Raw genomic sequence first — 137242 nt, 5'->3', positions numbered from 1 at the left:
GGCGGCGCGCAGCTCCGCCCCCGCCCGCAGCGGGCCGCCCGCCGCCCCGCAGGAAGTGCGCCCCGAGCCCTCCGCCGCCGTGCTGCGGGTCGCCAGCCTCGCCGCGAGACCGCCCGTGGAGGCTGCGCGCCGCGCCCGGGCAGATGTTTAACGGAAATCAGAGGCGGAAAGAGACGTTGGGGATCTAGTTCCATTCCACCCGCGTCTGCCGGTGCGCCCGCGGCGGCCGCGCTTGGGCCTGGGGGCTTTGGAACGCACGCGTGGATCGGGGGCCTCTGGCCTGTACCGTAGCCCACAAGGGAAGGAGTTATGAGGCGTATTGTAAGGATGGCATAGAAGGCCATTAGGAGGCCCAGAGGGGACAGAATAATCGAAGGAGCCGGCCCGGGGCTGCCTCAAGCGCACGCCGCGAGCCCCGCGCCCTCCTGCTGCTGCGGCTAAGCTGGGTTCGCGCAAGGTTAAAGCCCAGAGGGGGGACATCAGAACATAGAGGGGGGTGCTACAGATGAGACAGGACTTTTAAACTCACACCTTGAGGGGACTGCCTTTTGAAAGGACAGTGCGGTTTAAGCTCCTTTTCGTGGTTCTGTGCTTCCTCCGCGGGCCTTTGGATTCTCAGCGTGGCCAGCGGGGTGGAGACCGTGGGGAGGGCACTGCCTCAGCTCTTCGGCTGGAGGCGCGCTGGCCTGCCCCGCCTGACCTGTCTCTGCAGCTGTTGCTCTTAGGCCAAGTCAGTGGCGGTTGTCAGTCGAGGCGAGAGCAGATCAATACTAACCAAGTGACGGGTAGGGAGGCTTACTGTGAGGGAGCACGTTTTTCCCTGTCTGTCCCCAAACTCCACCGGTTTGTCCCATTTCACCTGACAGATCTTGGAAGTTGGGATTCACTGAGGTCTGCACCACACTTTTATCTAGAAACAAGTGATACTTCAGCAGGAGGAGTGCAGAGAGCTGAAGCTCACCCCAAATATCACTCAGAGGCTCCGCGAGCTTCCACGACCCTCGCCATTCTCCCTGGTGTAACTCAGGCCTGAGTCCCCAGGCATCATTTTTGGTCTCCTCTGCATGTGTCTGCCTTGTGGGGAGACTAGGACTCAGAGGGCACTGGGAACGATTTTAAATGCTGCATCTACCTCACAGGAATGCCAATGTCTGGTTCTCTTGGAATTAGATGAAATTAAGTTTTATATTCAAGGCTGCTTAACAACTATAACAGACCCTATTTACAGTTCTGATTGGCATTAAAATAAATAGCATGAGTATAACTAAAAATGAGTGTTCTATAGATAACAGCCTAGGTATTTCTTATTGAATGGTTTTATGTATTTTAACAACCAGGCCACCTTAACATAGTAGAGATCTTATTAAGGCTCCACACAGCTTTCTCTTCAGGACACCAAGGAAGAGTAGAAAGTGAGCGACGTTAGAGTTCCCCCTTGGTCACCACGGGTAGGTGACCGTGAGCAAGTTACCTAACCTTAATGAACCTGGTTTCTAACCGAGAAAGGAGGAGCACCGGGAGCAGGTAATAATACTTAGGTGGTGTTTGTGAGAATGAAATAGCATTCTCTAGCATTCCTAGCAAAATGCTGGCATGGAATAGATCCTCCCTAATGTCAGTTCCTTTACATGAGCACCCAGGCCTCAGGAACAAAGCAGAGTCACGACAGAGCGATTCTCTCTTCCTCTCCCCTGGTACAGCATGTGCTTAGGCTGTGTTCATGTCTGTGTTAGATTCCCTCTGTCAGATTTTCTCTACTCTTCTTATGAAATGATCATCACAAAGTTTTCATAATTAAACATGCTGCACTCCAAACTCCTCTATTTGCTCAGTTTGGGTCAGGGAACCGTTTTTCTATGCTCCCATCAAAAAAACCAAACCAAAACAAAAAACCAGAGTTCCTGAAAGGCCATTGAAACAGTTTATTTATTTTCCAGTTTCCTCGTTGGTCAGTGGCATCTGGCCACAATGATCCAGTGGGTAGTCATCAAAACTAAAGAAAGTGAACTTCTGTGGAAAACATTTTGGTATAAAGTTTCCACCACTCAGTTTTAGCCCAGGACTGCCTATTCGTATTCACCATTTCCTGGTGTATTTCAGTGTTCCTTGTGGTGGGAAACTGTCACTGAAATAACGTTAAGTGTCCCAGAGGATGTGACTGTGCTTCTACTAAAAGTTTTCAAAACAACATGGGAGTAAGTAGGAAATCTGAAGTTTTTATAAGATTTTATTTTATTTGTTTATTTTACTGATTGATTTTTAGAGAAAGAGAGGAAGGAGGAAAGAGGGAGAAGGGAGAAACATCAATTTGTTCCACCCATTTATGCATTCATTGTTTAATTCTTGTATGTGCCTTGACCAGGGATTGAACCCACAACCTTGGTGCATTGGGAAGAAGCTCCAACAAACTGAGCTACTTCTCCAGGACTTGAAATTTTTATATCACAACAGAAGTTTATAGCTTTTGGTGGAATTTGTGGAGGGGAGCTTGGATTTTTAGGGCTAGGCTCCTGAGGAAGAACACACTAGATATATGTGTATGGGGGCAAAGGGGAGATGCCACCAGACCCCAGGAACAGAGCATGGGGCCTTCCCCCATCCATAGGGAATCTTAGGCACTTACGCTGGCGCCTTGCAGAAGACAGGGCCTTGGGCCCCAGAACTGGTAAGTTTGCCAAGCTGGAACCCTGTACACCTCACTAGCAAGTCTGTGAGGACTTTACATGAGCACCCAGGCCTCAGGAACAAAGCAGAGTCACAACAGAGCATTCTCTTTCTCTTCCCCTGGTACAGCATGTGCTTAGGCTGTATTCATGTTTGTGTTAGATGCTCACTCTCTTCTGGTTTTTAATACAATCATAGCTTTATTCTACATGGCATCCCAAACCCTGCCTCAAAATAACACCAGCACTTCTGAAGTGGACGGCTGATGAAGACAAAGGAGGTTTTCAAAGAGCATTCAGAGTGACATGGAGAAAGCCACAGAGGGCTGTCTCAAACAAGAGGGGCAACTGAGAAGGCACTGTCACCAACAGAGGCAAAATTGTGTGGGCAATTTAATTCAGCCAGTGATAGCCCAGGAAAAAGCAAAAGCCAGCAGGTCCACTTGAGGCCAGGATCTGAAGAGTTTTGCAAACAAGAAATTGGACCTTGTCCCAGAACCAGCAGAGATGCTTGGGGGTAAATGATAGGATCATTTATCTTTCCATATCACAATGTCTGGCCCCAAAGCATGGAGACCCTCTGCAGTGGACGATGCAGCACAAATCATGGACTCAGTGCCCAAGAACCACCTGTGAGTTTGTTCAAATGCAAACTTCTAGACCCCACCTAAGAGATTCTAATCTGGGGGGGAGTAGGGGAAGCTGGAATCTAAATTTTTTAACAGCCACCTACCTGATGCTCATGCTGATGTGGCCTATAGACTGTACTTTGACAAACCCTGTTCTCAGAGCTCCACCCATTTCTCTAAACCAGAAATTGACATTCCAAACCTCCTTGTGTACATAGTATTTTACGTGCTTACTTTGGAGGAATTTCCTGTTTGCTGAAAAGTGCTCAAAAACACAAATTTCTCTTACAAAATGCTATTGCTGTGTCCTTTACCCTACACTTTTATGGTTATTTTTATTGAGGATCTACCAGGAGGTTAAAGTTTAGAAAGGCTTAGATGAAAATGATCTGTTGGGAGATTTGTTTTGTAGTGCTGGCTATGAAGTGCTTCACAATGAAGTAAACCTTTTCCAGAGCCCCAGAAACTTCTTTTGGCTGGCCATGTGGGCTCCCAGTAACAGGGCCCCATCTGGTCATAGAAACGCAGTTCACCACCATCACCAGGGACACCTGCTACCTGGCTTTTTTCACAAGCAGGCTCTGGAGTGCATGGGGGTATGTATTCTTTGGCAGTGGCTACCCATTACAGAGGTTGGGCTGGAGAAGATAACAGGCTGACAAATACTGCGAGCCCTGGCACTGAGACGTATCGTGGCTCAGCAGTTGTGCATCAACCTAGGATCCAGGAGATCTCGGATCGATTCTGGTCGGGGTGATGCCTGGGTTGCAGGCTTAATACCCAGTTGGGGGCATGCAGGAGGCAGCCAATCAGTGACTCTCTCATCACTGATGTTTCTATCTCTCTTTCTCCCTCTTCCTTCCTCTCTCTGCAATCAATAAAGATATATTTAAAAAACAAACAAACAGTGAATCTTTGGACAGGATAGAAAAACCTATTTACTGGCTTTGTGCTCCATGATAGTGTTTGGGTCCATCACTAGTAATGATCCTTAAAGGGCGTCTAAAAGAGGAACATTTGGATATTGTATGGCCCAGCAGTTCCACTCCTAGACCACAACAGAAATGCATATGTATATTCATCGAAAGATAGATTCAAGAATCTGCACGTTGGCACTATAAGTTTACATAATAAGCCATCTAGTGTGTGATCCTAACTTCATAAATGAGGAAGCTGAGGCCGAGAGATATTAAAGCCAACCAGCTAGTGCTGTTGCTAGTGCACCCATCCATTTGAATGCATAGCATTCGCATGTGGGTTTGGGAAACAGTCGTTTAGGTAGAGCCAAAAGGTAAAGGAGTGAAGAAAGAGAAAGACTCAGTTGGCTGAGGGTCACCCTGTGCACCAAAAGGTCGCTGATTTGGTTCCGGTTAGGGCACATACCTGGGTTGTGGGTTTGATCCCCAGTCGGGTGCATACAGAAGGCAACAGATCAATGTTTCTATCTCGCATCAAAGTTTCTGTCCCTTCCTCTCTCTAAGAATGTCCTCAGGTGAGGATTTAAAAAAAAAAAGAAGAGAGGGATCAGCAACTATTATTTGCCTTCCAGTCATCCATCTGCCCCTTTTCACTGTTGTCTCTCCCTCCCTCTCCCTACAAATGCAGTTTTGTGGGGCCCTGGTGCCTAGAGCTGCTACAGCCATCTTGTGGCCAAGGGTGGAGGCATTCCCCATATCCCGGGGAAGCTCAGTGGTTAAGAGCCTGTGTTCTGAGGGCATCACTGAGCCCCTGCACCTAACTCCAGACTTCTTAAGTAAACAATGAACACCCCTGTGGTCTCAGGCAACTTAATTTGGATCCCTGTAACACGCAGCTGAACTCATCCTTAGAGATTCAGAAGGCGAGGAATGCAAGTAGGCAGGAGAGGGTCTTAGAAGCGAGTTTCCCTTTGTGGGTAGCAGTGTTCTCAGCAGCAGAACCACCCTTCTATCACATGCATTCTCGAAAGGGGAAAATGATTCCCAGGGTGGGGGTGCGGCAAAAAAGCCTTAGCAATGGCTTGTGGCCTTCCAAAGCTACCTGACAAAGTCTTATGTCTTAATATTTAATTTTTCTTGTTAGGGAAAACTTAAACCTAGTCAACTTTTCCCCAATTGAGGCAGTGATAAGAAAAAAACAGTTGAGAAACGCTGTTCTTGAAGATGCAGGAATAGCTCTAAAAAGAGGAACAGAGTCCCTGACTTCCAAAGGCAGAGCTCCTGAGCCTGCCCAAAGCCTCTGAATTCCACCACTCTTCCCAGATCTTTGCCCCAGGTTCCACCACAGTGGTAGCTCCAGCCATGCCTGCTCTGCCCGGCCCCTCCTGTGCTTTGTAACCGGGTGATAAATGATCGTGCAGGCCCACAGACTCACCCTCGTCACACAGAGGTAGTGAGACTGCAGGCACGAGCCTTGTTCTATGTAACCTGTGAGCAGTGTAGCAGGATGGTGCTGGGGCCACAGCAAGAAAATTATACTCAGTACCCAGGTTATAGATCCAGGTGAGGTGACTTGCTAAAGGCAGGACTTCCCCCACAGCCCCCAGCTAAATGAGGTAATTAATTATGCCGAAGCCTCAGGATTCTCCGATGGGCAGAGCAGGAGGCTTGGTTTTCTGTGCCCCACTCGGGCCTCCTGCAGTATGGCAGGCAGCACACCATCACCACCACTCGTGAAAGTGGGAGGTTTAGGAAGCTGCATTTGCTACACACCCACTAATCTGATTCTCTCTGTTTGCTGGCATAGTAGCCTTTGGGTTTAGGCAAAAAAACACACACAGAAACTTCTGGAAGTTTTATCTGTTGAAATGCTCATTTTCCACAAAATCAAACTCAGTCCTCTACAAGACTTCTTAAACCATGCTGCCCTACACTAGAATGAAGGTTCATTCAGCTCCAAACTTCTAGTGATATGGTGTTTCTTGGCTCCTCCAGGTCAGCATGTCTGTGACGTTGTCAGTCTCATTCAACTGTTTCCTGGCATCAAGTCAAGGCAGATCCAAGTTCCTCCTAGGAAAAGCCATGCATCTAGTCCCTCAGAGGGGGATCTTCGGAGGTTATTGATATACAAGTAAAGTAATTTAACACTGATGAGAGTGGAATTCTAGGCTCACCCCGACCACTGGATTTCTGTACAGCCTCAGAATTAAGGTCTGCTCTGCTGACTTCAGCCCATCCATCAACCCCAGTACTACCCAGAACCCCCTGGAGTGTTGATCCATAGGTACATGGCCAGTACTCTCTGGGGATCAGGAAACTGAAGAGGACACCAGAAACTAAATCCCTTCCAAATGAGACCCAGAGGGCCTTAACCTAATCGGGTAGTGAAAGACATTGGAAAGAATGTCTCTCACCTCCAGCTTCAGGTGGTACAGAAATCAAGAGATCGTGCAGAGTTGGGTGAGGAACCAAGATATAAAAGGGAAGGGGTCTGAATTGGTCACAAAAGCAAGGGGAGGGTGGTCAAAGCAAGTGTCAACAGTGAAGAAAAGAGCCAGGGTTCAAAAACCAGGACAACACATCCAGAAAATGAGCCTTCTGGTGATCCTGAGCAGTATCTTGGGGTGGGAGGGGATGGGGGGATGCCACTGTGAACCACTGTGCTTGCTGGGGTGGGATGCATGGAGTGGCCAGGACAGCCAGAAGGCTTCTCTGAGCGAGCTGGGGGAATTTAGACAGGGGAAATGACTTTTCAAAATTCCCTTCTGACCCACCCACATAATTTGTTCAAAGTAAGCAACTCATTGTCAGAAGGCAGGATGCATTCTTGGCCTAGATATGCTCCCTCAGGAAGAATGTGGCCAGCAGAAGTATCTTCCCCTCCCTTTAAATTTAAACTTATTTTTGAATATTTTTAGATTTATAGAAAAGTTGCAAAGATAGTACAGAGTCTTCACATACTCCTCGCCCAGAGTCTCCTATTGTTAACACCCTAGGTCATTATGGTACATCTGTCACAACTAAGGGGCAACACTGGGACATCACTATTAACATCCACACTAGATTATGCAGCAAATGAATTAGAGATTTATGTATCGGGAGGTCTATGATAAATTAGTAAGGCAAGTGCTGAAGTAATATGTATAGTGGGACCACTGTAGACGAGTGACTGTATACGCGTATGTGTTTATACGAGAATAGAAAACACATGATAGGATATGGACCAGACTATTAAGGGTTTTAACTTGGGGGAGGGGGCAGCAGGGCAGGCAGGATAGATTAACATTTTCTTTCTACAACTTCATACTGTTTACTTTCACACATTACAATGAGCATTTATTTATTTTGTAATTTAAAAATTCTATTACAAGAAAAAAATAAAAACATATGAAACATCTGAGCTAAACTTTTACAATGTCCCTACTTCTTTTCCAAGGCTAAGCAATATTATTTGTGTTGCCCAGCTGGGTGTGGCTCAGCAGACGAGCATCGGCCCAGGATCCAGGAGATCAAGGTTCGATTCCTGGTCAGGGCACATGCCCAGGTTTCGGGCTCGATCCCCAGTCGGGGGCGTGCAGGAGGCACCTGATCAATGACAACTCATCATTGATGTTTCTATCTCTCTCCCTTCTTCTCCCTTCCTCCCTCTGAAATCAATAAAGATATATTAAAAAAAAAATTATTTATGTCAGCCAACCTCTTGCTTGCCTTTCTCCATTCCTAAATTGATATAATTATAAGAACTTTAAGAAATCCCCTTTATACCCCAATTAACAGTGCATACCATTTTTTTAAAAACTCTTGTGACAGGTATTGCTTTCTATTTCAAATTAAATGTATATGCTAATCAACAGCAGCAAGGACACTTTCCAGGTGCAGTTCCAGACTTACTTCCACCTCATAGCCCCTTCACAGCCCTCTCTCCCACTTTACAGACATATTCCTGTGTCCTACCTCACTTTAATCTGATGTGAGATGTGTGTTAACAAGCAAGGTTGAATTCATGTCATATAATTTGAAGTGCACTACAGAAGTATTTCCCATTTTAGAAAAAATTTCAATTTCACTCAGAATTTTTTATGCTTCAGAATTATGTCTCTTTGCTGTTAACTTTATATATAATGTGTATTTTTATATATTTTTTAATTTATTGATTTCAGAGAGAGGAAAGGGGAAGGAGAGAAACATCAATGATGAGAGAGAATCATCAGTCATCGGCTTCCTGCATGCCCCCCACTGGAGATTGAGCCCACAACCTGGGCATGTGCCCTGACTGGGAATTGAGCCACGACCTCTGGGTTCGTGGGTTGACCCTCAACCACCAAGCCACACCGGCTGGGCTATATAATGTGTATTTTTAACGGGAGCTAGTATGTTCTCAGCACCTTTATTCTGATGATGATCTTAAAAGTTTTCTTGCCCGGCCGTACGTGGCTCAGTGGTTGAGCGTCAACCTAGGATCCAGGTGATCGGGGTTCGATTCCCAGTCAGGGCACATGCCCGGGTTGTGGGCTCGAGGCAGCTGATCAATGACTCTCTCATCATTGATGTTTCTATCTCTTCCTCTCCTTTCCTCTCTCTGAAATCAATAAAGATAAATATTTTTTTAAAAAGTTTTCTTAATATTCTGAATATAAAATATAACAAAGCATATGCTGAGTCACCTGGATGACCACTATTTGACTAATGAAATAAATGTCAGTCTTCAAATTTACATTTAAAAAACCTACCAAATATTTCTATTTTAATTTTTCTTATACTAATAATGAAAGCACAGCAGCAATTTTAACACAGGTAAACGTACACTTAGTCAGGCCCATCTGAGCATCTGTGGGAACTGGGGCAAGAGTACAGATGCAGGTTCACATTCCATATGCCTAAATATTTGAAAGGGATAAATCAAGCTTACAAATAAGGTAAAGTTATGGCTTTGAAATGACTGAAAGTTGGCTAAATATCAAAGACAACTTACTCTATTATTTTTCATGTCTAGGTGGCCTATTGATATTTGATATGAGTAATAAAATCAATATATAAACAGTTTACACAAAGTCTTTTTCTTGCTTTTACAGGAGCAAAATAATATTTACATTATTATTAGATTATAAGATGTATCACATAAATTGTGTTCCATTGACAGTGTTAAAAGATAAACTGAGGCATATTAAAATTTTTAAGAGTTTATTTGAGCAGAAATGGATTCCAATTGGACAGCACCAAAGGGAAAGAGGTTAGGAGAGCTCCAGGAACAGGAGCTGGGAGAGACTCAGAGAGAAAAGGCAGAAGTAAATTAAGGACATTATTGATTGGTTATAGCTTAAAGCCTAGTTGGCTGTTTGTGATTGGTTGTCCTTAGGTTTCAATTTTGTAACCTTAAGGTATTTGCAGGCTTAGATTTTGGTTCACTTATGCAGGCTGCTACAGCATTAGAACCACCTCAGTCTAATGGCCTCCTTGTTTAATTAGTTTAACAACAGTAATGTACAAATGGGCAAACTTTCTTAAGTGATTATAGTTCTTAGATTTTTATTAATTTCAATTTGGATAAAACATGTCCTCTGGTAAGGAAGCAATTATTAAAGTAATACTTAGATTCAAAACTGAATCACAAATATCATAGTAAAACATTGAAATGGGGATGCATATGATAAATCATTATCCCAGAATATTAGTTTATATTTTAATTTTATCCTAAATTATCACTTAGAAGATAATTGTTACCATCCCTTAAAGCAGTATCTAGAGTCGTACAGCAAATAATCTGTGTCATGCTTCATTCATGTGTTAAGAAACAACAGACCCCAAATGGAGTCACTTGTGTTAAGCCCACATCACCAAACTGAAACTTAGTATCTCACTCAACTGCAGTTTCAACCTTCCTTAGGAATGTAATCTTAACCGGTCAGTCTGAAATTTCCTGGTCAGCACCAGTGAGGTATCCACCTAATAGAACTTTTCGTCCCCCAAAAGAAGGTAAACTTACCTGAAATAATCCTTTTTTTCCTTTAGGGCCTCCTTGTCACACCCCCTCTCTGCCTTTAAAAACCTTTCCTTTTCTGCAGCTCTTTGGTGCTTCTTTCTGTTTTGCTAAATGGGATGCTGCCTGATTCACAAATTGTTGAATAAAGCCAATCTGATCTTTAAACTTACTCAGTTGAATTTTTGTTGTTTAACACATGGTGCTTATAAACCGACATACACACAAATATAAGCATATCGATTCCTTAGGATTGCAGAAATGTTCCTCAGTCACCAGTACAACTGTCGTGAATACTGTACTGACGCATGAGCAACTCCAGAATTACATGATAATAGGAAAAAAGGCCCAAAACTGGGCATTCGGCACTAACCAGAAATAATTGTTGGTTTGGGAAGAATTTATTGAATTCATCTAATCTCAGAGGGAGCGTTTGGAATTTATTAATTTGTTTCTTCTCTCACCTAAGTACTCCTGCTGCTCACCTATTCCCTGCACTAAAAAAGCAGGGCCCATTTCTGACCTTGTGAGATCATAGAAAAAATATATATTGATCTTCGCCCCTCCCACTCTTCATTCCTGAAACCCTTATAAATTCCTAAGTGATAAGAGAAGTAGGAACATTCTTTTGTTCTAATATTTGATCTTTGACATCTGAACTTTTAAATTTCTCTGTAACTCTTCAATCCTGTGCTAGACATTATACAGACTATCAGCAGTACAGTACGCATTGATGTGCCTGTATTCCGGTCAGATGTGAGGCCTTCTCAAAGAAAACCTCTACATGCCCAGACTGCTTGATGCCCCTCTTAATGACCCCCTGAAATTCATCATCATAATTACTGATGCTACTGAACTCATCATAATGAACCAAAGAGCTAAGATTGCAGGGCTCCTTTCTCTCTTGTGATTCAGTTACATTATAAAAATGAAAACTTTCTTTGTTCTGTGGAACACTTGTGGGTCTGCCTAGCTGTGTTTTGTTTGCAAACTCTAAGACCCATAAATAAATCTTTGTCATTTATTTGTGGTCAAAGCCTCCAGATTCTTTTTGATTATATTCGACAGGAGGCACCCCTTTACCTCCCTCTACGGTGAAAGAGGCAGAGTGACCTAGTGCCTTGGCATCTGTGCCACACAGACTGGGCCTGCAAACTGTGGATGAGACCTGACTCCACACTGGGTCTCAATTTGTACTGGCTGGCAGGTGATTAGGTCAAGGGGGCAGAGCTCTCATAAATGGAATTAGTGCCCTTATAAAAGAGATAGCCATCTATGAACTAGGAAGTGTGCCTCACCAGAGCCCGATCATGCTGGCCCTTTGATCTTGGACTTCCCAGCCTCCAGAACTGTGAGAAATAAAATTCCAGTGTATATAAGATGCCCAGTCTATGGTATTCTGTTATATAGCAGCCTGAATGGACTAAGACAGTCCCCAGTGATCCCAGCCTTGCAGTGCCCTCCACACTGTATCAAGGTTGTTCTGTGTGATCAATAGTATTCAAACTCAGGTTATAAAAGACACTCTGACGTCTATCTTGGTCACTCTCTTTAATTCTTGTATCACTTGCTCTGGCTGTGAGTTGCCACATCACAAACAACCCTATGGAAAGGCCTGTATGGTAAGGGACTGAAGCCTCCTGCCATTAGCCACAGCAGATCCTTCTATCCAGCTGAGCTTTCAAATCACCATATAGTTTCAGGTGGCATCCTGACTGCAACCTCACAGAAGGTCCTAAGTCATCTACGCTGCCTGGAGTCCAGCCCCTCAGAAACTGTTAAGAGAATACATACAGCATGTTGTTTCAAAAGGAGAAGTTTTGGGGGCAATTTGTTACAAGCAATAGGTAACTAATACAATAATTGTCTCAAATTTCTACACACTTGATTTTTTAAAATTGATTTTTAGATTGAGAGGAAGGGGGGAGAGAGAGACAGACATCTATTGGTTGCCTCCCATAGCCTCCCATAGGCGCCCTGACAGGGGACCAAACCCACAACCTAGGTACATGTCCTAACTGTGAATCCAACCCACAACCTTTTGGTGCATGGGATGGTGCTCCAACCAACTGAGCCACTGGCCAGGACTCTACACACTTGATCCCCCCACCTCCATTGCTTTCCAGACAGAGTGGAAAGATGGAAGAGTGGAAGGGAGAGAGAGAGAAACATTGATGTGAGAGAGACACATCAACTGGTCGCATCTTCCACATGCCCCAACAGGGGCCGGGAATCAAGCCTGCAACCGAGGTACATGCCCTTGGCCAGAATCGAAGCTGGGACTCTTCAGTCCACGGGCTGATGCTCCAACCACTGAGCCAAACCGGGCAGGGACACACTTGATTTTAAAGGCTGTCTAGCATAATGCTGTTCCTATAAATATTTTATCACAGAAAAGCAAAAGAGGATTGGGGTGGCTTCAGTTGGAAACTGGGACCTAGTGTCAACTTTACTTTGATATTGAAGGTCCATAATAATCATAATGGCTTCAGGATGAAGTAATTCACACCCTGCTACCCCGAATTTCCTTATCATTTAACAGAGCCACAGGACTGTAACACGCATTCCTTTTATCCTGGGCTTTCCCCTAGTAGACAGGTAGGCACTATGACCTACTGACCAAGTCCCAAGATATCCAGTAAAACACAAATCTTTCATAGCATCTACCATTACCACCATCTATCCCCAGAACTCCTTTCATTTTGTAAAACTGAAACTTTATACTCATTAAACAATTCTCCATTTTCCCCGTCCCCCCAGCCCCTGGCAACCACCAATCTGCTTTCTGTCTCTCTGATTTTGACTACTCCAAGTACTTCATATGAATGGAATTACACAGTAAATAGAGTTCCTGGACCCAATTCCAAAGTGTGTGGAGGGGTCCCCCATACCAACAAGCAGTTCTCAGGCACCAGCAGGGTACTGAAGAATTCACCTCAATTTGGACACTATCTACCTGGAGACAGCATCAGATTCCACAGGTTAAGGGGTCAGTCCTACAAGATTCCTTCCTATCCCCTAACACACACCCTTCAGATGCCAGACGCAAGCCCAGGTTCCTTGTGCTTCTGACCAACTGGCTACAGATTGGATCTTCCAATGTCCCCTCCTTGGGTTCAATTAATTTGCTAAAATGGCTCACAAAACTCAGGAAAAATGTGTTTCCTCACTAGATTACTGATTTAATACAAAAGATATCGAGGGATACAAATCAACAGCCAGATGAAGAGATACGTAGGCTGAGGTCCCACACAAAGGAGCTTCTGTCCTCATGGTGCTTGGGGCCCACACTGTGGCACATGGAAGCCTTCTGGCTCCCCAACTTGGAAGCTCTCCCAACACCCTCTTTAGGGTTTCTATAAAGGCTTCAGTACATAAGCATGACTGATTAAATCATTGGCCGCTGGTGACTGAACCCAATCTCCAGCTCCTTTCCCACCCCAGGAGGTCGGGGTGAGACTGAATGTTCCCACCCTATAATCACTTGGTTGACTCCACTGGCAACTAGTCCCCATCTTTGGGTGCTTTCCAAAGCCACCTTATGAACAAAACAAAAGAACACCTTTATCACTTTCAACCCTTGGGAAATCCCAAGCATTTCTGGAACTGTGAGCCAAGAATTGTGGTGAAGACCATTATGTATGAGAAATAAATATTTCTTATAAATCACAATATCACACACAGTATTTCTCTTTTTGAGTGTCACTGGCTTATATCACTTAGCATAATGTCCCAAGGTTCATGCATGTTATAGCATGTCAGAGTGTCCTTTTTCAAGGCTGAATAATGTGAGATATATATATATATAAAATCACATTTTCTTTATTCATTCATCTGCCAATGAACACTTGGTTGCTTCCACCTCTTGGGTGTTGTGAATATCGCTGCTACGAACATGGGTGTACAAATAACACTTCAAGGCCCTGCTTTCAATTCTTTTGGATATATACCCAGAAGTGGAATTGCTGGATCTTATGGTAATTCTATTTTTAATTTTTAGAGTAACTGCCATACTGTTTTCCACAGCAGCTGTACTATCTTACATTCCCACCAACAGTGCACAAGGGTTTCATTTTCCCCACATCTTCACCAACACTTGTTATTTTCTGTGTTATTATTATTTTTTTAAATAGTAGCCATCTAATGGGTATAAGGTGGTCACTTATTTATTTTTATTTCCCTTCTACAGATGATAGAACGGAAGCACCGAAAAGTTAAACAAGGCTCACAATCATTGAATGTCAGAGCTGAGCCCGGCTGGTGTTGCTCAGTGGCTGAGTGTCTCCCACGCACCAAGAGGTCACCAAGAGGTCACCAAGAGGTCTGATTCCAGGTCAAGGCACAAGCCTGATTTCAGGCTTGACCCCCAGCAGGGGGTGTGCAGGAGGCAGCCAATCGGTGTTCCTCTGTCATGGATGTTTCTGTCTCTCCCTCTCCCTTCCTCTGTCTCTAAAAAATAAAAATAAAAAACATTAAAAAAAAAAATGTCAGCGATGGAATTTGAACTCAAGTAAACTGACCTACTATTAACCAATATGTTAAAATTCTTGTGAGGCATAAGTTACAAAATCTCTCAAGAAGAAGATAGAGGGGTTCAAGGGCTAACACTCACCAAGTAAAGGGCAGAACGATTAGCAGCAAGTTAAATTATCTTTCTTCCGATAATGTTCCCCGAACCCTGGGAGGCTGAACTTGCCAGGAAATTGCAGAATGTTCCGGGGGTAGAACTTTTTCCCTCCTTTCTCCTTAAAAAAGCTTTGTTCAGAAAGTCCATCTAGGACTTAGTTTGGAGCTTTCTTATGCCCCAGTCTCTGTGCTGTCTAGTCAGGCAGCCGAGAGCCAAAAGGCTCTCCTCAGGCTCCCTCAGCAGGTAGATCCCCGGCACCCTTTTCAGTCACACCGGGAATCAAAACGCCTGCGGCTGAGAAGGGGCCCTGACCCGCACCGGAGCGCGGTGCTGCCCTCTGTAGCTTTATAACTTCGTATCTACGCTGGTCAGCGAGAGCTGGTCGCAGAGGGATCCCTTCCCCCGCCGCAGAAGCGGCGCGTGAGGGAAGCAGCTGGGCCTTAGCGTCTGAGGCCGGCAGTCCCGCGAAACTGCCCGCTGCTTGGCATGAAGTGACTCACCCTCCGCCTCACGCGGGTCCCGACGGGCCCGGCTGACGCGCGGGAAGCGCCTCCTCAGCCCACGCCGGGTCGAGCTACTGCTTTAGTCTCGGCTCCATGCACAGCAGAACGGTACAGCAAAAACATTTACTACCGAGAAAACATCGATTATTAACAACATACGCTCAGATTCCAGGAAAGATGCGTAGCGGGTTAACGACCACGGAACAGGCCAAGACACCCGTACAAGGCTAGCTTTGCTGGAATCAGGCGTCAGGTGTCCGAGTTCGGGGATGTGCGCAGCCGTTTCTTAAGTGCGGATCACTAAGCAGTACTAAAAACTGCTCCACGTCTAGTTCTTTTCTTACGTGTATAACGCAAACTCTGTATAAGGAAAATATTCCCGGGATTTGGGCGCGTGGACGGCAACCCGAGATAGGGGTTAGGGTTTGAAAGCGAGGCTCCGAGTCCCGGCCGCAGCTGCGTCTCAGTCCCAGACCAGGAGGACTCACGCCGTCGCGGGACAGCCGGGGGTGGCTTTTCTCCGGCCTCAACCAGAGGGCGGCTAGAAAGAAGGTGCTAGGGACCCAGCCGGTCTCCGCCCCGCCCCTGCGCAGCTGAGCCGGCAGAGACGTCACGGCGCCGCGCCCCGCTCGGGCGCGGTCCCCCGAAGTGCGGCCTGCATCTCCCATGAGCCTCCTTGGCTGTCACGGCGCTGAGGCGGCAGTTAAAAGTACGAATCGCCGTGGGCAGCGGCTGTTGGGGCCGGTGGGAGGCGGGACTTCCGCTCCCCCGGGTTACGTCATCAGGAGGCGGAAGTGCAGTGGGGGCGGGAAGGTTGTAGAGCTGCACGTTGCGCTCTGTCTGCCGGTTCTGAAGTGGTCGCGCCCCCTCGGAGAGTGCGACCCGGCGGTGGGGCGGCCCCTGGCGCTCCCGCGTCTGGGGTAAGTAGGGCCGCTTGGCGGCGCCGGGGGTGGAGGCGTGGGGCTCCGGTGCTGACCCGCTGCCGCTGTCTGTTGCCACTGGGCAGTGGCCTCTCCGCTTTCTTCGCCTCCCCAGGTTTCTCCTCCTCTCCCTGGTCTCGGCCGCAGCCCCCGCCCAGCCTGGTCTCCCCGCCCGCGGGGACCCTTCCGACGTGCGGGTCCTGCCCTGTCACATCCCTGACTGACGTTCCCCTTCACCTGATGTGCCCCCCTAACCCGGCTGCGTTAGCCGGCGCTTCAGCCACAGGAGACACCTAACCATGTTTCGTTGAAAACCTCCATCTGTGTGCTAGCCCCTCGCACTTGCCCGGGCTCCCCCTGCGGCACCCTCATCACCCCCCGCAACCGGTTCCTCTCTGCTTCCCGAGCAGTGTTCACGCCTTTTAAAGAGCGCGTCTCTTAAACTTTCTCAGTATGGCTGCTCGGGAGAGACTCCGCTGTTCCTGGAGGGCGGGAGTAGGGTGCTGCTTATTTGGGATCTGCCTTCGTTTCCCTTTTTAGCTTTCGGTGCACACAGTTGTTGCTGGGTACGTTTTTTTTTAAAGTGAATCGAGAGGCACCAGAGATGAGCGATTTTCCTTCCTAACTCTGATGGTATTGATGTTATCAGCTGATTGATACATTTGGTGGTACTTGGTAAGCCACCTAATGATATATTAAAGACAGTAGTGCTAAATGTTGGTGTGAACATTCGCAAGAATAAAGATTTAACCTCCACGCTCTAATTAAAACCGTGAGCTTGCAGAGTTTGTGATTTAAGTCCCTGTGCTTCCCAGATGTATGTTTCTGAAGAGATGGAGAAACTGCAAACGTTTCGTTGTAGGAAGCTAGCTGTTCCTGACGACTTTTAATTCGTTATTAAAGTATGGTGCGTTTTGTATGCATGTACACATTTTTTACAGGTGATTGGAAAATCCTGACCAACTGCCACCGAACATAGTTAAAACGGAAAATAGGAAGATGGCAGCAAACCCTTCAGGACAAGGTAATGCGTGCTGGAATTTATTTTATTACTAGGAACTTTCCCCCCATATAGTAAAGGTATTTTAATAGAAAACTTGGCATAGGGCAGCTACTGTAGCCAGAATAAAAAGTGAATAGCAAAGTAAAACCCCTTATTTGAAGGAAGTCCAACATTGTATCAGATATTGAACATCCTTCACAGCTATTAATCCTATATTTTAATCTGTGCTAAGATTATTCACATTGTAAACCTTCGGTCCTCTAACATCTGTTTTCACTTGTTCTTTTACTTGAAATCAGAGCCACTTTTAAAGAAGTTATATTGTCTCCAAGCTATAGCCGTACCTTTATCTTCATTTGCGCTAAAAGCTGTCATACGCATTTCACCTGTGTTGAGCTAGATCTCCAAAGCAAGTCACATTAGACACATTCTAAAGAAGTTTTTACTTAAAAGTAAATTTTAAAAGGTAAAATTTAATCTCTAGGAAGTATTAAATCTTACTTTGCATTTTTCTGCTTCAAAAATTGAAGCAAACTTCTGTTTCCTTTCCATATTGAGTCTAAACTATTTGACCCACCATATTTTTTTTATTACTCGTTTCTGTCGTGATGTTCCGATTTTTTAAAATCTTAGTTTTATCTTATCTTAATCTCCATATAAATGGAATCATAAAGTGTGCACTCATTTGTGTCCAGCTCCTTTCGCTCACTATACTGTCCATGAAATTTATCCGTGTTGTTCCACGGATCAATAATAGTTCACCCCTTTTTATTGCCAAATTCCATTGTATGAATTTACCACAATTCGTTTATTCGTTCTCCTGTTTGGAGGCTTTGGGGTTATCTCAGTGTGGCCACTGTGAATAAAACTGCTTTGAATATTTGCTGTAAGCCCTTTTATAGATATTTGGAATGGAGCAGCTCAGTGTATGGTTAACTTATGAAAAACGGGCAAACTTTTTCCCAAGATGTTGTACAGTTTACATTCACTTCAGCAATGTGTGGGAATCCTGGCTGCTTCACATATAGCCCTGGCTGTCCATCTGGGTTTTTTTTGGAGCCATTTTAGGGAGCGTGACGTGACTTCTCATTGTGGTATTAACTTGCATCTCCCTGATGACAGATGTTGAGCACTGTTTTACCTACTTATTGGCCATTGTAAATCTTCCATTGTGAAGTGTTTGTTCACATCTTCTGCTTATTTTTTTAAAACTGAGTTATATTGTTTTATTTTGAAGGGTTTTTTGTTGTTGTTGTTTTTAAAATATGTCTTTAGTGATTTCAGAGAGAGGAAGGGAGAAGGAGAGAGAGAGATAGAAACATCAATGATGAGAGAGTCATTGATCGGCCGCCTCCTGCATGCCCCAACTGGGGATTGAGCCCGCAACCCGGGCATGTGCCCTGACTGGGAATCGAACCCTGATTACCTGGATCCTAGGTCGATGCTCATCCATTGAGTCACACCTGGCTGGGCTGAAGTTTTTGTGTTTTTTTTTTAATCTGGATACAGGTCCTTTGTCACTGCTAATCGCACTTTCTGGATCATCTTGAGTTGGTTTCTTTTGATTGCACTTTTTTTTTTTTTAAGTATGGGTCACATTTTCCTTTTTCTTATTATGCTTAGTGATTTGTTATTGGATACTGGATATTCTAATACATTGTAGAGACTCTGGATTCTGTTACATTCTCCTGAAATGTGATACGTGTTCCAGTAGATGGCTTGGTTCACTCAACTGTACTCCAGACTCTTGTCTCCCTAGTGTTGGACAGCAACTGAAATCTCTGCTCATTCTTTTCAGCTTCCAGCTGCTGCTTCATGGCTGGGCCCCTGGGGTCTCCCCATGTATAGGTAGTTTACTGGAAGCAAAAACTTTGGGTGGATTTTATAGGCATGTTTTGGGCTTTATTCCTTCTGCCTTTCCCTCTTAGGTCTCTCCCTTAATATATGACTTTTCTGCCAGCTCTGAACTCTGTCCTCTGATACTTCAAACCAGTAAGGTGAGGCTGTCCAAGTTGTTCGTGGATTGAGGAGCACTTCAGGCAAAAGGCCACAAATTCCCAAATCTCACAAGTTGCAGTTTCCGCCTGATTTTCTTCAGCCTCTAATGCCTTCAAGTGATGAATGTTTAATATTTATAATTCTGTTTGCAATAGGGTTAGTCTAACCAAACTACTCTGCCCTTCCTGGAAGTTGGAAGTCCACTGAATTTATTTTAGTGTATTAGTTGGCTTTTGGACCAACCATAGGTTACATGAGTTTTATAGAAGTGTAGTAAAAAGCTAGCTGTAGTGACAGCTTTATCAGCTGTAACCAGCTGATACTGTTCTGTTCTCTCAAATCACAGGTCGACATTCCCCTATGGTCTTTGACCTCTTCTTTTCCAAGTTATAAGGACTCAGATTTAAAGTAACTGAAATTAAACAAAAATGAAAACTAAGAACAGTCTAATTTGAAAAGAAGATATACTGCTAAAAATCGCACAATGCAGTCCAAATGAAAATAAAAGTTTAAATTACCTTTGTTCTAATAATACAAATAAATGCGATTTACTGTTTGCTGGTTACCCCTTTTTTAGCAGTTGCAATAAAACACAATCATTTTTAGTGTCGCCTTTGATCCATAGTCAAATCCACTCTGAAACAGTCAAAGCCACTTTGGCTTTTGTCACTGTTTTGTCAGAGGTTTTGTTGGTGTCATAGAGCAGTTGCTATTAGCCACCAGCAGAGGGAGACCATATCATGTTCTATAGACTCCCAGACTGAATGAAAATGTTAAATTCTAATTTATGTGGATCTATTGCATTCTACTCTCTACATTAAATTATTTCTGTGCTGTTTATGTGTAGAGGGACTACTTATTATGGAGATTGAATGTCAAGTGTCATAATTATCTTAGTGATAACTGAAAGAACAATGACTTTAAGAAAAATCTTGATCCGTGCATTATATTACTGTCTCTGGTGTAGGGGACAGAATCCCATTGTGTTCACTGAGCCCTCTTTCGGATCTAGCCTTCTATCATAGTGTAGTAGTAATCAGGATGGCTGAATTTCATAAGTTCTTGGCAGACAGTTACTGAAGTCTCATATTCTTAGCATCCATCATAGTGTGGAACATTATTGTTTGATTGAAGTAACATTTTGAGAATTTTAATATGTAAAGGCAGGCTAAGAAACTGGAATTTGTCCAAGGTACCATCATTATTGGTAATATTAAGGTCTTGTGACCATGTGGTGGTAGTTGGGTTGGTCTAACCTGATTTCAGATACACAGAGAAATACTGAGTAAGGAATGTGAGTTCTTTGATTATTTTATAATTATCTCAAAATGCTTGTAGAAATAACTGTAAACCCTGCAGATTAAGTGGTGGGAACTGTTGATTTGGGACCACTCTGGATGCTCTTAGCTGTGATTTCAGGGTGCTATGTAGGAAGTGGGTGGCATAGCTCATGGGAGGTTGTCTTGCTTGACCTCAGACCCAAGTAGAAGTCTTACCTAACCCATCTAAGGTCCAGAAGGAAAGCGAGTTTACCCTTTAGGCTTGTACTAAGGTATGCTACCTCTGAATTAAGACTGTGTCCCAGAGACGCATAATGTGGACATTTCTGGAACTTTTTAGCTTAGCTACAGTTCCCTGTATCTACCCCTTCCTCCTATACCTAACCCAAAAAGTACACAGCTATACTTTATAAACAGACATATACTTACTAGGAGAAACACTAACCTAATTATTAACATAATAACTATTATTTTCACCCTTTTTACAACTGTCTTTTTATGTACTTTAACTTTCCTTTTAGTATCTTACTGTGAATTCATGGCTTATAGATATAATTTGTTCCATCTAGCTATAATTATTATTCTTTTTAATGTTCCAGTTGTGTCAGCCTGGCTAATCACAAACTGGCTTCTTTGTTCTTTGAACACTATCATGGGCCATTAAAAAAAATCCTGTTGGTTTCTGACAAGATATTCCAGGTCCATCTTGATTACTTTCCTACCCTAAGACATGGCGCTAGTACTCCCCAAGAACCCTGCTTCCTTTTAATGGAGGATACCATAAAATATTTTCTTGTGAACAAATTAATATTGAGGGAATTTATATTTCTGTAAACAGTACTTCCCAATGTGGTGACTTATTTTGCTCATCATATAATTTAGTCACTTAGCAGACTTTTAACTTTCCTTTTCAATAATTGCTACTTTATATTTATAGTATCTCTAAATCTTTAAAAAGATGTAACTACATAATTCTCTTCTAAAAATGCATTAGCCTGCCCGGCCAGACATGGCTCAGTGGTTGAGCATCGACCTAGGATCCAGGCGATCGGGGTTCGATTCTCGGTCAGGGCACATGCCCGGGTTGTGGGCTCGATCCCCAGTGGGGGGCGTGCAGGAGGCAGCTGATCAATGACTCTCTCATCATTGATGTTTCTATCTCTCTCTCTCCCTCTCCTTTCCTCTCTCTGAAATCAATAAAGATATATTTAAAAAATAAAATTAAATTAAAAAATAAAAATGCATTAGCCTCTTCTGAAAAAAGAAAAAAAGTCTTGTCCTATAGTTGAAAATGTAGATGGTGGTGTAGCTTGCCTTAAATATATGCAACTTAATATATATAAATGGGAGAGTACCAGTTTCCATTTTAAAAAAATATATTTTTTTTACTGATTTGAGAAGAGAGAAAGTAAGGGAGAGGGAGAGAGAAAAACAGTGATCTGCTACCTCCTGCATGCCCCACACTGGGCATCAAGCCTGTAACCCAGGCATGTGCCTTGACCAGGAATCAAACTGGAGATCTCTTGGTGCGCATGATGATGTTCGACCAACTGAGCCACACCAGCCCGGGCCCAGTTTCCCTTTGAAAGCATTCTTTACCTTACAAAGAACTCACTTTTGGATTCCTTTAAATAACACTTTCCAGTATATTACCTATCCTTCTGTAATTATCTTACCTTAATTTGTATTACATCATTTTTACAGAAGTTTCTGTTGTAGAAAATCATTAATACTCATTTCTAAATTTCCCATCTAATATATTATCAGATCATTTATACTGATTTATGTGTTTATTTGGATAACAGACCAACCATAGCCTTCCATAGTGGACTCAGAATACTGACAGTCAAAGAAACTGTATCAAATTAGAAATTATATATTAATTTAGAGCCTATAGTTACTAATTTTCACACTTAATTTCCACAGTAGCCGGTAGTTAACTGTAGCTTCCTGTGCTCTGATTGTCAAACATGCATGGATTTTTTTATGGAAGCTATGCCTTCTTAACTTTTTGTAAAAAGTTGGTGAATTATATGCAATTGTTTTTATAAGTAGAAAATGGTCAGATATAGGCAATTTAATAAATTTAACTTAATACACAAAAGTTCTCTTATAGTGGTTATTATGTTTACATAATATTCCTAATTGTATAAAGATGAATTGATACTTATGGTTTGTGATGGGCAGCCTTATTAGAGGTCTAAATTTGTAAGAAATTATTTAATCATTGAAAATATTTTTTCATTGCCTTTATTTGTATAGCACCTAATTTTTAAGCCCCTGTAGCAGATTGCCCTGATAAAATGAAGGGAATTGTTCATCAGTTGCTTTGGTATTAGTTGAAGTAAAGGCCTAAAGCTGTGGTTTGTAAGCTACATTAGTACCCCCCTTATCTGTGGGGGATATGTTCTAAGGCCCCCTGGATGCCTGAGACCTCGGACAGTACTGAACCCTGTGTATAGTATGTTTTTCCTATACATAATACCCATGATAAAGTTTAATTTCTAAATTAGGCAGAGATTTCGGTAAAGAACAAATGCTGTTATCCATACGCTGGTGATTAAAATTCTTTGTTGTTTTTTTTAACCCTCACCTGAGGAAATTTTTCCATTGCTTTTCAGAGAGAGTGGAGGGGAGAGAGAGAGAAACATCAATGTGAGAGAGACACATCGACTGGCTGCCTCCCACACAAGCCCTGACCAGGGCCAGGGATCGAGCCTGCAACCAAGGTATGTGCCCTTGGCTGGAATCGAACCCAGGACCCTTCAGTCCACAGGACAGTGATTAAAATTCTTTAGAACTGAGTCTTTCAAGTCCTCTATCAGTATTATACTTTGTATATATCCATGTATTAAGCTGTTACAGCTGCTGACAAATAGGCAATAGGGAAACGGTAACCATCTAAAGAAACTACTTACTAGTGAGTTTATTATCATATTAGAGAACAGTATTTTGCCACCTGGGTTTCTAGATGGCCTAGGTTTATAAAATAGCTCTAAAATGTTTTTTATTTCTCTTTCTCTTCTCCCAACCCTCCTTTCTCTTTTTAGGTTTTCAAAACAAAAATAGAGTTGCAATCTTGGCAGAATTGGACAAAGAGAAAAGAAAATTACTAATGCAGAACCAGTCTTCAACAAACCACCCTGGAGCTAGGTACTGAAGATTAATGTGGGTTTTATGTTCCGGGATATAAAAATATCTTGGTCAAATACTTCAAGTTGGTTGGAGGTGGTTTGCTTCATTAGCATTGGAATTTACCTAGTTTCCTAGTTAGATTTGAAAAAACTAGACTATTTAATTGATTCAGTTTTAAATATTTTAATTCTATTTAGAATATTTAATTTTCCCTACAGCCTACTTTTAAGAAAAGTGTTTTGTCTTTATTGTACAGTATTCAGTTTCTGCCATCTTAAGTTTCTTCCCTCAGATCCATTATCCTATCCAGCCACCACCCTAACTATCCCGTCTTTTTCAGTCAGACCTCTTAAAGAGTTGTCTGTACTCACTTCCACTTTCTCACGTATCTACTCCTCAGCCCACTACAACCTGACTACCAGGTGTCTTCCCCCCACCTGGAATAGGTTTGCGCCTAGTTCACTTGCAACCTCCTTGTGGCTAAAGCTGGTAGAGCAAAGTCCTTTTATCTAGTTAGAGACCTTAGCATTATTTGACACCACTGGTCGTTCTCTCCTTCTTAAAATACTTTCCTTGGCTTCTTCCATTCACTCACTGTTAGACTATCTTGCTTTCTTTTGCAAACATTTCTCCACTGCCTGTCTCTGCAAGTCGGTGTTCCTCAGAGTTCTGTTCTAGACCCAGTTTCCCAGTCTACATCTTTTCACTGGACAGTTGCTTCCTTTCACAGCCTGTTAATATGTGCAGATAACTTCTATATATTTGCATTTTTAGCCCAGTCCTCTCCCCCAGCACCAGGCTGCCTCCTGCACATCTCCACTGCGATGTCCTCCAGGCATTTCACACCTAGTATTCCCCAAACTGAACTCAGCTTCTCTTCCCTAACTAACTACTCGATATTCTTGGGTTTCTTGTCTCAGTGAGTGGTACAGATCTACTAGTTATCAGTCAGAAATTTGAACTTTGTTTCTCATTCCCTTTCACTTTAGTCTCCAAGTATTTACTGTTCCCTTACATTTACACTTTGAAGTGTGTAAATCTGTCCATTTTTCTTCATTGCACTGGTCCTGGCACTGTCATTTCTTCCCTCATTTCTATAACTGCGTCCTTACTGAATTTCCTGTAGTCTCTCGAATATATTTGTCAGTTAGGATGTTCCAATCTGGAAGTAACAAAACCAACAAAGTTGCCGTACACATTAGGATACATGTTAACCAAGAATGTGAGGATAAGGTGGTTCAGAGCAGCTCAATGCAGTGGCACAGCCGTGTCAGCAGTGATACTGCTCCCTTTCACCTTTCCTTCTGCCTTTCTCCATGAGTCAGCAGCTCCCTAATGGTCAAAATATGACTGCAACCACCTAGGCCTCACCTCTACAACAAGCCACCTATAGAGGCAAAGGCCAGGAGGTTCCTATCCTATGTTCCTTTTGTAAGAGAGAGGAAAATATTCTCAGAAGCCTTCCAGCAGACTACCCATCAAATCTAGTTGCTCAGAATTGCGTACCTTTCTCTTGCCTAAGCCAGAAACCAGCAAAGGGAATGGCTTTGTCTTACACCACAGTTCACCCGCTGGGGGATGAGCCTGCCCTGCCCTGAAGCATGAGACAGCTGATAATTGAACTAAGTTCAGGTTCCATTAGCAAGGAAGAAGTGAGAGCAGCAGTTGTTGAGGTAACAGGCTCTGTCTGCCATCACAGTGGTCTTTCTGAACCATCGTGTGGCGCATCTGATCCTGTCACTCCTCTGCTTATAACATTCCTCAGAAGTCTCCCTTTACTGCTAGGATAAGGTCTACATTTATAATTGATTTCACAAGGCTCTTCATCTCCTGGCACCTGCCTTCCTCTCCAGCCTCATAATGCCAACCTATCTCACCCCTCCCCAACCCTGACCTCCAGTCCTACTAAACTCTGAGTTCTTCAAACAGTTCTTCAAAGAGTTCTTCAAGCTCTTCTGCCCTGGGCCTTTTTGCATGCTATACCTTCTGCTTGCAACATTCAGATCTTCAGTTTTCATTATAAATGTAACTTTATGATAGACTGGAGTACCTCAAATTGGACATAATTTGAAGCCCCAGTAAATAACATAGGCTTTCTTCATGTACATTAATGTAGACAGTGGGAGAAGGAAAAACGTATTCTGGAAGGTCTTTTTTTATCCGTATATATTATATAATGAAAAACGTGATTCAGAAGTAAGGAAGCCCGTATCTTAAACAGCCAAGTAACTGAGATTCCGTTTTAGCATTGCCCTCTCGAGACCCGCCCTTAATAAGGACTTCCGGGATCATGCTGAGCAGCAGCACATTGCGGCCCAACAGAAGGCAGCGCTGCAGGTGAGCGAGCGTAACTGACGTTCTTGTCTCGCTGGAGACTCCTGGGTCTTGGGAGCCAGCACAATTCCTGTGTCGTATTTCAGTGGAGCAACATCAATAAAAATGTTCCACACATAATTGCAGTGGTTTGCTGATGTTCAGTTGTGCCCAGAGGATTTGAAGGACCAAAACAGTAATGAAAATATCTTCTATGGTGTTGACACGGTCGTGATTGATTCTGAGCTGTACCTGGCCAGGGATTGCTTGCACACAAGAGTTTAGGGTATTTGAATGGACAGAATGATCTTAAAAGCTGAACTGGCTAGTTTAACAGAACATATATATTTTTTTCAAATCCCTCATGCTATTATATCCTTTGACGGTCTTACCTTTTATTATCATTGTGTGGATTCTTTTTGTAATGGTCTGCATGACTGTCGTGCAGGAAATGTTTGAAGACTAACTCTTACCATAGGAATGTGATAACCCATCAGTTTAAAAATCTATTTTCTTCATAGTAATAAACAGCTTTAGTATTATACTGAACTTGGATAATTTACTAAGATTTCCAGAGACATCTTTACCTGTGCTTTTAAACCTCAGAATCTCAGAATTGGGATATTAAAGATCATCTCATTTTAGACAACCTAAGAACAGTCCTCCTTTCTTTAGTGACAGAGGAAGTCACTGGTGGTCTTCCGTAATTTACATTCCAACGTTCAGCTGCCTCCCCCAACCCTCCTTCCAACTACTGCCCTTCTTTCTCAAGCTCCTGCTCTGTTGATCCTGCTTTTTTGAAAAGCAGAATACTTTGGGACCCTTGTTGTTGGTTTCCCCCCACTTGAAGGAATAAAGTACGTCATTTGTGTTTTTGACTCATTTATTGATTGAAAAGAATCACTGGGGAGAAAGTATGGATGATAGATGAGTACCTGGTGCAACTTGTTAATATGAATTCTTTATTATTGTCCATCTCCTGTGTATTTAAACAAAATTAGCACAAGAACTGATTTTTAAAATAAATTTGGTCTCAAGCACTCAGAAAGGAGAAGTAATTTTAATGCCTGGGTTGAAGAATTATGACTCTTAATAGCTTACTCGCTTCTTTTAAAACTCTTTCCAGCACGCACATGCACACTCATCTGGATACTTCATAACGCAGGACTCCGCATTTGGGAATCTTATCCTTCCTGTTTTACCTCGCCTGGACCCAGAATGAGGAAGTCATTTGTAGTGACATTGACTTTGTGATATCAAAAGCCAAAGGTACTATCTTTCAGTGCTATACAAACTGTGACTTTCAGAATTCGGTGAACTTCTGTTTTTTACTTCTTTAAAAGAAAGGTATGTATAAGTGAAAGAAAAGAGGCAAAAGAGGGCACCGGGAGCTTCGGAAGCCGAACTGTCTGAGGATTGATGCTGCTGCTGTCACTGTAACTGTTGGTAAGGCAGTTTGATTTTAAGGCTAAGTCTGGCTCTGAATTAGATGGTCACAGGAACTCACCCCTCTCCCACTCCCCGGCTGGTGGGACTGAGTACATCATGTCCACAGTAGACTTATAAGAGCCATTTATAGTACTTAACTTTAAAGAAATGAGGGTGCTTTTTAAAATGTGAACCAAAAGGCTTCAATAAGTTACATTCATATTTGCTCTTTATAGAATTGATATCCGTGTACCTTTTTGAGTTTATAGTCAACATATCATCCTGAAATACTCCTTAACTCATGACTAGTTTCCTTATTCTCAATTTTAAAAGAAATCCCAAGGTTAAGTTACCAACCAGTCTGAAACATCATTTATAAACTTGTGCCACTATAAATTAGGTGACAAAGTGCTATTAAAAACAATGATATGAAACGTGGTGGTTTTAAATTTTATACAGGCTCTTATTTAGTGTTACTACAATGGTGTGCCTGCGTGCTTTGATGTCTTTTTGTTCTGATTGCAAATGTGTGCAAGTTGATGCCCTTTTTAATTACTTTACGAGGAAGGAGTTGGTTTAAGCAGTTTCTCAACATGACACATCTTTAACAGAATCTGGAGTGCTTATCAGAATCTCTTAATTCAAAATAAAGTCTGAAAACCGCGGGTTAGAGAATTCATTTTTCATTATATATATTTATAAATTCATAGATTTGTAGGTCCCTGAGCCTTAGAGGTAGGTCATTTAGCTAAAATCTACATTATTGTACTTCTAATAGGATTCAAGTTATATTTTACACTGTATCACAGAGACAGTATTTTTATAACTGCTTATAAATGACCTCATCTTGGCCTTGAGTCCCCATCCTCTCTAGTGGTAGGATAAAATTTAAATTTAAAATTCCAGTTGGGTCAATATTTAATCAAAGTTCATCTCCCTTTTCAAAAAGTCTCTTCTCCCTCCTCCCCTAGACATTTGCACCCCTCCCCCCACAGCCCCATCTTACCCAAACTACTTAAAGCAGAAGCGGACAATTCCAGACTTGTCTGTGCCGCTGAGGTTCTTTCTCTTGAGAATCTGAATGGATTTTCATTTGGGTGAGTTGGCAGCTGTCCCCATTGTAATGGTCACCGTTACAGCGAAGGTGCCCTGACCCTACTGCTGAGCAGCTCCCCAGGGGCTCTGGCCCCTGTCCTGCCTCAGGTCTTGCCAGCTTCCTTAGAGCGGCCCTCATTTCCTTGAATTTGACTGTTTCTCTTCTTTGTGATACACCCAAATCCGTGGTTCTAAATCTATCTACTTGATGCTAGGGACATAGAGAATTTGGATTGTAGTTTTTATACTATCACAGCCTCTATCTAGTGTGTGACTTTTATAACTTAGGTTAAAGAGATCTTCTTCCCAGCGATATCTTTTCTAGTGTCTTAGCCTTTTAAATACATGTTGCCTAAATCCTGCAGTCCTGGCTAGTAAACCCTTCCTCACCCCCTCCCTTACGTCACTTTCAAATTCAGTTCAGTTCCCTATGTGCTGATTAATATCTACTCTGTAAAACACTGTGCTTTGGAAGGGAAATGATGAGTGATACCTGCTCTTAAGGAGGTCGCAGTGCAGGAGCCTACTCTGGTGCAGCGGTAATGATATGGAAGCCAGGTGCAGTGAGTGGCACGGGAGAGGTGACCGGGAGCATGCAGCAGTCTCGATGGGCCTAGAAATACTGGCATGATCTTACCTGGCAAAGGAGGGAAGGGCTGCTCCGGGTCAAGATTTACTAATCAGAGAGCAGCAGGAACCAAGGCACTTGCGAGGACTACAGAGGATGTGGGGAAGGGCAGCAGTGGACTCAGTCTGAAGCCCTGAGATGAAGTTTCATTTTTGCTTCCCTTGGATTATGGTGAATTTGCCTAACTCGCTTAACCCCTCTTTACATGTCACTCCATCCCATCTGTGATGTAGGAACAGAACATGCTCTGTCTACTTCATCAGAGTGACATAGCATGTGGTGATAGGAGGTTTTGTTCCATGAAGCTTCTGTTTCTGTGTTTAAAGTGTTATGTGTTGTACTTATGTTGCTTATTGTATGTTCCACCAGTAGGTAAGGTCTCTGAAGGCCAGAGTTTTTGTTTCCCTCCGGCCGTCTTTGTTTACTACTGTATTCTGCTTAGAATTGTGTTTGGCATGTAGTACCTATGTGTTGAAGGAAGGAAGGAATATATGTGACCTGGATAGTGATGTAAAGGGTATTGTTTTCTTTACTTTGAGTCATGGTAATAAAGTTTGAAAGCCACTGCTAAATAATACTGATGGTAGAGCTTTGTATGATTCTGGAATAAAAACTGAAATGACATAATTTCAAAGGCAGATATTTTTCCTGAACAGTCTACATGCTATCTCATTAAGTTGTCTCCATTCTTTACTTTACTTTGGCAATAGAAACTCAGCCTTTATATAGGTTCAAGGCCCACTGAGACAAGGGTTTTGGCAAAAACGGTGACACAGACCAGAAGATCAAGAGAGAACGTCAGTTCCTTAGTGCAGTTCACCCCGCTGCCGAAGCCCATCCGCCAGCGCGAGTCCCGTGTCGCCAGCATGAAGCTCAGCCAGTGTTTACTGCGAACTTTTCTTTTTCACTTCTGTGTGCACTAGTGTACAGAAGATGCTGGGATTTTTAAATTTTTTTTTTAATGAGCAAATCAAGAATGAACATGGATGAAGAAGGAGACCTTCACTGTCCTCAAGAATCTGACCATCTAGAGTGGGCGAGCAAGACAAGCATTCAACTAATACTGGGTGCAACTTAGGAGAGAGAGAGTACAGGAGTCCGAAAGGACCAGTGACAGCCACAGCAGAGAACAAGCATTTGAACTTGGCCTTTGAGATGAGAGGATGTAAGCCAGGAAAGAGAGATCAACATTCAAAGCAAAGGAAAGGCCTACACAAAAGGCAGGGAGGAGAGTAGGTTTAGGGCGATTGTGCAGTGAGCAAAAGTCCAGGGTGGCTGGACTTGTACAGATAGACTTGGATGGGTTTATCTGGGACAGTAATTAGGAAGGAGCCAAAGGTAGGACAGACCCATTCCGGGGAGTCTTGAATTCCAGGAGGAAGCGAACGCCTTCAGCCTGGCGCTCAGCTGGGAGCTACGGGACGTGCTTGAGCACAGGCAGGCGTAGAGAGGAACCAGTCGGGCCCTCATCAGCTCTTGGGAAGAGGGAACTTAGAAGGCACCAGAATAATACTGCTTTTATTTCTGTTGGGAATTCAGGCAGGGTGTTGTGTTTATGTCCATACCTCAACTCCAGCCCCATCTTCCTCTGCCGTTTGTTTCATTCAGTCCTTGTGCCCTTCCTCCAAATTTCTCTTGCCCCACCTCCCTCCCTTACCTACCTTTCTTCTCTCCTGCTTTCTTTTATCTCTCCACCCCAAGAACCTTTTAAGAAAGGAAAAGCAATGCATCCTCACAATTTTCGTTTGATCTGCACAGCCACTCAGTGAGAAGTGGACATCCTAGTCATCTACTCCGCGTTAACTCCTCTCCCCCTCGCTCCTTCCCCAGCACAGCCAGTGCGCTTCAGGGGAAGCTGGCCGCCCAGCCGCAGGAGTGGGCCTTACATGCTCCAGACCCAGCAGGGGAATGGATGCCCTCTGCCACAGCCAGTCAGCACATGGTGTTTCACAGACCACAGGAACTGCTTCAGCCTTGCACATAATACCCAAATTCAACCCAAGTGAGACTCCAGGAGAGGATTGCTGCATTCAAGGAAAATATTATGTTCTCACATTTCTGAGAATGCTACCAAAGGGGTGTCTTTCTCTCTAGATGTGTAAAGGGAAATGTATGTTTATACAGATGCTCCTCCACTTACAATGGGGTTACATCCCAATAAACCCTTTGTAAGCTGAAAAACCTAAGTAGAAAATGCATTTAATACAGCTAACCTACCAAATACCATACCTTAGCCTAGCCTACCTTAAACGTGCTCAGACCACAATGTCCAAAACACACTGGCAACACAGTACACTGCAGAATATTGTTTCTTTGCCCTCGTGATTGTGTGGCTGATGGAGCTGACTCCCTGTGACCATGCTGTGAGGAAGCCCAAGCTAACCACGTGGAGAGGCCATATGGTAGAGCACTGAGGTGCCAGACATGTGAGTGAAGCCACTTTGGACTTTCCTTCTCAGCCCAGCCACCAGCTGAATGCAGCCAAGTGAGTGACCCTAGCTGATGCCACATGGAGCAGAACTGCCCAGCTGAGCAGAATTTCCACAGAATTATAAAGAATAATAAATTGTTGCTGTTTTAAACCTCTAAGTTTTGGGGTAGTTTATTATGCAGCAAAAGATAACGGGAATCCCATTGATCTCCAGACTCCTATATGCATTGCCAACATGACATCTCTACTTGGAAGTCTAATAGGCATCCAAACGTAACATGTCCAAAATCAGACTCACTGATCTCTCACCTTCCCAGCATGGTCTTCCCCGAGCATCCCCCCCTTAGAAAAAGGCTATTTGCATAGCTGTAAACAGTCATTCTAGTCTCCTTTCTCACAGTCCTCTCAGCCTAGCAGCTCTAGCCTCAATATATCCAGAATCCCGTGAATTCTTACCAGTTCCACTGCTGTCACTTTGTTCCAAGCCACCATCATCACTTACCCAGACTGCTGCAATAGCCTAACTGGTCTTCCTTTTGCACATTTGCCCCTGCCCTTTACAGTCGAGAATATTCAATACAGCAGCCAGAGCGGTGCTTTGAAAATGTAAGACACATGAAAAGACGCTCAGCATCACTAATCAAAAACCACGATGAGACCACTTCACACCCATTAGGATGGCTGTTACCATAAAAATGGAAAGCAAGTGTTGGCGAGGCTGTGGAGAAACGAACTGGCGGCAGCTACTGTGCAAAAACAGTATGGCAGCTCCTCAAAAAGCTATAAACATAGGTGAATCATTTGGTTCGGTAATTCCACTTCTGGGCATGTACCCAAAATAACGGAAAGCAGGGACTTGAACAGATATTTGTACACCCATAGTTATAGCAGCACTATTCACCATAACCAAAAGTGGAAACCACCCACATGTCCCATCACTGGGGTGGATGGATAAACAAAATGTGTCATATACACACAATGGAATATTACTTGGCCTTAAAAAGGAATAAAATTCTGACACATGCTACAGCATAGATGAACCTTGTAGACATGCGAAGTGAAATAAGCCAGACACAAAAGGAAGGACAAGCATTGTATGACTCCATTCATATGAGGCACCCAGGGTATTCAGTTCAGAGGCAGAAAGCGTGGTGGTTACCAGGGGCTCGGGGGTGGGGGAATAACTGGTACAGTTACAGTTAATGGGCACAGTTACAGTGTGGGGTGACAGAAAAGTAGAAATGGGTGGTCATGATGGTCGCACAACAGTGGGGATAAACTTTATGCCACTGAACCGTAACATTTAAAAATGCTTAAAATGGTAAATTTTAAAACAAAAATGCATTTTAAAATATATTTCACCACAATACATTTTTAAATATAAGTGAGATCATGCCAATTTTCTTCCCTGAGTTTCCACGTCACGAAAAATGAAAGCTGAACTCTTTACAATGGATTACAAATACAGAAAACATTATCAAATGAGTCTATTTGTTGGAACAAAAAGAATTTAGCTGAAAACAGGCAAAATGAAGCTTTTCCTCCCTTGAATCTAATATGCTCTCTTTTTCCCGTAGAGTTTAAAGAGCATCTCTTGAGAGGTTGTTGATCTACTGAAAATGGCCAGTGACCAAAATGACCATTGGAATTTGAGCCAAAAGTATATGTGCTTCCATCCTGTTGTGCAATTAGCAGGTCTGAGTGATAACGAATACCAGTCCCTGGTCCAGAGCGATACCCTTATTCTTTGTGACTTTGGTCAGACAAACCAGCCTGGTCCGTCAAACAGAAAATGGTTTGACCCGAGATGCTCAGCCCTTCCACTCTTCCAGGAGGTGAGGATGTTTCTTAGCCCTGCTGTCTGTTTTAATGTCCGGCAAAAGCTACTTTGAAGAGAGAGCCCTCTGGATACCTCTGGGACCTCAGGGCCTTTGCACTTGCTGTTCTCTGACTGGCACGCGCTTCTTCCTGTTACCCATGTAGCTCACTTCCTCAACATCCTCCAGTCTTAACTGTCATCTTTTCAGTGATGCCTTCTTTGAACACCTTACTCAAAAGTTCATCTCCGTTTCCTGGTAACCTTGCTTAATTTTTCTCTGTGGCACTCAGCAACTTCTAACATAGAATGTAATTTACTTTTTTGTCTTCTCCCTCTAGCATGTAAGTGCCATAAATGCAGATACTTTTATATAAATATTTCACAGATCCCCAGTGCTTAGGACAGTGCCTAGCACATCATCGCAAGCGTTCAGACATTTAAGTGAATAAATGCAGTAAGTCTGACATCCAAAAGGAAAACTGGCATCTTAGTCATCAGTAGTGGTCCCTGTCCCCAAGTGAAATGTACACATACACAAAAACCTAGAAACTAGGGGGGTCCTAGACACCCTGAAGCCCAGCCATGGGTAGGTACCATGTTAAAACCCTTTGGTTGAAAGGAATTTAGCTGTAACCCCTTCAGATGCGTCTCCAGTGCAGTCTTTTGGAACAACTGTCAAAGCCACAGATGTTACTACCATCCGAGTCTCCAGGAGATTCTGAGCCTTGCAACACTGAAGCAAATACAGCAAAGCTGGCAGCCACAGTTCTGTTGAGAAAACAGGAGCGCGTGCCAGCCCCTCATTCTTCATTACTGAGCTATTAATTCAAGTTCTCTGAGGAGAGCATCCAACAGTGAAATACAGGCTCTGAGCAGTCCCAAGCAGGAGCTCAGCCCTCCATCCAGGGAGGCACATGCCTTTAGAGAACAGAGTTCTCCCAGGTCAGCCACTTTGTGAGTCCAATGCTCACAGGATACAAAGCTGCTCCCTTTGAATACGCTGGGCTTCTTGGGGATGGAGGTGGCCCGCAGGGTGACGGTGATCAGCCTGGAGGCTGTCCGACATTGCTAACTTCTGAGGCTGCAGAATCCAAGAGGACCGGCTGCTCCTTAGAGGAGGAGCTCACATGTACAGCATCCGGGAAGAGACCTGAAGAGCCAGGAAGACTTGTACAAAAGAAGGGGCGGTGGCAGAGGCCTGGGTGGGAGGGGGAGGGCATCCTGGGCGGAGGGGGAGGGGAGGAGCAGGCACAGTGGCAGAGAGGGAGGGGGTGGTATAACCGCAGGAGCCAGCAAACCCAGGTAGAGGGTTTGGAGCTTGATCAGAAAGGCACCAGTGAGTCATTAAAGAGGAAAGGATAGGATAAGGCTGTGTTTAGCGAGGTTTTCCCAGGAAGCAGTGGAGGATGGGCTGGCGGAGGCAGGGTGACCCCTTAGGTTGCTCTTAAGTGTGCACAGGGCAAAATGATTCGAGCTGACCAAGCTGGTGGCGGTGAGGAAAACCGGAAGGGAGGCGGTTCCAGGATAGTAAGGTAGGTAGAATGATCAGATAATGGGAACTGATGATGGAGAATGAAAGAGGAACTGGGAGAGGGAGGAGAGAGATCCCAGAATAACTGTCAGGATACAGGTGCCATTTCCTTAGGAAGAGTACGGGGCGGGGACACGGGGTTGAGGAGCCTTTCCCAACTGGGCTCCACCAGACAAGCCAGCCCTAACGCGGTAGGGCTCCACTGTCTGGAATAATGAACGTCTCTCCCCTGCACCTAAACGGTACTAGTAGCTATTTCCTGAGGGGAACTGAGGAAAACAGGCACTGAGTCATTCTCTGCATTGTGAGGTTCAGATGAAGAGCCCAGTGGAAAGGTTCAGATAACGCAGGTCTACTTATGCCAAGGCCACGGGAGCGGATGAAACTGCCTTGAGAGAGTGCATGCGATTGAATCTATAAATGAGAGGCCAAGGGGTGAGGCGCCTGAGAAAGGGAATCTAGGGATGCAGTGGCAAAGCCTGGAGACAGGGACACCTTACGTTCTCATGGAAGCCAAGGAGATCATTTTAAAAAGGAGAGTGGGTTGACGCTGTTTCCCACGTGTGCTTATTGTGCCACTGCTGATGCTGGTGATGTTTCTTGGGGTATATACGGGCAACCCTTTCATTTTAATCGTTCCACATTTACATCTGTTTACTGCAAGTAATACAGCATCTGCACAGCAATATAAATAACCATAGCTAACAGTTATTTTTTGACAGTTACTATTTACCAGCCATTGTTCTAAGTGCTTTGTATGTATTAACATTCTTACTTAATCTCACCAAACCCTACAAGGTAGATACTGTTACCCCCCCCCCATTTAAAGATGAAGAAATTGAGGCACAGAGGTCAAATAATTTGCCCAAGGTCATAGATCTAGTAAGATCTGGAATTGAACCTCAGTGGTTTGCTTCAAGGAATCCTGCTTTTTTTCTCTTTCCTTTTTTAAAAGTACTTATTTTTTGCTTTAAAATAAATTTAATTAAAAAAAAAAAGGAATCAATTTAAAGACTAGAAGAAGTGGACTCAGCCATCACAAAAATTGTGGAGGCAGCATATGAAGGACCTACACTTGGGAAAGAATACTCGACTGGAGGGCTCCACTGAGAAGTAATGAGAGAGCAGAGAAACACATGGCGGTGAGGGGTCCACAGTCTGCGCTGGTCCTAAGAATGCGGGACAAAAGGAAACATCTGGATCATACTGTTCCCTGCTTAGGGGGAGGTCAAATTGTATCCTTTCAAATCTGGGCCATTATCCTAGGAGTAGACACAACAAATCACAAATACTGTATTAACTATTAACTATCAAAATGTATTTGTTACTGTGGCGGTTAGGTTCTTTAATCATGTGCTCAAAGATTCACTGGGTTCTTTAAATTTGCCCATACCCATCAACGTTATTACCATACTCAAGTGTATCAGAAATGTGCTAAATTACCTCCTTGATTGCATTCTGAGCATTTCCACAGCTGAGTACATTGTAAATACTCCGGCAGGAATTTTTATTTCTCATCCGTATTTCTTTGGGATCCCACGAGAAATACAAGACTCTTGTTTATTGCTCGAATATATCTTGTTTAATGTCTTTCATGTCCGTCCCTGGTGTGTTACCAGCAAAACTGGTCACGAAAATGCTCCTAAGCAAAGGAAGAAATAAAACAGGGAAACGGAAAGAAAGAAAAGGGAAAGGAAATGTACTGGGGAGGAAGACAGTGCACCTCCTGGGGCCCCAGGTCTTAACCTGGGAGGGGCAAGAACAAGGGGATGGAATAGACTGAAATCAGCCGAAACGTACTGGCCATGAGGGACCCCCTCAAGCGCTGGGAAACGGGGGCCCCACACCACGGCGAGAGCGGGCATGTACCGGGCCACCCTGGCTGGGCGCCTGGAGGCCTCTCCGCCTGTCGAGGTTTTGTAGCACACGGTTCCCGTGGCCACTCCACGGGGAGTGTTTGTCTTCAAGGCTGCGAGGCCACGTGCTAGCCCAGGCCCTTGGACTCGCGGCTCAGAGCTCCAGTCCTCACGGTACTTCCAGCACGACCGGGTCGCATCTCAATCTGTATGTTACAAACCCACCCCTAAGATTTCCACACATCTACTTTCCGAATTAAAGCGAGAGAACATAATGTGTTCCCATCGGGCAGGCACAAATGGACTCGTGTTAACACTAAGAATTCAGATTTCACCAGTTCCTGTCATGACTGCTACAGCCCAGCATGCTCACCTGCAGATCTACCTTGGGGTTCTCTGCAGGCTCCTCCCTGGCTGTGTCAGGGTCAATGCCCTCACCTCTCCTCAGGTTCTTTCTTCCGGCTTGAAGGTTCTGTGGTCTATGAGGCTGGTGAGGAGGGCTGTGGAATCTGTAGTACAGGAAGGAGTCTTTTGTGTGTGTTTATTTTTAAACTCTGCCTCACAGAAAGTTTCACACATATGCAAAAGAACAGAGACCAGTGTAACAAACTCTCACGTATCCACTGATTTGCTTTAACAGTTATCTACTCAGTACCAATTTGTGTATCATCTACATCTCCACCTGGATTATTTTGAAGCAAATCCCAAAATATTTTAGAATATACCTTAAAAAGACAACTCTTAAAAATCTATTGCAAGAGTATTTAAACCGGGATTCATGTATGTAAGATGTTTCACGCATAGGTGCAGTTTCCTGAGAAAACGGTCTATAGCTTTCATCAGAATTTTTAAACTGGTTCAGGAGTCTACAATTTTTAAAAGTATGGCTCTAAGTAGAACAGTGGCAAGAGAGGAGTCAGTGTGCCTGAGGGTCAATAAGTACCTTGACACCATCACCACCATTCTCATTTGGAAGTATTTTTCAGAATTTCTAAGATGGTTTTAGCTGTTGTAAATACAGAGCGGTACACTTCTACTCTAAAAGACTGAATGTAGTCTGCAAAAGCTGAAAGTAATCACTTAAAGAGCAGAAAAACATTAATTAGAGACAGGTACACAACGGTCAATATACAATCAATGGGAGAGTTTTCCAAATGGGCTCTCAGCTTCCCGGGTGAGGAAATCTGTCGGAGAACTAGAGGGGGATCAGTCAGAACTATCTCACCCGGAGCATCGGCTCGGAAGCACAGGATATGGGACAGAACTGCTCAAGACGTGCTAACATTTTGCAAAACACAAAGGAAAACATCGCTTCTAGGAATGTGATACTAAAATCAAAAACATTCACGAACCATACATACTACTGATTAAGTTAAAATAACTAAGTTATTTTAATAAAACAGACATAAAATATACATTAATATTTTTTATTTTCAAAAATCTGGGTTTAACAGTCAAGTTGCAATGTACATAAACCAAACAGTAACGACATCTTTAAAAAAAAAACCCATAGCCTTGCCAATTGTTAACAGACTCTACTAGACTATCAATTCGAGGCTGGACTAGATGAATGAGAAAATCCCTTCCACCTCTGACACTATGACAGAAACAGATGTCACACGTGCTTCCCCTCTTGTGCTCCTATGTACACATGCATGTGTACATGTGCAGGCATCAACGGGGTAAGAAAGAAAAAGCTGAAAATGGTACAATAAAAAATTCAAGTTACTGACCATTTCCCGTATCATCTAAAATGATGTTTCCAGTGTTACGAAATTACAGATACCCTCCTTTACATTAAAAAACAAAACAAACAGTGCAAACAGTAAGACAGTTTTGATGCTATCATTTGGAACATACAGCCACAGAGGAAATATTAAATACAAGCACTGTGTTTCTCATCTGAGTCGTTAAAGCGAACAGACTTTTGTCAGTCACAGCCACGCAGGGGAGGCCCTGGGAAAGGTTTCACTTGGAATCTGTCCCGAGGAGAGTCTCTCCGTCTGAAGAGGTTTGCTGTTGCTCGGAATGACACGCCAAGCAAATGCAAAGCAACCCGTTCACTATCCTATTGCTAAATTTAAAGCAAACGTGCTGGTGGTGTTGAAAATTTAATTTAGGGTTTCAACTGGCAAGCCAACTTGGGGCACAGATAAAACCTTTATTCTGACAGGGAGGAACTGAGCATTAAGGCCAATGAGAGTGGGCGTCCCTGTGTGTTTCCAAGGCCTTCCAGTGCAGGACCATGAAAATCAAAACAAAACCACTCAGCTTCAGTTCCAACACTAACACTGGACTCTGGAAGTAATTCATTTGGTGTGTCATTACTGGTTTCTACTGCTTTTATTACCGCAGTAGCTGAATTTAACACAGTTCCATAAATCTTCAAGTACAGTAGACTTATTGGGGGGGGGTCGCTTTGTAAATTATCTAACTGTCTAATCACTATGCTGTACACCTGAAACTAATATAAAATAATACTGAATGCCAACTATGATTGAAAAAAATTAAATTAAAAACAAAAACAAAACAAAAAGATCCTTCAAGTACAGCTACAGAAAGTACCGTCCTGCCCCAGGCCAGCTTCCTGCTGTTAAAATTAAACTTTTCTAGCATTTGTATTCTAAAACAACTGTGGCTTTGCCTGACCTCTGATCTCTTTTTAAAACACAGATATATATTCTGCAATTTTCTATTTTGTGCTTGTTGTTAGCTCTGAGTTTCAGGAGCGTGGAGAAGCACGTGGGACAGCCATGGCCTCAGTAAGCTCGTCTAGGCCATCAGACCCCAAAGCAAATGTGGGGACCTCTTGCCTTTTCTCACTTGGAAGCAAGGGATTCTCCCAGGACTGAGTGTTTCACATGGTAGTGGGAAAAACGGAGAGCAATTTAAATTTTGTCAAAGATGTATCTGAATTTTCTGTTGATACCACAGTGATCATACATGGCTTCAGTAATAAAAAGGAAGAAACGATGCTGTGGCGTATCATTATTTTCAGGTACCTTTTCTTGTATTAGCTTAGCCCATTCATGCGAGGATGTGGGCTCTTCTAGACACTGGCATCTAGACATATTATCTACCTAACAGCACACACAGCCTCCTCTTAGTGTGTTATGTATGACCTGATACTTAATACCCCCGAGTCCCCTGAAATGACATTAAGCAAAAATTGTTTTTTTAATCCAAGCTTTGTAGGTTGCAGTACAATTTACCTTTAAAGAATAGTATGTTGGTGGTTTATGCCCTGAATGCTTGTCATAACTAAAAATATTTTCTGTATCTTAATATATATATATATGTGTGTGTGTTTATATACATATATAAAATGTGTATCAAATTCCAAAGACACAGCTTTCCCCTTCAGAATTCCCTATCGCTCCCTGGCATTTGGGGCTGTAGAGTAGAAGTCTGAAGCCGGGCGCTCTTTTGTTTTCTGATGGGCAACTTGTTCCTTTCTGACTGGATCGGCCTGCAAGAGTTCTTTCTCAGTCCTTGGTAGTTTACAATTATTGCCATGAGGTGCTCTGGTAGGGCCTCGTTCACATTTCTTTTTGGCCTGGAATGCAGTGAGTCCTTTCAGTCTACACACACAGATTTTCATTCTGTTCAGGAAAGGTTTCATTTTTATGGTTGATGATATTTCTTCTCAATATCATCTTTCCATCAAGAAAAGCAAACATCAGTAATGTCAGCTACTCTTCTGTCTTCCCAATTCACTATCTTTTCTCAGTATTTTCATCTCTTGTTTCTTTCGCAAGAACATTAGGAAGAAAATCTCAAGTTTGTCCTTCATAGTATTGAGGGTTTTTTTTAAGTGCCAGTATTATTTTTTGCTTCCAATGTAGATTTTAATCTGATGTTGTTTTAGCTTCCAAAAAAATCCCCCTGATCTTTTTCACTTTATTTTATTGCCTTTTTCTCTGAGCCCACTCCCATTTTAAGATAACTACTGTTGCATAGAAGTAATTCTTCTGTTCTTTCCACTATGACAGAAAAGAATTCTAAAATGTTCCTGTTTCTTACAGTATAGCCCACTTTCCTCCTCAAATGCCCAGGGAGCTGTTCACTTTCCTTGTCTGAGCCCCATTTTAAGGTGCGCACTGTGCCTCGGTCTCTAACCATCTCTGGGCCGGCTCTTTCTTCCAGGCCCGGTCTTCTTGGCTAGGCCCCGGTCCACGTGAGTGTCGGACTGTTTCCGACACCGGGCTGACGGTGAGGTCGGCGCCGACTCCCAAGTCGGTTCTCGTTTAGCTCTTTCCTGTGCAGGTGGCACCCTTCCCCCCACTCCCGGCTTCCTGCCTCCCTGGACCAAAGTCAGGCAGAAACCCTCAGCATTTCACGCTCTGCTCCCTGCGGCGTCCGCTCCCACCTGCGGGCGTTTATCTCGGGGGGCACCGTGCCCCTAACAGATCCTCTGCCGGCGGCTCCCCCCCCAGTCCCAAGATGTGGGGCCCTGGGCTGGATGAAGGGGGGGAGAAGAGTGGAGAACCTTCCGGCTCCCTCCAGATTTCAGAATTGAGACTTGGCCTCCTCCTCGGTCCTTATGGGTGACTTTCTCACTCACTCAGAGCTCACTGGGGGCTCTGATGGCCAGATGTCCTCCTGACAGATGCAGTTCCACTGATTAATTTTAAAAATCCAAATCTTGGCAGCTCTCTGTGGAGCATGCCCATGCCTTTTCCTACCCCGCCCCCCAGGTACGTTTTCCTTGCCCCCCTCTTTCTCCTAAGCAACAAGGGCCCTTCTTTTGCCTCTGTAACTTGTCTCCTGAGCCCATTTCTTCTACAGCTCACTTCTACCCTATAAACTCTCTCTTATAGTTTGAATTAAAAAATCCAAATTTCCCAGCTATGGTATAAAGGAAAGGGTTCTGGATTAATTTTCTAGTTCTGACTCTACCACTTATTGTCTTGCTGACCTTGGACAGGCCCTTTAATACTTCTGGGCGTTAATTTCCTTACTAGTAAAAGGAGGGAATTTGACTGTACGCTCTCAGAGTTACCTACATCCTATTGCTTTTTAAGCCTCAAAACAGAAAATAAACATGTCCTGATAAAGGGAAGAGTAAAACAAACAAATGACTAAATGTACTTTTTGTTATGAGGGTGCCTTATGCCTAAAGAGTATAAAAATCCTCTGACATCACAATTAAAAAGAAAACACCTGAACATACAATTGTGACAGAGGTTAGGATGTCCTTTACATTTAAGCAGTGATACCAGTGTCCAAAAAGGTGCAGTTGGTAAATTACTTGACTTTTATTAGAATAAACTGGCATGACCATCTGTTCTTCTAGGTAGACAATGGGTAAAATAAGTTATTTATCAGAGAAAGACCAGGTTCTCAGCAGGCAGGAAATGTTATACTCATTCATAATGCTTCCCAGGAACTACTGAGTTGTACCACGTGACCAAATGATCAGTGAAACAAGCGCATAGAAGGTGTGACACGGTATGGCTTAAGAAATGAAATACTTCTCAAGTACAAACTATGTTTAATTTTCTAAAAGCTCTGTGATAAATGGACTTCTGTGGGCCTGAAGGAGGCAGTTTTGTCTAATGGACTGAGCACTGGATTTGGAGTCAGAAGACCTGGGTTCAAACTTAAGTTCTCCAGCTTATTAACTGTATCAGACTTTGGGAAATTTAGTGAACTTCTCTGAGCCTTGGTTTCTCAATCAGTAAAACGGGAATAATTAGACCTACCTTGCATAGCGGATGTGAGAATATGAGGCAGCTGTAAGGGGGTACTTACATAGGGTGGGTCAAATCTGGACCTTCTAGACACTTATTTGAACAAATATTAACAATAACTACAGTTAAATACAAAGGAATCCAATCAGTTCTATTGATCATAAAATATTTAGGAGCCCATTCTTATCTCAGTGGGGGAAAGGGATCCACCTAGTTGCTATTAATAGTAATGGAAGCACTATGCCTACATATAATTCAAGGATCCGTTTTTGTTTTAATAAATATTTCCTGAAATAAATATTAACTTCCATATGAGCTGCATTTGAGAAAGAATGAAGCACTTTAATTGAGCATAAAAATCTGATTCTGATCAACAGCTAAACATGAGGAGCTTCTCTGGATTTCCTGGGACAGTAAGAACTGTAAGTTTTCAAAATCATAACAACAAGCAAACTTTACCAGAAGGATGGACAGCCTCCCTCAGAGTTTTGAGTAACCCTGTGATGTCAACATACATGGGTACAGAATATATAATCCCCAGAGATACGCTAGTTTCCATCCCACAATCTCCTCTTCTCTCAGAAAGGGAGCTCGGCCTTAGGTCGCCAACAGTCTCTCCCTCCACTCATGATTTTGCAAAGGTGGTTAACTGATACGGGAAAATACAACAAAGATTTTTAGCTAAGACCACTGCCTCAACAACTGAATGTTTCTCTTTTAATACAGTGTTAAAAAGTCACCCCAAAAGCATTCGAAGATATGTATGAACTGGAAACCTTTCATGTAGTCTTCTGTTTAGGGCTGTATGTTAACAGCTTCTAAATCTGTACAGGCCTTAACTTAGACTAAATGGCAGCTCGTGTGGAGAAAATGAGGTAACTCTTCTTGGAGGTCTTCATTTTTGCATTTATTGATGCCTAAAGTTAACTGGTTACTAGCACAAAACTGTTTAGCAATCCAGATTTCAATCAAAGCAACAAAGTGATACATGTTGGATAAGCATAATAAACATTTTGTTTATTTAAGTAGTAACATGTGGTCAGTGTAGCCTAAACAGAGAAATAATCAACACTCTGCTGTCTAAAGATAGCAAAATAATTTTAGAAGTTGTGAAACATGAAAATTCAAGAAAACTGGTATTCCTAAAGAAAGCGGTCCAGTCTAGCAAGAAACACTCATTTAGAAGACCCACTCTGTGAACTTGAGGAATTAGGAATTTTGCTTCCTAGAGCTGCCCCTTCCTACTTGGACGGTTTTGAAGAACTGCAGAAATGAGGCCGCTTTACAGCTGAGGAAAGTGAGAGCGGGATGTGCGACGTGAGTGGGGCAGGAGCTCCCAGCCTAGTCATCGCCTACAAGAGGCTCCAGCTTCTCCATGAGGGTGGCTTTGTCCAGGTTCTCCCTATGACTGTCTATGAACATGCTGAGAGAGCGGTACAGTGCTTGATGCTTTTAATGAGGCTGAACTAAAATAAAAATCAGGGTAACAGGATCCCACGTTTCTTCAAACACCATTTATCAGTCAGGGCAGATCAACACAGTTTATGTATAATCCAAGCAAAGACGGAAGCTGCCACATGACCAAGACCATTGCTTTCACAACTTTGGTTAGGTTTTTCCATAACAGTCCCCTTTGCAAACACACTGAACAACGGAAACTCTTTCTTATAAAGCCTCTTAACATTTCTCCATTCTTCACTTATTTTTGCTTGTATTTGAGGTATCAGGGCTTGGCCAGGTTGGAGGTAGAATTGATGGGCATTAATGTGACCAGATTATAAGGTTTGGTTGCCTCTTCAAGTTCAACAGTTTAAAGGAGAGAACCTCCATAATGGGAGAAATAAGTGGTGTGATGCAGATCAGCTGAATAATACTAGTTATTACTATGACCAAAAGTTGTAACTAAAACAGCTAACATTCATTGCATGCTTACTAGGTGCCTAGTGCTGTGCCAAGCCCTTTATATTTCGTTGACTCAAACCCTTCAAGCTGACGCCCTACTATCTCTGTCAGAATAAGCTTCCCGGGGGGGACCTGATGGATTCAGGGGGGAGGTCCGAGTAGCAGGGCTCACTTTAGAGCAGGTGCAGAGGTGCTGCGGGTGAGAGCTCCCCCAGGGGACTGCTCTCATGATGCCCACGGCACCGCCATCACTGGCGCACAGCCAGAGGCAACTTGTGTCCGGGTGAGCTTGTAGATTCCTGAAATTCATCCCCACCTTTGAGTTAGGACAGACGAACAAAAATAACTAAAGGTAAGCGGAGAAAACACTCTTCACTTCCCCCACTTCCTTCTGGTGGGATTCTGCTTTTTCCCGGCTCAGGCAGAGAAAATCAGGGAGTCCCCAGTGGTGAGGTTCAGAGCGGGCTGGGAAGACAGACCTGCCTTCGCACCAGCTGCCAGGCCCCCCTCAGAGCCCCCAGGGCAGGCGCGGCCACACAGGCGGGCGGGCGCTTCGCCATCCTAGCGGGTTTTCTAGGCGTCACTACATACACATCTGAAGTGTGTGCATACAAACACTCACATCTCCACACAATTCCTAACAAAGTACCCGGTACAATGGGTGGCACAGAGCAGCGCTTGATAAATGTGTTTTCTTTCTCCTGTTCCCCAAGGAGGCATGTAATAAATGGCATTCAGGATGCCGAGAGGCAATTCTTTCATTCCACCAGATATCACTGGTGGTTCCACCTCCTGGTTTTTTATTATGATCACTTACTTCAGAACTCTGGGGATTTATAGGGCATCATATCGGTAATAAGTAACAAATCTGAGGCAGAGATGGTTATTCAGCTGATGAAAAGCCACTGTCGACAGAGAGATTACAACCGCTGGATCTGTTACTGCTACTTCTGGGAATGTAAAATCTGAAAAGATCCCAGTGATTCCTAATGGCAATTTCCTCTTGAATCTATTTAAAATTAAAACGGAGATCTGATTTAATTCGGCTGCAGGCCCTGCCCAATAATTCACACAGGTTCTATTTCTGCTTAAGTGCAGAACTGACAAGAAAAAAATGACCGTCTGCTTTCCACAAACAAAATATCCTTTGGGTGTTTAGCAAACAAAAGGAAACTGTACCTAATGCTTTGTGTCTCTTTTTAATCAAAACCCTAAAATCACTATAGGGAATGGTAACAGAACAGTATGCACTACCGAGTCACAACACTGAGTTGTAAGTATTACCTGCTATTCACACACAGAGGGAGACATACCAACATGAGTCTATTCAGCAAAGACCAACTAGGAAACATCCTAAATGTGCAGGAACTAAAAAGGGAACAGGATTAACCCTTAAGGCAGCATCGGTTGAGTCTTCTCTGGGAAAGGAAGTATTACATATTTCAGAGACCAGTGAATGATTTTTCAAAATGATTAATTAAAATAAATACTAAAATAATATTTTGAAAAAGAAATAGGGCTGATTTGAGGACACCTGCAATTCCAACTTAGATTGGAATTTTCACGCTGAATTAGAAAGCATATACAAGGGACACATGGTATAAAGTTGTAGTAGTCTTTCCTCACGTACAAAATAAAGATCCCTTGAAGTTATTATTATTAAGTAGCATTCTTTGGGCTCCTTTTCCACTTCTCGTTCAGAGTAGTTATTAGGAAATTCTGCTGATGTTTCCATCATAAGTGGTCAGGTTGGACTGTACCTGAGGGAAATGGTTTCAAACGGCATCAGTAACCTGTCATCATGCTGGGAAACGTACAACTACGTCCTTTCATGCTGGGTTCGCTTACCTGGTCGGCCGCCTACAGCACCGTGTCCCAGACACTGGTGCCCACCTACAGTGATGATGTCTACTGTGGCTGAAGGAGTCATACTTTGACAAGAATATTTCAAAGCGCTCTAATAAAGACATTTTCCGGTTTGTTTCCTTTGCAGCTTGTTTTCTTGGTTCAGCCTCAAAATTATCTTTAGTTTGTTTACAGATCCAGTGCTATATGCTGACAGGACAACTGTATGACACAAAGGACAGACTAAAAAGAAACTCTAAAAAATGTTCAAATGAAAAAAGCTTTCACACGGTGCTGAGAAATAGAACGTAGGCACTTCTGCTTCAGGAGGTTTTCATGTTTTGATCACAGATTGCTTTTCCAAGCCACTTTCTCTTACTATTGGCAGTTCCCTCATGGTACGAACCATCTAGTTTACTGGAAACCTTGCTCTTACAAACAGCTTCTGGTGCATTAATCTTTTTTTTCATAAAACTGTCTCCACTAATGCAGAGGTAAGTTCCCCCCAGTGCTGAGAGCGTGGCTCAGTCAGTCTCCACCACCTTCCACCAAGCGAGGTGCTTGCTCTGCAGAACCAAGTTATCCATCCACATAATACAAAGGGGAGTGTCAAGTGCAATTTTTCTTCTGGAAATAGTGAACATGTCTGCCTCTCTCTTTCTGGTTCTCATTGTGAGTGTAATTCAACAAAGTGTAAATAGTCTTCAAAACATTCTAAAGCTACGAGGCTACTGGGATTTCTGAAAAATCACTAATTAAACAGTTTTCTTTTTTTGAGAAAATCTGTGCTAAAAAGGCACTAGATAAAACGAACTTCCTTGCTCCTGTGTATGTAGAAATTATACATAGTATTAGATTCTATAATTTAACAAAGGTGACACACATTTGGATAAAACATCCTAATTATTCAGGATCATCTACTTTCAGTTAAGAAACCCAAAGTCAAAGAAACAGCAGGTCACAGTGACAGACCAGCCTGGCCGTGAAGTCCCGGTCCTCGCCGGCCCCTCCGAGCAGTGGCCCAGACCCAGGGAGGCTCACTGGCAGCAGCTGTGAGAGCCAAGCCTCCTGGAGACCTGAGTGAATGAGACGAAGGTGAAGTTCTCACAGTTTTCTAGCTTGACCTTCTTGGCTAAGTTCGGAACAATTCCCCGAAGAGACCGAAGTCCCATCCTCTGCTCCTCATACCACACACTGCCCAGGTCCACAGCCTCCTTCCGGGCGGTAAGGTAGAAAGGGGACTTGGCCTCCATCTGGGTGGGTGGCCGATGGATGTACATGTACTTGTAGAGGAGGCAGTAAGGGCACTGTTTGTGTCCCCGGGAATGCTCGTGGTAGATTTTCCCATGACATATTCGGGTGGAAGCACTCCGACTCTCCCTCTTGACACTGTCTGTCCGGGCAAAATAGGGCTGGTTTTGTGGGTCTTTGAGCAGCTCGATGTCACCGTACATCAGATCTGCATGCTCCTGCAGTGTCCGCATGTTCAGGTACTGGCTGTTGTACTTGACCACAGTGGACAGGAGAGTGATAGGGCTGTCATCCCCCAGACACCCTGCCTGCCACATCTCCTCCTCGTTGGAAAGGGAGAAGTAGATGATATTGCGAGAACGGGCACCTGACATCCCTGCCTTACTCAGGACCCACAGCTTCTCCTTGAGCTTCTTGGTGGAAGAACTGAAGGTGCTGCTGGTGATGGAAAAGCCCACACCTGCATTCTTCAGGATGCGGTCCAGGCCTCGGCGAATGGCATGGAGCGAGGTGGCCAGGAAGTCCGAGCCGTCACTCTTCTTAACGGTGACATAAAAGTTCTCGAGCAGCTCGTTCAACTTCACTGCGGGGATCTCAAATGAGACAAACACTGAGGTTACACATCTGAGGACACCCAAATCGCCAGACCCCTCCTTCCTTCTCCTAATCCTCACCAGGGGAGGTATTGTAGACAAGACATTTTGTGGCCTCTAGAGGGTGGACTCCTTAGCATGATACAATGGAAAGAACAGTGAACTCCAAGCTGGAAGATCTAGGTTCCATTCTTGGCTCCACTTAACTCCTTCAACCTTAGTGTTCCAAGCTGCAAAATGGGACATCATAATCAACACCTTCTCAAAGGATTACTACTATAATGCTTAAATAAAGTAGTGGACATGAAAGGGTTTGTAAACAGTAATGAACATATACACTTATAAATATACATACATATGCATGTTACTGTTATTATTGGCTTTTATAACTATTCCTTTCTGGAAATCCCTTTCTTCTCTTTTCTAGCAAATCCTTTCCTTCCTTCCCCTTCAATAAAGCTCAACCATTCTCTCGAAGAATTCCTGAACTAAACTTATCAAACTCTGAATCATTCTAACTTTAACTTCCTTGGTATTTACACGATATTTGGTACTGCTGGCCCTAAACATGGTGCTACAGTGCGAGACGACTGACACGTCCAGATGGCAGCGCAGGTAAATCCTTGAATTTTCACTTGAATTTATAAGGATAGGTCTGGAAATGTCTCTGGCTTAATGATCCATAGGGTTTAGATATCAATATTTGTTCAACAGATAAGAAAAACATAATGACTATACTGACAGTTCCAGAGAGCTCCTTATTTGGGGATGGCGGGAAGAGAAGGGAGCTTTATTTTCAAGAGGGAGCTATCAAGAGAAAAGCCAGACTTTGCTCACAGTCAATTCAGACTGAACACACATTCTAGGACCACAAAAAAAAAAGTCTCAATAAAAAATGTTTTAAAAGTAGAAACTGTACAGGTAACATTTATTCTTCTAATGGCTGTTGGGTCAAAGAGAAAAGAAAAACTGAATTATAGATTTAAAAGAAACCAAACTGAAATATTACATATCAAAAAGTATGAGATATTAAAGAATAGTGGAGTGAATCAATAAAGTGAAATAAATTAATGAACTAGAAAATATACAAATGGAATAGATAAAAAATAAAAAGTTGTCATCTTTAAAAAGACCTGTACAGTTGATAAACTTCTAGGAGGTCTGAAAGAAAGAAAGAGAGAAAGAAGAGGAAAGTAAATACATTTATAAACAATATTAGGATGAGAAAGGCTATATACAACTACAGAAAATGATTAAAAATATGAAAGAATATCATATACTTTATACATGTTACTTTGAAAATCTAGATAACTTGAATAATTTTCTAGTAAAATATAAATGACCAAAGTTGATTCAGTAAGAGGTAAAAGATCTATTTGAACAGCCCCAAACAAGAGAGTGAAATGCCTGTCAAAGATGTATATCACTCCTAAAGAGACGGCTTGTGGAGTCGATCCTGCTTTTCTTTTGTATTTAAACCATTCTGAAGCATAGGAAAAGGAAAGTTTCTTTATTTTTTTCCTAACCTAAATCTGACTGATATTAGACCTGTTCAAAAAACAAAGTATATGAATATAACTGTAAACTTCCCTGAGTAAAATAGAGGTGATTTTCATTTTGCACAGTAGCATGTTAAATAAAATGTGTGCATATTAGAACCCTGCAAAACAGGGACATAGCTCTTACATTCCCACATAGAAATGAACAGGGTACCATGCACACTGAGGACTGCGTCTATTACCCAATTACACTCAGGACTGTAGGAAAGCAGTACCAAGTCAAGACAAGTAGGGATCACTGCACAGTGTAAGGATGAGTCGATCTCAATTAATACTTCAATATAATTGATTTATTCATATATTAAAGAAAAGCAAGATGAATTTGATAAATACTTAAAGTATTTGAAAGGATGAGATCTCCATTTCAAATTTTTAAAAATTCAAATTAAATTTAGATCAGAAAAAATAATCCTCTTTATTATGATGACAAGTATTTTACAAACAAGAACTATAAAAATTACACCCAAGGAGAAAACATTAGAATCCTTTTTTATACAGTCAAGAGTTAGGATGAGAATGCTGAATATCACTGCTATTATATACACTGTTCTGGAGGTTCTAGCCAACCAGATAAGGCAAGAAAAATAAATTACACACACATGTGGAAAGGAAAAAGACAAAATATAATTGTTTCCTGATAATCTCACTGTTGGTCTAGGAAACTCCAAGAGATTCGGCTGAAAAGCCATCAGAAAGAGGAGGGCAGCTATATACAAAATATAAGCAGCAACGGCTTTCTTACATGCCAGTAAAAGTAAGTTAATATAACTTCCCAGTAACCATGACATTCAAACTCAGCTGGTTTCAAAATTTTATGTTGTCACTTGCAACTCCCTACTTGCAGGTGTTAACCACTCCTTATATTAGTGGGGACCTGTTTGGTTGCAAGAGACAGACTAAACTTGAACGAGCCTGCGCAAAAGGGGTATCAGAAGTAGTGGACCCCAAGGACTCTCTCTCATCTCGGCTTCTCTGTGCAGAGCGACTCTCTTTACATAGCTCTCTTTATACACCTCTCTTATATTAGCCACCTAGCACCCCCCAAGGTTTGCATATCATGGCTTCAGGTATCGGGAAGAGACCAACTCTCATCAGTAGAAAGAAAATCCAAAGGAAGGATTCTGATTGACCCATTCTTGATCCAAACAACTGACCAAAAGATGGGCCATTGTACTAACATGATGGCTTCTATAACAACCATGGGGATTGTAGGAGAAATGGTTCCTAAATAAAAATTTCTGAGCAGAAAATTTTATGACCTTAGCACTTCAAAACAAAACAAAACAAAAAAACTAACTTCTGACAGCTTTCTGTTGCCCTTAGGATAAATTCCAAACTGTGTACCTTGTAAGCAAATCTTCAAAATCTGGCTCTACTCTGTGGCAGATTATTTGCAAAAATAGCCACAATAATTCCTCCTCTCCCTGTTTCCACACTCCTTTGCAATGTGACTTTGCTGCTCCTCCCGTCACAAGGTAGATTCTATTTTCCCACCCTTGGAATCTGGGCTGGTGGTGACTTACTCTGACCAATAAAATGTAGCATGTGACAATGTGTGGATTCCAAGCCTAGGCCTTGATATTCTGCTTTTACCTGCTTTTGTCTTATAGGTTCTCAAAAGTTCTGCTTTCATCATCTTAGTATGATACTACCATGTGAGGAAGCCCCACGGGAACATCTGAAGCAGAGACAAGCTGTCTTTCATCTAACATCCAGATGACTGCACCCACATGCGTACCCCAACTGAGTCCAGTAGAAGAATCAAACAGCTGAGCACAATCCATAAAACCATGAGCAAATAAAATGAATGTTATGAATGTTGCATTAAGCCACTGCGGTTTGGGGTGGTTTCTTATGCAGCGATAGGTAACTGGTACACAGCGTATTTCTCTAGTTTTATCGCCTGTTCTCTTTGTGCTCTATTTCCAGGCTCCCTAAACTTTGTGTCATTCACAGAAACCACAATGCCCTTTCATGCTTTTACATCTTTACACAGGCCTTCTCTGCCCAGAATGCATTTTCTTCTTTCTCTATTTGGAAAATCTCAGTACATTATTTCAGATCTAGCTCAAATTCTGCTGTCAGGATAAAGGTTTTTCCAGCTTCCTAAGCAAAGTTCTTCTCTCACCTGGGATCCCATGGCACTTAATTTTTATTGCAGCCCTCTCCATATTGCAGAGCCTTTTATCTATCATATGTCTGTCTCTCAAAGTGGACTCAAAGTTCCTTGAAAGCAAGAACTGTATCTTATACACACCTGGGTCTTCATTACATACCAGAAGGCCTGACCTATATCACTGATACCCAACGAACTGATAAACATGGATTAAATCGATGAAATAACCTTGGAATCAGGAGAGTCAAGCTGACTTGTGATGCAGAACATTTCTCTGATTTACACAGAATACCACAAGTTTCAAAGTAAAATCACAGCAAAAGCAATTCCTGGAGAAATGTCAAGTCACAAACGTATATTGTTTGCACACAAAAACCCGTTCACTTTGGCCCATGTTGGAGGCCTTGCCAGTTTTCTCAGTCTGAGTTTTGGATGGTGATTTACTCCTCCGGGTTGCCACGGTTTTCAATTTGTTATAAAGACATTGAAGGAGCTACTTTCCTTCATTAGCCACTCTGAATAGATTTCCCACCTCAAAAATTACCATGGATTATAAATTTGGCTTCCTGGATATAAAACTGACCAGTGAGAAGTAAGAGCTTGGTCATGGGGCTGATGACTCCAGATGGGAAAGAATAAAATAAGAAATAAATGAATGTGTTCGGCAAATTCCAAAATTCTGGAACCACATGGCAATCTTTGAGACTTAGCTATAACACAAGTAAAACCAAGAGTTACTTTTGGGGGAATACCTCAGGCTCCCCCTTTGTGAGCATCTTGTCTGGGGGGATGAAGGAGGTGAGTATGAACTACAAGTATGCTAATGGGAAAACAAAACGAATCTCAAAGTGGCATTGCTAACCACAAAATGACTTCACTTTGGCAGTTACCAAATTTTACTTAATTCAGAAAGATAGGTACTGGACTTCAAGATGCTCTATTTTCTGAATGAGTTTAAGGAATATAGAAGTCAATGAGATAGCAACCTTGAGGGAGATGGATCAGTGAGGATTGGGTCACACTGGTGTGGAAAAAATACTAAGTTAAATACACACAGTAGATCAAAGAGTGATCACAGAGTGAGCATAACAGTATATACTCTTATTTAACTCTTTGCTTTCTTCCTTACACAAATACATTTGAGGCGCACCGGCTGCCAAACCATGATGAAGAGCTGCTACCTACCTCGTCTGCTGCCAGCTATATCTGTCTTTAAAAATATCTTCATCGAGACCAAGTAAGTGAGATTAAAGAATACGGGCCTTGATGCCTCAGTCCCTCCTTTTAACTAACTACCGGATAAATTCCCTAAGATACTGGCCTCTTTCTTAAGAATATATTATTAAAAATACTTGAGTGGCCCATGTGAGGACCTTATGGAGGACTGAACTCTATCTTCCGCGCCCGCTGTCCCTCCGGGTAACGCAGGGGACACTAGGACACTAGCTGGGGGAAGCGGTGACAGGCGCGCTCGTGGCCTGGGCGGTGTGTGCTCTCCAGGCCGGAGGGCGTGGAGGGAAGGGTTCCTGCATGAAAGCCAAAGGTTCCCGCCACAGACCCCGTCGCCACAGCGAGGTCACTGACCTCCGGTCTAGAAAAGGTCAAGGTTAGTGACGACGAAGACATGGCGACGGGGGTCTGTGAGAACAGGTGAATTTAAAAATTATCGATAAAGGTGCAAGTTACAGTTTATTGATTTCTTTTTTTTAAATTGTCGTAAAAAATATACATATATATATATATATATATATATATATAAAAAACATAAGATTTACCATCTAAACCATTTATAAGTGTACAATTCAGTGGTATTAAGTACATCCACAATGCTGTCTAACCATCACCACTGCTCATTTCCAGAACTTTTTTTATCATTCCGAACAGAAACCGCACCCACTGAATAGTAGCCCCACACTTCCTCCCCCCTCTAGGCCCTGGAAACCGCGATGCTACCTTCTGTCTCCATGAACTTGCCTATTCCAGGCGCCTTACACAAATGGAATCACACATATTTGTCCTTTCGTGTCGGACTTATTTCACTTAGCATAACATTTTCAAGGTTCATCCGCGTTGCGGCCTGTAAATAATGCTACAATGAGTATTTGTGCGCAAGTTTCTGTACAGGTATATGTTTCCCATATTCTGGATTTCAATTTCTCAGCATCCGCATCAATACCATCTGTTGTGCCTTTTTTAATTCTAGCCCTTCCTTCCTACTGGATCCGCAGTGGAATCTCATGTCGTTTTGATCTGCGTTGCCCTGATATCTAACGAAGCTGAGCATCTTTTCTTGGGCTTACTCGCCATTTGTTTATCTTCTTAATAATAACTGTTCAATGTCCTCGTCTGCTCATCCTAAAATCCATGTCTGTATTTTGGCTGTTTCAGGCAGGAGGGTAAATGTGGCTCTCCAAATTGGCTAGAAGTGAAAGACTTAACTGATTTTTCTCCTGGGTCACCTGTTCCCACTACTTCCTATGAGTACCGTAACCTTTTACTGCATGCTAGAAATTGTTGAAGTCTGGATTTGTCATATTTTTTCAATGGATGGTGGGACTTCTTTCTAGTGCCCACATTTCCTTGGCCTCTGCAAACCCTGAGCTCTGTGTCCCCCTCAACTCAGCAAGATTCCCAGCTGTTTGGGTTCCCCTCCCTTCACTGCTGCACAGAAATTGCCTCTAGACGGAAGCCTGAGAGATGGTAGCTCTCACTTGCTACCTTTCCCTTAGGGATTAGGTCCCGTTGCTGCCTGTGTGTCTGAAAGAGTTGTTGCATATATTGTGCCCAGTTTTCTAGTCATTATAGCAGGAAGATAATTCTGGATCTTTTCATTCCCTTATGACCGCAAGTGGAAATTTCAATTTACTTTTAAATCTGCTGGATCATTTTGATTAGTATGTTATTGCTTGTTATTTTTTATACAGTATTTTTGTGTTATTTTTATACAGTATTTTCGATCCACAGTTGGGAATCCATGTATGTGGAGGGCTAACTTAAGTTATATGCAGATTTCCAAATGTGCAGGGGTCAGCACCCCTAACCCCCGTGTTGTTCAAGGATCAACTGTAATTCTTTTCATTTCTATAAACATTTCATACATCCCTAGTCTATAATCTACTATCCAAAGTCCTGGGTGTCTAAATCTTGTTGTTTATTTCTAGTCATTCTCACTCATGGTAATTTATTTTCTTGAGTGGCTTGTGATTTATTTTTTTTAATGAGCACATATTTAGTTGACTTTAATCTACAAAACACCTGAGCACCTACATTTGAAGGAATGTTTCCCTTCCAAGATTATTACCATATAACTCTGTGAGGAGCCAGGGTACACTTCTCAAGCCCCTTTCAAGGGTCCTCTCCTCGATCAAAGATTCTTCAGGTCACCTGTCTGACTCTTCTCTTCCTTAGTAATGCCATCAACACATGCCCTCAGGTAGAGCCCTGCCTTTCAGATGTGCTTACAGCTCACTGCTCCAGTTTCAGCTGTCCTTTCTGTTAGCCCTGTGATGGTTCCCTATTTCTCTGCAAGTACGGCAGAATGGCCCCTTGCCGTGTCTAGCGCACCATGCTGTCAGAAGCAAAAATTTGGATTTCCTACTTCATCTCTTGTTGGTGCCCTAAACACATCACCCAAACTTGGGGATGTCACCTGCCCTCTATTACAACCTCTATTTGCAAGACCTTGAAATCTATCCTGCTAGATTTAACATTTCCTCCACGTTTGAAATCCCACATTCCCATCTGCTTACTGGGCATATCCAGCTACACATCTGTCCGATTTAGACTCGGTAGATCCAAATCAAAATACATCATCTTTGTCTTGTGTCTCTACATGTCCAAGAATTTTTCCTTCCCTTCACAAACTCCAAACATTTCAAGTTGGAAGAGATTTTCAGAACTCCTCTTACAACGGGGAAAATAAAATGAGGACCAAGGATATTAACTAAATTTTTGCTCATCACTTCCAATTAATTTCTCTGAAATCATCACTTTCATTATGCTTCTTCCCATTCAAAAACCAATTGTCTCCTTTTGGCCTAAACCTTAAGACACCTGCACATCTTATAGTCAGAGCATCCTACTACTATTATAATAATCTTTCAAATAAAATCTCTCCTCACAAACAAAAGCTAAACAAAACTTCAGTGATTTCCCAATAGTCACAAGATTGTAGCTTGGTATTTAAGGGTTATCAAAATCTAGTTTTATAGTCCATTATTTCCATATATGAAGCCTCTGCTACAGGCAAGTGAGTGTAACCCTCCAAATCTTACTCTTCTACATATCGCTCAGCCTAGAAGACAACTGTCTTTATCCAATTCTACTGAAATTCTACCTCTCTGCCATAAATACAGCTTAAATATCAATGTCTTTGCTAGTGTCACCAAATTGAAATTAATTTATCCAACCGAATTTTTTTTTGGCATTTCTGATCTGTAAATTCATAGAACACTTATTAAATTCTGCTTTGCACTGTGGACATTTTTCTATTTTATGTTCTTTCAAAGTTTCTCTAGGCAGAAAGCAACTGTTCTGTGTTCCCCACCGCGCTCAGCACAGTGCCTGGCACTTGGAAGCTCAGTGAAGTTGGCTGAAAGGAGTAAACTCAGGAATTTCTTACCTTGGTGATGTCCGTGTGATCTTTGAGCCCATTGGTCATGCACCAATATCGCCACACATTCAGGGCATACCGCGTGGCTTTGGTAGTATTTGGGCTTACTGCACTGGTACACAGATCATTCAAGTCATCATTAATATTAAAGACAGGAAATTTGTTGAGCTTAGTAGAATAGGCTAGAAACAGAAAAAATAAAAGGCATTAAAATAATTTGCCATTTCCTTCTTTAGAGAATTACATCTTGGGATCATACTAAATAACAGAAAACTCCTAAGACATAACAGTTTTAAAAAAATGAAATTTCTATCAAGTATACATATATTAGAATAAATAGAGAACAATATTTATAGCATGAAATCAATGCAGTAACCTTGCATTTAATCCCAACAATTTTCCCAGGTAAACCAACTGATGCACTAATGCAGGCATTCCAATAACAAAAGGGGGGAATGAATGCTGAGAAACAAAGAACGTTCTATCTAAAATTTCCACTGGAAAAAACAGCATTTCTATTAACAACAACAACAAAAAGAAGGGAAGACAAGTCCACATCCTTTCTCCTCACCCTTAGCATATGAAGAGCTGTTATTTCTCTCTAATATATAGTCTCAAATGTCTTACATACCATACTGGGCAGCCTTGAATTAAATGGCGTTAGCGTATTTCTTTAATCTTTTTCACAAATTAATAAAGATGTCTGAACCCTGACTCCACAACTCATCAGCTAGCTTAGAACCAGAATGCGAGGGCAAGGGAGAGAAATGTTAGGGGAAAGAAGGGGATACTCCAGAGAAGTTCACATTGTCTCAGAAAAAGGGGCCAGATTTTTAAATAGCAATTTCATCCAAATTAGGATAAAAACTGGTTTCCCTCCATGTGTCCATTTTTAGTGTTGGTTGCCAAAGAGATAATCGAGTCTATAACCATTAGTGGGTCCTTCCTCATACTCTGTGATCTACTAAAATCAGGCTTAAAGTATTCAAACTGTGGTCTTTGGGGGGGAAAAAATTCCAGGTGAACTATCTCAAAATAAAAACAATTCCAACCAGTACTTTAACGGTTCTGACCCTCTCTAGAATGTTTCTATATTCAAACAAGGAACTAAAAGGCTGAGAAACAGTAAAATGAAAAGTTATTTCAATCACCAAGGTGACCTGCATATTGGCTTCACTTTACCTAACTCACCTCACCTTCCATGGCTCCCACTGAGGACTCCAAACCACCAGCCTCGGGCTGTCCCCAGCACCTGCCTAGACCCAGGACACCCACACTTAGCCTCAGACATCTCCCCATGGCCTGTGTACCAATCAAAAGTGGCTTTTTTCCAATTCCAATTTCAAGCTCATATCTATGTAATCTTTCCACACATTACTCAGCTCCCCTATTCTTTCCTCCAGTATGTCTCACATTCAGTTTATTCCATAGAACTGCGATCTCATGGGTTTGTACTCCTGGAAGACTGTGCCTTCGCCCTTTAAGTCTGCTTTAATAACTGCTTACAGCAAGAGCGGAATAAACAATGCTGGTAAAGCTATCTGAAGCAACTGAGTCACGTAGGTATATTTCTCTCACCACTCTCATAAACCGAGATAACTTGTATTATTTCTGGGACTTGCCTGATATTAATGCAAGGATTCTAGTATAACATTTCTTATTATTACATCTAGCACTAACTGAATACTTACTTTATGCCAAGAGTTATATAAATTATCTGTAAGTTCTAAGCAACCCGACAATTGTACCTATTTTACGAATAAGGAAACAGGACCCCATACATTTAGTAACTTCATACATCACTCATCCAATATGTACTGAGGCACAGTCTCTGTGCCAGGCAATGTGCTGCCCCAAGTCATAGAATTAGCAGGTGCGAGAGTCAGGGTTTGGACCTGGGTTCCGCTGACTCTATGCTCTGGAGTCAGACGCTAAAGGGATAAAGTTCTCAATAAAGAATGCAATTTAAATATTAGCCACTTATAAGAAGTATATGCTGGCCCCCAAATTTATTCAGATTAACCTTCAGGAAGGAGGCCTAAGTCTGATTTACTTAGACAAACACTGTAGTTTCACTATAGAATTTTTTTTTTTAATACAACAAAAAAGGATTGATTTGCAGCACCACCCAGTCCCCATCACTTCATTAGGGCATAAGCATAGAAAAGAGTCACACTGCAAGACAGGATGATTAACTTTAATTATTATGTTAAGTGACGACATGATCTTAAATAATTGCATTTTAATCACAGGACAGAGACTGTACACTGAAAATGGAAACCTCTGCTCCCACTTAAGTGTTGCCAATTGCCCCAGTAATATCCTGTATTGGGAAACGATCCAGTCCAGCACTGGGTATTGCGCTTAGGTATGCCCTGTTCCTCAGCCTTTCACTGATTTTCCTCTCCTGCTTGTGCCGACACCTAGCCGTGCTCTGCCTCTCATACACGCATATGGCACCCTGCACTGGGCCATCCTCCATACGGACACCTGTCTAACTCCACTCGGACTGACGTCCCATGCGGGGAAGCCCTTCTAATGGAAGCCTTCATCACACTTCTTGGGATGACACCTCACACCAGGACACCTCATGCATGGAGCCCTGCTCACTTCAGTAAGGCTCTGGCTTTTCACAGACGGCTTCTCCCCATTTCTCCCACTGCTGTATGATGCCCCCCCCCCCCCCCCCCGCTCAGGCTCACACCACATACCTGGCTACCCCCCCCCCCCCCATGGGATGCTTTCCTCTCCCAATTCAAGCTGTTACCACTTGCCAGACGGACTGCCTTCTGAAACATATTTCTTGCCCTGGGCAGCCTCCTACACCCCTCACTGGGCAGTTCTCTTACCTTTACCTTCTTTACCCTTTCCAGGCTTCATGCCTCACTCTAGGCCAGTGGTGGGGAATGTCTGGCACTTGGGTCAAAATCATTTGGTCTCGCCCTGCCAAGGCAACCGCAAGCGGGGCTTGAAATTCAACAAATTCAATTAAATGTTTGACCAAATAGAGCAGGCTAACTTTTAAGTTGATAATTTTGTATGGCCTGAGAATGATGTTCTAAATATCCAAATGGCCCTTGACAGAAAAAAGGTTCGCCACTCCTGCTCTAGGCCCTCACAGCTCCTTCGATGCACAGACTCCAGAATAAATGTCCACTTTGCTCTCCCCACCAAGAGCTTTGAAACAGAAGAGTTCAGGAAAAAAAAGGAAGGAGAGAAAGGAGGAAGAGAACTCTAGAATTTCCATTTTGATCATAGGCAATTAAGTAATTATATACTTCTAAATAAACCCTTGGTGAAAGGAAAAAGGAATCCATGGGACTTAGTAAATATTTCAAACTGAATGAGAATGGTAACATAACCTGTTGAAGTTATGGGGTAAAGTTTTTGCAGTGTCTGTAGGAAAAATGATTGCATTAAATTTAGATATTGAAAAAGAAGGGTTGAATATCAACTCTACCAGGACATTATAAAAGAGAAAAACAAATATATCCAAAAATGCAAAATGAAGGAAACATACACATAAGAACAGAAACCAATGAAACAGAAAAAAAGTTCGTGATAAAAATAAAAGTAATGCCAAGAGATGAACTTGAAAAGACAAATAAAATAATAAACTCATATGAAAAAAAGAGAAAAGGCACAAATTTCTGCAGCAGGAATGAAAAGAAGTTATCACTAGAGAGCCTACAGATATTTAAAAGATAGTAAGAAGATACATGAAGTTAATGCCAATAAATTTGAAATTTTGGATAAAGTGGACAAATATCTAGAAAAGCCACAACTTACACAAATTAAACAAGAAAGATAAAATTTAAATAGTCCCATACCCATTAAAGAAACTGAAACTATGATTTAAAATATCACAAGAAAATGCCCTTCAGGTTAAGGTGAATTTCACCAGTTAATTCTTTAACATTAAGGAACAAATAATGCCAAATCTAAAAATTCTGCTAATGAATAGAAAAAGAAAGAATACTATTCAGTGTCCTTTATAGGGCAGCATAACATTTCTGTAAAAATATGACAAGAAAAATGCAATAAAAGAAAATTGTAAGCCAACAAGCTCATAAACGCAGACACAAAAATCCTTACTTAACACAATATGAGCAAACTGAATGCCTACCTCACACTATAAACAACAAAAAAACAATTCCAAATGTATCATGACCTAAACATGAATGGTAAAGCAATAAAGTTTCCGGAAAAAAACAGGGGCGAGCATTTTTGAGACCACGGGGTGACCACATATTTTTAAACAGGACATCAATATTACTAGCCCAAAAGTACAAAACCAATAAATTGGATTTCATTAAAAGTAAAAGGACATTTATCAAAATGTACCACTAAGGGGGTAAAAGAGCAAGTGACACAGTAGGAGGAGACGTGACAAATCAATTAGAAGGCAGGCAGGCAAATTCAAAATGGACACACTTGAAGGGGCACTGCATAAAATAAGAAACATTATTAATATTTCAGGAAGTATAAATTTAAAAACACTCACCAAAATATCTAAAGTGAAAACCTAAATCTATAAACATGAAGTCTTGGTGAGGATGTGAAATAACAGGAACACTCTTACTCAGCTGATAGGAGTGTCAATTTGTACAATCCCTTTGGAAGCTAACTGGCAACATCTACTGAAGTTGAACATACATATATTCTATGATCCAGCAATCCTGCATCTGAGTACATATGTACCCAACAGAAACATGTATGCGTGTGTTAAAAGGCATGCGTGACCCTAGCTGGTTTGGCTCAGTGGTTAGAGGATGGGCCTGCGGACTGAAGGGTCCTGGGTTCTATTCTGGCCAAGGGCATGTGCCTCAGTTGCAGGCTCAATCCCCGGCCTCGAGATGGGGTTCGTGCAGGTGGCAACCAATTGATGTGTCTCTCTCACATCAGTATTTCTTTCTCTCCCCCCTTTCACTCTGAAAAGCAATGGGAAAAATATCCTTGGGTAAGGGTTAAAAAAAAAACTTGAGCTTGCAGAGTTTGTGATTTAAGTGCGTGTCCTTTTCAGATACATGTTTCTGAAGAGGGCATTCTAGCAAGAGAGGGAGGGAGAAGGAGAGGGAGGGAGAGAAACATAGATCAGTTGCCTCCTGTATGTGCCCCGACCGGGGCTTGAACCCTCAACCTGGGTATGTGCCCTGGCTGGGAATCCAACCAGTGACCCTTCAGTACACAGGATGGTGCTCTAACCAACTGAGCGACACTGGCCAGGGCCAACTGCAATTTTTGAAAGTACAACTGACCGTTGAACAACATAGGTTTGAACTGTGTGGGTCTACGTATAAATGGATTCTTTTCAATAAATACATACGAGACTATAAATGTGTTTTCTCTTCCTTATGATTTCCTGAAGTAACAGTTTCTCCTCTGTAGCTTACTTTACTGTAAGAAGGCAGTATATAGTACATTTAACATACAAAGTATGTGTTAATTGACTGTTTATGTTATCAGTAAGGCTTCCGGTCAACAGTAAGCTATAGAATTAAATTTGGGGGGGGGAGTCAAGTTATATGCAGATTTTCAACTTCCTGGAAGGTCCCCACCCCTAACCCCCTCACTGTTCAAGGGTCAACTGACATTTACGCTTTAAAACTTCTGAAATAAAACACCAGGGTGTTAAAAGTTGTTATTTATGGGTAGTAAGATTCCTGTGATTTTAATTTCTATTTTATTATATTTATTAGTATTTGCCAAATTATTGACAATATTTATTACCTTAACATTTAAAAGACATTATGCACTTTAATTTAAAAAATACCTTTTAAAAAGAATAGTAGTTTGGTCTGAAAATGTTTGCCACCAAATTCAATGATAGACAAACAACATTTTCAGATCATATATAATCAACATTAAGTACGTTATACATGTTAGCCATTTTTGTCACTTGAAATCTTGGAAAAGATTATGAATAAATTTAGAATAACTTAATTTAAAATAAGTAAATAAAACTATAAAAAAGAAAACATTTTCTGACTTGTAGGCTAAGTATTACTCAACTTGAATTTTAATATTCTTCTATCAGGGAAATAAAATTTGTCACATTTTAAATGTGTAATTTGTTTCTTAAAGTACTAGGAAAACGTTAAAAATTGAGTTATAACCATTTATAAAGTAACTCTAATACCATTTAAAATACTATCATACAACAGTACAGTCGTTTCTATATGGAATATTCAGCTTCCCGAGTAAAGACTCCGGTGGATTATTCATATATATGAAAAAACTATATTTGCATTTCTGTGAGAGAGAACATTGTATTTTCTGTTGTTTTAATATGCTTTTCTTTATTAAATAATTTTAGTGACACAACAAAGATGTCTGAAGTTAACACTTATAATCATTTTGAATAATCATTCCTATTCTGCTCAGAGAACATTGTCAAGTGTGCTAAATGCAACAAATAGCATATGAAGAATTTGATCTGACCAAAAAGATTTTTCCTAAGAGGAAGTCCGGAAGCCCACATCTACTTAGCTTGGTGTAACTTTGCACGATTGGCTGACAAAGCTCCAGAGACAGAGAGATACTGAGTTTGAGTAGAACCTTCTGTGCTGAAACAGGATTTGGGGGACTGGGGCTCCAGGAAAGCACATGATTAATTCAGCTGTAGATGCCTTCCTGAAGTATCTTCCCTACCCTATGGTCTTTTTCCAAGCACTCACATACAGAAATGCTTCACCTTCCACAATTTCCCCCTCCTCAGTGGTTAGAAACACTTGATGTGGAATGCTTAGCTTAATATGCATTGACTATATGAGGCTAATGCATAGTGATCAGGACAATTTTGTTTTTCATAATACAGTTTAAGTCATTTTTAAACTGTTATAGCTACAAAAGTCAGCCAGCATTGCAGGAAACCATTTATTAAGTGAATAAAGACTAGTCATACCCAAATACAGACAAAATACGGTGATTAAAACATGTTCTCATTATAGAGACATTAGCTGATTTTATTGGATTGTTTTTCTTATTTCCATAAGTTTAGGCTGTACCGACAAATAATGAAAACAATAGAAAATTACACTATTACATTACAGGCAAACATTATACACACAATGGAATAAGCTACTGAGACATAAAACTAGGATTTTATTTAGAGCACAAGTACACAGACAAGTATGAAGCAAAAACAGTGAGCTGATAAAGATGAAAACATCTTAGTGTAAAAGATCAGTGAGCAGCAAAATAAAAATAAAATCAAGAGTATACACTTAATAACAAAAAAGATCTATCATATTATAAACATCAACTGGCAGAATATTAACCAACAGTATCACAGTCACACATTTTAACATAGTAACAGAAATTTCTCCCTATTTCAATTCACCCTTCTCCTCTCTCTTTCACAAATTGTAACTGTAGCAGCTTAAGAAGAGAATTTTTAAATATTCGAGTGAATAGGCACACATGTGCTTTTGTCATGTAATATCAGTTAAAAGCCAAGTGGCCACAAAATATATAAAAAGTGATAACCTAACAAATAGGGGGGAAAGTAAATGCATCTTCAAAGAACAGTTCTATTGTTCACAAAACTTTTCTAAGTATTAATTGTGTGGCTTTATTTCTAAATAGATGCCTGGTATTAAATTACACTAAACTGACGTCTACCTTTGAATTCCCAATTAACTTCTAAGTAAGTGGTAAATGGAATCTTAAAATCATTCTTATGATTTGTAAGAAAGATGGAAGACCTAATTTAGGTTGAATACAGCATTCGTTCTACTAAACCACAAAAGTTCTTCATTTTAACAGATCAGTAAGTCATATACAGTGATTCTGTTGAATCCAAAATGCTTCCAGTCATTCTCTCACCAGGTTTCAGCCTATCGGGTCAGAGTTACATTTTCGGATTACAAATGAAAAAGGTATAAGCTATTGCTCACCATGGGGCAAATCAATGTCTAACATCAGCAGTAAAAAATGTTTAATCCTAGTGGAACTATAACCCTATAAATTAGAAACCTAATAAATATGAGCGTATTATTTAATTTAAAAGTTGCCCTAGGCATAAGGACCTCAGGACAGACATACAAAATATACAGAAGACCCAAAGGGGGTAAATAAATCCAAGAGCAGGATTCAAACAAATGTGCCCACTGCTATCGAACAGAAAATGTTAATGTTAATCATCAGGATATATCATGCCATAGTCTTTGGTGTCCAAGATATAAAAGGAATTCTAAGAACACAGGCCTTGCCTGAAAACCCCCAATGCAGGAATCAAGAAATACTTCAGTGTTACTCTGAAGGCCACTGAGTAAGGGCAGAACTTCTTTAGAATATGCATGACTGAATTTCCTGTTACTGCTTTACTACCTCCCTTGAAGGGCAAATGTTTAAAGCACGCTCCGGAGAAAAGGCTCACAGTGAAAATCTGCCTTTCTTTCCCTTTAAGCAAAGAAGCAGCAGGGGCCTTGACGAATTAGTTTTAATACTCTTAGAATTAAATCTGCAATTTCAGCAGCAGTGTTTCCAAATATGGCATTGGCTGTCACCACGTATTTGACAGTCACACAAAAAGCCTCTGTACAGTTCAGGGGGATTGTCCCTTTATTAAAGGAATCCGATCATTATAAACCCATTGAACAGACAGAAGGAAACCCTGCACTGACTGAGGAATTTGGGGATGTTGGTGTAAAAGGGGTCTTAAGGAAGGAGGCTTCTTAACATTTTATGACAGTTTCCCTTCCATTTTAAGAGTATAAATGTATAAAAAAGCATAATGATATTTCCCCATTTTGACTTTTAACAAGTATAATGATATTTCCCCCCATTTTGACTTTTAATAATATAGCAGAAATAAACCACTGAAATATTTTTCTTTTTACTTTCAGACTTTGTATGGAGTCACTGAGGCAAAATGGAACTACTAGGAACCAACTAAAGACAAGTGGGCATGAAAACATTCTGATGTGAGGCAGCAAAATATGTTCAGTAAGTGTATGCAAATGCTGAATATAAAAGTTCATATTTGGGAACTCTGAGGTTTCCATGGTCACTTATAAATAAAATTTAAAAACAAAATATTTTTACTAAATGCAATTCAAACCATAAGCTATGATAACCAACACAAATAATGTACGCACCTTATAGTCCTGTTATTACATTGCTCAATCAAAAATATCCAAACCAAGGGAAATTATGCTGCTATATTGTCATTCTATTGGATTTCTCTGTAAGGTGCTCAAGTATTAAAAAAAAAAGATTTAAGTTGGGAGGGGGGCTACTGAAAAAGTTCAGAATTCCGCTTTTTGCAACGGTTTCCCTCGCAAAGTCTGGGATAACATGGAAGAAAAGCTGACCTGGAATTACACACACGAAACATTTTGAAGTTGGCACCACTTGACAACTACAATATTTCCTTCTGTAGAGGCCACTAAGTGCTGGCTCAAAATATTGAACAACTAAGTACATACTTTCACAAGTCACACATACAATGTCGACTGGCACAGCCCCTTAGCACAGATTTTAAGTTTAACTACAATAAGTGATAGCAGCAATGGTTAACAGTTCCACATAAACACTACGAACACACATATGAAAGAGCACCTTCTACAACATGCAGAACCTCAACAAAGACGTCACTGAATATTACACAATGCATAGAAATTGTAACGGTTTTTGGCAAGATTTTTTTTGTAACAAATATTTTATAAAACAAAAGTTCTTTTGTTATAAATGCTATTTAAAAAGTTGTAATAGAATGGATTGTAGATATAAAAGTTCAGTTTGATAAAGTTAATCTGTGTGGATTAATACTAAAATGGATTTGCTACTACATCCAGTATAAATAATCATTATAAATTAATTTCTAGTGGAAGCATACTAAGGTATTGATTTATAAAATATAAAAATTACAGAAAGTAAACGGGCATAAAAATCACTTAAATACAGTACGCACAATTACTGTTAGGGTTCTATATTGCTGATGTCCTCCTAATTCTACCAACCACAAATAAATAAATTATGCCAAACATTTTCAAAGCTCTCTGAAATAAATGCATAATGGTAAAAATGCCCTCTAATTCCAGTGTAATACAAAGAACATTAGAAGTCTAGCAAAATTCAACACTGCATTCAAAAGACAAAATTTCATTGTACTTTTCTAACATCCTAGAATTTCATCTTTTCTCAACTATAATTTAGTAAATATAATTTGTAAAATAAAAATTTGTAAAATGTCATTTTTATTTATGCTTGAATTCCCTTTTGAAGAGTAAGCGGGTTAATGTGAGAATTTACAGATACTTTTTGTATATCTTCCCGCTGTTAAGTCTCTTTCATAGTTCCCATTTTCCTTCCCCTTCCTATCTCTAAGTAAATTCACTTCAGAAATATCCTAATTGATAGAAATTTGATCATTTTGATTGAAGATATGTCCCAAACTTTCAAGGTGACTTTTTAAACTTTTCATAGAGTAAAAAAGGATATTGTGGACTGCATTAAAAACCAGTAATATAGATGCTATAGAGCTGGAAATTCAAATGCATACCAAGTTTTTTTTTTAAGTTACTTTTTAGTTTAAAATCATTATAGATTAAAATCATTATAGAATTCTTATTACTGAAAATTGTGCCTTGTTTCCCCTCCATACATGAAAACTAAATATAAATGGGGTAGGCTAAGAGATGTTTGTTAAAATAAAAAGGCAGATGACATTTAGAGATTATCCCATCAAATTTCAAAAGAAGTTGCTAAAATCAAGATATAATACTACACAATGAATAGTGAAAGTACACGTGTGGGGGGAGGGGGAATCCTATTTGAAAACTGTCAGCTTGAATGAACTTCTAATAGAAATGTGATTGAGGGCTTAAAATTTTTACAGTTTTAAAAACAAAGATATCCTTTCTAATGTACTGAAAATGCAGCGCTGGTTTTCTTCCCTGGACTCTATTTACAAGCTGGAAGTGAGGATGCCTCAGTTCCTTCGGTTCTAGTCTTGGCCCTGACTCTAAGGTGTGTGCACTCGGGCATTCATCTCATGTCTCTGGGGCTGCTTCCCTCTTCTGTGAAAGAACAGGGCTGGATTGCTTTAGATGTTCCTAATACTCTGCCCTAATTAATTCTGATCAACATAGTACTCTGACCTAATCCACAGTCTGAGTCTAATTTAAATGTGTCATAGTTTACATAAAAACTCAATTTAAATGTATTAAAATGCTCTTTTAAAAGTAATGCCATCTTCAATACTGTATTGGGTCTTTTCCTCAGCTTTGGCAGACCCGACTGGTCAATTTACAAACAGGATGGATCTTATCTTCTTTTCTCTGTTCAGAAAAATGAAGTCAGAGTTGTTGGCAGTTTACCAACGTCATCCCCTCTTTTCTGTTTTTATATCATTAGAAATACACCAAACACCAATAGGATGAGTAAGCAGTGTATTTCTTGATCAGCTACATTCTACGGCAAGGATCTCTTAATGTCATCTGAGCTTCATCACTCTGCCTTATAAAAAGCTGTGCATTCACAGCATCTCAGCCAGATCCTAGTGGGGAGAAGCAATGTTGAATACCATGCATTAAGAAAAAAAATAAACAAAACGCAATTGAGGATGTCCTTGCCAAAGGTGTGTTTCTTAATAAGTAACTATCGGCACCACAGCACATGGTGAATGTGCACAGATATATCTTGCATATTTAAAAAATATATTGAAATGATTGAGAACTTGTTAATGCTTTAGTATTTGTAACAATTTTTTTCATGATTGAAGACTTTTAAAATATTTTACCACAATAAATTATCATGCACTCCCCATATTCCACCTAGGCCTAGAAATTTACTTCGTTTATTACATGGTAGGGAGTTTTTATTTATAGATGCCAAGTATTACAGCTTTTATTTTGGATAGAAAAATAAAGACCAAAATACATTCTTGCTATAGATAAAGAAAACCAGTCAGAAAAAGGCTGATTAAAATCAATTAATATATACTGTCTCTAATATGTTTCTTCTAGTCAAACTTGAAAAAAATATGAATGCTTTCACAGTTAATCTCTAATTCTGAGAAACATAATGGCATTTCTCCCCAAAAGCTTTGTTATATAAACAGTCATGACTAATTAAAAAACAAAAACAAAAAATAAGAACAACAAAGTATTTTCTTACATAATGTTAATTTGCTGGCACCAAATCTGTAGGCAGACTGGCAACCAATATTCAGTATCTGGTAGATGGCAAGATCACTTTTGGGCTTAAGGAGAGGTGTTCTCCAGGCCTAGAATCTCCCCATCCCTTTTCTGAATTATAAGGAACTCTCTTGAAATTGGATTTGTTGTTTATTTGGGATAAAAACAAAAATCACTTTTAAAGATATAATTACTTGTGCACGTACACACCCATCTCCACGACAAAGGTAAGTATTCTTTAGAGAGTGACATAAACTTCTGCTCTCTATTCACGGCCAGGGCAAACAAACTCCGCTGAATGTCCCATCTCACAAAAACTACAGGGATGGGGCCTAATCAATGTGCTGACAAACATGCCACGTGATGGCACTGGTCTCAGCCATTCGGAGTGGAATGAATATTGATGATTTTATCACACCAGGGATTTCACTTCTAATTTATCACTTCAGAGAGTCTACAGAAGTATAACAGTCACTTTGTGACCAAGCAGCTACAGAAGAAAGGACAGAAAAGGATCTAACTGAAAAGCCAGAGAGACTCAATCTATGCTAGAAATTTTTTAGATTATTCCTTTGTAGATCAGGAGATGAATTAACACAGGGAAAAGTGAATTAACGTAGGAAAAGTTTAACACTGGAAAAACCAATATAACAAGTAGTTTAAATAGCTGATGTGTATTTATGAACCAATTCAGACTGGTCCTACTAACCAAGACAGCAAGTGGGATCTAAGCATAAACGCTGCTGGATAAACATCCTGAAAACATTACAGGTTTTGTGTGTGTGTCTGTGTGTGTGTTTTAAACTGCTACAGCCCTGGCCAGTGTGGCTCAGTTAGCGGGAGTGTTGTCCCGTGCACCAGGTCGGTCACGGGTTCAATTCCCAGTCAGGGAATATACCTAGGTTGCGGGTTCAATCCCCTGTCCAGTTGCATACAGGAGGCAACCGATCGTTTCTTTCTCACACTGATGTTCTTCCCTCTCTGAAATTTATAATTAAAAAAAAAATTGCTACCATCTATGGTTTTCAATAGCCAGTCACTCACATGAATATGGAAAACTGAATTTTGCAACTATGTCATCCAAACTGACAGATGGGTTGGCATTTTTGTTATAGACAGTGCAAAACTTCCAGAGTCATGTGAAGGGCACTGGGAAATTTCTTACATGACAGCACACTGACCTTAAAGTGTAGACACTGTAAGTAAAGTTTTAGTGATTTTACGTGAACCGTGGGATTGCGTGGAAGGCAGCAGGTTCTATGGTAGTGAACGTAAATGATTCCGGCATCTACCACTGTCACAGTATGGATACAATTTTGTTAAGTTACAGTAACAATAAAAATGGCATCTGGCAGTGGTATGTCTTCAGTATTGTTCATACAAAACCACAAAATTTAGAGGTAGTTGCAGATAACTTTTCATAGTTTAACTCAGACTATGATGTGTACTTAGGACTTGTATTCAGACCAGCCCTACCAACCAAGATACTAATTCGGCTATATGTCCACCAAGCCATTCTTCTGAAAACGATTTTCTAAACCTGTCACAATGTTCCTATTTGGTTTCAGTCATCGAAGTAAAAATAAATAAATAAAAATAAAGGACATTCTCCATTTAACTGTGCTCTCCTAAGAGAAAACACGATAGGATTAAACAGGAGAGAGATTTTAATATTAGTACCTCAATAAACACAAACAGAAATTTGTAATTTCCCAGTTGTTTTCTCAGTGCATACTGACCACCCTTCTTCCGCATGACAAACTTACTTTAGTGTCTAAAACATATCAAGAATTTTTTAAAAATATGTCAATGCAAAAGTAAAATGCGCAATCATATTTTGAGTGTTCTTTACAGAAACCTTTCCTTAAACGTGAGAAGTGCCCTACGTAAAAATATCCTTATTTTTCAAAAGTTGTTTTACAGTAGGCCGTCCTGTGCACTTCCAGGCCAGTTATATAATAAGGAGACTAGGAATGTTTTGTAACGAGGACTGGGAGAGAGAGACCCACAGTTCAAAATGAACGGAAGAGAAGGAACTAGGTGGCAGAGAGTGCCGCCACGAAAGAGAACTCAGCACCCCTACGGGGCTGGGAAGACACTGGGCCCCCCCCATCTGGCTCAAATCACTGGAAACTATGAGGAAACTAAAAGGTAAACAGAAAAACTCTGGAGTCAGATGACAGACAGTACCATTTCCTTAGCTACAATCTAACTGATTTGTCTTGCTCTCAACATAAAATGAAGATAACTCACCTTCCTTTCAAAGTTGTTGAAAGGATTAAAGATATTAAACATACAAATGCATATATATATGTTGAAATGTCTGAAGAAATATTTATCAAAAATTTTAACGGTGGTTATTTTTGGCTAGCAGATATACGTGTGTGTATATATGTGTGTGTATATATATATATATGTATATATATGTGTATATATATAATGCTTATCTGGAGTTCCTAATTTTCATACAATCAGTAATTATTTCTTGTATAACTGATGTATATAAGTCATTTAGCACAGTGCTGGCGCACATACTGGATTAAAAATGGTGCCTATCATCATTATTAATGCAAAAAATAAAGCAAGATATCGTCCGCCCTTTCTTCTTGTTTGTCTCTCTATGGAGGATGAGTCATGACATGAATATGATTCCACCACATGACGTCCACGACAGACCTCCCGCTCCTGAGCCAAAGGAAAGGTCACAGCTTAGAGAAAAGGGTCTTCACGGGCTTATGACTTAGTGTTGGAAAGAGCTGCCCAGCCGTGGCAAAGCTCAGCTAACGATGACTTAGCAAAACAAATCAAAATTAAATCTGTCCTGGTCAACAATAAGTAAGGCATAAAACACCACCTACCTTCCTAGCTAATTTAGGAGGTTGCCTTGAAGAACAAATATTCCCCAACAGAATGCCCAGGTCCAATAAAGCAATTAAGATTTGGGTTTTTTATGCATTAATGATTATACAGGATAGGAACCTAGCTCAGCTTTATTGTGGCCCTAATGTCTAAATTTATTTTATTTTTGAAGTATCTTAACTAATAATTCACCACAGGCTTCAAGACTTGAAAATAAAGATCCTGGAAAAACTACCACAAAGAGCTATTTAACCAAAATTATTATTATTATAATTGCAGGATATTACAGATAAGTGCACTTATATTTACTGTAGAAGAAACTTTGCACATTTTCAAGAATAGTTTGAATTCAGCTAAATCTGGTAACAAATGCTGCTACCTAAAATGAGTGCCAATATTCCTTTGATCTCAACTACAGAGTCAAGTAATCCCCTAGGGAAAAGATACTGGAGTTTAATGCTTATAAATAAATAATTCAAGAGGGACTTGAGCTTAGAAGAGAATGAGGTTTTCTGTTGTCTTAACTAGTGCTTCTAGATCTTTAGTGAGACTTTCCTACTCTCCTCCTTCTCTTTATACAATCTAATGCTTGGGACGATTTCAAAGCCTTGGTAGTTTTAAATTTCTTCTAAATCTGAAAACCAAATTTCATTTACACTGATTTCTTAGGGAACAAAAATTCTATCCAGGTTCAAGCACAACAGTAAAAATGAGCCATGTTAACAGTCTTTTTTTTGCCACAATATTGGACTTTGCATATTATTTAAAAATTATGTATGTTCCAAAAAGAATGGCACCTTTATTCTCTCCTGCTACTACTCCCTTTTCCCTCCAAAGAAAAAAAGGTTAGCTAAGCCTCTAGATTTTCATACATTGCAAAAAACGAGGCACCGAAGCTAAAATTCTAATTAAGGAAAAAAAAAAAAGAGTATATAAGTAGCTTGATGTCGAGTTTATATCAACACTTTCATATTCTGGATCTGACTGAATGCAATCTGTGTAAGCAGTAAAGATAGTGTTACCTCCTCCTGATTAAGAGAAAAATATTAAAAATTAAAAAATAAAGCCATTTATTAAGTAGACTAACAACGAGCCGTGGGGTGGGAAGGAAAAGCAGTTGAGGACACAAGCGTCTAGGATGACTCTGTTTCCTTTCTGACAATGTTTTGAAAAACAGAATTCCTTCTCTACTTTGTGTTGCCTGAGAACCACCATGGTTTTGTAAAAGTCTGTAACAGTAAGTACATTTAATCACCCACAAGTACATTTGTTTTTAAGCCTATAAATACTATGTCAGTAATACTAAACTATCTCCATTAGCTTATTTGTAAAAAGAAAAATATATTATGTATTTATAATTTTATAAAGTTAACACTGAGGCGGAGAAAAGGGAATGAGAAGCAGTGCTTAATCACAGTTTCTCTGGACACAGTAACCAAATCGGGGTCTAGCTCAGGCCACCTGGTCAAGCAGTGTCTGAGGAAGAGTCATAGGAGGCTGAGACGATGAAATTGCCGCTGTTGGAGTGCCCGGCCACCGACTGGGCAGCCTGCTGGCTCAGATTGTTACAGATAAGCACCAGCTGGTTGCTCTGCGCCTCGGACAAGGTGCTGCAGCTCTGATACACACTGAAGTTGGTTTTCCTGCCGGGGATGTTGCCCTTCTCACACATGGTCTTCACCATCTTGGCCAGCTTGTTCTTGCCAAGGGCCTGGCAGTTGTACCAATGCAGAGCCGCCAGGTTCACCACTGGCTTGATGGACAGGTAGAAAGGGGCGTCCTCGTAGCGCATGGCAGGAGGCCGCCGCTGGGCATACTCCTTGTAGTCCTGTACGGGGCAGGTCTGTGGGGCGTGCTGGGTGGCATACACACGGGAGTCCGTCCCTCCTCTCTTGGTTTTGGCGTTCAGGTCGCCGGTGTCTTGACCCATCCACTCTAAGTACTCCAACCCCGTTTCTGTTACCCGGAGCCGGATATCACCCCACTTCAAGGTAGAGCCATGGAAGCCAGTGCAGTGCCCGAAAGCTTTTGTGTTGTTGAGCCAGACGAGGTTGAGCAGCCCCTCAGGGTTGTAGCGGCTCAGCAACCCCCTTTTCCGCAGGATGAGCTCGTCAGCAAAGGTGAGCTTCATGGACTTGTGTGGCTTATTTCCCTTCCCTTTGCAGCGGAGTTCAATCTGCTTCTGTTTCAGGGCCTCCTGGGAGCGCTTGAACTCCTTATCCCTGGTGATGCTGTAGCCGTACCTGTGTTCTTTCAGGTACCGTTCGAGTCCACACTGGTAATTGGCCAAGCTGTTGGGTTCATATTCGGACCCGTCCTTCTGCCTGGCATCCACAAAGAAAGAGGCAAGGTAGGCATCCAGCTCCTTACAAGGGATGACATAAATCTCTCTCGTCTCAGAAGGATACTTGGAGATGAGGAACTCCCGGAAATTGCGGAGCGCGGTCTGCGTGCTCCGGATGGTTTTCTCATTCTGCTCTCTGCTGAGCTCAGCTGCTCTTTCATCCTGGTCTGCAACAAATTGGGGAGGGGAGGGATAGAGAGGGTGTTGATGAGTTCAGACAATGCACTTTCTACTCTGAAATAAAGTTTCCTTTTATAATGAAAAGGGAAAGGAGGAATCAATTTTACAGAGATCACTGATAAGTGTTATTTACATACCTGCTGCATTGTAATAGTCAACTATTATACTGACAAATGATGTACTAGACAAGAGTATGGCCCACTGCAATCAAAACGAGTATCTTGTGTCATTGGCACATAGTGTAGTGTGTGAAGGTTTATGGGAAGAGTGTGATTAGAGGCTGCTTTCGTTTTAGGAAAAATGTGAGACATAAATGTGCAATGATTCCTACTGCAGTGTGCAAGGACCCCATTAGAACTGACACATTCATTTTGAATCATGTCATTTGTGAAACCAGAAGCTGTACTGGTTCCACCTTATTGAATTAAACTAAAATATATGAATCCGTGACTTCGCACATCACTAGAGGTCTATACTTAGAAATTACTGAACAGATCATTTACAGCGGTTAATTCCCTTATTTTAGAGCAATTCAGGTAAACAGAGTTTACAAATATTCTGTATGTAACTGCAGGGTGGTTTGTAATAAGTGATAAAAATATTTGTCATTTTGGATAATAGTGAGGATACAGCTTTGTAGCTACAGACAGGACAGTGGAACTTGAATTAGGCTATTGAGAGATGTAAGGAAGGGGGGGTGCCTGCCTCCGGGGTAGTTTTATTTTATTATATTATTACTTATACTCTGCCACCAAGGACTGGCGGAGATACCTCTTTCCATTATGGGTCATCATGATTAAGTACTGCTGCTCTGGAGCAGAGGTTCTCACACTTGAGGTGCTTCAGAGACACTCAGGATGCTCAACGAAAATCAGATTCCCAGGTGGCAGGCCTAGGAATCTGCATTTTAACTAGCACCTCCATGGTCAGGATGAGCTTCGAAAGAACACATTTTGAGAAACGAAGTTCTAGTGTTTATGTCTTATGTATTTCATTCAGGTTTTTTTGCAATGATTAAGTTCAATAATTACTTAAATGGCTTCCTTTCAGTAATATATAATTTAAATTTGGAATTTTTTTAACAATAAAAACATTTTGTCAAAATCACCGCTATTATATCAGACATGGTATGTATGGAACTCAAGAGAAATCCTAAAAATGAAATTACACAATGGAAAACTGGGCTTTCCAACTGATTGTTGAGAGGCAAACACTGATGTTGCTTTTAAAACAACATATGCACATACTTTCTGATTCTACAGAATAAGGTAAAATATTTTGTTTATTCTAATTATCTTATAAAGGAAAACTTTAATTTGTAAGGTTGCTCAGTGGAAAGAAGTTTTTGCAATAACCACATACAACAGTAAAAGTAAATTTTCTAATAAACAGAATTTTATTCACGAAACATACTACTTTTTGCATTACTGTACAGACTTATAAATAAATATTATTTTGAAATGACAGTCCTAAGGTGTAATTGCCAAAATCCTCATAACTTTATAAATGAAATTAATTAAAATTCACTACACTAGCAAATAATTTTATAGGCACATTTTTGAGACATTACCAAAATTCAAATGTACAAAAGTACATTTTATGCTTCATTAGACTTAACTTTCAGTTATGCTATTTTCTTCCATTCAAAATTATTTATATATCAACAATAAAGATATGTATAAAAATGCATCTCTTTCCATAAAAAAGATGGGAGACATAGGTTACATGTAACCTTCACTGTGCTGGCTTCCTTTACTGTTTACACGTAAAGCCAAAGGGGCCAGCACATCTGTTTATTTTGGCTACTTGTTCAAATATCTATCACAGCAGTCTTCAAACTTCAAACAAAGACTTTCTAAGAAATAAACATTCACAGACAACTTTAGGGAAAAAATGTCATTCCTCAACTTTCCCATGGAATCTTTCCTAAAACTTATCTGTCTGAAGTGGAGTTTCCATATGTTCCCGTCTCAAATCTACCATGGTGCATACTCTGGGGTGTAAAAGACTTTGAGAAGCCAAGCAAAATTTATAAATTAGTGATTAAATCCATAATGTTTCTAGTCCTGTGTCTTATACATATTCTAATATAAGTAACTGGGCCTGATTTGCAGTGTTCTGAATTCAGGACTTTTGAAAGGGTTATTTATAGGTTAGTGAGGCTGATTCTTTGAACTGGAACTGGAATATTTTTCAGGGCTACCAAATGTTAAAATTTTATTCAATTCTTTCAGATTCAGCATGCTTCTGTTTATAGGATGTTTAACAACTATTACCAAATCATATGAAATATTGATTCTAGTTACAGTCAAATCTCATCTTCATCTAACATAATATTCAGTATTTTCTACTTCCTTTTTACAAAAACACATGAATTGAAACTAACATGGAAAGCCTTAGGGTGTCAATTTAAAAATGAGTTAGTGGTATACAGTTTTTCAAAGTTCTTTTAAAGGGTATATGAATAAAAGAGTTTACATGTGTTTGACTTAAGCATCAATAGCCAGTATCTTCTAAGTAGAAGGTCTGAGTGACCTTGGTTCTTTGAATGGTCACTTATTTCTTGGTGTACCATCCACAAGAGTCATAATATTTATTACTTAAACTTACTCTAAGCTTTTCAAAAGGAGAAGTCACCCCATAAAACTCAGTATGGGTTCCCCGACCCCTTTCTGAAAGTTTGCATCATGCCACTTTACTTTTGCAAAAGCCCTATGCATAATACTACCCGTTTTGGCTAATGGAAAGAAATCGGGAGAGGATTTTCACTGTCGTGAAAACAGCATCCCGTGTTGGTTTTGCAGTGAGCCGTTACAGAAGCAGCACAGGCTCTTAACCGCGAGAGGCAGTCCCGCCAAGCTCCTTCCCTGGGAACTGTGCTCAGCATCTCAGCATCAAGCTGCCACAGCTTTGAACTATGTCTGTGAGCACCTGTGCCATATTGTGATTTATTTTGTGCATCCTACAGCAAGATGTGTCCTCAAGTATAAGAAAAGCCAAGAGAGCTTGTAGGAGTGGAATGATGAGCATAAAACTGGACATAAATTCAGCGTTTCAATCGTGGTGAGCGGAATAAGGACATATAAGCTCATGGTAATTGCTTCTTAGCTCTAACGCCATTTCAGTTTACGAAAGATTTCATAGGAATGCTCTACTCTCTGACAGGGAAACATGTACAGTGAAGTGGGCCTGCAACAAATGTAGCCAAAAAAAATAGAAAGGTTTTAGGTTACTGATTTCCAAGAGATCTGTGACCTGAAGGGGAGCCCCAGAGGGAGCCTTGGCCCTGACTCAGGAACTATTACGGGGCCCCTAAGTTTTTACAGTCCCTTTTCTGTACTTATTTACATAGTCTCTATGGCCCATTAGTCCAGTTATCACCTCCCTTGTTAGGAGATGGGATGGAAAAACACATAATTAGAGCAGCATCTTGTGTTCTCATTTAATCTGAGATTTATGTTAGATTTAAATCCAGATCCTTTTGCTTCTACTGCTATAGCACTCAATTTAACAAAAAATTAACTTACCACATCTCTTTTATGCTTTTATTAAAGTAATACATCTGAAGCAATAAAACACATTTCTTGATGTTTAACTTCTTTATTATTTTCATTTTAGAGTATTTTGTCCTTTCAATAGAGAAAACAAATGATGTTCAAATTCTCCTTATAAATCGCTAAATGATAAACCCATCAGCTTATCAAATAAAAATATATTTTACATTTGGAAAGTAAAAGTAAAAAGAAATCTGGTGAGTAGACTTATATTTATGAGGCTGCAGTTGGAATTAATATTTAATTCACATTTGTAAGCACCCACAGTGCCCCCAAGCATTTTAAGACGACTTGTAGGGTAGAGTCAAAGGCAAGTCCCTGATGGTTATATAGATTCCATCATAGCTAGAATAGAGGCTATTACACACAAAACTAATTTTATTTATTTATTTATTAAATATATCTTTATTGATTTCAGAGAGAGCAAAGGAGAGGGGGAGAGAGAGAGAGAGAAACATCAATGATGAGAGAGCCACTGATCGAGCCCACACCTGGGCATGTGCCCTGACCATGAATCGAACCCTGATCATCTGGATCCTGGGTCGCCGCTCAACCGCTGCACCACGCCCAGCCGGGCTAAAACTAATTTTAAAAGACCATACACAGCTGTGTAATTTGGAACTGAGTTTGTGGCTCTAGATCCTATAGGAATTTAGATAGAAAAAAAGAAATCAAACAGGACTTGAGTGGTGTTGGAGCTCTGTTCCTTTGGGAAATGGGACCTGGGTTAGGTATTTCAAGGATGGGTAACAATTGATTAATCAGAATAGGAGGGTAGGGCATTCCAGAAAGAAACTGTATGAGCAAAGGGAAAGAGGTGGGAAGGGCAAAGAACTTCCAAATGCCATGAAAAAGCTGCTTTTGAGGGGGGGGGGGAATCAATACTCCAATTTTCTACCTCTGACATTCTTTATTCCCCTTATTCTGTTATTTTCTTCATATACCTATCACCATCTGACATACTACATATTTACTTGGTAACTTGCTTAGTATATTTCTCTCCCCAGCGGACCGTGAGCTCTGTGCGAGCCAGGACTTCACTGCTTTATTCCCAAGGTCTGGAAAGGCACTCAAGAATGTAGCATTCATTAAAAATGTGTTGACTGAATTAACACAAAAGCTGAAAGGAAAGTCACTGAGATAACTCCGTGTAATTACACAATCCACTTTAGACCATTTAGAAAGAACTGCATTTGGAAAGGGCTAAAACAAAAGGCAGTGGCATAAAATTAAACTTCGGGACTCACAGTCACCGTCTCAATCACTTTATCCTTTGTTAGGCTCCTCAGAGAGTCACCTGTGGCCAGCGCAGGTGATGCGGACATCTATAATAATAGCACGGACTGACTTCTGGGGCCCCTGGAAGCTTTTCCCTGGGCTAATTTCTTGGGAAATAAGGACGTGTCAGCTATCACACAAATCGCTGCCAGACAGTATTTTTATCTTACTCTTAGGATAAGGGGAAAAAATACTTTAACAAAAGTCCATACTAGAATTAATATATCCATAAAGTCAAGGGATAGCTCTCTCCCCCCAATCCTGACCTCCACTTTAAGGAGATTATACTGGCATTATGGTGTTGCCTATTAGGTACTTACTTCTTCCATACATACATTCATTTGAAAAATGTTTCCTTATTACTCTTTCTAGGTTCAAAGAAAATAATCTCGGTATTTAAAAAAATAAATGCCCTGGTTGGTCATCTTAGGAAATAGGCCAACTTCAATTTTATTTGTCTGGGGTTACAAAATTCGTATTTGCAAACATTCATGTTTCATTTTTGAAAATAGCAATAGTTCCTAACCCCTGCAATTTACTGAAAAAAACACACACAACTAGATTTACTTTAAAAGTGAAAAACAAATTTATATAACCTTATAACTATTACAAAATATATTAAAAAGCCAGTGTCTTTTTTTTCTCCTTTAAATACCCAACTCCTTCCATATTTTATGCTTTCTCCTAGAACTTTAAAAGGCAGGCTATTTTCTAGGATTATTAACATCGCTAATTGAAGCCAGACTTGCATGCTATTGTAGCTATCTGACCAGCAAATTATTTTTATGCTCGGTTAATCTTTTCCAATAGTGGGCATAAAACACATTTCCTCCATAAACATTCAGGAGCATGAAAATTCAGAACAATAGTACCAGTTAGTCCAGTATGATTCTTGATAGGGCTTTTCACTGAAGCAGAAATCACTTAAACAAACATTAGTCATCTGCTCATTTCTCCTGGTTCTGTTATGTGACTCTACAGAATCTGAAAATTTTTCTCCTTAATAAAAATTTAGCAATAAAATACAACACAAAAATTACCGGTATTATTAAACAAATAAAATATAGGCAAATAAACATACAAAAAATCCCCCTTCTCTGCCTTGGCTGGTGTGGCTCAGTTAGGTTGGGCAGGAGCCCAAGCACCAAAAGATTGCCAGTTCGATTCCCAGTCAGGACACGTGCCGGGGTTTCAGGCTTGATCCCCAGGTAGGGGGCGCGTAGGAGGCAGTCAACTGACGTTTCTCTTTCTCTCTGTAAAGAAACAAAAAAACCTCTTCCCCATGCATATTCACTGATCTCTCTATCTATGGATTGAATCAGGTCAAGGAGCTGTATATGTTGGAAGGTGGGGTAAAATACTGCATGTGCCAAGGAACTGACCTTGCAGATCCTCAACACAAGGAATTAATTTATGGTGTAGGCCCTACAAGGTGCAGGAGTCTGTCTTTTTTTGAGAAACAGAGAGAGAGAGAGAGAGAGAGAGAGAGAAACGCTGATGGATTACCTCCCACACGCACCCTGGCCAGCAACCTGGGCATGTGCCCTGATGAGGGATCGAATAAGCAACCTGGGTATGTGCCCTGACCAGGAATTGAAACCACCACCTTATTTGGTGTACCGGACTATGCTCCAACCAACCGAGCCATATGGGCCAGGGCAGGAGTTTGCATTTTTAACAAGTCCTCAGATAATTCTAATAATGGTGTGGTCCAATAGGCTATGCTTTAAATACTGTCATCTCTCCTTCCCCCTAAAGAACACCTAGAAAATTAGTCCTTCAAATAAGCCTCAGTCCAAATCCAGTCTCAGTTATACTCTGGCATTCGTGAGGGAATAGGTGGTTTTCTGATCTGAAAAAAAGTGTTTCCCCTGCCAGAACAGTTGCTTCATAAATAAATAAATAATAAGTGTTTGATTTCTGCTTCAGTGAAAAATACTATCAAAAATCACACTGGACTAAGTGGTATTATTAACAAAATAACAAATGAATTAAATAATTATTTCCCTGAGACCCGCTAGATTTGTATCTTTTCTTTTGCAACTTTTCTGAAATTAAGTTCAACACTGTTTCCCTAATTGCCAAAAACAGTTTTTCAAATCGAATCTTACTTCGTCCCTTTCAGGGCATTTGACATAGACAGTGTAGCAAATGGTTAATGGCTCCAGCTTTGCCAATAAGAGCACAGTTCAAATCCCAGCTCTGCCACTTAACCAGCTATGTGAATCTGCATGAGTTTGGTTTTTGTTTTTTTTAACTTAAGCTTCAGTTTCTTCAATTGTAAAATGGGTATACAAAATAATAATTGTACTTGTAAGAGTTGTATGAGTACTGAATAAGATAGCAAATCACTTAGCTCAGTGTTGGGCACATAAATCATCTAGTTTAATTCTTTAAACATCTCACTGCTTAGAAATGTGTTCCAACCCATGAAATCAAAGTCTTTCTACTTCAACTGAGTTCTTCCTCTATTGGTGCTTTAATTTGTAGCAAATATATATGCTAATTATTCCAAGCTACATCTATGAAGGTCACCAATGAAAGGCATATCCTGAACGGACATATGTAAGCAACTGGAGTTAACATCTAAAACAGCTCTCAGGAGACCTTCCACTCCACATGACCTAGAATCCTGTGATTGGACAAGCTTATTGTGTCACTACAAGAAGAGACATTATGCGACTGTATGAGTTCAGTACACAACTAAAGAGGGTAAAATCATGCAATTCCCTCCTCCAAGAAGGCTGCATTTGTGGTTTCTCAACTGCTCCCTCCCCCTCAAAAAAGAGCTGTAGCACCCCAGGTGGGACTTAACAAGCCTTGTGGTCACTTCTGCTAGCTAGGGACAGCTATAGGCTAGCCCACATTTGCTTAGGAGAAAATTCAAACAGGCTGTACATAAAAAGGAGATGCCACATTCAGTGACAACTAAGATACAAAGAGGCAAAAAGGAGACCAGATGACAGGAGTGAATAAAAGCTAGATGAAGCTTCTCAAATCTCAAACTTAATTTCAAGTCGCAGAAAAGAAATTAAGCATTCCAAAGGCGAAAGACAAGAACAAGAGGGTAAATATTGTCCTCCATTAATCACAATAAGAAGCACTTTCGTCTTGGCCAAAATATATTTTAAATCAACTTTAGAATGTGGCTGCATTTTCAGGCTTAGCGGCATAAAACCCACATGACTGTAATTAATGTAATAAATCATGCTGTGGAAATTTTCTACAGAATCTGACAGTACTCATTGATATACTGCTTATTCGAGACTGTAGAGATTTCTCCCCCACTTTTTTATTATACAGCCAGAGACACTGAATCAAGAGTACCTTCTGATATGTCTGAAATATCTGCTGCTGGTGTAATACATAAAATATATAGTGAGCTGCTGCCACCAAACTTTGATATACAAAACATCACGTACAATTTCCAAAAGGAGCCTTGTTTTTTAATTCTCGCTTTGCTGCTTAAGGCAGTCATTTAAGATACATGGATTCATTATAGATGTGACATTTACATTTTCCAGTTCAGTCATGAAGCCATAGCTTTACACACATGGCTCTCTTTTCCAGTTAATTCTATGATGACTCCATTACTATACAGCACAGAATACTGTTAAACGGGCTTTATTTCATCAAGCTATATATGTTCTTTCATTGTTTTCAACATCTGACTCTTAAGCAAAGTTTTATTGAATAGTAAATCATTTTCAAAAGTAAAAATTAGTCTTTGCATAGTTCAGGAATTCAACAACGACTACATTTGTCCTCAGTAAGTTTATATGCCCTTAAATATGTTTTGCATAAATATATTCTAATTTAGAAATTTCTCAAGTCTTAAAAAACAGATGATTGAAGGGTAACCATTCACAAGAGCAGAATATTTCATGTATATTTCCCCTAATAAAAATGTTATTCATTTTATCATAAAATACAGGTTTAATATAAAAATTTTCCCCAAATAAAGGTATAAAGAAGATAGCAAAACTGTCTAAAAAGCCATCATCCATAGTCATTGGATACATTCTGGTATATAATGGATTTAAAATTTTAATTTAAAATATTACTCTTTAATCACCAAGAGTATAGTCCATTCCACCTTAACTATACACTTCAGTTTTCTTTTGGGATTTATTTTATTTTTCTCTGCAAATTTGCTTTGTCTTATGTCCAAGAAGAAAATTACTGTTAACACAGTTAATGCCTGGTGAGTTGCTATTTCTAACATACTCCTTTTGATTATCTAAAATTACTGACTTTTAAGACTTGAATAAGAATTTGGCATTGGATTTATTATCTATTGGTGACAAAGAAATTCCTTTCTTAGCTACTGAGAATTTCCTATGTCCACTGTTCCCCCATTCAAACTGTTCTCCACACAGCAGCCTGAGTTTTTCCAAAAGGAAGCAGAAGACATGAATTATCTTTTTTCTTTCTACAAAGTTTCCTATTTGCATAGTCACTTCAACATTCAAAAGAAATATATCCAGCACTTTAACACAGCAGGCATTGTTTTAGGCACATCTGTATATGTCTCCTCAACTGTTGAACACTTTGATCCTCTCCTTAGGGAGACAATTAGACAATAAAAAGGCAGATGGAGACTGGGACCAGAAATGGAAGAGTAAAAACTCTAAGTTTTGGCAATGAAGCTTTTGGAGAAATGAAGAAAACTGAGGAAAAATTGGTCTAGGTCCTCAAAGAGGACTTTTAAGCGCTAGGAGGGAGGATGCTGAAACGTGGAAGACAGCGTCACCATGGCAAGTGAGTCTAATGGTTAAAGGCATGAACTTGGGAACCAGACTGCCTGGGTCAGAATCCCAGCTCTCCCACGCTCTCCCTGTGTGATCTCCGACAACTTCAACCATTCTAGCTTTAGTTTCTTCATCTGTAAAATGGAGTTAATTATAGTGCTAACTTCATAGAGTTGTGGGAACTGAGTTCCATAAGTAATTAAGTGAGATAATAAGCACTCTATAAATATTGACTATTTTTACTGCTCTTTGGCATGCAGTAATCAAAGAGCACTAGCAGCATATGACCCTGCCTACTGACGAGGAGTTTGGAACTAAAATAATCATCACCATTTGTTAATAGTTCATCAGTATGTCAGTCAGAACTGAGTATCTGAGAAGCACTTATGTTCATGAGTTTGCCAAAATTCTATGGCTTCAATGACTGAGAACAAACTCAAGCACAATACATGAGGTAGCATGTGATAAATTTAAGAGATGAAATGCTCTACCACAACAGAAATAGCTATAACAAACTTTTGAGTAGAAGTCATTTCTTCCTTTAAATTCGCATTCAATTTACACGACTGCATATCTTAATTAGTGGGAACCAAAATGTGAAGGCATCTTATACTGAAAATGCATAATACAGGCAAAAACACAAAGGAATTATTAATCAACTTGAAACAAAAGATGTATGGCACATAAAGCAAAGGAGATCAGATAACATAAAAATGGAAATGCACCAAACTCTAATAAATTACCTCCTTTTCTGAGTTAGGCTATTAATATTCATTAAATTCCATCCAAGTAGTAGTAACCTAATGGATAGGAGGATGTTAACTTCAGTGGATAATAAAGCATGTATCTGAAAAGTTAACAATAAAATTAAGTATTTTTCTACATAGATTAGCTTTCTATTGCTCATTTATAAGTATAGGAAAAACAGGAAAATAAAGCTTTTTTCTTAACAACAAGATGGCTGCTTTCCATTATACAGAATTTAGCAGCAGTAATTATAACTGTATAAAGGTGCAGAAGAAACCTAGATTCCTGTCCTGCGTTCTTAAATGTGAACAAACAATTAAACTAGGCATCAAGAGAAAACTGACAACTTTTAAAAACTTCTAATTAAAATTCTCAGAGATCTGAGGGACTATAAATACATATAATCCTTGTAAAAGGAACAAACAGTAAAGGAAAACTCTTTAAAATTCATATTAGAGGAAGATAATGTTTAGCAACTTAAAAGATTCAAACTTTAAAAAAAAATTTTTTTATTGATTTTTTAAAAGAGGAAGGGAGAAAGAGAAACACTGATGTGAGAGTGGAATATAAATCGGCTGCCTCCTGCACACCCCCTACTGGACATAAAGATTCAAAGTTTTCTTTCCACATATCCATTCTTGGGAAATTATCTGGACTCCAGCAAAATGAGGGGAAAAATAGAGGAATACATAAAATCTAGGGAACAGTGGATACAACCCAGAGGAAACCACAGGGTGGGAGGGTTACTTTAGGCTTACATTAAATCAATTCGTCCAAATTGAAAATGGAAGACTTAAGACCCAAAATGGTAATGTGGAGGAGAAGACACAGGTATAAGGGCATACTACTATTCTGTCAAGAAATGCTACCAAAATTTTTAGGAAAACACACAAAAAAATACTAAGGTACACTTCTTTATAATTGAACATCTCTGAAATGCCTCAAAATTCCTGGGGATTATAGTTTAATTGGTCATATACTTTTTCTTTCTTTGTGGAACATAAAATAATGGTACACCTTACAATCAATGACATTTCAGATGCAATGAAATACAGTAGTAAAAACAATGCTGGGACATACTTACTGACAACTAACTTTGTACCAGAAGTTGTTCTAAGCCCTTTACATGGATTAAGTCATTTATCCCCACAACAACCGTTAGGAATATTTTCTTTTCAATGTCCCACAGGTAATGAAATTCATCAGGATGAAAAGAAATTCCATCATAGAATACATAAAGCAATAAACAATATTTACACTATCAAAATAATATAAATGGTGTTTTTGGTTTTGAATGCTCAGAGTCAACCTAAAGATAATGCAGAAAAGACAGTTATGGCCAGAAAAGAGAATAAAGATATGATGACCTTGTGAAGTTAAGAGGATGGTTAGAAGAAAGGAGGAGAGAACAGTGTAAGGAAAGACACGAACACAGGTATCTTCACCCTGCGTTGGAGAAAGCAAATTTATTTCTTCTTTCATTATTTTTAATTTTTCTATTGGTTACTTGTGTATTTTAACAGCATAACAATCCAATATTAGAAGGGTAATAAAAATGAGTTAAATATTCCTCATTCATAACTAGGACTCTAGTTAACTAATTTCTGAAATTGATAAATCGAAGGAAAAAATCAAGAAACAGAAGTATAAACAAATTGTTTAGAATTGTGGAAGAATTTAATAGAAAGGCCCCAAAGAGGTTTCTTTGAAGAGTGGGATTATGAGGTGATGAGATTGAGGTGCAGCAATTGTTATTGTTCAGCAATATTATTTTATTGATCGCCACATACGTGTATTACCTTGATAAAAATAAAGAAAACTGAAAAAGGCAATAAAGATTATTGGTTTTGCCTAAGAAAGCAATCCTGTAGTTGTAAGGCAGTACTGAAGAGTCAGCCTGATCCGTGTATAACTGAAGTCAATAAACCAACTAAGGTACATCAATCATTAAATCAAGTTTACTTGACTGCAAATCTGGTCGCTGTTCTTACCTAAAATAAAGCTTAAAATCATCTTGTAGCCATAGAAGCATAATTTATCATTTTCCCCATGTTAGAGAAATACTTCTTCTGGGTCTAATACACTCTTGGGAACACAAGCCATGAGTTACATAAATGAGATCTAGATTGAAAGAGAAGTTATTGCTGGGCCTGAAATACAGAGGATCATCTGCACTTTGCCCATCCCTGCTGAGTTGCAAGATGGTCAGGCCGCTCAGTCAGTGAGAAGGGAAACAGGGATGACAGGACGCTGAAGCTAAGACTTCAGTGCTTTGACACCAACGTGTCTGCCCTGAGTCGTACATTATTTCATCTTTTCAGACCACAGAGAATGAAAATCGAGGCTAGAAAATCAAAGTCAATGCCTCTTCAGTTCTGAACTGCTTCCTGGCCTCCTAGCAGTCTTAGTCAAACGCAAATTCATTGAAGGAAAATTACACTCTGAGGTTTATAGCTATTTGTCAGTCTGCTGTACTTAGGTACATTTTTTAAATTTGGAAGTCTCCGTTATATTTAGGTGAATTTCTAAATATGTATAAATAACGGAGTTTTTACTTCATTGGTATAACAGAAAAATGCCTTTATTTTAAAGAAGTAAACAGTTACTTGGGAAGACTTTCCTGTGAAATATTAAAACAAATGATACTAAGAAAGGATGTGCAAGCATTGGGGTAAAAGCTGATAAAACTGATAATTTCTCAGAAAATTATGCAGTTGTACAACAGAGAGCAACTAGCTTGAGTTTCTATTTTTGCCTTCCAGAAAACTAGCAAGCAATTGTATTTTTAATTCTTAAGGAAAGGTCACTAGTTGTTTGCAAAAACAACTGATATTACGATTATATTATAACTAGGCTCATGTTATTTTTAGCTGAATAGAAAGTTGTTTCAAATAAATTATGATGTGGAATGGGTTGCCTGTAGCCTCTGCACATTTAATTTCCAGCTAAGAAAGACCTACTTTTCATTTATCATACTGGCTTAATTATTCATTTAACCACTTTCAGTCATATATCATCCTTGAAACAGCCTTAATAAATGTATTATCTAACGGCAATCAATTTAGTCTTACAAAGTCATTCACAGTTGAACAACACCCTTGGTTCCATTTTTTGTTTTTGTTTTTTAACTGGGGATGTTTTGAAAGGGCAAGTGTCAGGGTGTCTCTCTCGCATTAGAGTAGGCAGTATGCAAACAGGATCCATATTTTTGCCCTGTATGTTGCTCTACTCAGATAGCCAACTTGAACTTGGCAATCTGTAGCCTTCCACTAGATGTTCGTTAAATGAATGGTCATGGCATGCTTCAGCACTCTAACACTCTTTTATCCTACACATGGAGAATTATGACTTCACTGTAGATATCTGTGTTCTGAAGACCTTTCGGTGTTGCCTAAACCAGTGCTGTGCCTTTTAACAGAGAATATGGGGTGGCAACAGAGATCCCATGAGGCCAAACACTCAAGAGGTCATCAATGTCTGTCCTTTTTTTCTTCCATTTTTTTTTTAATCCCCACCCAAGGATATTTTTCCATTGCTTTTCAGAGAGAGTGGAAGGGAGGGAGAGAGAGAAACACCTATGCGAGAGAAACACATTGATTGGTTGCCTCCCGCACGACGGGGATCGAGCCTACGATGAAGGTACAGGCCCTTGGCTGAAACTGAACCCAGGACCCTTCAGTTTCCGGGCTGACAATCTAACCACTGAGCCAGGGCTCAAGGTCTATACTTTCTAACTCCTGAAACATCAACCTGTCTCATCTCTGGTGCCATTATTGTTGCCTCATTTGAGCACTTACTGTCATCTCCCCTCTGCATTACTGTACTACCCTACAAAATGGCTCTTGTGTCCCTGGGTTTACTTTCCCACTGTTAACAGTGCAATCTTCTAAGATAATGAATTGTGTCCCCCAGCTCCCCTCGCAGGGTATTTGTGATATCACATGCACAGCCTTTCACAAATGGCTCCAGCCCTGCTTTCCAGCAGCAACTCTCCTGATTCCTTTGAAATCTACTCTCAATCCACACTCGAAGCCATGCTTCCCTAAGTAATCTGCCCTAATGTCTTTGTGCTCACGTTTTCTGTCTACCTGAAATGCCATTTCCTGTGTTTCTCAACTGCATTTTATATACCTCTTTCTACATATTTGGAGTTGGAGTTGTTGGTTTGCCTGTCTCTTTTTCTAAACAATGATATTCCAGGAGCAGAAAATCTGACATTCATCTTTGTATTTTCACCAGCCCTGTCATATAATTGATCCTGAAAAAATGTTTGATAAAATGAAGTGCAAGTGATGTGTCCAGATGTGCAGTAGAAAAAGAGATTAAGACACATGTCCCTGCTCCTGGTACAATGAATCCTTCTATTAAACTCTGGGTCCTTTTAAAAATGATTCTTGGAAAAAAACAGATGATCTCTTTCGGATATACTCTCGCAGCCTAAACTTTGGAAAATAGACATGACCTGAAAATGAAAGGGGAAAGGCAAGCGGTTTAGGCTATTCCTACACCAAGACAAGCAGAGGTAGGGACCATGGTGCAGAGCAGGGACTCCATCCCTTTGGGTTAAAAGTAGGAGAACAAGTTTTTTCCCACTGTAACTCCAAGCAAATCACCTAGTTATTTTGTGCCTCATTTCCCATCAGTAAAATAAAGGAAACAACCTTTCTTCATGGAATTCAGGCAATGTTGATACTGGAAATAAAAGTGCTAGGTAGGTAATAGAGGACATTGTGTTTCTGTGCTTTTTATTTATTCCAGTAGAAGAACTTAATAAAATTCCCCATGACAGCATCCCATCATTGTCATAGGAGGAAAGCCATAGCACTGAACTTTATAAGGATAATTCTCAAATTCTTTTTCCATAAACAGGTACACTAGAAGACAATGTTAGTAAAGTTTTACGTGCTTACAAAAAAATAAATCCCTCTATATTCAGTAATAACAAAAACAATGTCATAATACCCTCACCATTCCACAATTTTATTTATGTTTCACATCTATATTGAAAAAGTAATCACATTAAAAAATATACAGAAAAGTATACAGAGTAATATTAAAGTATGCTTACCATAGATTAGAGGGCTTTTTATAAATTAATTTAATCCCATGTCAACCCTATAAGATAGATACATTATTTTCTTCATTTTATAGATGAGAAAGCTAAGCCACAGAGAGGTTAAGTAACTTGCCAAAGTCATCCAGAAAACAAGTAGCAGAGCTGGGATTTGAATCCAAGCAATTGTGTGTCCAGATTTCCATAATTAAGCCCTGGGTTTATATTGCCTCTTGTATAACATAAACTCATGTCCCTGACATTCAGATTTAACATGTTCAAGATTTATCTGCATTAATAAATGTATATCTGGCTGATGCACATACTCCACTGAGAACTATATCACAATATCTACTGATAGACACTGAGTAGATATCACAAAGTTGCAATGTACACCCTAGTACATCTTTCCTTTTCAGGAATATATATATGGAAGACTCTCTAGGGCAGATGCCTCGAAGTTGAATTCCTAGGTTGTATGATATGCACACGGTTAACTTTGTTAGATATTGTAAATTGCTCTCCAAAGTGATTGTACCAATTTATATTCCCACCAGTATGTCCTTAGTTTCCCATACTTTCAACACTTAGGATAGTTAAAATTAGTAAGTTTTGCCTTTCTGCTGGTACCTCATTGTTGTTTCAATTTGCATTCCCCTGATAACAAGAGGTTGAGTATGTGTCATGTATTTATTAACTATATAGGTTTCCACTTATTAGAAATGCTTCTTCATTTCCTTTGCTCAACTCCCTACTGGATTACTTGGTCTTCTTCCTGTTGATTTGTGTCAGTTCTTTATGTAGTCTGTATATAAATATTTTTGATTATGCACAATGAAATCATCTCACAAACTACTGCTTATCTTTGAAGTTTGTTTATTATATCCCCTGTCCCAGCTAAGATTTTTATTTTAAGACTGTCAGCATTTTCAATTTTTTCCTTTATGGTTTGTGCTCTTTTGTGTCATGTTTAAAAAACTCATCCTGATACCAAAGCCATTTTGCAAGATTTCCATCAAACATAAGGATTTAATTTTATTTTGTTCCATGTGGGTGACCAATTGTCCAACACCAGTCATCGACTGCTCCGTCCTCCCACCGATCCATGAGGACATCTCTTTCACACGAAGTTCCCATATATGTGTAGGTGTGTTTCTGGGCTATCAGTACTGCTCCATTGCTCTATTAGTGTATCTTTGTGTCAGACCATTCCATTTAAATTACTACAGCTTTATAATAAGGCATATATAAGTTACATATGTTATATAAGTTATAATGGGTTTTCATTATTGGTAAAACTGTCTTTGTAAAAACCTAAATACTTTGAAAACATATGACAATACAGTCAATTCTTTTTCAACAGAATGACTGCACTTATATTCCCTTCCCATACCTCTCCCCCAGTGTAGAAAACAAGGCTAAAAACTACTAATTTTAAAGCTACTTTCTAAGAACTGCATTGCAAGAAGGAAGGAAGAGAGTGCTCAGAAGCCAGGGGCTGGAGATGACCATCTCCCCCTCCCCCAGCTCCTTAAATGCATGATGACTATAGGCTTTCTACTATAATGGCAAAACCTAACATTACCCCACCACCACTCTGAGAATTACCCTCTGATTGATTGGGGACGAAGGGCTTTGTGACACTTAGGGGAGAGAAGATCCTACGACACTCAAGTAGGAGAGTCAAGAGCTGGTGATCTTGAAGTAGAGAAATAATGAGACTTGTGATACTCAGCAGATGGGTGGAAGGTAGCCTCCAAAAGTCTATGGAAAGGGGTGCTGATAGTACAGATCTGAAAGGGTTCACAGTGTTCAGCAACACATTAGGGATTCATAATTTCATACAGGTTTTCAATTGCTCTCTCTTCCCATGGACATGCATGCAAGCCCATATCTTAATGGGAGAGAAGGACTGATTTCTTCACAGCCAATTAGGTGAGTGGAGGAATGAAACGAGGTTATTGCTTTTAGAAGATGTTGCTAACATCAAGCAGTAAGTCCTGCAAACTTTGGGACCCCATACATAATTTTTCCCTAAAATATGATTTCATCAATTATTTATCAACATGATGGCCATAGCGTACTGTGTGCAAGACACTAGGACTGAACAGGAGGGTGCTGCATAGTTCCATTAAAGCCTCCTTGGTATTAACACGAACATGAATAAATTAGGTAAGCATCTAGTCCATTAACTTTCTTCTAAGAGGTCTAATGAATTAAAGCTCACTCCCCTTCACCACACCATACCAAACTTCCCACACTGACCACCACTACCGACGGCATCTCAAGGAAATTATGAAAGGAGAAAAGGAAATGGGAGGTAAGGAAAACGAAGGAAGAAAAGAAATGAAATATATGAGGCAATACAAAATATCCATGCTCAGATTCCTAACACCCTCCTATTTGGGCTACCACCTGGTGATTTTGCTGTTCAATCCCACTTAGCAATATAGTATCTTTCCACAAGGGATCGAATTGAGAAATGGTAAAGAAATACAACAGATCACTTCAGGAAATAGTAGTATCATGTGAATTGGCATGAAAAAAGATACACACTAAGGGAAAACTAATAATTCAAAATTAACTTTTAATAAATATTCAACATGGGACTTCTCTTATTTCTCAGAATGCCCTTAAAGCAAAGGGCTGAAAGCAAAGGTATAAGTACCCCCTTCTCACATTCTAGGTTCAGGGAATGTGTTGCAAGGAAATGACCCCACAAAGGACACATTTCAGCTGAAACTTCCACTGGGAAAGGAGGGAAGGTTCAGCGTGAAGAGAAGCTCTCTCTAGCATTCTATGTGTTGCTGTACAGTTTGTACAGCAAGATAGCACACGATAAAGGGCATCATGGTACCAGCGGTTACTTACCAAGGGGACGCCATATAGTTTAGCTGAAAATAGAAACCTAGTGGCAAAAAGAAAATTATTTTATTTTTCATGCAACACTTAGGAGAGGTTAATACCTTTCCTAGGTTCAGAGGCGACAGTCCTCCAGATTCTTTGTTTAAAACAATGGAAGCCTAGTCTAGCTGGTTTAGACAGAAAAAGAATTTAATAAAGGCCACAGAATTTCCTGAACACCACTATATCAGGCTTGGAGGTGCCTATGAATAAAGCCTTAACCACACCACAGATTTGCTCTGGTGGAGGCAACCCAGCCACCAACACTCCAGCTTGGGCCTCCAACGCTGGAACTACTGCTGGAATCCTGCTCCTGCTGCTTCTAGAAACTGACTGCATTTGCCAAAATAGATTCTTCCAGGTCCTTCTGATTAGTCTGATGTGCCTAAGATCACAGGACAGCCCTCGCTGAAATATAAGCTTGGAAAGCACATTTCTGGCCCTCCAATAGGGAAGTGCAGATGCACAAAGAAGGGAATTCTCTGACACAGGATGTGTTCAAAGATACTGGGTACCCCGATAAAATAACTATGTGCCCCAGAATGTGGATCCTGCATTCCCCAGATCACTGCTTCTCAACTCATGATGGAATAGAGATTTAAATTTATAACAAATGTCCAAATTAAAAAACCTCAAAAATTAATGGAATCTACGCCACTGGGAGATAGCCAATAATTCTTCTCATAATGTATGTCTTCTTTACTCGTTACAATTTGCTAAGATTTGGGTTGAGCAGTATGATTGAACTGATGAAAATTAATAACTTTATTCACATTCTGATTAAAATTGTGTAACTTTGTGAGTTTTGTTCTAAACAAAAATAAGAATGATTTTCCACTAGGGGAATAGATTTAAACGGCATCTGTAAAACTAAACAAAATGGAACAATTTCTCTTTGTTTCTGACTCAATAGTCATTTGTCTCATTATTTACTTAAAAAATATTATTCAGCCCAGCCGAGAGTGGCTCAGCGGTTGAGCATCAACCTAGGATCCAGGAGATCCCGGTTCGATTCCCGGTCAGAACACATACCTGGGTTGTGGGCTCGATCCCCAGTTGGGGGTGTGTGGGAGGCAGCTGATCAATGACTCTCTCATCACTGATGTTTCTATCTCTCTCTCTCCCTCTCCCTTCCTCTCTCTGAAGTCAATAAAGATATACTTTTTAAAAAAATTATACAAAGAGATGCTGTATTTTGACAATGATTTGATAAAGGCTCTAGCCTATATAACATCCATTTTAAATGTACTTAATTCTGCTAGTTCTTTCAGAACCTCTCTTCTTTGCTAAGTCCTAAGTAATACTTTACATATTAACTGTGTAAGGTCCATCTGTAAATATTTATTCACATATATTTGGATGTGCTGGATTCTAAATTTTTAAAAAATCTATGTTTAGAATGAAAATTATTTATAAATAAATATACAAAAACAAAACTTTCATAGCACAACTACTTAGTATAAATAAATATGCAAAAACAAATAAATAAAACTTTTATAGCACAAAGACTAATTTGAGCTCTGTGGAAAAGGTAAATTATACATTAACTTTCTCTCTTTCCCATAGAAAAATGTCAGATTTTTATCTGTCCCATTGACGTTTCCAATCCAAATAGTGTTTCTTTAAAGCTAGTAACATCTTAGCAATATAATATCCTTCTACAGAACAATGGGTCAAAATATCAGGATCATTCCTTAGGAAATTCCCATCACCAGTTCTTCATACTGTTTTTTCTTGAAGGTTCAACTCCAAGCTAAACAAATTCTCCCTGTGAGAGGAAAGCTAAATCATAGTTTATGATTGTATGTTATGTGCTATCCTTGGCAATGTTTGCTTTTTTTTTTTTTTTTTTAAATATATCTTTATTGATTTCAGAGAGAGGAAAGGAGAGGGAGAGAGAGAGACAGAAACATCAATGATGAGAGAGTCATTGATCAAGCCCGCAACCAGGCACGTGCCCTGACCGGGAATCGAACCCCGATTGCCTGGATCCTAGGTCGACGCTTAACCGCTGAGCCATGCCCGGCCGGACGCAATGTTTGCTTTTTATAGCTATCATACAATGTGCAATTTTAATGAGAGAAGGGGAAAAATTTAAGAAAATGTAACCTATACGACAATAAATAGATTAAAATATTTTTTCCAATAGGCTCAATTTCTTTTCCAAAATAATTATATAGGAAGATACTCATATTTGGTTTAATAAAAAGCCTCAATGTCTCATTTACTATCCTCTAGGCAGATGCAAGTAAATCTTGCATCTTGCTTTGTAGGGGAAAGTTGGTGGAAGGGTGTGCAATACAATTAACAGTCTCACTATGCTGTTTTGGAACACTGACACACTTTGTAAATACAGTTCTACCCTCAATATAAATTAAGTAAGAATGCAGGAAACTCTGTCAGGCTAAGTCTCCTATTATACAAAAAAAAAAAAAAAGGTGGTGGGAAGAAACAAATAACCAACCAGATTCACAGCCATTTAAGTGAAAAGGTACTACTTACATCCTGTATGTATCAAGAGTTAGCTTTCCTAGGACAGATAGTCAGCCTAATAAAGATAACATTGTGTCTAATGATGTGAAGATTAGCTAAAGACCATATTGTTATTAAATGATTGAAGTAAAAAAAAAAAAAAGAAGGGAGGGGAGGGAAAAAAGGATAACTCATGGAATGGGAGAGAATATTTACAAATCATGCATCTGATAAGGGACTTATAATCAGAATGTATAAATAGCTCTTACAACTCACCAATAAAATGACAAATCTGATTAGAAAATGGGCAAAGAATCTGAATTTCTCAAAAGAAGATATACGAATGGCCAATAACCATAGGAAAAAAGTTCAACATCATTAGTCACTAGGGCACAGTGCAAAGCAAAACCACAATGAGATGTTACTTAACACACCAAGTAGAATAACTATAATTTTTTAAAAACAGAAAATAACAAGTATTGGTGAGCATGTGGAGAGACAGGAACCTTTTTTACAGTGCTAGTGAGGTTATAAAATGGTAGAGCCCCTTTGGAAAACAGTTTGGCAGCTCCTCAAAAAGCTAAACATAGAGTTACCATAAAACCCAGCAATTCCACTTCTAGGTAGTTGCCCAAGTGAGATGAAAATATATGTCCACATAAATGTTATTAACAGCATTATTCACAATAACCAAAAAATGGAAACACCCTAAATGTCCATCAACTGATGAAAGGGAAAAAAAAACATGGCGTTATCCATACAATGAAATACTATTTGACAATAAAAAGGAAAGAAATGCTGATATATGCCATGACACAGATTAATCTTTAAAAAATTATGCTAAGAGGCTACATAATATGACTCCATTTATATGAAATGTGCAGAATACGCAAACCCATGGAGACAGAAAGGCTAGTCGTTGACAGGAGCCAGGAAGAAGGAAACACTGCTAATGGGTACAGGGCTTCTTTCCGGGGCAATGAGATTGTTTTGGAATTAGATAGTGGTGACGGTTGCACAAGTCTGTGAATACACCAAAAACCACTGCACTGTACACTTTAAAAGAGTGAACATTACGGTATGTGAATTATAACTCAAGAAAGCTATTATTTTTAAATGAAAGAAAAATAAACTGAAAAGCATGATTCCGAATCAAGATGTAAATATCCTCAATTATGTACTTTATTACACCGTAACTTTGTTAGGGAAATCATAAATCAAAGGTTTCCTTTGGGGATCTTAAGGTTGACACTAACACTGAAAAAGCATTTTGTAAAGCAACTTAATTCCAGAAAGTTATAGGGTAAAGGCATAGGTAGCTCAGGCCTCTAGGAAGCTTTTCCCAAAATATATGACTTTCTTGAGAGGGAATAAGATGAAACCAAAACAAGCCACCACTTTCTGCCTTCTGTACCCTCTGCATGTCTACTCACCCTGCTCCATTTTCCCAACTCTGTTCTATAAGATTTGAATCATGAACCTAAAAGCATGACATCCAAACTCCCTTTATATAACAACCCAGATTAAGTAAGTACTGAGTGTTAAAATTACAGAATGTTAGACGTTAGAATTACAGATAATTATTTCCCTCTCCTCTCAGTCCACTCCAGTTAGACTCATATATTGCAGAAATGCAAGCTATCTGATTCTTTTAAACTTTGAGAGATCAAATACTTCTTTCAGAAATGCTTGTTTTTTAAAAAACTTGTTTTAAACTGCCACACCAACTAAAATAAAGTAAATATAAATGCCAAGTTGGTTCAGACAAATAAGTAATATAGAAAAACACTAGGTCTACTGTCATTACATGTCTAACCCAACGTCATTTTGACGTCAAACAGCAACCAAACACCTTGATACTAAAAAGATGGCATAAGATTTTTCCAAAAATGATATAAAAATTAATCTTAAGATCACAGATACAAACCTTAAATCTAGCCATGCGTTATCAACAGACCAATCCTACACCTGTCCTCTCAGCCCTGAGGTACACCAACTGGATGTATGACCTTAATTAAGAATTTCCTTTATAGCATCACCTGGATGTAATATTTCATTATTTCTATCTTTCTGAGAATAATAAAGGCCTGAATTCTAGCAAATAGAGCCTATGGTTTTAGAAGTGCTGACGGCGCAGAATTCTCTGATGTACATGGACGAGAGACTCACTGTCACCTCACATGCCATACCTGGTATGCACTGTGCCATGGCCTCAGTGGTTATGGTTGGAGCAACTTGGGGCTGCTGCTGACTGGAGCTCACTTCTGGCTCTGTGTTAACTGAGGGAGAAAGGGCTACCTCACAGGAGGACACCTGGCTGGGCAGATGGGGCAGGAACTCTTCAGAAGCAACTTGCTCATCCTGTCCAGGCAGCTGCAGGGCAGACAAAGGGATGCTGATCTGTTTGTTAGGATGGGATGTGCTCACAGGCATCTGCATGGCCACCTGCTGGTTGGTGCCATGGGCACCAGAAGGTCCTCTGTTTGGTGAAGCCAGAGATGCCCTGGCGTTCTTCTGGACGATTGGTCTAGACATCACAGAGGGGGAGGCAGACACACAATGTGGATCTAGCTCTGTGCTGATGGCAGATGTTACGTGGGGAATTAGCTTAGCAGAACCTACACAGGAGGGGCCAGCATGAGTCTGAGGCTTGGGTTTTGCCATTTGTGTCAATGATAGGGCTGGTCCATCGACTCCTCCAGTCAGCTCTGCATTTGCCACAATGTAGTAATCTTCAGGAATCTCCTGTTTGATTTTCTTGATGATGACATCATTGCTGCATTCATCAACCATCTGAGCCTGGGAGCTTGAATGGAGAGAAGACGGGAGTATTCCAGGCCTTTTTCGAGCAATGCTTTGAGGCCTTTGGGTTTGGGGTTCAAAGTCACTATCCTCATCTGTAACAGAAGACTCACAAACCATGTCAAACAGGGTGTTTTCATCTTCATACTCTTCAACAGCTTCGTCCAGTTCAGAGGGCTCACTGCAATAAGAGAAGTCACAAGAGTCTCTGGTCCGATTACAGTCTAGCTTCGCTTTCACTGGTCTCCCAGGGTACCTTTCAACTGGGCTAGCTTGTGTCTCAGAGGGCACTCCGATTATACTGGGACTATCAGAGTTAAAACTTCTGTTATCCTGGAAACAGACCCTCTCTTGGGAGCCAGCTCTGCAAGTAGCTGTCAGTGGCCAGTGATAAGCATGGCCAGCACTGCATCCCCACATTGCCGTCAGGTTCCCATGGGAACCTTCTGAAAGCAAGTGTTTCAGGTTAGGAATGAGGCTGCAAATAGTCCCATGGCTGTGGGCCCAACTGACCAATTTGGACAGATTCTCAGATGAGGTATGAAGGCAATCCTCCATGTTACAGGATCAGCAGTGTCTTTCCTAAAGGGAAATAATCAAAATAAGAAGCCATTATTACCCAAGATAGTCCCATATCTCAATTACTTCAATTTCCTTGAACTATGATCATCATGTGGCATAAAAAAGAAATGCACTTCAAAACTGTATCTAGTTAGCCCTGGCTGGTGTGGTTCAGTTGGTGGGAACGTCATCCCATACACCAAAAGGTGGCGGGTTCGATTCCCAGTCAGGGCACATAACCAGGTTGTGGGTTTAATCTCCCAGTTGGGGCAAGTACAGGGTGGGGGGAGGGCAGCCCATCAATGTTTCTCTCTACTCTCTCTCCCTTCCTCTCTCTAAAATTAATCTAAAAAATAAACATGAAAGAGGGGAAAGAAAAGTTCCATAGTGACAAAGTTTGGAAAACGCCACAGCCCATTTTTCCTTCTTGGATTTACCGAGTCTTCAGTGGCATCCCTCCATTCAACAAATACCGAATGACACTGGGTCACTAGGCACTAGGAGTAATGTTGGGAATGAGAATTCACCACGGCAGGATGACAGGAGAGACAAACTAATTATACAAGAAATAATTTCGTCGCAATTTCGGCAAGAATTTTGCAGAAGCGATGAATTGAGTGCTAAGAGAGCATAAAACCAGAGACTCGTTCTATTCTGGGAGATGGGAGAAAGCTTCTCAGAGAAAGTGAAGCTAAGAGCTGAAGGATCAGTAGAAATTCACAGATGAAAAAGAAAAGGGATGGGGCAGGAGAGAAGAGACTTCTAGGCATAAGGATACGCACAAGCAATGAGCCTAGGAAAGGCTCTGGAACTCCCCACTATATGCCTACCCTCAGCAAGATTATAGCGCCTCACGGAGGGTCAGGACAACAGACACAGCAGTCTGAGGCACTCCCCCACCCACTCTGCCGTGGTCCGTGCTCCCTCCTAACGACCGCTGCTCACCACCTCCCCGGTGATGGTGCTCCGCTCATCCCAATCGCTCCGTCTGTGTTTACTAGCAATACCACTTGATCGTATTTTAGAGGGGCTTCCCCATCGACGAGCGTGATCTGACGTGATGACTCATGCTGTACAGACTACTCAGAGAAGGGCAGGAAACAGAAAAACGGAAACTCTCTCTCAAAGCAAGCGGTGTTAACATTTTTAGCTGCGTTTAAATTTATATAGCCTCATTCTCTTGACGAATTTTCTAAGACTAGAAGAGCAGCAGTGTCTGGTAATGAAGAATCTGCCCTCGATGCTGAAAAGACAGCCCTGCCTTGGGAAGTGGACTAAAGGCAGGCTGATCCCAGATTTCAGAAAATAACGTGCAAGTCCACAAGCCCCTCTCCTCTCCACTGGAACTGCTCCGGCCAAGGTCACTAATGACCTCCAATCCATGGCAAGGACTTTCACTGACACTCCTTGGTTGTTTTCCTTTGGCTTCTCAGCAGCTTGAAGAGCTTTCTGCCTTAATGAAAACCTCTTTTTCCTTGGCGCCCACCATACTGCCCTCCCCACTCTGCTATTTCTCAGTTTCTCTTGCTGGGGATCGTCGTCCTCTTTTTGACCTTTAAAACTAGAGTCTGTCAGTGGCCCTGGCATTCTCCCCATATTCTGTCTCTCAACCATCCCTATGGACCTGGTTTCCAGGTATATACCCTGACAATATCCAAGTTAATATCTCAGTAAAGGCATTACCATCCCCTCAGCAGCTGAAATCCAAATCCTACAAGTCACCTTTGACTCCAATATGTCCTTCACATCTCTAAGCACAGGGACCTGCAGGGCTGGTTCAATCCTAAGAACTCATCCCTGACCTCCCGTTTCCAAAAATTACTAGGGTCTTACAAAGATCCTGGTTTATCTTACTGCTACACTTCTAAAGCTTATAGAAAAAAGTGAAACATTCAGGCAGAGATGTATTCTCTTTATGCATAGTGGATAAACAAATTGTCATTTTAAATGTGGTAATAAGTATGGATACAATTATATAATATATAAATTAAATCTTACATCTTTATTGGTTCTCAGGAAAGGAAGACAGGTCTTTCTTATTATTGTGAAATATTTGCTCATGGAAATGAGATTTTGAAGCTCCAATATATATCACATTAATAGCCCCTCCATTCTGAATGAGGGTGGTGAGTAATGAAAGTGGTGTAAGTGTTCCCAGATGTGATGATGAGTCTGTGTGACAGGTGCTGGGAATGTGAGTAACCCAGCTTGTTCATAAAGTGAAACATTTTAGAAATTCTGAAAAGGGACACTGGTAATGGAACTAAACCCTATTTAGGGCCATAGCATTCTTTTAAGAAAATACTGAAAGGGGGAAAAACTATTTTCCTAAGAAATGCAAAGGAATTAAAAAATTGATATGGTTTTGGTTTAACATTACATATGGTCCCTTTGCAAAAAGCACAAAATGTCCTTGTTATATGCTCATTCCTTGATTATCGACCTATTTTACAATTAATACTGATTCACTTAAATTCCTATAGCTGAATATGGTTTTATATCTAGGAAGGCAAATCCCTCATTATACCTATTTTTCAAAATTGTTTTCTAATTCCTAACTTTCATGGCAAAGCTTCCAGTGTTTTACTAATTAAGTACAATATTGGATATTTGTTCCTAATAAATTTTCTAACATTAAAAATGTTTCCTGTTTCCTAACTATAAAGGATGTTGAATTTTATCAAGTATTTTAGTCAACTATAAATTTGATCTTTTATTGTCACATCCTAAGTTACACTTACAGATTTCTCAGTGTTGACCCACTTTGCATTTCTACTGCGACTTACCAATTTCTGTCACTGGCCCTTTTTGACCTTTAAAACGAAGTTCACTGTTGGTCCTGGCAGCCCTCTCATGGTACTGTCTTGCTAGATGATGCTTTCATCCACCTCTGTGAATCTCATTAGCAGATATATATTCCCTAATGTTTCCCTAATTAATATCTCAGCAAATGGCATCATCATTTTCCCTACTGCTGAGGCCCAAATCCCAGAATTAGATTTCTAAATGTTTTCTAGGATTTGTGGGTCTTTATAAAAATATACTGCTCAGGGCCTAAGCAGTTGTGTGCAAGGCATCTTCTTGCTCTGTAATCCTTCTCTAAGCACTGAAAATAGACTACGGAAGAGTAGAAACCTTACCCAGTACGGTGTATGGTGTCTCCAGCACTACTAACAAAGCATGATACACAGACGGCATTCAATAAACACTGAACTAATATCGAATAATTACATGCCAAGTGAACAAACTCAATTGAGTTTTCATGAGTTCTCTGATTTGAAATATGCTACCCGCCTGTTCTGTCCTCCTGTTAGCTCAACCTTGTGTGTCTACCATGTCTGACCACCTTTTGCCCAACCTGACAAGAACAGATGCCAGTCATGTATAGGATTACATGAAGCATAGGAGCAGTTCAGAGAAGGGAAAGGGGTTAACAATCCACATGAAATATTCACTGGCTAAAAATCCTTCAACAAGTATGCATCATTTTTAATTGCAATTATACTAAAAATTAAAAACTTTTAATTTTTAATACTAAAAATTGACCCAGAAAGCCTGCTACAATCTTTTGCCTGGTGCACGCAGGGAGTCTAAGTGAAGAGGGCTGCATTATATCCAATTAATAACAAAATCAGAGAGTAAAGCTATAGGCCTGTGAATTAATAAGGGTATGTGAAAATGTGCATGTGTGTATATTAGGTGGTAAACTTTTCAAAACGGTGCCCAGTGCCACTCTAAGGAACTCAGCCAGGAGCTACCTGGCTTTGAAGGCAGCAGATGTTGCCCTGAGTGCAGAGGTTTTCAGGAGAGACCAATAGCTGGGCTTCCCATGGAAGTACAGGGGCAGAAACTGATAGGCTGCTTGGGTCTACTCAAGGGAGGTATTGAGTATTCTGAACTCCACCTGGCTCCCAAGAGGTACCAAGTGAAGTCAGAGTGTGAACACCATGACCGCCACTCTGTGTAGCACAACACCTCAGTCTTATTTGTTCCTTAACCTCTCACTTGCGGGGCCTCTGCTAATGGCATCTCAGGAGCATCTATGATGACTAAAACTATAAATGAGCTGATTCTCTTTTTTGTTTTTACAATAGGTATAGTTGGTATACAATATTATATTAGTTATATTAGTTTCAGGTGTACAATATAGTGATTTAACATTTGTATACCTTATGATGGGATCACCCCCCCTAATTTTAGTAATCATCTGTCACCGTGTAAAGTTCCACAATGTTGTTGACTATATTCCCTTTCACCTTTTTCACCCCTTCTCCAGCCCCATCCCTTTGGTTTCTGTTTCTGAGTCTGGTTTTGTTTGTTCATTTGATTCCACATATAAGTGAAACCATATGGTATCTGTCTTTCTCTGTCTGACTTATTTCACTCAGCATAATATCCTCTAGTTCCAACCATGTTGTCGCATGAGATATTCCTTCAAAATGCTGCCTGGAGGTGAGCTCTAAGGTAGGTAACTATCACCTACAAACCAAGCCTTGCTGCTCCAATTTTTAGGAAAATCTTTTGTTCTTCTGGGGAAACTCATTTTCTAATTTTTCTAGTGGGTGGAAGAAGACTTTTCCTTGACTTGTGTTAGGTACTCGGCACTAATTATCTTTCTGGATGATCTGATTTCACCTTTTCCTTTCTTCCAGATTTTTTGGGGGGCTTCGGGGTTTTTCTGAAATCTTCTTTCCTTGTTTTCCAGGGTTCCTACAGATTTTAATATAGTTGGCATTCCACTTGGCTTTAAGAGGTAAGTAGAACCTTTGGCTCAGGTGACTGAGAGTCAAAGCATAGCTGGAGAGCCATGTAACAGTGGTTCAGGCTGTGCACTGAAATCACCTAGGGTTCTCGTTAGAAAACAGAGACTCTATTTCTTAACTCCAATTGAGAGATTCTGGTTCTAGATTCTGATTAGGTTTCCCAAAAGGTTGAGCTTGGGAATCTGTTTTTACCTAATGTTTCGTGACTGTCTTGCAGCCAATATAAGAATCTTCATTTGAGACCCATGGCCCTACATGATTTTAATGATGGATATAATTAACCTTTACTTTTAGACATCTTGCTTAGTTTGATTCCAATTAGTCACTAAAATAAAGTGCTACAATGAACACACTTTTATATTAACCTTTTAATATACCTGCATGTAATTTTGATAAATGCCTAGGCATAGAATCAAAAGCAGAGACTTCTTTAATTCTTTTGGTCAAATTGCCTTCAAGATAGTTTCTACCACAGACAGCTCCCAACTGCATACATAATAGTGTGCATTTCCTTACTGCTCTGCCCAGGTATGATGGTATTATTCTTTTTCACTCGATCTTAGCCAAAAGGCTGAGAAGTGATAATATTATTTTTTAAAATCTTTGCTAATTGAGAGGTGAAATAACATCTTGTTGTTGAGTTATTTTATAACTGTAAACATATTTATTCATTCAATAAATATTTTTTCTTATCAGGTCGTGTGAACAATGTAGTAGAAAAACAAATATGGTTCTTACTGTCGTTTATGAGGAGGTACTATTATCTCTACTCTGCAGATGAGAAAACTGGGTCAGACAGTTTAAGAAACCTGTCCAACGTTCATAGCTAGTAAATTAAGAGTCAAACCAGTGTAGTCTGCCTGAGTCAGTGCTGCTCAACACTACACTATACCACCTCTCAAGTGATGTTCCTGAACCCTTGCCCCATCAGAAGGGGATGACATGCTGCATTGCTCCAAAGACATGGCACACAAGCTCCTACTTCTCACTTTGAGCTACAGCCATTGCTCCACCCACCCACCCCACCCCCAGTACCCGACTAAGGTGCTAGAGAGGGAAGGAAGGAGATTTTCCTTATTTTCACATTAGAAATCCCCAAATCACCCATGTTGACAAGTTCCTGGTAATCATCTCTGCATTATAAGATATTTAAACATTAAGCACCATGTCATGAGGACATGGGGGAGAGGGGATCCATCAATTTCTGATTTTTAAACCTCTCATGCTAAAAGTGATTGCCTCTTGTAATGACCCTGCCTGACACCAGCCTGGTTCCCATGGGCTGGCAATCTATTTTTATACCTGCATGTACATTAGGCCTTTAAACACTACGGATGGATTACTTTGAACATGGTGAAAGCAGCCTAGTCATTAGAAAAAAGGGAACTATAAAGGCTTAAAACCAAAGATCCTTAATCCTCTGTCAGTCTGCCAACTTTTTGAAAGTTTAAACTATGACAACTTAAAGCAGCATGTTCCAGGGATTTCATGAGGAACATTCACTCACTTCAGGCCCTGAATGAGTGGTAAGCTAAATTCTCTAACAGATTGGTGAGCAAACACGCACTACTCCCACAAATAAAGTATAGAAGACCTCATTATGCAGATGCTCATTAACCACGACCCTATAATCATGAGATTGTAGCATGAATTATACTGAGGAAATAATTAGAACTCTAGGTTCTTGATCAATAAAATAAAGGGGTTAAATGGTGGTCTCAGAGGATTCTCTCAGATCTAACGTTCACTCAAGTCTAATAGTATAGAAAAATTTAAAAACTTTTCAAGCTGCTAGACCTTTTCCTCCACTTCACATTTAGTTATTTTATATTTTATTGCTGAAACGCCCTTTTAAATCAGTATATTTATCTCAGAGCAGACCAGATATGCTGCCTAATACCTATTAGGTATGTAATATACTATAACTGATAATCTTTTCATCAAACAAGGCTTTGAGAAATGAGTGTATGTGTCCACAAAAAGCACAAAAATATAAATAGCCCCAAACTGGAACCAACCCCAAAACGAAGCCCAAATCAGAAGAATATATTAAAAATTTGTCGTATAGTCATACAATGGACAGCAATAAAAAAAAGAACGTACTACTGATACACACAACTATAATGAATAAACTTCAGAAACATTATGCTCAGTGAAAGAAATGGGCACATCAGAATACTTATTGTATATTCCATATATATGAGTTTCAAGATCAGGCAAAACAATCTATAGTGGTACTAGTCAGAATAGTGGTTATCTCTAGCGGGTAAATATTGACTAGGAAAGGGCACAAGGGTGATGAAAGTGTGTTACATTTTACTTGGTGGTGTTTTCATATGGTGTATGCATATGTAAGAATTTATCAATCCATGTACTTTAAAGATTTGTGCATTTTACTGTATGTAAATCATATCTCAATTTTTTTAAAAAAAAGACTCAATGTAAGAGTTTGGTTTCCAAATGTAGGTGGTCCAACCTCTGAAACCACTCTTTTACTATACTATCCAGTCCAATGAATGTAAACCCAAGGAAGATGAACAGGAACATGAAATAACAATGTCTGCTACATCCACTGCCTGACAACACTAGTCTCATTTACCTGAGCACTTTGCTCCTTGGATGTCATGCAGTGTCATCATGTCTAACAGGTACTATCGTTTCCTTAGTGTCATTAATCGATACTCTGAGTATTCAGATAGCCCAGCTGTTTTCAATATCCTCTCTTTCTTGTTCTGATTGATACTATAATGAATAGTGGTTCATCTCCTGTTGAGAGAGACAGCTCCAAATTAATTTGCCAAAAATTATTCACTGAAAGCCGATTTGTAAATAGATCAATTCACTGATCATGCCAAATTTATACTTTTTCACATATTGAAGATTTCAATAAAATTTTCGTATTTGCTTCATAGCAGCATTTTAAGAACTATTTACTCTGGAAAAAGCAGAGTTGTAGAGTGGTTTAAGTTTTCTTATGAATATGTTCTTCATGAATGTGGATATACTCTTTATAATGATTATATTCATGAATATATTCTCCTTATGAATATATTCATGAATATATTCTCTTCTTCCCTGCAGGGAAAACATTTTAATGCAGTTTTAAATTAATGAATATCAATATATTCATGAACATTTTCATAAGTTTATATTCATATTCATGAGCTATGTTCTTCACATTGGGTCATTTTTGAACCTGGTTTAAAATTTAATGAATATCAATATATTCATTAAGACTATATTCATATTTTCAACAGCAGATATTCATATTCATGCCCTGTACTCTTGATCATATTAGGAAATTCTGAGTGCAATTTAAAATGTAATGAATATCAATAGATTCATTAAGAATATATTCATAAGAATACAATCATATTCACTGTGTATATTAAAGAAGAATATATGCACAAGGCACCTAACCCATCCAATAACTTTAACCTTTGACAAAATGAACATTCCTTAAAACAGTGCTAAGAAGAATCTATTTGTTTTTATAGATGAATCGGCATACTTTCTTCCAGAAGGGCTTTTATCTCCAAGCACATATGAGGATTTACCCAGTGAAACTCATTTGGGCATGCACCAGTGATGTCCCAATATTTTTCAGATCTCACAGGCTCTGTAACATCTCTGTTTTTCTTATTTCACTCTAACAGTGATGTGGGATATATACAGAACTAACAGAGTTTTTTGTCTGAATTTAAGAACTTCTAGCAGTCTCAACAGTGATTATTATTATCCTCTACCTTCAGGTATCACTTTGGTTCTACATTTTAGAATCGTTTTTTAATCAAACTTTTTTTTTCCATTTAATTATCTGATTTGACTGCTCTGTCTTACTGAACTATTTTAATGTTACAAGGAAACAGCCTTAACACAATAAATACTTATAAAAAGTCATAAAACCTTAAAACTGGAACAAGAAATTGCCTTTAAAAATAAAGATGCCTACTAATCATGAGCATTGAAAACTGTTCTAAATGTGTTGGCCTATGCTGTAAGGCAAGATGACAGACAAAAATATTAGAGTGAAATCACAAAACCAGCATTATTTCCAGATGATATGCCTACCTAGAAAAAGAGTAATATTTTTAAATGGAATTATTAAATAGATAACATGAAATTCCAAATAGTTTAGAAATTTAATTTAAACAAAAGGACTAGAAAAATATTTTCAGAGTTTTTAAATGTTTAAGGCATTTTTCTCTTTATTTAAGTATGATTTAAAAATTTTAATATGGGAATATTACAATAACATGATCATAGAAAACATTCTGATGGAATTTTGCTACCTTTTTATTAGTATCAAACACAGATAAAAGGTGACAGACTAGGAAAATGATCACCCACATAACCTCCACATAATCAACTACTGTTAATATAATAAAACATTCTAACACAAATTTTGAATATTTTGGTTTTTTCTAATACTTGATCATTGTAAAATATTCAGATAACACAGTAAAAACTACAACATGGATGGACCTTGAAAATATTATTCTAAATGATAAAGGACCACATATTCCATTTATATAAAGTGGGTAGAATAGGCAAATCTATAGAGACAGAATGTAGATTAGTGATTGCTAATGACTGGGCCTGACTTTGGGAGGAAATCAGATGTAAATGCTAATAAATACCAGGTTTCTTTTTAGGGTGATGAAAATGTTCTCAAATTGACTGTGGTTACAAAACTCTGTAAATATACTAAAACCACTAAATTGCACAGTTTAAATAAGTGTATTTATAGTGTGTGAAATACATCTTAAGTTGATATTAAAAACAAGAAATTATAATTAAATCAGTTTACTTTAAAGGAGTTCCAAAGTAAGTTTGAGTATGGAAAGCAAGATACAGAAAAATGTACATATTATTCCATTTTTGTAAAACAATGAAAAAACTGCACACACGAATGTAAGTGTGCATGTAATTAATGAGCATGGAATAAATATGGAAGGACACATACTAGATTGTCAATATGGATTACCCATAGGGGGTGCTACCATGGGGAGAGGGTGACTAGAGGCAAAGGAATATAGGGACTGTTTAGACAAACTGCACTTAAAAAGAAACCCAAGATGTGTCATGTCTGCAACTTATTTTCAGACAGTCCAGCAAAAAAGTGTGTATGTGTAGACATAACATAATTTCATATATACAAATATGTATGTATATACACATAAGACAAAGCAAATATACCCAAATGTTAATAGTTTATTTAATTATATGATACACAGTTATTTCTCAATTTTGAAAGTGTTGTGAACAGACAGCCAAATTTTCTTGCAATGAATTTGAGGGGCTCTTTTGAGGGCCCTTATTAAGAAAAGAGGCCTTACAGTTTTGCACAGTTCTTGATTATCATTTCTAGTGTCCCGACGGATTCCATTATGAAGAATTCCTGCGCATTCTACAGAAAGCTACACTAACTTACTTATCAAGGCCCAGGGGAAGCTTATACCACACGCAGCAGTACACAGGAGACTCAGGGAACTGATCCCATTAACACTATGAGACCACTAGAATGGAGCCCCAGTCTTTGACGTTGCTATTTCCAGAGCTGGGCTATCAAATGCCGTGGTCACCCCATCACTGTCTTTTCACATATCAGAATCTTCTACTAAAGCAGATAACCCTCTGGAGGCAACCAGAGAAATGACTACTCCCATCTCTATTCTCCTGCATATATGTCCCAGTGACAGAAAGAACAGGAGGCTGGGCAGTGGCATGAGGGCAGGGTCATACTGCAAACAAAGTAATTTTCCTCTGATGTAAAAACAAAAAAAAAAAGTCCCTTTGAATGTCTTTCTAAATGTCAAGGTATGAAAGAAAAGCACAGTTTTTACTTTTTTAAAAAAGGGCTTTACAAAAAGAAAGTCAATTTAAATGCACCTGCTTTTAATTGTGGTACTTCTGCGAATTTTGTGAAGATGGAACATATAATCTAAAAAATGTATAAACTATAATCTATAAACCATAAAACATATAAACTATCATCTTCTGTCTAAGCCCCATCCTGAGGATATCCAGAGACATCAGCCTACTAAAGCTACTCTGCCACTTCCAAGCCTCGATTCACACCTACACTGCACCACTAAAAAAATTCAAAGCACCAGATAATACTAGGTATTTTTAATCCAAGGAGGCTCCCCAAGGTATCTATTTGGGGCATCAGTCTCCTATGAGAGGAATTGAGGCTGTCCCACAAAATGTGGTCTGTCAGCAGCCACGACAAAAGCCAGGCTTCACTCTGCAGGCTTTAGGGCCCTCAGTCTCCAACTCTGCTCCACTGAGGAGACATTAACGGAGTCACAGTTTCAATGCATTAACACTGTTGACCTTCACACTTTGATCCATTTATATGTATAAATGAAGTAAAAATCCATTTCATACAGTTTTTTAGAATGAAATAAGATATATTAAACATTTTGTAAAGTGTTAATGCTATAAAAGCATTATAACATCTCACCAGATCATTGGTAGAGAATAACAATCTGAGTTATGAAATATTTTTTTAAAAAGCCTTTTAATTCTCAGTATCTAGAATGGAACAAACAAATAAGCACTCAATAGAAATCCTTGCAGAATATGCTCTTTCCTACATTTAAAAAACAATCCCTCATTTCCTCATTAAATAATACGTACTAATTTTTTTTTTTAATTGGAAAATAACAGAAAAGCCATGTCACACTGCCTAACAGACATTCACTGTTAACATTTTGTTATTTTCCTTCTGGTCTTTTACTTGTACTTGGGGTCAGTTAGTTTCCTTTTAAACAAAGTTGTAATCAATCTAAGTATTACTATTTACATACTATTATCTTTAGCATTTCCCATGTTGTTGTACAATTACTTGCTATATGCTATTCCATCAGCTGTAACTTAAAATAAGCTGAACATATAATATATATTGGAATTACTGAGAGTTTCATAACAGTCTCTGAAGTATTTAAAGATAAACATATGAAGAATTCCAGGCTTCTAAAAGCTAAACTTAATTTCTGGCAAACATACTGCTAATTATAACCAAAAGCCAAATATTATGAAGTCCTTTTTTTAGACTAAGCAACCTTACCACTCAGAATATATAATCACTGAAATACTTCCAGCATAGTAATATCTGTTCAGCTACTGGCAGCCATAAATGTCCCTGAAAGCCAAAGAAATGTAAAACTTTGCAAAGTGAAATTTGTACCTGACCAAATTGAAGTATAAAAACTAGTCATAAACACAATATTTATTCTGAGAAAATTCATACTCATATACATTTTCACCTATGAGAAGTAGCTATAAAAATCATCACAAAAATAAAACCAATCAATACTACTGAAAATATTTTTATCTACTTAATAGCTTGACTTCATATAAGCACATAAAATTATTTTTAAATTCTATACAAAATCATTGAGGGGGAATTACTTAAATTTTCCAAAAAGGTACTTGAGTGCCCCTATAGAACCAGAAACTAAAGAAATGCTCAAATGCAAACTCATGGGAGTATGTCAAAGGAACGTAGGAGCCAACTCAAAGAGTGCCCAATGGCCAGAGCAAGAACAATGTGAGCAACAAAATAAATAGAATAGTACTTGATCATAAACCAAAGTATAAAATAAATATCCATGAGTCCATAATGATATAAATAAATGATTGACTAAATAAATGAGAGAGAACAGACCAATCTACTGTACAGAAGCATTCCAAAAAATTTATGTAAATGCTGCCTCCTCAAGAAGCTAGAGCACAGCTCCCTACCCCTGAAGTGTGGGCTGCACTTAATGACTTCTTTCCAAAAAGTAAACTGGGGTGGCGGGGTGGCGGGGTGGGGGATAGTACTTTACAGTGCAAGAACCTGACAAACACTACCTCAGCCAAGTGATCAAGGTATCAATAGCGATAATCAATGCTGACAGCATGTACCATTGATATGATGTGATGAGAATGGTTTTTGAGAATGGTTTTCCTCTCAAAAACCCATAATCCCCATCGAACCACAAGAAAAATATCAGACAAACCCAAATTGAGGGACATCCTCCCTTCTACAGAATATACCAGTATCCTTAAACCTGTCAAGGTCATTAAAAACAAAGTCTAGTACACTGCTAGTGAGAATGCAGACTGGTGCAACCACTAACCACTATGGAAAACAGTATGAAGGTTCCTCAAAAAATTAGAAATGGAGCTGCCTTTTGACCCAGTGATTCCACTCCTAGGAATGTATCCTAAGAATCCTGAAACATTAATCAGAAAGAATATATGTACCCCGATGTTCATAGCAGCACAGTTTACAATAGCCAAGATCTGGAAACAGCCCAAGTGCCCATCAGTAGATGAATGGATAAAAAAGCTGTGGGACATTTACACCATGGAATACTACGCAGCTGTAAAGAAGAAGAATCTCGTACCCTTTGAGACAGTATGGATGGACCTGGAGAATATTATGCTAAGTGAAATAAGCCAGGAAGCGAAAGACAAACATCACATGATCTCTCTTATACGTGGAATCTGAAGAACTTAATAAACTGATGAACAGAATAAATTCAGTGACATGGAAGCATAGATCAGACTGACAAATGTCAAAGGGATGGAGGAGGGCGGGTGGGGGGGGGAAGAGTAACCAAAGAATTTATATGCATACATGCACAACCCAAGGACACAGACAGTGGTGGGGAGAGGGACTGGGGAAGGGGAAGGAATGGGGTGGAATGGGTCATTGGGGAGAAAAAGAGACATCTGTAATATTTTAAACAAAAATAAAATTAAAACAAACAAAACCAAAAAAAACAAAGTCTAAAAAACTGCCACACAGCTCACAAGAGTCTAAGAGGGCTTGATGACTAAATGTATTATGGTACCATGGATGGGATCCCAGTCAGAAAAAGGACATTAGGTAAAAACTAAGGAAATTGACTCAAATATGAACCTTAGTTAATAATAATGTATCAATATCACTTCACTAACTAACAAATGTACCATATTAATGTAAGGTGTTAATAATAGGGGTACCTGGATATGGGGTATATGGGAACTCTCTCTACTATCTTTAGAACTGCTCTGTAAATCTAGAATGATTCTAGAATGATACCTGATTGAAACGGACATGTAGGCCTAGCTAGGACATACACACATCTAAGCTCCAAGAGAGCAGGGACTTTGTTCTACTCACTACTCTATACTTCATTGTTAGAACTGCACCTGCCACTCAGTGAACATTTTTAGAATGAATAAATGAACATATGCTTTGTGGAACCGGTTTTATTTCTATAATTCAGTCCACAAAAAGAACATGGTAAAGAAAAAGTATCACCTAATAATGAACAAGAAGTCAGCAAACATTTATTAACAGAGCCATTTGACAAACATCTATTATGTCTTTACTGTGATTTTATAACTATGCTGGATGTTGGTAATTAAAAATCAAATAAAACATGAAATTCACAATCTAATTGTGAGGAAGAGAGCTGAGGGCCTGGCTAATACACAGATGATAATAATAGAAAATGATTAGGTATAAGGTGCTTGCTTTGGGTATCATGAAAGTACATAACAGAAGCACCTAACCCTGCATAAAATGGTAAGTGGCAAAGGACTCATAAGCAAAGAAAGTCAAGCCTCTGATTATAAAATTCTCAACAGTTGGTCAACACATTGTTTTATCTGTGCTTTTGTTTAAAGATACCTATTCAAAATACTGTACATTGCTGATTCATTAACACTGAACTCACAGATAACAGCACTATATCTCATGTCTGAACAAAGTTTATCTAACAAATATTTCCCCCAAAAGACACATCAAAGCCTTCCTGAACTCAGGAACACTAGATAGCACTTTAGCATTATACTTGGGGGCAGTTTTAAACATTAAAACCACCAATAAAAAGCGTAAAAAAATGTGGCACTAAGTAGACCATGAAAAGGACACTTGTTTACAGTATGAGAGCTAAAACAAGAAGACAGAGCCTTGTTCAAGCTCAGCTGGAATGTGTGCACAACTCGAATTTTTTGCCACTCCAGTATGTCCACGATGCCTATAAAAGCCCTGCAAGTACTAATTTCGGAGTTACAGATTTATTTTAGTGAGTAGTTTGCCTCACAAATACGGAATCCACAAAGAATGAGGACTGACTGCATCTGATTACCATTATTTGCTTTATAACCTGTAAACCAACAAGGACAGGGCAGAGGCCAGACTGTCTGTCCTCTTAGCATCTGGCACACAATGTGCATTCAATAAATATTTGAGAATAAATGTATAAATGTCCAACACGCAGGTAGATATATAAACCTGAAGGTCAATCAGGAGAAGAGCTTTAGATAAAATAAACACATGCTACATAACCACACACGTAGTGAATGCTGGAAGAAAATTCAAAAAAGATGCTATGATAGAGAATTACAGGGAAGAACTAATGAAGACGATCAGGGAAGGTCTTTCTGAAAAACAGATTCTTAAGCTGAGAAATATGAAGGAGCAAGTCATGTGAAGCGGAGTGGGGGGACACTGCAGGGAGAGAGAGCACTAAGTGTAAAGATGCTGAAGTAGGAAAGTGTCTTAATGCCTGACAATACTGTCTATATAAGAGCTGAAATGGAAAGGCTGGTACGTAAACATGTTAGTGCCTGAATGAGGTGATAGCAAACACCTCCCAGGCTTACAGAAGCAGTGACCTCAACCTGTTCGGCACCATCTGGGGAAATACAAAGGGGATTCCTTCCTTTAGACTTTGTAGAACAACTTAGACATACATGGATTCCAAGACCCCTGACAATCAATGATTAGGATGGTACTGGGAGAATTCATAGATGGGGATACATCAGAATAAAAAGCTTAAAAGGAGCTTTCCAACTTCTCCCACTCCCAAGGTCCCTAATAACAGCTCCTGAATCTCTTTGTCCTATCCCTTCTCTCCTGTGCTCGCCCAGATTCAGTAAGTCAAGGGTCTATTTGTTTGTATTTTAGATATGCAAATGTACTAAGACTGCAAAACAGCAACAACAATCAAGGACATGATGTGGCTTCTCTCAGAAGAAAAGGTAAAATTGTGGAATCCTATGAGGATTAGAAAATTACATAAAAAAGAAATATGTAATAAATTCCCTTTCATATAATAGGTACTAGGCAAAATTACTTTTACATATGAATAATTGCAGCAATAAACACCAATAAAGCAGGAGTAATGGCATCATTAAGAACAGCCAAATAATTCAGGCAATGAACAGACCACTGGTGGTCCCCAGAATCAGTCTGCTTCACCATTACAGAGAACATACCATTATGAATTAATAAAAACCACAGGAAATGCTCATTTTCTCAAGATTTGTATGCTTATAGGCAGGTCAACTGCTGGGGATTCCAGGAGAGAATGTATTTCTAGCGTTTATGGTCCTGAGAGGATGGGCAATGAGTAACGGATTGGAACTGAGCAAAGGAGAAAAGGAAATGTGCCAAATGTCAACTCAAAGTCAGCACAGTAAAACGTTCTCTGATTATTCAGCATATTGAAGACCTACCCAAAGGCCTTCACTGATGAAACCATCTGACTCACCAGTTAAACAGTGAACATGTATTGAGCCTTATATACAATGTGCTGCAATCCTCTGTAGAGGGAATTCTAGGGAAATAAAACATAGGGCAAGTCTTTTTAAATAAAAAGACTGAGGTCCAAAGATGGTAAACCAATTGGTTTAGAATACAAATGAGGATGTTTTCATAAAAACAATTCTATACATAAAGCAATTAGGCTCTCAGGCGACCCATAAAAATCTCATTTAGCCTATACTGCTAACCAGAAGTATAGAACTAATATTGCCACATAACATAGCTAACTAAAAGTATTATTATTATTTCTATGAGAAAATGTAATGCTAGTTTACCCAGATGGCAAGTCCTGGTTCCTTTCGAGGCATCAAAGCCCTACCTTGCAATAACCCTTAAGGTCCAGGGCAGCAGAAGGGTGATTAAAGACTTACTAATCTATGTAAACTTAAAAGACTTTCTACTATGGTTATTTAAACTTAAAATAATTAGCACAGCCAGTGTTGCTCAGTAGTTGATCCAGGAGATCGAGGTTCGATTCTCGGTCAGGGCACATGCCTGGGTTTCTGTCTCGATCCCCAGTGAGGGGCATGCAGGAAGTAGCCAATCGATGGCTGTCCCTCATCATTGGTGTTTCTATCTCTCTCTCCCCCTCTCCCTTCTTCTCTCTGAAATCAATAAAGGCATATTTTAAGATAATAATTAAAATTGAATATAATTAAAATTTCAGTTCCTTACTACCACATTCCAAGTGCTCACCAGCTAAATGTGGCTAATGGCTATCATATTGGACAGTGCAGAAAGAGAATTATTTCCATCATCACAGGAAGTTCTACAGGACAGCACTGCTTCACATCTTTATGAAGGGAAGTTTCTCACTTTTCTATAGCATGATAAAAGAAAGCAGCTCTCCTTTGTCCCATGTACCAAAAGGTTGCTGGTTCAATTCCCAGTCAGAGCACATGCCCGGGTTGTGGGGCATGCAGGATGCAGCTAATCAGTTTCTCTCTCACATGGACGTTTCTCTCTCTCTCCCTCTCCCTTTCTCTCTAAAAAATAGATAAAAACATAAAAAAAAAGAAAAAGAAAGCAGCCCTCTGTGGATAGATGGTGGTGATGGTAGCACAACAATGTGAATGCACTTAATGCCACTGAATGGAACGCTTAAAAATGATTAAGATGGTAAGTTTTGTTATATAATTTTATCACACAAAAAGTGCAGTTCTCTGTTACACTCTCTCCTTATATTCCAAGGTGTGGTACAATTTTTAACTGGTCCTAACCTGGACCCCCTTCAAGTGTGGGGCACATCAAAGCCAAGAATTAGTAAGTAGTCATGAGCATACTCCCCACCCCCAAAAAAAGAGTCAATTCCTGCAGCCCAGTTTTACTGCCCATGCTTTGGTTTTCTGAGTTGTCACATATCCTTGGTTGGGTCTTGGAAGCATGTACATTTTATTTCAATAGCATTGTAACTAGACCCATTCTCAAATCTCTCTCACAGACACAATTCTCTCCTTCAGAGCTATGTTAATCCCCGGCACTACCATCAGTACCACTAGTGACATCTCGTTGGTTTTGGATACAATGGAAATATGGATAGAAAATGATTGATCAACTCTGAGAAAAAAAAAGCTGAATCAATAGGAAAAATAAGATGGAGTGGAGGACTAGGGACACACACACACACACACACACACACACACACACACACACACAATCCCATTCTTTAAAAATTTGAATTAGAGCCCAGCCGGGTGTGGCTCAGCGGTTGAGCATCGACCTGGGATCCAGGCCATCAGAGTTCAATCCCTGGTCAGGGCACATGCCCGGGTTGCTGGCTCCATCAATGACTCTCTCATCATTGATGCTTCTATCTCTCTCTCTCCCTCTCCTTTCCTTTTTCTGAAATCAATAAAGATATATTAAAAAAAAAAATTCGAATTAGAATGATAAAAGGGTTTGCTAGAACAAGAGGAGCAAAAGACTTGTGTGTGGGGTGAGGGATGGGGGGTGGATGGAGTATAAGGTAGGTCAATGGCCCCAAAGTAAGAATAGCTCGAAATCTCTTTAATCACCTACAAACCTCAGTGCTCCCTCGGTTATGAAATCTTACTCAAGAGTACTGCCTTAAACCTATTAGAAGGTTTGTATAATATGTACACTCCCCACTTGGGACATATTTGATATATGCAGTGGCTTCTAGGAACACAACTCCCCACCTAAACAATGCCAAACCACCCACGAGGTCCAAGACTAAAAAAAAAAGTCATCTGTATCAAAGCCAACTTTATCACTATATCCCCATCTTGAGTTTTGTTTTATCATTTTCTTTATATATAGAGAGAAATATTAACAACTTCATCAACTTAGATCATACACACTGAGTTTCCTGTGTTCTGCTAAACCACCCACACTTACTTTCCTAATCCTACCAGTCTATAAACATGGAACAACTGGCCTCTGAAAGAAGCCAACATGCCTGAAATGGCATCATATGTGTGGTGTGGGCTCATGCGCACCATCTGGCAACCCACTCAGATTCACTGTTGATGCTGAATGAACCTACTAGCTCTCATTCAATCCTCAAATCTTAAACTTAGAGCTACTTGCAAATTTCCATTCAGAGCCAAGTTCTACTAAATCTGTTAAAGAGAGTGGGACAAACCCAAAGGCCTTTTTAAAAGGCAAATTCAAGAAAACTTACAGATACACACAGCCCCCACAATCTTATCAGCTACACACAGTAGTTCAATACACCATGCATAAGTTCTAGTGTCAGATAGCCATAGTTCAAATATTGGCTCCAGCAATGACTAGCTGTATAATTTTGAACAATTCACAACCTCTGAGACTCAATTTTCACATTTATAAGAAAGAAATAACAGTAACAGAACTTTATTTTCAGGGCTGTTGTAAGAGAATATATGTAAAAGACTGACATGACATCCAGCAAAAAAACTACTTAAGAAACTCCTCTCTGCAGAACTGCCACTGTCCAGTTCAGCTAACTGCCTCCCTGGTTTTGCTGTATATATTCAGCTCTCAACTCAGCTCTGTCTGTCCTCAATAAATGGTAGCCATTGTTTATTATAGTACTACACTCCTCATCCACACAAGTTCTATCCCTACCTCACCTCTGCTAGTTTGCAGATTCACTGACCCCTTTTACTCATTAATTATGGCATCTCAGAGCATACTCTACAGTCAGCCAATGCCCCCATGCCTCTCCTGTTGGCAGCCTGGCCCTCCTGTAGCAGATATATCAGTGCCTGGTAATACTGAGACCAGTTCCATAGAAGTCTAGACTAGAAGTTATAGAACAACCTGTGCTAAAATTACACTAGAGTATGTGCTCATACACACACCTTCCAGAAAGATTTGTGCAAAGGTTCACTTTTAATAATTTTCAGAAAAATATTTCACTACAAAGTTCTAAAGTATCTTCCCCAGGGCTTTCAAAAAGCATACAACAAGGTGAAGAAACTCCAGGCCAGAGAGCAGATCTGAAAAATAGCCTAAATTTCATTTAATCCAGAGCAAAGCTTTTAAAACCACTTTTCTACTGGGTGGTGCTTTAATATCAACACATCCAATTATGCATATATTTGAAAAGTCTCAGCATCCTGCCAGGCCCACCCTCTACCCTTAGCATCTGATTCTCATGCCACTTCTCTAATTAGAAGTCATAAGTACAAAAAAGAAATCAATTTCTGATGGGTAGCTGCGATGATGGTGGTTACAATGGTAGGTGGCTGTGCTGTGGGTAGAAAAGATATGGCCCAGTTGCCATCACATAACCCTGTACCTTGCTAGTTCAGGCTACCCACACCTGTTAAGCTGACGGTACTCCCACCATCCACTCGAATCAAAAAGCAATTTGTACCATATGGATTCAAATTTCCATTCTACCTATTATGACCAAGAGGCAGATGCTGGATGTTAGAGCCACACAATGAGAATAAGCTCCTGTACTACAGGTGCCCTCGGCAGCTGTTTCACTCTGGTCTCAGCCAAGTCCTTCTGAATTAGTACATTCATTTTGCCCAGCTTTAGACTCAGGGTTGGGTTACGGTAATAACCAAGGATCAAGCCACAGAATAGAAGGTATGACAAGTGGAAATAAGGAAACTGGCCCCAACCTGGTCAACAAGGGTCAGGGTCCAAGGTCAAAACAAGCAATAGGAACGATTATACATGCCAAATCAATCATATCCATGGTGTGCAACCAAGGAGGGAATCCTGGCTCTTTCAAAGGTACCAGGAGCTAAGATGGATGTATGAAGAACATAGACTAGATACCAAATGTAATTCAGGTGAAAGGAAAGTAGACCTAGAGCTACTTAGAGGCAGTAGAGATACTCTACAGACAGGACAAGGTTAAGACTTGGGTGCCTGTACTTGGGGAGCAGAATTGGGGATACAGCACTAAAACAGAGTATAAGATACTTTATCTGCAACACTAGAGGACAACAAATATGGTCTACAATTTCTTATGGAAAAGCTCTTTAAAACCAAAATTCTATGCCCAGCAGTGACCATTCAAGTGTGCAGACAACAAAGTAAAGACTTTTCATTTAAGGGCATGTAAGGTAAAAGCATCAGACATATGCTATTGCTTTATCAGACATGATAAATAATGCACAACTAATGCAAAATATCAATTTCATTCTGTCTCTAGTTACTTGATACTATATACCACAGGCATTATCTTATCTGCAAATGAAGGTAGTACTTTTACTTAAAGCCATTGCAAAAGAGTGAATTAAATTTTCTTGTAAGTAATATACATGTAGCATGTTTATCTACCTCTGTCTTTTCTATTTTCCATGTTAAGTATTTTTAAAATATAAAAGCAATTTAATCTGCTGCTTCATTTTTACTTATCAATCTGATAAATCAAGCCAAGTGTAAAGTGGCAAACATTTTTTGCACTTTGCCATTTTCCCCAACACACAAAACTTAAGAACTCCTTGATCTTAATTAAAATGCCACAGCACTGAGGGGACTGACCGCCTCTCTTCTATTATACTGGTCCACTCCCTGCAATATTGTATAATTAGGAACAAGAGACAAAGTGATGTATTTATATTAGCACTTACTGAAATACTAATTAAATGCTTTAATAATCCAACAACTACATGAACATAATCCAATGGGATCATATTATTCCTATATAATTATTGTTTTATCAAAAACAAGTTAGTACAAAAATGTCTTTGAACTCCAAAAGGTACACGAGCATTTCTCATTGTTATTACTTGTAGCAATAACATGTATCTGCTGGAAATGCCTCAAAGAACAGAAGAATTTGGAATTTATTTTCATGATCACTACATCTTACACAATATTTACTCATTCAACAAAGAATCTCTGAGCACCTGTGTACCAAGCACTAAGGAAATGTTCAAAAGGGTCACAAGGATAATTCAAAACAAAAAATTCCTGCCCTGGCCCCGGATGGGGGTCTCGGTTGGTTGGAGTGTTGTCCCTTACACCAAAGGTTGCGGGTTCGATCTCTGATTGAGGTATGTGCAAGAGGCAACCAATCAATGTTTCTCTCTCTCTTCCTTCTCTCTAAACATATCCTTGATGAGGATTAGAAAAAAAATTCCTAAAAGCCTAAAAGTCACCTATATTTATCTTTGATACGGCTTTTGCTACTGTGAAATTACATTTAAATACCACAATGTGATGTACTGGTGATAATCAACACTTAAAAACCAGATCATGAACCTTCCAAATGGATCCTGAACAGTTCAGGATGCTATGAGCACAAGCTCAGACATCATGAACATGTAGTTTGTGTTAAATCTCATGTTAGAAATGACAATGGAATAGATTAGTAAAAGTCACATACATGATGTTTTTAGAGCAATCAACAGAGAAACCATGAATTAAAATCAGCAAAGAATGATGTATCTTCTGCTTTCTTTGGCTGTCCATATTTTATTCTCAATTTCCTTTTCAGATTATTCATTGCTTGTGTGTTGAAATACAACTGAGTTTTGTACCTTGCAAGTTTGCTGAATTAGCTTATTAATTCTAGTAGCTATCTTGTGGATTCCTTGAGATTTTCTATGCACAGGACCATGTTATCTGCAAAAAGAGATAGTTTTACTTCTTCCTATGAATTCTAGTCACCCTGGCCTCCCAGCCCCATCTTCTCAACTCAGGGAGACTGGGAGCCTCCACCTGGGTTCCCCCTTGCACCATAGCCTGGAAACCCTTTTCAGGAGGTAAACTGGGGTAATAATGGGTTCATGTCATTTGTTTCTCATCTCTTAGAGATCACTGCCCTTTTACTGCCTGATATCCAATGTCTTAAAAATCACTGTTTAATACATTTAGTCTTGTTTACTAGTTGTTTCAGGTGGCGTAATGGTTAATTTTATGTGTCAACTTGACTGGACCACCAGGCACCCAGACATTTAATCAACATTATTCTGGGTGTGTCTGTGTGGGTGTTTCTGGATAAGATTAATATTTGGATCAGTAGACTGAGTAAAGCAGATTGCCCTCGCTAATGTGGGTGGCTTCATCTAATCGATTGAAGACCTTAAGAGAACAAAAAGGCTAAGTAGAAGGAACTCCTGCCTGACTACTGAACTAAGCCATGAGTCTCCCTCCTTCGGACTCAAACTAAAACATTGGATCTCTGTGGGTCTTGAGTCTGCTGGCTTTCAGACTAGAATTTATACTATTGGCTCTCCTGGTTCTCAGACCTTCAGACCCTGGAGCTATACCACTGGCTCACCTAGGTCTCCAACTTACTGGCTGCAGAACTTGGGAGTTCTCAGCCTCCATAAATGCGTGACCCAATTCCTTATAGTAAATTTCTTGTATGTGTATGTGTATGTGTATGTGTATGTGTATGTATATACACACACACGTGCGTGGGGGGTGTAGATGTAGATACACACATCCTATTGGTTCTGTTTCTCTGTAGAACCCTACTACAGGTCGAATGATAAATCAGCTCCCAGTTACTCCATCTTGACCAGAAACACAAGTCTAATGTATTATTAAGACAATATTTTACTACAAGGCAAGTAATTACAACAACAGTCATGAATACATCCTTTCTTATTTTTCTACAAGATTCATACTTTGTCATAGCCACGAGGCAAGGTTCTTTGTACTACACGAACAAAATATAGGATACAGAAGGGGGGAAAGCCTGTTGAAAAGAATGGAGGCCACAGACTAGGAAATGGGACTCCATATTTTACAAAAACATTTTCATACATGTGTCTCTCATTTCATATTCTGAACGACTGTGAGGCTAAGCTGTTAGGTACTTTTCGTTCTACTGTACAGATATTGGAACTGGTTCAGAGAGATTAAGTGACTTGCCCAAGGCAAGACAACAACAAAGGCAGGACTTGAACTCCAAATTTTCAACTCAAAATTATTTGCTCTGATATATAATTCTAAAGACGGGAAACATTTGTTAAGAAGACATGTGGCTGAAGGAAAAATACCTGGAATTTGGTAATCAATCAGATCTGTGTCAGAATTTCTTTCACTGACGTATTCTTTGACCCACTGGGACCTAAGTAAATTGATCCTTTCATGTTTTCACTATCCCAATGCCCTGTCCTTGCTTCTTTCTTTATGCAGCTTAGATTTCATGGTATATCATTTAAAACAATCCCTTGTACACACACTCAATTCCCTATCCCTTTCTTTCTTCAATATAACCTAGACTATTTTCACATTAAATTTAAGAGCATTAAACTCAAGTGGGTTCCCAGGACTACCTAGTAATTGTATTTACCTCCCTAGTCCAGTGGTTCTCAAACGTTTTTATACATCAGAATAACCCAGAGGGCTTGTTAAAAAGCAGATTGTCTGCCTTCACCTCCAGATTTCCTGATTCAGTAGGTTCTGGGGTGAGGCCCAAGAATGTGCATTTCTAACCTTCCCAGGTGATATTGATGCCGCTGGTCTGGGGATCACGATTTGCTCGAATTCATTCACTGTCCACTGTCCTAATTGAGCATCTCTTCAAATCCCCTATTCCTTCTGTGCTACCCTCATTCTCACTGAGGAAATAGAAGCAATCAGATCATTTCCACATGACATCCTTTCTGACATCCCCTTCTGGGTCACTCTGCCCCTTCTACAAAACCCTCCTTGCTCTTCCTCAAATGCACCAACATTGCCCTCACTTCAGGAATTTTGCATCAGTTGCTTGGAATGCTCTTCTCCCCAGATATGTGCATGACTTGCTCCTTCACTTCCTTTAGATCTGCTTAAGTGTCCCCTTATTAGAGAGGCCCTCCCAGACCACCCTACAAACCTCCTCACTGTGCCTGGCACTTCCTATCCCCCCACCTTGAATTACTTTTCTCCATGACATTTATTACCACCTGATAGTTTACTTAGTTGTTTATCTGCTTATCATCTATGTTGAGAGTACAGGGGAAGAGAGAGGCAGCCAAGTTCTCTGGGATTAGAGAGAGTCAGTAATAAGAGAACAGATAGCACTGTAATCCATTTATCTAAGAAATCTGTTGAAGAAAGCGGAACAAGCAGCAGCAGGTTCAAGTAGAGGTTTCTCAGGATGCAAAGGAAGGGCTAAAGGGACAGGGGCCAGGACCAGTGCAAAGCAAAGGTTTAAGGATGCTGAGAATTGAAAGGATGTATGAGAGACAAGATTGCTGAAGTATCTGGACACAACAGGTTCACACACCACAGGATTTTTGCTTTTGTTTGTAAAGCAGGTATCTACTAAGAGCTTACTATACACAGGGCACTGTGGGAAATAGCCCAGACCCACTGTCACATCTGATTTAGCTGATCTCCACAACCCTAGGGAGTAGGAATTATCACCTAGGCCTTTTTGTACATAATTAACAATCATCTACTGACATATCTGTCCACTACAAAAAGAAAAAACAGAGGATTTTCCTCCCAAACACTTTCATCCTTTGTTTCTCTCTTACCTTAAAATTGATCCTACAAGATTTCCAACTTCAGGGTTTCATGCAGTCAAATATCAGATCTTAGGAGCAAATTTTTGTGAAGGGCTGAACCACCTTTTTATAGCCTCAGGTGGTTAGGAAGCTGCTCACACAGGTAATCAGTTGCTTAAGCTCAGAGAATCCAGAAGTCACCCTGACTCAGGAGCCAACTGCTGTTGACTGACTCCATAGTGTTACATACCAATTCGCCCCAGCTGAAGTTTTAAAGCTATTCCAAATAATTTTTAATCACAGCTGCTACTTCACATCCTTTCTTCCCATTCTTAGTTACCAATTTTACCTTCTGCCCTTCCACTTTCAGCAGAAAGCCTTCATTCACCAAAACCATAGAAGGCACTCAACAGAAAATGTTTCAGCCTCCCACCTCACCACTTTGAACTTTCAGCTTATTCTCAGAAATGTTCTTTTCCTCCAGCCCATCACCACTCCTGCAATGGCAATAATTGTAGAGCTTCCTTTTACAACATCTGTGTCCCCCTTTCTTGTCTTATCTTACTACACTGACTGGGACCTCCAAAACAATGCTGGTAACATATCTTTAACCTGCAGGCCACCTTCAGTGTTTTACTCATTTGACATACTTTCAGTGTTCTTCATTAAGAATGGGCCTGGCTTCTGACAACATTGTTTATTTTTAATGTCTCAGGGATGGAACATCCACAGTCCGAAGCTCATCCAAAACTTCTCTATGGCAAAGTTTATCCATACACTATACACTATTCTGCTAATGCAGACAGAGAAGACATAAGACATACCTACATTACCTTTTTTTTTTTTACCACATATTATCTTTCTAGGCATTTAAATCACAAGTCAGCTTTTGTTGAAATGCTTATTTTGGTGTCTTCTTTATCACCAAATAATTTTCTTTCTGTAATGACCATAAATGCAGATAGACTATTGCTCATTTTACAAAAGTATAATATAGGTGAATGCCCTATAAAGGTGAAAGATTTTTAAACTGAACCATATGATTTAACTAGTAGCCGGCAGGGCCAAATAATCTTATACAAATCTTATTAGGGGGGAAAAATTAGATAATCAGCTTCATAGTACAAACCAGCCAACAGAAAATAGATTTCAAAAACAATTCTCAAATGTTTAATAATGTATGTTTTTATGACATGACTTTCAGCTGTTGTTTCACCTTCCGGCTAGACTGCATCAGATTTTAACCACCCTTATGGCACTGTACATACGCAGGGAGCAAATGCAATCTACTGAAGCGAAGCAGTGTGTGTAAAAGGGTTCAATTAAATGGTGAAACGTTTCTTGTAAATTAAAGTCATATTAAATAATCATCTTCCATGCAAATTATCTTTCATGGGGTGTTCCAACAACGTGCTCTCATCATATGTAGCTCCTCTAATACATGCTTATTTGTAATGCTTGACATAATCAATTCTCCCTCTTTCTTCCTGTAGAAATGAGAATGGAAATTTAAACTTTTTAATTTTTCCTTGCTAGACTGCCTTTGTAAATGTACCAGTAATGAGACACTATTTCTTCATAACCTACAGTGCAGAGAATGACTTAACTAGATGCACTCTACTGGTACATTTATCAGAAACAACAGTTTAAATAAATTTCTGATGGAAAAATACCATGTTATCCTCTCTTCATCAAAAAAGTAAATTTTCCCTGGAAGCCCATAAGCTCACTTACCTAAATACTTATCTCACACTTTTAAGGTTTCTAGTCTTAGAATAATATCATATGCTAAAATGTAATTAAACAAAATAGAGATTGTTAGCATAATGCATCGGGGATCCACATATTTCCTAAAATGTATACACAACTGTCTGTTTTATGGGCAAATGTGCATTTTCTGAGAATCCAAAATTTTTATCTGATTCTCAAAGGGGTCAAGAATCCACAAAAAGATTAAGACTTACCAAATAAAGACAAAAGACAGTATCTCAGCCATACTTTGATCTGAAGGTACAAAAAACTTGACTGATGTCCCAGTCGATATTATCTTAGTTCTCTTGGTGCTAATACTGAACATTTATCACACAGAAAATAAATTCCTATTCGAAAAAATCAAACTAAAACATTCAATCACAGTCATTTCCTAAAATCTAAAGAGAAATTCCACACATCCTTCCTGAGCATTCCAGATTAATTATGTGCATGTGAGGTAATCAACCTAAGCCCTGAAAAGAGTAACTGACAAGGATGTTAAGGGGGAATCTGAGTCATGCTACTCCTTGGACCTATCAGCAGAGAGCTGGGAAAAATAGGCTAATTCAGTGTCACAATTTCATGTTTCATGAACATCTCTGTAAACGCATGGTTTCCTCCCCGCCACCCTCATATGCTTCTAAAAGTCCTTAGTTTAACTACTAACTAAATCATAAATACTAAATTGCATTTTTAAAAACATTCTCAGAGGAAAAGTCCAAGGGAACTTCAGGTTCAATTAAATACCAGAACTGCTACAACAGCAATGTACTTACTACTAAGCACTTAAGTACCCGAGTCCTGTTTGGAACTTACTACCAAAACTGCCTCACTTTCTGGTTAATAAGCACAACCCCCAAGTTCTATTCAGAATTAACGTGCCCACAGACACCCTAAGTTACAACCCATGATTCTGCAAGGAAGGCAGAAACTTTCTTATAAAGTTAGTGTGGCAGAGACAAGTCTGACCGTATCTGCACTTACCCAGCTATGTTTAAAACAAAAAGCAGCACCCTGAGCAAGTATAACTTCTGAAAATTTAGTATTGAAGAAAACAAAATCATCATTGCAAAGATTTCAGATTTTTCCCAGTATAAAGTAACAGAATCTTATGCAATCCCCAAATAGTCACAAACATAAAATACATTTGGGACACACAATGCACATAAAATTATCCTTAACTAAAATAAATACCACAAAGAAAAATGTATCTAATTTTTTTCACAAAATGTCATAGTACTCATAGTAAGTTAAATTTCACTTTTTCCATACTTCAAATTTTACCAAAAGCTTTCCCATATGTTTTAAAAATTAAGTCATTTTCTAGAAAACCTTTTAAAAAGTTAATTCTTAACTATATCCATTAGGTGAGTACAGTGATCTTCAGCCTCTTTGACGAGGGGACACTCAAATACTACAACTTTGGTGGCACACTTCAAATAACCCGCGTTACACTCTCATCACTCTCTACTTGATCCCCTTTCACCACTGTGTATCTGTTTAAACAGAGCTTTTTACTGCCCTGACCTACATATTCACAAAGCAAAGTTCTTGCATGCTCCAATAAACAAGCAGTCTTTCCCAGAGCTGGCTGAATGCCTTTTACCACTCATCCTTCCCCACGTTTCATCGCATGACCCACAAAGGCTGTTCACCAGAGTCACAGTGCTTCTCCTACTGAAATAAAAATAAACATTATTTTCTCCAAAATTTCATAAACATTTATAAGGGGTGTATAGTATAAGTGCTACATCAGCACACAATTTGGAGCCACTGTTCTAATTAATTAAGATGATTAGCTTTAAAATGTTCTTAATAAATTACTGTGTTACCTATGAAGTCAAGTAGACAAACACAGACTTTCAACAGTACAAGCATTTGTTGAACTCAACTTTCTCTGGTTCAAATAACGTTCCCTTCTAGATATTTAACCTCAATAATAATTTCTCCTATGTCCCTACTCTACCCACATAAACTCATTTAATCTTTACAACCCTTAACCTTAATCTTAAAGCGTATAAAGTATATAGTCTTCCCTTGGTATGCACAAGGGATTGATTTCAGCAGGCACTACAGATACCAAAATCCCAAGTCCCTCCGCCTCAGATGCTCTTCATCCAGCTACCTGTACATCAAGCACGTTTCTGTATTTTAAGTCCTTACCCAAAAGTCATTTTCTCGGTGAGGCTTCTTTGTCAATCTAAATTGTCAAGTCCTGACCATGGAATATTTCAAATATCCTTTCCCTGCTTTTAAAAAAAATCTCAGCACTTATCCCTTACATGCTATTTTATGTATTTATCTTGTTTATTCTCTATCTCCTCTAGTAAAATTAAAGTCCTATGACAGTGTAAATTTTTGCCTTTATTGATTTCCCAGCAACTAGAAAAGTATTTAATGCATATAAAATGCCCAATAAATACTGGCTGAATAATCTCTATAATTATATTAAATGGCTATATCCTATTCCATCAAGTGCTTACACCAGGATTTATCTAATAATTCCCCTGCTGTGGATATACTGGTTATTGCCAATCTTTCACTATTCCATATAATGCTCTAATGCAGGGTCAGCAAACACTTTTCTGGTAAGGGTCAGATAGTAAATACTTTCTGTTTTGCAAGGTTTCAGTTACAACTAAACTCTGCCATTGTAGCACAAAAGAGATAAAGAATGGCTATGCCTAGATTTGGGCCGCAGCAGGCCAGATTTAGCCTGTGGGCCCTACTATCCCCTTTGTTGAATGCTTTTGTGTATCTTTTTCTATCTTTTCAATTAGCAGAGTTACTGGATAAATGGGTATGACTATATTTATGGCTCCTGATAAATTCCATCAAATTGCTTGGGTTCATCCAGATGCCAGAAAAGGACTCCTTTGGCAGACTTCCAAAAGTAACTGAATTGCCACCTTTACTTATATTAAACTACACAAGGGGAACATTTTTTCCCAAAAGATTAAAATCTTAAGTTTTGTCCAGGAGATAAACTTTAGTTATACAGAAATTCATTACTGCAGAGCTCTCTGTCTTCTCAAACTAACAGTATTATTGAACCAGAATTATCACGAAAATGTTAACAACCTGAGTAATTTAGAAAAGAAGTATGTCCGGCCAGCATTGCTCAGCGGTAGAGCATTGACCTAGGATCCAGGAGATCCCAGTTAAGTTCCTGGTCAGGGCACATGCCCAGGGTTGTGGGCTTGATGCCCAACAGGGGGTTTGTAGGAGGCAGCCGACCAGTGACTCATCATTGATGTTTCTCTCTCCCTCCCCCCTCTCGTCCTCTTTCTGAAATCAATTTCAAAAAATAAAAAAATAAAAGAAGTAAACTCTCTGCAACAAATATGCAGGGTGGGGCAAAAGTAGGTTTACAGTTGTTTATATGGAAAATGATACAATAATTAATAAATAATAATACAAGGATAAACTCTTGTTTCATGTACTCACAACTGTGAACCTACTTTTGCCCCATCCTGAATGTTGGTTTACCACTATATTATAGAGTAGATAAAAGACACTGTTAATTGTACCTTTTTTTTTAACCTACACAGATATCTGCCCCCTTTGATCAATAGGAAAATACAGTTTTCCAAGATAACAAAAAATCATACTTAAGAATAAACACAGGCTTCTCGGCAAGCAGGACAGTAGCTTAGTTTTGGATACTTCAAATCTAATCATAAAAACAGAGCAGACCAAGAAACAGACCTATATGTATGCTCGACTGATTTATTTAATCCTCACCTGTGGATATGTTTACTGATTTTAGAGAGGGGAAGAAACAGTGAGAGAGAAACACGGATGTGAGAGAGAAACATCAATCGGTTACCTCCCATACAGCCCGGACAGAATCAAACCGCATCCTAGATACCTACCCTGACTGGGAATCAAACCTGCAACCTTTTTGATGTAAGAGATGACACTCCAACCAACTGAGCCACCAGGCCAGGGCTCAACTGATTTTTTATAACGGTGAAAAAGCAATTCAAAGGAGGAAGGATAGCTTTTTCAACAAATGGTGCTGGAGCAATTGGACATCGATAGGCAAAAAAATGAACTTCAATCTAAACTTCACACCTTAAATAAAGATTAACACAAGTGAGGTCAGGTGGCCATGGAGATGGAGGACATGCTGGACCTAGGCGAGGAGCAGTGCCCCCCCAAAAATAATGGTTAACACAAAATGGATCTTAGACTTAACATAAGACATAAAACTAAAAAAACTTGTGAAAAACAACGCAGGAGAAACTGTCTGGGATGAAGGGTTAGGCAAAGAGTTCTGACTTGATGCCAAACTCACGATTCATAAAAGGAAAAACTGGTAAAATTAAAGTCTTTTGCCCTGTGAAAGCCCATGAAGAGGATTAAAAGATAAGCTAGAGTCTTAATAAAGACACTTGCAAACCAAGCTTCTGACAAAGGACAAATATCTAGAATATATAGAATATATAAAGAATACATATATACATATATATGTTCTAGTAAAATTACTGGCCTTTAAAGATGAAGGAAAAAGTGTTTTGAACATCTCAGCAAACAAAGTCAGTTCAAAAAGAAAGAAAATCATATTGGTATCAGACGCTGACAACACTTTTTACCAAAATATAATAGAGTAGGAGTCAACAAACTATGGCTTGTGGACAAAATCCAGCTCACTATCTGGTTCTATAAAAATTTTATTAGAGCACAGTCATGCTTGTTCATTTATATATTCTCTATGGCTGCTTTTGCACTGCAATGGCATAGCTAAATAATTGTGACAGTGATCTATGGCCCACAAAGCCTAAAATAATTACCATTTGGCCTTCTACAGAAAAAGTTTGCCAAACAGAAAAACATATCCAAACTCCAAGCAACTTTCTTTTTTTGTTTTGTTAATCCTCACCTGAGGATATTTTTTCCATTGCTTTTCAGAGAGAGTGGAAGGGAGGGAGGAGGAAAGAGAGAAACATCGATGTAGAGAGACACATCGACTGCTTGCCTCCTGCACATGCCCCACCAGGGGCATGGAGCAAACTCGCAACCCAACCAAGGTTTTGGCTTTGACTGGGAATCAAACCTGCGACCCTTCAGTGCATGCGCTGATGCTATAACCATTGAGAAGCACCAGCCAAGGGCCAAGCAACCTTCTTTAAGAGTCAAGCTGTTGCCCTGGCCAGTGTGGCTCAGTTGGCTGGGTGTGCTCCCAAGCACCCAGAGGTCACCGGTTTGATTCCAGGTCAGGGCACATGCCCAGGTTTCGGGCTTGATCCCCAGTAGGAGGCGTGCAGGAGGCAGCCGATGGATGTTTCTCATCAATGTTTCTATCTTTCCTTCTCCTTTCCTCTCTCTCCAAAATCAATAAAAATATATGTTTAAAAAATAGCTAAAACACCTACAAGAATTAAATCTTAAAAAAAAAAACACTTGAAGAAAATGTCAGCCAAGTATGTATATTCAGCTAAAGTGACCTTCAAGTATAAAAGCCACAGATAAACAGTTTTAAATATGAAAAATAGTAGATATTATTCACCTGAGCTATTCACAAAGCTTTAATGAGCTTCAGACTATAAAGCAACAATTACAGAATCTTAGCATAAGGACTTCTGTTGCACATTGAGTATATTTAACTGTAGAACCAAGACCAATGATGGGCAAAGGTGAGAGAGTCATATGTGATTTGCATGGAGTGAACAGACAGAACTGAGAAATCTTGGGGATCAGGAATTGACTAGTCCAGGGGCTTGGTTACATATGGAAGATGGGACTGAGAATAAGGCAGGAGTCACAGATAACTTGTAAATTTCTGGACTGCGAAAATGGATGAAAGATGGTACCATTTACTAAGCTAGGGAACAAGAAAAGACACAGATTTGAAGAGAAAGATAAGTCATGTTTTGGGCATGTTGTGAAACGCTTGTGGACTATCAAGTGACTATGTCCAGTTGGTAGTTGCAGACACCCAGATCTCATGAGAAAGGCCCTGACTAGATATTAGATTCAAGGGTCATTAGCCAAGGAATGCATGAAATGACCAGGAGTGTGTAACTTACCATGCAAGCAACAAGACCAATATGGGAAAAACAGCACCAAAACTCATCCTCAGATTTCACAAAATAACAGAATCAGCACTTCCACTGAATTTGGCCACACTGATATTCTCCTGTATTCAAAACCAATTATTAAGAATTTTCTACTTTAAACTATTCAAAATAAAGCATTTAAAAGTAAAAAATATGAGTGAATAAAAACAAGGCCTTAACTACCTTCTGTAGTTATTTTTAATGGCATACAGAGTCGACCATGCTACTATGTACTGGGCCTTACACTCAAGTGACAAACTTCCAAGAGAATAAAAAAGACATAAAAGGTGAAATCACTTTAAAACTACACATATGGAGTGAAGTATATATATGTGTATATATACATGTATGTATGAAAGACAATGGATAGAGGAATGGGTTCTGTTATGGGCTGAACTGTGTATTCCCCCAAATTCCCATGTTGAAGTCCTACCCTCAGTACTTCAGAATGTGACTTTACTTGGAGTTAGGGAGTTTAAAGGGATAATTAAGTTAAAAGTAAAATGAGGTCGCTTGTGTGAGTCCTAAGGATATGGACTGATATCACTGTTAAGAAGAGGAGATTAGGACACATTCAGGCACATAGGGAAGACCATGTGAAGACACCTGAGGAAGAGTCATCTACAAGCTGAAGAAAGAAGCCTTAGAAGATCCCAACCCTGCCACCATCTTGATCTGGGACTTCTAGCCTCCAGAACTGTGAGAAAATGAATTTTTGTTGTTTAAGCCACCCAATCTGTCATATTTTTTATGGAAGCCCTTGAAAACTAATAAAGACTGGGGAAGTAGTCCTAGCTGGGTAAGAGTTCACAAATATGAAGTCTCATGTCAGAAAAGTGTAGCTTTTGATATGTGGTGATTGTGCCTTAAATAATGCAATGATTAAAAAAATTTAAGTAGTAAATATTTATAAAGGAAAACTGAAGGGACAGAATATTTGCAATTAGAAAAGGTTAATGTAGTGTTAGTTTTGAGGAAAACCAAGAGAGAATCCAACCAAGATATGTCCTGTTCCTGAAATTAAAATTAACTTTAAAAGGGTAAATAATCCAAAAACAATCCATCCAAGCAAGGGAAAGTAACAGAAGCAACTTTGGATAATTCTCTAGAATTCAAAAGAAAAAAACGTTTAAAAATATTTCAGCTACCAAAATCCTTGATGATTAACAAACAAGAAACATTTTCAGGCATCAAGTGAAAAGATATTTGCACTGGGTATTAATAAAATTCTGGCTCTTTACAAGTTTTTTTAAACAAACAGGCAACAATTACTAGCAAAGTTGCACACATATTAATTCTTGCCCTGTGTCTGGGGTTACAGAGGCCATAGATTTCAAGAGGAGAGTAAGGTGATGGGGAAAGCTACTCTCTAAGAGAGACCTGCTCCCTGCTGCTGAGTCAAAGTTCAGGCAGATTAGAAAAGTGCTTGAGTAAAAATGGGTAATTTTATAGTAAGACTTTTAATGTTTTGAAACATTTATTAAATGTTTTCATGTCTTCTTAAAGTTTTTTAAAGTTATATTTCACACAAACTTGCAGTTTACCTTTTGAGACATATATGTTGTTGTTTTCCTTTCAGTACAAAAGGGCCAATTACTGATGTTCCTTTTGCTTTCTATACTATTTTAAGTGTAATAAAGTGTTTCTGAAATACATCTTCTTTGTCACTAGAGCCATTGCTATTACCAACACGAAAAAGTCAAAAAGCTTTCCAACTATTTAAGTGTTAAGACTTGCAAAACAAACTTGAATACTGCTCCATAAATTGCCTTTCTCCAGAAAAGTATATTAAATTTTTTTGACACTGAATACAAAATAAAATTCAAAAATTTGCATTTTCAGGACTTTTAGATTCTTGACCTTTATTTGAATTTGAGACTAAGCTTTACCAAACAACAGAATTTACACTGTAACTAGCCAACCACAGTCCTCATTATGGAATCTATGCAATGCATTTGTTACCTAGGAAACAGACCAGAACACAGGCAGAGTGCAATTTCATGATAGCAAAAGAATTCTCCCATCATGCTGGTAAATAAACTCCATAAATCAACTAATCAAAAGCAAAGTCAAAAAGTAACATGTAAGAGTTAAGTTTCATGGAACTTTTTTAAAGAAAAAAGAAAAAAAGAAACCTATGGGGCTTCTTCTCCCAACTATATTCTGAACAGGTTTCTTTACAAACACAAACTGTCAGAAAATAAACTGTTCAAAATAAATGGCTTCTCTCCAATCTTCAGCTTCTCTATTTTTGACAGTATTTAAGAGAAAAAGCTTCTTTAGAGCCAGCCTCATACATCTGGTAGCAGAATATTAATCCAAGAATAAATTCTACATTTTCCACAAGCAGCAAGGGTTTGTACTATTCTTAAACTGTGCAGGACTATAAAGGCTGGAATAGGGTCTCTGTCCACACCTCTCATAGTCAGACCTACTTCCCTACCAAGCTACAAAAACTGCATGAAAAAGAAAAACTTGAAAGTCATAAATCTATTATAAAAAATACAATTGTTACTTTTCAGTTTTCCATTTGATTACTACTAATGATACTATCATTTAAGGGTTCCAGTTAACATAAAGTGGCCATTTTGAGTTTCCTTTAAAGGTACCTACCTCACTGAGAACAAACAGGAAAAGGCTAGTAAAGTCTATGGATTTTTAAGCCTATCAAACTTAGTGTTGTTTTTAAAAAGAATCTGGTAAATGTCAGTTTATACTGCTCAGCTACATTAAAAATCCTACTTTATACAAATTTAAAATTTCTGGAAATAGCATTGATTTTTCACAATATCAAAAGAAGTAGGAAAAAAAATCAACCATGAAAAGTGAAAAATAATTTATGTGCCTTTCTAAACAACAACATACCAGAAGGAAAATCAGTTGGCAATACGTAAGATTCTCTGGAATGCCTCTAATTATAGTACAATATTCTTGTTAATTATATAAAAACCAAAAAACTAATGTCTACATATCATAGTCAAAAAACAAAACAACAACAAAAATAGCCAGCCACATAGAGATTCTACACTGCCAATCCCAAAAAACTATTAAGCGCAACTACAACTTTGCCAAGCAATTCTCAACACAGGCTATACTGTTTAGTTTACATAGTGACTCTGTTAAGCTTTATTGCTAAGACTGACAGCCTTGTAAATACATACCTACCCAAGCAATTCTACTTGTTAGCTTATCTTTTTTAATGCTTCTAAGAGCTGATGAAGAGTGTGTATCTAAGAGCTGAAACTCTGGGAATGTTTTAGAACTACATTCCACCCTTCAGAATAAAGCTTGAACAAATTTCAATACCTATCCTCTTTGGGCTATACTTAATGGCAGGGCAAGAGGAACCTTTCTCAAGGGCCTACCAGCAACCCTGAGCCTTCTGCAGACTTTAAATTCATTTACCTAATCTAGACCGGAAGTCAGAGCAGGAACTAATAAAATTTGATCAACTCAAAGGGGCTGGCACCATTGTTTTACATGTTGCCTCTTCTAGGCTTTAAGTGTACAAAAATATACACTCCGGGCACTTACAAAATTAGGTATAGAATAATATTAATGTGTTAAGTAACTAGGGCAAGAATCTAGGATAAATATTTCTTTTAGAAAAAAGAATATTTTAGGTACACCTGTCTCCTCTTTATAAAGACAAAAATCAAGTTGCCTAATTAAAACTGGATTAAATTGTATATTGTTTTCTGATGAATTTCTGCATCTTGATGAAAATTTAAACATTTTTCCAAGTTTAGATAATGCTGTTTTCAAAATTATTTTTTAAGAAAGCTTCCATTTTCTACATAAAGCTGTACATATAACTGAGTGCCCTCAAAATAGTTTTTTATAATATGCTTGGTAACTGTGAGGTTTAAGTTTGTCAAAATGGATTCTTATACACTAGGCAAAAATAAATAAAAGTCTCCAGAAGTGAGCAGCAGATTGAGATTAATACAAAGACATAAATCTGTACCTGCATTAAAAATCTTAATCTGTAAAATTAATTTTCTGGGTGCTTAATCAACTTCATTTATTACTTGAGTATCTGAAATATATACCGTCTATAAGAAACATAGCCAGAAAAATAATATAAATAAGAAATATCACAGTACTTTTCAAAACACTCTATCCACTAAATACGTATACAACCCAATTGCTGGGTTACATACAGAGAATATACAAATTCATATAAAATGGGGAAAACACAATCACGGGGGGGGGAGGGTCGGAATCAGCGCTAACATTCACGGTCTCCCCATATGTTGTAACAAATCTTTCTCAAAGGAGCAAAACAATAAAGGTTTTAGCCTGAACGGAAAGCTAGATAACTGTTGACTGCACTCTAATGTAACCTCCACAGTGGAAGCTGTCACCTCCTGACTCGCTTGTTAACTGTTTGTTTAATAAGCAGAAGAGTCTGTCATGCTAATCCTAAGGAGTCTGAGAAATAAGAAAACTTTACCCCAAAACTTTAAAATACACATGTTAAAAATTGTAAAAATCACAGCCATGTTGATCTTTTGTGTTTTTTTGCCTTTAAGTCCCCGGAGGAAAGAAAAGAAAAAAGAAAAAGAGAAGGCGGCTAGCAGGCCACCCGAAACCACGAGCGTTCTCCGATTTTTGTTTGATTTTGGCCGGCCGGCCTCCTCCCACGCAGGGCAGCGCGTCTCCGGGCGTATTTGATAACAAACCCGGCTCGCTGTGCGCAGCCTCAGAGGGGCCGCGGAGCGCCGGCGGAGAGAGCCCTCCGCCGTTAGAAACAATAAATAAGGGGCCGGAGCGCGGCACGTTCCTTCACACCCGCCCCGGGCGCACCTCAGCGCGCCTCCCGGGAGACACACAAGTCTGGCAAAGCCCAGGACCCCCTCTCCCCCTCTCCCCACAACCGTCTTCAGACTTGGAAACTAAGAGGGCAGGTCTTTTCTTCCCTTCCCGCCCTCCTGCCCCTCCGACAGACCCAACAGCGGGAGCAGGCGAGCGAGACCCACGCAGCGCGCCCGCCGCCGCCGCGGCCACGGGAGATGCTGGGCGGCGCGCGGGTCCTGGGAGGCGGACCGGAGAGCGGCCGCCGCCGGGGCTCGCTCCCGAGGCTCCCAGGGCCGCCGGGGGTCTCCGCCCCTCACGCCCCCAAGCCCGTGGCCGGCGACGTCCGGCCGCCCGGCTCGCCGCCCCGACTCTCGGCCTTCCCACCCTCCCTCCCCGGGAGGAGACAAAAGGAGGGTTCAGCCGGGTCAGCGCGCGGCCGCCGGGGGGGAGGCGGAGGAGACCCCAGCGCAGCCGCCCCCGACACAAAGGGACTCGCCAGCCCCGGTGGCCGCGTCGGCGCGCACGTCCCCGCCCCGCGCGCGGGCTCTCCCTCACCTGCAGGTGTCTGTGCGTCTGTCCATAGGAACGCGGGCGGCGGGGGGGCCTGCGGAGCCGGGCGGGACGAGGCTGAGGGGAGGGAGGGAGAGCGGCCGGGGGGCCGGGGAGCGATGCCAAGTGGAGCGGGGAAGGCGCCGGGCGGGCTGCGGCCGAAGCGGGGTGCGGGGGCGCCAGCCTGGCTCGCCGACCGGCGCGCGCCGCTCCGTGCGCCCCGGGCTCCTCGCGCCCGGCTCGGAGCGCCGCGGGCGGGCGGGGGGCGGGGGCCGGGGGCGGGGCGCGGGCGGGGCCGGGGCGCGGGGCGGGGGCTCGGACCCCGGGCTCCAGCCGGCACCGGAAACGCGCCGTGGTCCGCGAGACCCACAGGAAGTGTGTAACTACACCTCCTACGACGCGCCGAGCTCGCAGCCGCAGCTGCCCCGAGGAGTTGGGGCCCGACCTTCCTGCTGGACGCGCGCCCACGACCCCGGTCTCCGCGCCCGACAGGTGTGCGGCCGCGACCCCTGCTGCGTTCTGAGGTGGGCAGCATCCCTTCTCGCCTCGCTCCCGGGGCCGCTGTCCCCGCCGCCCCTCGGGGCTCCTTACGTTTCCACGTACACGCTCTGAGCGGACCTCTTTACAAGACCGTGCTCCCTGTGAGGCAGGTACGTGGCACTTGTTTTAAAGCACTAAGTAGTCATCTTTTACACCCAGGCATGTGTAAGAACACCTCTGACCGACAGACGTACAACCCACCACAGTCACCTCTGCTCGGTGGCATTTCCTAATCCAACTGCAACACACGCGTCTTTCCCATGGAAAGAGTGGAGCCCCTTAAAAACCCCTAAAAGGCACCAAGACGCGGGAATGATACAATAACAGCACTGATACCGCTCCACACAACA

General features: G+C 40.0%; 2 protein-coding genes across 4 annotated transcripts; one reads left to right on the top strand and one right to left on the bottom strand.

Annotated features, from left to right (window-relative positions):
• Nucleotides 1–16108: 16108 nt before the first annotated feature.
• INIP (INTS3 and NABP interacting protein) lies at nt 16109–29750 on the top strand. Its single transcript, XM_016213700.2, has 5 exons — nt 16109–16236; nt 17178–17260; nt 23568–23670; nt 25899–25989; nt 27092–29750. The coding sequence occupies exons 2-5, from the start codon at nt 17236–17238 to the stop codon at nt 27185–27187; spliced, it is 315 nt and encodes a 104-aa protein (XP_016069186.1). The 5' UTR covers nt 16109–16236; nt 17178–17235; the 3' UTR covers nt 27188–29750.
• A 15875-nt stretch (nt 29751–45625) lies between these two features.
• KIAA1958 (KIAA1958 ortholog) lies at nt 45626–136443 on the bottom strand. 3 transcript variants are annotated; one of them, XR_015715418.1, is made up of 5 exons: nt 136359–136443; nt 96799–97993; nt 56334–56506; nt 46197–48037; nt 45626–46108 (listed from the first exon to the last, which is right to left on the bottom strand). XR_015715418.1 is itself a non-coding variant. In XM_087822844.1 (5 exons), exons 2-5 carry the CDS (start codon nt 97967–97969, stop codon nt 47231–47233), a joined length of 3147 nt encoding a protein of 1048 aa, XP_087678970.1. In that variant the 5' UTR covers nt 97970–97993; nt 136359–136443; the 3' UTR covers nt 45626–47230. The 3 variants fall into 3 exon arrangements, 2 of the variants coding, with proteins under 2 accessions (XP_087678970.1, XP_087678969.1); XM_087822844.1 differs by adding an exon at nt 72842–73837 and having other exon boundaries at nt 45626–48037; XM_087822843.1 differs by having other exon boundaries at nt 45626–48037.
• Nucleotides 136444–137242: the final 799 nt, after the last annotated feature.

The sequence above is a fragment of the Miniopterus natalensis genome, chromosome 12, assembly GCF_054644295.1.
Source record: "Miniopterus natalensis isolate mMinNat1 chromosome 12, mMinNat1.hap1, whole genome shotgun sequence".
Lineage (NCBI taxonomy): Eukaryota > Metazoa > Chordata > Mammalia > Chiroptera > Miniopteridae > Miniopterus > Miniopterus natalensis.
Note: the sequence above shows the minus strand (reverse complement) of the source record. Positions and strands in the feature narration are given on the sequence as shown.

Bases quoted from the DNA above. Each gene is read 5' to 3' on its own strand.
- INIP (XM_016213700.2), top strand. From the start codon at position 17,236: ATGGCAGCAAACCCTTCAGGACAAG. The intron at 17,261-23,567 runs GTAATGCGTGCT...TTCTCTTTTTAG, and splicing joins AGCAAACCCTTCAGGACAAG to GTTTTCAAAACAAAAATAGA. The intron at 25,990-27,091 runs GTGAGCGAGCGT...AACTCTTTCCAG, and splicing joins AACAGAAGGCAGCGCTGCAG to CACGCACATGCACACTCATC.
- KIAA1958 (XM_087822844.1), bottom strand. From the start codon at position 97,969: ATGGAGGATTGCCTTCATACCTCATCTGAGAATCTGTCCAAATTGGTC. The intron at 73,838-96,798 runs GTATGGCATGTG...AATTTGTTGCAG, and splicing joins CATGGCACAGTGCATACCAG to ACCAGGATGAAAGAGCAGCT. The intron at 56,507-72,841 runs GCAATTTCATCG...TTCTGTTTCTAG, and splicing joins GGCCGGGCACTCCAACAGCG to CCTATTCTACTAAGCTCAAC.